General features: G+C 38.4%; 3 protein-coding genes across 3 annotated transcripts; 2 read left to right on the top strand and 1 right to left on the bottom strand.

The window, feature by feature from the left end:
* Window positions 1–19917: 19917 nt before the first annotated feature.
* Window positions 19918–76583, top strand: LOC309392644 (scavenger receptor cysteine-rich domain-containing protein DMBT1-like). Its single transcript, XM_081954074.1, has 40 exons — window positions 19918–20076; window positions 20935–21249; window positions 22373–22393; window positions 22556–22600; window positions 24924–24968; window positions 26070–26291; window positions 26792–26836; window positions 27032–27343; window positions 27921–27947; window positions 28321–28365; window positions 29741–30052; window positions 32435–32461; window positions 32831–32875; window positions 33071–33382; window positions 39403–39429; window positions 40108–40131; window positions 42379–42408; window positions 42901–43212; window positions 43862–43888; window positions 44258–44302; window positions 44498–44809; window positions 49225–49269; window positions 51535–51846; window positions 52480–52506; window positions 53194–53238; window positions 57484–57795; window positions 59060–59086; window positions 61009–61341; window positions 61452–61490; window positions 62003–62032; window positions 62293–62367; window positions 63640–63687; window positions 63796–63802; window positions 64474–64749; window positions 65998–66218; window positions 68823–68873; window positions 70093–70119; window positions 71162–71337; window positions 72320–72684; window positions 74906–76583. Exons 1-40 carry the CDS (start codon window positions 20013–20015, stop codon window positions 75102–75104), a joined length of 5229 nt encoding a protein of 1742 aa, XP_081810200.1. The 5' UTR covers window positions 19918–20012; the 3' UTR covers window positions 75105–76583.
* Window positions 76584–79881: 3298 nt separating this feature from the next.
* Window positions 79882–89584, top strand: LOC309393513 (CUB and zona pellucida-like domain-containing protein 1). Its single transcript, XM_081955824.1, has 9 exons — window positions 79882–80034; window positions 80598–80742; window positions 82204–82412; window positions 83868–84012; window positions 84613–84827; window positions 86125–86297; window positions 87424–87809; window positions 88380–88648; window positions 88951–89584. Exons 1-9 carry the CDS (start codon window positions 79941–79943, stop codon window positions 89118–89120), a joined length of 1806 nt encoding a protein of 601 aa, XP_081811950.1. The 5' UTR covers window positions 79882–79940; the 3' UTR covers window positions 89121–89584.
* On the bottom strand, window positions 89340–98953 carry LOC309393514 (ATPase PAAT). The gene is made up of 6 exons (XM_081955825.1): window positions 98669–98953; window positions 96721–96924; window positions 94948–95020; window positions 93583–93786; window positions 91384–91814; window positions 89340–90446 (listed from the first exon to the last, which is right to left on the bottom strand). The coding sequence occupies exons 1-6, from the start codon at window positions 98848–98850 to the stop codon at window positions 90224–90226; spliced, it is 1317 nt and encodes a 438-aa protein (XP_081811951.1). The 5' UTR covers window positions 98851–98953; the 3' UTR covers window positions 89340–90223.
* Window positions 98954–117603: the final 18650 nt, after the last annotated feature.

The following is a 117603-nucleotide window of genomic DNA, read 5'->3' on the forward strand; positions in this document are numbered from 1 at the left end:
CTCTGATCTCATGGGCACAGCCCGACCGGAGAAGTTTCTCTTCTCAGAAACGTCAGAAAGGGACAGGCAGGCTGCCACAGCTCCACTGAGAAGACATTTCTGAGAAGAGAAACTTCTCCTTTCTCCTCCTTCCCCCCCCCCACTCCCTTCTAGCACTGATGATGTTACCTAGGCATTTTTTGCATCGGGCGAGCCCGGGATCCTTGCAAGGGGAATGGGATCAGGTGTGCAGGAGGCTCCTCAGTGCCAGCCTCAGATCAGCGCGAGCCGCGGTCCCCTTCCCCTGCACACGTGGTCCCATTCCCCTCCTTCCTGAGCCAACATGAAGGGGATCGCGGCTGCGCTGATCTGAGGCTGGCGCTGAGGAGCCTCCTGCACACATGGTCCCATTCCCATTGCAAGGATCCCAGGCTCACCCGATGCAAAAAATGTAGAGATCGGCACACTTGGGGTTGCTGCTGTGATGTCCAGGGAGGCTAAACCAAGGCGCGCGCCTCTCACAGCCATTTTCGCAGCTTCCCGGAGTATTTTTTTTTTATTTTCATGATGAGAATGGTGAGGCTCTGCCTCCCCTGCCTCCCCTGACTGCAGGTCACTGCCACAAGCCTTACAGGAAAGGATATATTTTGAAATGGAGACAAGCATCTATTGTGCTAAATGCCAACTGTAGCACAATGGACAAGGAATTTCAGACTTGTTGTCAAGAATGGCTTTTTTCAGGTGGCAGCATGAAATTTCTAGCAAAGTAATCTTCTAAAAAATATCTACTGTCTCAGATATACCGTGTTTCTCTGACCCCCCACCCCCAATAAGCGCTTGGCCTTATTTCGGGGAGGTCTTATTATTTTTGAGATGCAGGAGGTGGGGAGCATGGTCACCTCATGGCTGCTGCTGTGTTGCAATATTTGGGAGGGGCTTATTTTGGGGAGAGGGCTTATTTTAGCACATGCGCTAAAGCCCGACTGGGCTTATTATCCAGGGAGGTCTTATTTTTGGGGGAACATGGTATAAGAGAGAGGGAATGATCTTCAGGTTCTAACTTACATACAGATTTGTAAATTGTTATAGTCACACCAAACACAGCTCAGCGCCAAATTGGAAATTGGTACAGCTCCTTCAGAACCAATATTGCTGTAATGCTTGGGTTATGCATTTTTCTGGCCAAGCTTAAGAGTGGCTCCAAGCACAGCAAATTGCTATAATCCAACATAGATTTAGACACTCAGGCAAACTGCCTTTAAAAATAAAGTGGAAAACAAGCATTGTTTCTTATGGAATATGATTTACTGAAAGTAATGGCTCAACATTCTTCAAGTTTTTGTAAATGCTTTTTGGCACAGTTTCCAAACCTTTCACCTGGAAACCCCTCAGACTATTCTGGAATTCACCAATCCTTACAAGCGTAATGGATCCCTTCCTACTATAAGAAAAACTGATGGCTATCAATCCAACCCTTACCAGAAAATAATTTGACTATGAGAACAGGGGGCTAACAAATCCTTCCCATGCATAACCTTTACACAATGCTTATTATGAAGAGGCTTTGCTTTATGTGCTACTGACATAGACTGAGACTGATGATATAGTAAAATTGCCCATAATGGAAATCATGAGGTCTTTAGATGGAAGTATGAAAAAAGACCATATGTGAATGCTTGTGAGTTTTAAAGAGCCTCAGATTCTCTACATCAGGAGTATCAAACTCATCACATGAAATATCATGACTTTTTCCCCCTTTGCTAAACCCGGCATGGGCGTGGCCAGTGTGTGATGCCCTGCTCTACATCATAGGTAGATCACATAAAGTGGCTTTTAGGCAATGGGATGGACACTGTATCAACAAGTCTTTATGCTGCTGCTTTAACTTAACTTACGATGTGTAAGAGTCACTGGAGGGCCTCCCATGAACCGGCCGAATGATGAGAAGACACAGTTTTCTCGTGATGGGAGCGCCCAAATCTAAACCTACACGTCCCTTTTATTGGTTACAAAAGTGGGTGGTTACAGAAGGCAAACAAAGGAATCATAGGGAAGATTATGATTTCATACATAGCAACACTCTACACGTGATTATAAAAAGTAGTTACAAGCCAGAGATAGAGATGAACGCCTCCCCTTCATTACGGCCAGGAAAGGAATGTTATCTGTCCATCCTTGGAAGGTCAGAGAGAAATGTGTTTCTTTGAAGTCTGTATGTGTCAGTCTTTTGTATAAACCGAAGTATCAGCCTTCACAAGGCACCAGGCTGATTAATAATTGCAACAACGATGTAAATACTCAGATCCTTCAATGAAGCAGAAGAGTCTCTAGATAAGACTAGTAAACTACAACCGTTCTTCTCAATTCGTTCAGTCTGGGCTGATACAGCATCATATAGTCTACCCAACTACGTATATATAAGTTCACCCATTCAAATCAAAACTAATTAAATATGCCAAGTTGGCCCTCTCACCTACTAATTAAACTTAAATGATAAATTAAGCATACCCTACATTCAGTAACAGAATCATTCGAAAACCTGGTAGGCTGATTCGATGACATAGATTATGATCGGAGGGATAGCTCTGTTTTCTTTTATTTCTGCACTCCTGTCCAACTTTTATTGCTATCAGTCCCCTTGTTTCATTTGGTTAGAATTATATTATTCAGTTAGAACTATGTTATTTGCCTAAGCTGATGTACAACAACATCCAACAAAATTTATATATGTACGCGTGTGTGCACACACACAGATTCACCCTCACACATAGATCGTATGAAAAGGTGGGGGAAATAAATATTCTCTCAGATTTTCAGTTATTAGTATTAGTCCCCTTGCAAAGAGAACATTTTACCACAATTTCACAGTCTTTCAGAATTTCCAGAGCTTTTAGAAGTAAAGTTGTTACTTTAGTTCAATCAAGCTCTTATCTTGGTTCAAATCAACATTGCAAATCAGGCTACTCAATGGGTTGGGAGAAAACCTGAAAGGAGATACCAGGGAAGGTTGAAAAACGAAACTGATCCAAAGTTTTAGTAGGAATCATATCCTAATTATGGCTATCTTCATAAATGTACATACTACATCATAGGCTTTACTATCAAAATGTGTAAATTTTTGCATTATTCATAATAACTATATTAGAGCAAGTGGTAAAATGTTAATTCACCAGAGCAAAGGCATGAGGTATCCTTGGCCTGAATAGCATTCTTGATTCACTAGGGAAGATTTGGGGGAGTGAACCGAAAGCAATGTGTTGTTACTCTGTGCTTTGCTTGTAAAAACTTTATAAAAGCCAAATAAACTCTGCGAAAGGAAGACAGATATTTTGGACACAAACTGCGTGATTGATTTCTGAAACCTACATCTGGTGCTGAAACCCGGGAACAAAGACACCCTTCAGGACCAAAGACACCCTTCGGGGGAGCAACAGCCAACATAATTACCTCCCGTCTGAAACAGACCCCAAAGCGCGCTTCGTCCTACGGGACCCCTCAGAGGTAAGTATGGGTTGCAATCTGTGTCACTAGCAGCAAAAGCATGTTCAAGAACTTAAATTCTTGTTACAGAAGTCAGGTGATACCACACCTGAGGCAGAAATAAGGAAGCTAGTTGGTGAGATAGGGAAAGATTGTTTTTGGTACCCTGAAAGGGGAACGCTTCGTTTATGTGACTGGGAAAAAATAGGGCAAACTTTACATCTTGAACCCAGAGCCCCAGTAAAGACATTACAACTATGGTTTCAGTGCCGTCATGCAGTGGGAAAATTTGGCTCTAAGGTTTTGGCAGAACAACAATTGACCACAGAGCCTCCACCTAATTGTGAGCAAGTAAAATTCTTCCCCCAAAATCATCTTTAGTTGGACTTTCAGCTCCTGACGGAGAGGTTAATTCATCTGCTTCTCCACAGTCAGAGGAGCAATTAGCAAAAGAGGAGGGGAAGAAAGTGTTGGAAGAAATGTCCTTCTGGGTTCGCCCCCAAGTGGGGAAAAATACACTGGAGGCATGGAGGCTGCTTACAAAGATGGTTTAATGTTTTAATGGAGGACAGGATCGCATGGCTGGAGGTCCTGGGGAAAAAGGTGATCACATGCTTCCAGGTGTTGGGTGAAGAAGAAGAAAAGGGAAGAAGGGTCGAAGAGGGGCTTGCAGGGCTTTTTATAATCTGTTCGGTCCCACCTATCTGTTTCCTGTTCCTGTGTAAGAAATGTATTCTGATTGGTTTCAGACTCACATGGGCCCAAGCAAGGGCAACCCTCTAGGCTGAGTTTTGAATCCGGGTTTGGTTGAGTTCAGATGCCATGTGGTCAGTTATATTACCATGCCTTTATTCCCTTCCCCATGGAGCTGAAGGGCAGAACTCTTTTATTATGTAAAGTGGACTAGCTTGGCCTTTAATGACTCATGGACAAAAGGTGGGGGCAGGAAGCTGCAGGGAGAGTTACCTTGCCTTTTTGAAACATGTTTCTTTTCACATCCAGAGAAATATTCTGCCTTTTCAATATTTCCTAGGATATTTCATTTTTCTGGGAGAGGGCTGGGTGATAACTTCCAACAATCCCTCCTTTTTTTTTTTCAAAACATGTGAGTGGAACGCACATGTTTTTGACAAAAGATAAAAATTGGTCAGATCAGAGAGGCTTAATTTTTCTGATGGAAAAGCATTGAGAGAGACAGCAGAAGGATCCCTTCATTGGCTTCCATAGAGCTTTCAACCATGAAGGTCTAGCAACCAGGGCACAATTTCTGGAAAGAAATTTACAATATCCAATTTACCATGCCAATTATTTTCAGATGTTTGATATCACTTTCTATGAGCTTCCAGACAGGGTACAAGCAACTACAAGTTCCAAAAAAAAAAAAAACCTTCACAGCCATGGTTCTGCCTTTTTAAGAAGTACAAGCTGCCCATTTCCAAGGGATTTCTTTAACCTGCCCTAGCTCTTATTTTAGTGAGGCCAAATTGAGATTAGCTAGTGTGCAATCCAGACTATTTAGTATTTTTAAAATTACACACAATGAACCCTGGGATTCCTCCTCCTGAGACCACCAGTGCAACATATCCTGCTTTACTGGGCAGTGTGGTTTTTTTCTTTGTCACAATGAGGGCTTGGGTTTTTTGGAAATCCTCTCTGCTAGCTCTTCAAGTGGGGGGATTGCCTGAGGGGAACTTCTCCTCTCCCATGGGATTAACAAGGGCAAATATCAACCTAGGAGAAGCTTTCTGCTTAGGTAAAGTGGAGGAGATACTTTCAATCTAATTCTGAATGGAGTTTCTCTCTGTGTGTGTTTGTGTATTTGTGTGTATGTGTGTAGCTACTTCTATAATACATAAAATACAGACATTTTGGATGAATTTCCCTCCCACCAGACAGAAATTTAAGATGTTCAGATCTTGCAGTGCCAGCCATTCTCAAATACAATTCTTACATGAGTACATTAAACTGATTACAATATAAATGAGGCAAGGAAGAAAGCATAATCAATTGAAAACCTTATCAAATTCCACCCTCCCTATAGTCTTTTCAGCTGTCTTCTTGGAATTGAAAAGAGTCTTTTGGTCTTTACTTCTCCATCTCAGGATGATTTCATGTCTGCTAGGGTGCCATGTTTGGTTTGGTGGTAAGGCTGGTGAGTTAGGCTTCACTCTAGTTGCTGGACATTCAGTGGAGGACTGGATCCAAACCCAATTACTGGCTGAAATGGATGGAGGGTCTCCTCTGGAGTCATCTGGATCCATGTGCTCTGCTCATCTGTACTGAAAGACATGGGGACAAGATCTCCTCCCCCACTGAAAAGGCATCCTTGGAGGATTGGAGGCAGAGGGGGGTAGATAGCTTGCAGGCAGAGTTTGAGAAAAAAAAAGAGTATTGCAGTTATCAAACAGATAAACTGGTATATCACAGATAAGAAAAGGGAGCTGGATTCATATGCTTCAGGAAAGAGATGAACAGGTAAAATAATTTAAGCACACAATAAATGCAAGAATGAAAACTTTTCTTGTAAATGAACTTAAAACATTCCCTGGTTTGTTACTTTAAGGTACTGAGAGGGAAGAAAGAAAGCATATATATTTCTCTTTACTCTGTGTGTTGGCCAAACAGACAGACCAAAGGTTCTTTTTTTCTTAGGGGTGGGGTAGGGGATGGGAGACATTTTACAGTTACAATTACCTCGAGGGCACACAAAGACTTAGACATACACACTCACAGACAAAGAGGGGATAACAAAACTTATGAGTTTCACAAACAAAATCATTCCCGCCATGAATCTCAGTTAAATTGGGGAAGGCACAAATCTTAACAAACCACGTGGTTTCATAGAAGATAGAAAAGAGACAGATAAGAAAAAAACAAAAAACCACCACCATTTCCCCTTTTCTTTTAAGAAGTACCTTTATTTAGCCAAATTGGTTTTCCTGTGTCATCCCTCAGCAAAGCCCATTACCTAACTCTCCCAGGGGGGTTCCATTCAGACAGGACCTTCGAACTACAGCTACCCATGTTTTTTTTTCCCTTTCCGATGTGGGATTTTTACACTTTGGCGTAGTCAGGTCAGCAGGCTATCTGTTTGCAGACAAAAAGGTGTCTGGAAGAGACTTTGATTCCCTGTCAAAGTAAGCGCACTCTTCTGCAGAGGGAATTCAGGTCACGGTTTTCGGACTGAAAAAAAAGGACAGTCCGGGAGACTTTTCTGCCCCCACCAGAAAAGTACTGACACTCCTCAGTTCAGGCCAAGGTTTTTGGATTTGGAAGAGTTCAAATCCAGGAGGACTTTTCTGCTTGTTTGCAGACAAGTACTGGCGCTCCTATTAATTTAGTCTAATTTTTCTAATTTCCTAGGGTTTAGGGCTTTGCTTCTATTGGCAAGATTACACACACACTCACACTGCTTAATTCTACAAATTTAAATTTAGCATGGTACTCACCTTCTTTCCAAGCAGCCTTTGAGCTCAAAACTCAAAACCCCTTTAAAACCTAGTTCCAAATGGGTAAGTTCCAGGAAAAATTCTCCCACAGACTCAATGGGTCTGTGCCGGCAAGGGAGACTTACCTGGGCCATATCCATTGGTCAGGTTAGCTTGGGGTCCCATCTGGGGTGCCAATTGTTGGAAGAAATGTCCTTCTGGGTTCGCCCCCAAGTGCGGAAAAATACACTGGAGGCATGGAGGCTGCTTACAAAGATGGTTTAATGTTTTAATGGAGGACAGGATCGCATGGCTGGAGGTCCTGGGGAAAAAGGTGATCACATGCTTCCAGGTGTTGGGTGAAGAAGAAGAAAAGGGAAGAAGGGTCGAAGAAGGGCTTGCAGGGCTTTTTATAATCTGTTCGGTCCCACCTATCTGTTTCCTGTTCCTGTGTAAGAAATGTATTCTGATTGGTTTCAGACTCACATGGGCCAAATGCAAGGGCAACCCTCTAGGCTGAGTTTTGAATCCGGGTTTGGTTGAGTTCAGATGCCATATGGTCAGTTATATTACCATGCCTTTATTCCCTTCCCCATGGAGCTGAAGGGTAGAACTCTTTTATTATGTAAAGTGGACTAGCTTGGCCTTTAATGACTCATGGACAAAAGGTGGGGGCAGGAAGCTGCAGGGAGAGTTACCTTGCCTTTTTGAAACATGTTTCTTTTCACATCCAGAGAAATATTCTGCCTTTTCAATATTTCCTAGGATATTTCATTTTTCTGGGAGAGGGCTGGGTGATAACTTCCAACAAAAGAAGATATGTTTTCTGTCTGTCCACCTAAATTGATTCCACAAGATCATGAAGTAATTGGCTTAAAGGATTGTTGTTCTTCTATCATTCTTTGCCCTGCTTTGCAAGAAAAGTTTGACTTTACTGCCGGTCAGGAAAAGTCCGTTTTCTGTGTGTCTGCTTCCCTCCCCCCACCTCCCCCTCTTCAGGAAGAGTCTGTGCCGGTTTATGATGCTTTAAAACAACAAATAACTAATTCCGAGGCTCAGATGAAGTTGTTGATGAAATTAGCAAAGGGAAATGCTACTTTTGAATGCCGGAGGGCAATTATTGGTTTTGGGAATGATCCTGAGTTGGCAAAAATGATTAAAGCATGTCAAGATATAGGAACAGCCTCTCATCAGGCTAATTTTTTGGCAGCCGCTTTCTCGCATGGCAGCAAACCTCAAGGGTTGAAGCTAAAAGCAAAATACCCAAAATATCAGATTTATGTTGCAGAATTGAATCCTTTTCGTAAGCGTCATCCGTTGGCTTTAGTATATCATTATATGGATGATATTTTAATTGGAGCCCCAAAGATACCACCTAATTGGCTTTCAGAAATACAAAATGATTTGGCTGTTTATGGGTTGCAAATTTCCCCAGAAAAAAGTACAACTACATGCTCCTTATCTGTATTTGGGTCATAAGATGTTGCATTCCTATTCTGCCCCGGCATTTCCTTGTTTGAAATTGCCTAACGTTATGTCACTAGTTAATTTACAACAGTTATTGGGTACTCTTAATTGGGTAAGGCCATATTTTTCTTTGCCGACACATTTATTGTTTGAATTACTGACCAAAGGAAAACAACCTGGAGATATTATCGTGATTTCCTCAGCTGCATTTGCCGCAGTTGATAAGATCTTTTGAGCATTCAATTTGTGGATCGCATCCCTCATAGAGATTGTCAGCTAACTCTTTTGATGTTTTTTAAGACAGAAGATTCCGATTCAAAATGTTTTGCCATTTTTTTAGGCAGTTGTTGAATTAATAACCTTGGGTTTGTCATAGAAATTGGACTGACTTAATTAATATTATTTTTCCTATTCCAAAATTTGATTTTCAATTTTATTTTCAGAAAAACTTATCTCTTCAGTGTGCTTTAACTGACTAACTATGTGGTCTGTATTTCATATCATTTGCCTAAAGATCTTTGGCTTGCGTGTTTAATGGTGTTTTTTTTTCCTATTCGTCTTGCTTTCGTTTCTCTGTTTTTGCAACACTGTTGTTCAAGTGGAGGGTGAACGAGAGGAGTGATTGCTTACAAGGACTCTCATGAAAGTTTCCTACCCTGCAAAACAGTTGTTCCTGCAACACTTAAAATTAGGTGCTGCTATTTTAGCTTTTCACATCTTTTCTCAACAAGCTTTTTAACTAAATTTCTGACTTTCATTATGTGTGTCAATTTATGTTTAATTTTTTAGGTATTTACATCATATCCAGGATGGATCTTAACCTTATGGCTTTGTTTTTAACTTTGCAGCAATTATTATGCTCACATATGCAGTCATTTGTTTTTTCTAGGACCTTTTTCTTAAAGCAACAGGTATGCAACTCAGATGCAGCTGTCTATGTTTTAACTACATTTTTTTCAGATTTATTTTTCCATCAAAATGCCAGAGGGCTGGCATAAGCTTGCCATATTCCAATTGACCAGGCCAAGCAAATTGTGTCATCTTGCCCCCAGTGTTCTGAGGCATCCTCTTCAGGGGACACGGAAGTTAATCCCCGTGGTTTAGCCTCTAATAAACTATGGCAAATGGATGTCACCTATGTTCCCTTTTTGGCTCCCTAGAAGTATATTCATTTATCTATTTTTATTTTGGGGCCACATTTCAACGAGGAGAAACAGCTAATCATGTTATATTTCTCATCTTTTTTCAGCCTTTACTGTCTTGGGTAAACCCTTTTCTTAACAAAACCGATCATGGTCTATTTTTCATTGGCCTTTTTACAATTTTGTACAACTTAGAACATTTTTCTAATTCTTGGGCTTTCTTACAATTCCATAGGTCAAGCCATTGTGGAACGTGTTAATTGGTCCTTTAAGGACTGTCTTCTCAAACAAATAAAAAAGGAGGGATTTCGGGTACCTAACAATTTGGTGTACCCAATTTGGCTAATTTGGCATAGGTAACATAATAGATTTAAAAAGTTTGTTTGCCTCCCCCGCTAGGGAGATGAGGATATGCTGTGCTTGCTTCTACAGGTTCTTGTGGATTCTAGCAGGTGGTGTTTGTCTAGCCAAGAATATTGTGGTACCAGTTCCCAAATCCAGTTCTAGAGATGACCAAAGTGACTTTACAGACAGCACAGTGGCCAATATGATCTTGCCAAAACAGCTGTCCAGTGATGTGAAAAACCTGACCACCAAAGTGCAAGCAGTGCTGTAACAACGACACGTGGAACAAATCCCCGAGAACTTATGCGCTGCCATTTTTGCCACTTCTTTTGTCATCATTTATTTATGTTTACTTGTTCTGTCATCTCACCCAAAAAACTCATTTGAACATGACTGAAGTAAAAATCTATGGGTGCAGCTAACATTACACAAACTGATGTCTTCTGCTTATCCGAATTGTAGTACATGAAACATTTACTTTCTACATGCTTGGTTCCTGTTTGTACCCCACCTGCAGTAATCCAGAACTTTACTGGTTTGAGTAGATTGCTATTGAATGAAAATTTTAACTATAAAACTATATCTAGTTGGGGATTGATTGCCTATGAACCGCCCCCTGATGCAATTGCTTTGTATACTCCTATAGTAGCAGTTCCTGAGAATATAACATGTGCTAAAGTAGTTAACTGTACATCTTCAAGTAAAAAGCCTTACTGTTTTCATATTAGTTCACCTACTTTAAATTGTACAGCTTTTGAGGAGGTTTCCTTTCACTTTGCTAATGTTTGGCTTCCGCAAGGATGGTTTTTACATGTGGTCACGAAACTTTTAATTACATTCCTGCTAATATTAGTGAAGCGCAATGTTGCTTTAGCTAGTTAAGTCCTGTGTTGCTTTCCAAACAGCAACTCCAGACAACACTTGTGACTCTGAGATAGCTTTGCTTAATAAAGCAGAATATGTAGCATTGGCTATATCTATAGTGGGTGTGCCAGCGCTTGCTGCTTGTGCTCATTTTAATATTAACGCTGTTGCACGTAATTTGGCAAAAGCAATTAATGCTACTTCTTTAGCTATTTCAGCAATTAATCATGAGCTACAAGCTTTGCATAAAGCTATTTTGCAAAATCGTGCTGCTATTGACTATTTGCTTCTTACCAGCATATGGGTTGTGAAAATTTTGATGGGATGTGTTGTTTTAATCTTTCCGATGAATCCAGAATTATTCAGCATCAGCTCGATATTTTACATAAATTGGCCTCTGATTTGAAAATTGATACCCTAGGATCTTGGTGGGAAAGCTTTTGGGCTTGGTTACCCACAGGTCTGTTGGGAAATATCCTACGTTATTTAGTTATTATCTGTGCTATTTTAATTGGCGGGTGCTGTTTTGCTCAATGCCTTCCCTCCCTTTGCAAAATGTGCATTACCGATTTTTGCCCTAAACCCCCTCCTACATTGCCTCAGGGTCAGGTATATGCCCTGTATAAACAATTGCAGGGATGTTCCTCTCCTGAAGGGTAGCCCCTCCTAACAAAATAAAAAAGGGTGAGATGTAGGAATGAGAGGTAAAGCTATGTAAAGGCATGCGTAGAAATTACCATGATCTCAGTAGCTGGTTATCTTGGAAACCTACAAGCTCACCTAATTAGCAGAACCAGATGCGGGAATAAGGGAAAGGTGATGCACAACCGTTATCTATTAGCTCATTAATTCACCAGAGCAAAGGCATGAGGTATCCTTGGCCTGAATAGCATTCTTGATTCACTAGGGAAGATTTGGGGGAGTGAACCGAAAGCAATGTGTTGTTACTCTGTGCTTTGCTTGTAAAAACTTTATAAAAGCCAAATAAACTCTGCGAAAGGAAGACAGATATTTTGGACACAAACTGCGTGATTGATTTCTGAAACCTACAGTAAAAAAGGAAAAAGGATAGAAATTTCATATTATACCAGTATTTACAAAGCATGCAGAATAAATTAACATAACATAAATTCTATATGACATTTGTTAAAACAAAGACACCCTGCTCGCTTTTCTGGCTAAGATGGGACTCATGATCTCCCACTTTCTAGCCTGGTGCCTTAATTGCATGTGAATAGCACACATATACAATTCATGAATTAGATATGTTTCTACAGTAATGTCATAATAGTCTAATGTTCAATTAACCAGTGGAGCAACTTGCCTTCAGAAGTATTGGATGCTGGGACAGGGTTGTCCTGTCCTCAAAGCTTTGATAATATGCATTATGCTTTTCTTGCTGAAAAAGTGTTTTTAATTAGTAAATAATAGCTATTTAGAGCCACTTACCTTGTGTAATGTACTTCTCTAGGCAAATCAAGTAATTTCAGATTTTTTAAAAAAAAAATTTTTACTTGTATTATGATAATATCTGAGGGAATTATCTGTTTGATATTAGGGATGTAAATCTCCTAGAATTAGACATTATTGTAGACATTAATTTTAAAACTTGTTAAAATACAAATTATGCCCCCCCCCCCCAAAAAAATAATTTTCTAAATTCCAACATTGCCATCTACTGGAACTTAAAACTCATGACAAATACAACTAGGTAACATTTTCTGTTATGCTCTTGAAGCAACAAAAAACTGAGTAAACCGGGCAGTTAAATTGTGTTCTTTTTTTTTCCTACATTTTAATTTGTATTTTAAAAGAATGGTTGACATCAAGTCTATTTATTTGTTTATCAAATTTATAGACCAATCATCTGTCTCAAAAGAACTTTTTTAAAGCAAGTTTTATTGCGGTCTTTGAAAAGTGTGAATCCTGGCATGGTACATATTTAGATTTGTATTTTGCATTTGTATTTATTAGTTTGTCAAACATGTACAAAATAGCAGGTATAAAGATAAACATGGATATAAACGAAAGAAATGAATGCAAATAGATGGGGACAGTAGGACAGGGATGCTAGGCATGTTAAGGATGGGAAGTTTCCCTCCCACCTTCAATAAACGAGGTGTGGATCGCAGCCCTTCCGAGAAGCATATCTCTTAATGAGCAATAAATGAAACCCGAAAACATGCTCTAATGAAAACAACTTTAATATGAAAATAAAAATAAAAAATAAAAATCTCACTATCTAAACTTTACATTTTGGCAAGAGCAATTGTCGCCCACCTCCTCCGGCAGGCTAACGAAGATCAGAAGAAAAGTACAAGAATGTGCGCTGGAGCGCTTATGCACACACCCTTCACGGACCTCTTAGGAATGGGGTAAGGTCCATGGTAGATAGTTTAAATTTGAAGCTGTGAGGGTTTGAGGATGTAACAACGGAGTCAGGTAGAGCATTCCAGGCATTGACCACACTGTTGCTGAAGTCATATTTTCTGCAATCGAGCTTGGAGCGGTTTACCTTGAGTTTGCCTGTGTATTATTGAGGTTTTCCTATATACTAGGAATTTTCCTATATATACTAGGAATATATAGGGTTTTTTTAATAATACTAGGAATGTGAAGAAGAGCGCTCCATGAAGGCTTACTGAGTACTAGAGAGACCATGCTTCCCTCCAAGAAAGTGACATGGCAAGACAAATATCCACGGCCAGTACATTAAAAATAATTCTATCAGGTAAAGTAGATAACAAAAAGACCTGTCAATGGCTAAGAACGGAATGTTGAAGAAACATTCCGTTCTTAGCCATAATTTTGAATGCACAAGACCAAGGCTTAAGAGTAAATTCATACAACTTCAGAACTGAGAAAACAGCAATAGGCAGGAAATGTTGCCTATACCATGCCGTGTAAGGACTATGACAGCAACTATGTACTACAGAGAGGCAGAAGATTAGCAGAATGCATCCACATCAACTAGCAGTCAGAATACATGATGAAAATTCCTTAAACTCATAACACATGGACAGACTCACCCATAGTTTCACCTGAGAAACAGTGAGCATCCTAGAGCAAACTAAATTCAAAAAATTATAGGGAATTCCTGGAGACTTGCCATTTAAACAAATCAGCTATCAATAGACACATAGATAATAGCCACATTTAAACACTAGTCAAAAGAGACAATAAAAAAGTGAAGAAAGAAACAAAAAGACCTCTTCAACAACCAACATATAAGTATGCAAAGTTTAATACTAGACAAACTTTTCTTTTTTGGTCCTGTAAACCATTAATTCGGGTAGAGTCAGGGTAACTCAGTAGAGCTCAGCATTTACCTACTTGGAGTTCACAGGAAATATGTTTTCCTTGCACTCTGAGAGAGAAATATCTGCCCCTATCTAGGATTGAATTCTCAACCTTCTGAAACTGAGGCAAATGTTTTCACCACTAAGTCACCACATCTTTCAGAAAAAATCATTTTCTTTTTTCTCTTTCTCCCTCTCTCCCTCTCTTCCTTCCTTCCTTCCTTCCTTCCTTCCTTCCTTCCTTCCTTCCTTCCTCCCTCCCTCCCTCCCTCCCTCCCTCCCTTGACTTTGAGTTCCCTTATCAATTCTTTTGCTTTAAAATAAATATTGAAGCAGGCTTGAAAGATAACATTGAAACACAGATCTGGATGTTGACAGAAGAATGACTCAGTTAATGAACTTGCTAGGATGGCAGAAATACTATCATTTTTATGTATATTAGATGGAATGTACAAATTCATTTATTTAAAATATGATGTCCTATTAGAGCAGTTGCAAAATATAGTAAAATGAAACCCAATAAATTTTCCTTAATATAAATAATTGAATAACAGACACTTCATATTGTAAGCATGATTCTATATAAAGAACATTTTTATAATGAAGAACATTTCTCATTAGGCCAAAACACCTGCTTAGTCCAACATCCTGTTTTCTATAATAGGCAATCAAATGTTTTGATTACATTTAACTATCTACAGTCCTTTGTCAGTAAACTATAACATTTGAATCAGTAGACGTACATTTATCTAACAAGACACAGGAAATATAGAACTAAAGTGGTCCCTTTTCTGCTACTTAATATGAGAAATTTTATATCAAAATATATTTTATTCTTTATACTGTTTCCATCTCCGTTTAATCATTAATATACAATACAATAGTAGAGTTGGAAGGGACCTTGGAGGTCTTCTAGTCCAACCCCCTGCCTAGGCAGGAAACCCTATACCATTTCAGACAAATGGCTATCCAACATCTTCTTAAAGACTTTCAGTGTTGGGGCATTCACAACTTTGGGAGGCAAGCTGTTCCACTGATTAATTGTTCTAACTGTCAGGAAATTTCTCCTCAGTTCTAAGTTGCTTCTCTCCTTGATTAGTTTCCACCCATTTCTTCTTGTTCTACCCTCAGGTGCCTTGAAGAATAGTTTGACTCCCTCTTCTTTGTGGCAACCCCTGAGATATTGGAACACTGCTATCATGTCTCCCCTAGTCCTTCTTTCTCTTAAACTTAACATACCCAGTTCCTGCAACCGTTCTTCATATGTTTTAGTCTCCAGTCCCCTAATCATCTTTGTTGCTCTTCTCTGCACTCTCTCCAGAGTCTCCACATCTTTTCTACATCGTGGCGACCAGAACTGAATGCAGTATTCCAAGTGTGGCTATTACTGAACAAGGTATCATCTATACTGTACCTGTGCATTCCGTTTTTATTGCCTAAATGTAGAACCTTACTCTTTTCACCATTGAATTTCATTTTATTAGATAGTGCCCAATATTCAAGTTTGTCAAGATCCTTCAGTATCTTAAGCCTATCTTCTGGAGTGTTGGCTATTCCTGCCAGCTTGATGTCATCTGCAAATTTGATGAGTTCCCCATTTATTCCCTCATCCAAATCATTGATGAAGATGTTGAAGAGTACTGGGCCTAAAACAGAGCCTTGGGATACTCCACTGCATACTTCCCTCCATGTAGATGCAGTTCCATTGAGGAGTACACGTTGAGTGCGGTTGGTCAGCCAGTTACGAATCCATCTGGTGGTGATGCTGTCTAACCCACATTCTTCTACTTTATCGAGTAGTAGGTTATGGTCTACCTTATCAAAAGCCTTACTGAAGTCCAAGTAAACTATGTCAACGGCATTCCTCTGGTCCACTAATTTTGTCACATTATCGAAGAATGCAATAAGATTAATCTGGCATGATCTGTTTTTGACCAACCCATGTTGACTTTTAATAGAATGCACAATGGTCTGAGAATCAACGTCTCCCTTAGATAATTGACAGTCAAGCTGAAACTAAATTAATCAAATAAAAAATAGCAAACGGAAAAATCCTTTACCCAAATTTGTTCAAACTTCCAAATTAGTTACCCAGACCTAACTCTCATATCAAAGGAGAAGAGCTGCAAAACCAGTTAATTAAATTAGGTCTCCCATCGGAACTGCATGTTTACAAGAATACATGCCTACAAACACATGCCCCTCAAGGGTCACTCTAGAATCAGCACACAGATACTTCCACACCCTGGATAAGCTCCCCCTATATGGAGTGCTGCTGTACCCCATTTCTCTGCAACTGCCTCTAAAAGCAAACTGTTTTCTTTAAGGAATAAATATTTCTCCTTTCCTCACAGCTGTCTGGATCTCATTTTTATTCTTGCACGACCCCAGTTTGAGTTGGAACCCCAAATTATTCTTCCGACATTAACTAATTAGTTAGAACTAATAAAGTATTAACTGAGAATTTTTTAAAAAATGTATTCTTAATTGTAAGCTACAATGATTTAAATATTGCATAGCTTACGTTGCTAGTTAAGTAGGGTTACATAGGGTGATCATTCAGCTTGTCACATATGTTTAATTTTTTCAGCTTCTGACAATGATCCAAACAGAAAGAGAAAAGGAAGTACCTCTTCAGAGTATTAAATGTATTTCATTGACATGCGGAAAAAGCAGCACTTAAAAAAGAACAATTAGTTCCCAGAAGTCTCATTCTACCTGTCATAGATATAGACATGGTCTTCAACTGTTACATATGCTCTTTGTTTTACTTGGAAGTTAGATGGAGGTTTTTAAACTAGATGTTATAATAAACAGCTTCATAAGCATGCCAAATCCACAAAGGTCACCTTCGGAGCTCATTTCTTTTTTTTTTGCATTTTAAAATCATATCATATATTTCATATTAGTGACTAAGCATTCATTTATTCTGTTACAAAATTTACTGCCTGTGCAAGAAGATAAAATTTGCTATTCATTACAGTTGCAATTTTCTTTAAAATCAGTTGGCACCACAATTATTCGAAGGTAGCACATCGTCTGTATATTTGCATGCTAAAGAGTTACAGCAAAAGAAAGAAATGAAAAGGATTTTTAGATCTTAGCTCTCAAATCCAAAACATCTGGGAATGTATATCAGATCAGTGTTTTCTTTTTTTTGATCTAAGGAACACATGAGGACATGTTGCAACTGAAATTCAGAATGGTATTGTGGCAATATAGTTTTCAAAATAGGTGTATCTGTTCCTAGTGAACAGCACTTTTCTATGTGTATTAGGACTGAATGAACCAGTTCTAAGGCCAAACATGGCCCTTTAGATGTCACTGAATGACATTTCCCAGAAGGTCCTGGGAAGCTTATTGAAAGGGCTGCTGGGAGTTGTAGTTCATCAACCCAGGGAAAACCACGCTTACTATTGCTGACCTTCATTTTAGGTTGTGCAGTAAAAAATCAAAACTGTTTCCAATCAAATGTAATATAGAAGAGAAAGGTAAATTTCATCAAGACCTCAGTTCGCATGGAAGGTAGGCTTGAGTTTGATCCTCCAATTGAAGAAATCCTTCCTGGCATAAAAATTAGTCTAGAGAAAAATAAATAGCTGCTATAGAGTTTCTAAGAACAGTAGGACTGAAAGTCCTTCACTTCCCACTTTACAATACAATACAATAGTAGAGTTGGAAGGGACCTTGGAGGTCTTCTTGTCCAACCCCCTGCCTCGGCAGGAAATCCTATACCGTTTCAGACAAATAGCTATCCAACATCATCTTAAAGTCTTCCAGTGTTGGAGCATTCACAACTTCTGGAGACAAGCTGTTCCACTGATTAATTGTTCTAACTGTCAGGAAATTTCTCCTCAGTTCTAAGTTTAACCCTTTCCAGGGGTAATTCAATTTTCTCAGTGTGCCACTAACTTTTCAGAAAGGGAACTGCTCATCGGATGGATGAAACCGTGTTTAATTTGATTTTAGGAATGCAAGATAAATTCTACTTGTGGAATTTTATATCTTCCTTTTCTCTGATCTTTTTATCACAAAGTCATTCCATACGTAACAGTAGTATATATGGAAGCTTAATAAATGGAACTCCAAAATCCCAAGAAATTGTCACTTGTGTGTATTCTAAGCAGGTGATCAGTCTTACAGTGAGGTTTATTTTGATTTGATTATGAACCATCAAGTTAGTGTTAACTTTTAGCAAATGCGTAACTACAGGTAGAGTTTGAATTAGCACCAAAATTGAGCCCAAATTTTCTGTTGCTAAGTTAAACTTTTGTTAAGTAAATTTGCCTCATTTTTACGATCTTTCTTACCTCGTATTACAGCTTTTCTTCTTGTTGTTAAGTGAATCACTACACTTATTAAGTTAGTTACATAGTTGTTAAGTGAATCTAATTTCCCCATTGCTTTTGCTTGTCAGAATAGCCAAAGGTGATTACATGACCCCAGGACGCTGCAACTGTCATAAATATGAGTCACATGCTAAGTGTCTCAGTTTTGATCATGTGACCATGGGGATGCTGCATTGGGCTTCAATATGACAAATGGTCATACGTCACTTTTTCACTGCTGTTCTAACTTTGAACAGTCACTAAATGAACTGTTGTAAGTCGAGGACTACCTGAAGGCATTCTTCAAGCTGCCTATGGCTTAAAAAATTGTGAATCCTATCAAACATCTTTTGCAGAAATATCACCTAAAATGTTCCGCACAAGCCCTTAGTTATACAAAGTCAAACCCAATTAAACAAATGAATCAAAAACATTTTACTTCTTCATTTATTTACTGAGCAAAATGACCCAAAACTACATATTGATAATTAAGCACATTAAGGTTTAGAACGAGGATGAATAATATACACTGCAATAATATACACCCTTTTGGAACTCAGTGACCTGCACCAAACTTTTTTCCCCCCTATTACTTTGAGGTTAGAAACATATGAAAACCATAGTATGTACAATTCTAAAGAAGTTGACAGTTGCATCTGGCTTTATCATTAGAGAAAACCAATCACAAACCACAAAAAGCACAACCACAAATTACACAATTTTTTGTTGCTTTTCTGAAGAAAATAAACAATCTTAATTCATTGCAACTCCTCTTGGAGTGGAGACTTACTGTAGGCACTCAGGCCAGCAGCAGAGGAGATAGTATGATTTTTCAAATGCATTATAGGTAAGTCTTCATTTAATGATGGTAATTGGGACTGGAATTTCCATTGCTAAGCGACAGGATCATAAAGCACAATATCACATGCCTGTATTGCTTAGCAATGGCACTTCTGGTTGCTGTCATTTAATGATTCACTGCAGGTTGTTCAGTGAGAACTTGACGGGGTTCCTATTTGCAACCTCTGGCTAGCTTCTCCACTAATTTGGCTTGTGGGAAGCCAGAAAATGGTGCAAATGATGACCAATGATTGCAGGGACATTGTGATTGACATAAATGCAAGGATAGGTCATTAAAAACCACGCATTCAGCCATATGCCTTCATATGTTTGAACAGTCACTGAATGAATAGTTGTTAAACGAGAACCACTTGAAGTTAAATAGGTTTCTGGGCTACATCATCATAAACTTCAGTTGGGGATTTATACCTCATATGGATAGATCTCAGAACACAGAAAACACTGTACCTGGTGAATGGTCCTAGCCCAATTCTCAGAGATTGTATATAATTGGATAGCTTGGATATGCATAAACTTTGCTATTAACTTTAAAAACGAACATTTCCTGGAGCAATTGAATTAGATGTTATTGTATGTGATTACCAAGTTTTTCCACGAATATTGGAAACTTAGCCACTTCCTCACTTCTCCTAAGTAGTAACTCTGTGTTCCCTGAACTAAATATTGTGAAATGAAAATATTATTAACTTCCTTGATACAGACTTAGGGGATGAAGATAGAAGATCAAATTGCATGCTAAAAATTTTCCTGTTTGGATTGGAACATTTATAAATTCTCAAGTTTCCTGTTTCTTTAGATTAGCAGAACACAAGTTGAAATATGGTCCCCCAGAAACTCTTCCCTTGGATGCTGCTAATACATGCTGCACTTCTACAAGAATCAGGTATTGTGGATATATAATTATATTACATCTCATCTGGAGATATATTAGAACTCAGGAGAAATTTCCTGACAGTTAGAACAATTAATCAGTGGAACAGCTTGCCTCCAGAAGTTGTGAATGCCCCAACACTGGAAGTCTTTAAGAAGATGTTGGATAGCCATTTATCTGAAACGGTATAGGGTTGGACAGGGGGTTGGACTAGAAGACCTCCAAGGTCCCCTCCAACTCTGCTATTGTATTATATCTCATCTCATATTATATTATAATGTTTTATGTTATATATTTTCTTGGATCTTAGAAGGTGATAGGTGGTTGTTAAATCTCAGTAAACTGAGAAATTGTTGCTGCTTTGCTCACAGTATTCAGAAAACACTCAGCAATATTGTAAAGCATGAATCAGCTATGCTTGGCTCAATATTACCTCTTGATTCTATGAATTTGGATGCACAGAATCAAAAGAATCAGTGTACAAATCTTGCACAAAAAGCACAAGGCCAGTGTGTACATATGCTTTTATGCTAATCCAAAAATGGTTTTCATGAGAATTGTGAAAAGACATCATCCAATGTCTTTGGATGGTGCTAGCAATCATTCATCAAGAAATGCCCACAAAACTGCTCTCAGTGAATCCTTTTCAGTGATTTCTATGAATAAAATGAATCCACTTAGGAATTATGGTAAGACATAATAAAAGTACTATGAATCCATCATCTACCATGTTGATCTAAAGTTATTATTTTGCAGATGATATTGTAGCATTATTCAGAACAGTATTGAGAAAATTCAGAACAGTATTGAACTGACCTAATTGTATTTTACCACAACAACTTACAATAATATCATTTGTGTTTTTGAAAGGGACACAGGAACTACGCTTAGTAAATGGATGGAACAGATGTGCCGGAAGATTAGAGGTTTATTTTAAAGGAGTTTGGGGGACTGTTTGTGATGACTACTTTGATCCGATTAATGCACAAATAGTGTGTAGACAACTTGCATGTGGCAATGCAACGAAGGTGGTAGGATGGGCATACTTTGGCCAAGGAACAGGGCAGATCAGTCTGGATGATGTAAGATGCACAGGAAGTGAGCCCACCATCTGGGATTGTGTTCACCCTGAGTGGTTCAATCATGACTGTGGACACAATGAGGATGTCGGTGTCGTTTGCTCAGGTATACATCTGTCTGTATATTTATATATGATGTAGATCTTTAAAAATGAAGCCAAGCCAGATATCTCAACTAAAAAGTTACTAAAGGATGACTAAAAGTAGAACATTTAGTCAGTGTACAAACTAACATCATTTGGTCGAGTAATCTGAATCAGATAGTACCAAGTCAAAAGCTGAAGAAACAGAAACATATATAGGGTTTATCTGAAATGCAGAACTAATGAAGTTAGTGAACTATCAGATAGTACCAAGTCAAAAGCTGAAGAAACAGAAACATATATAGGGTTTATCTGAAATGCAGAACTAATGAAGTTAGTGAACTATCAGATAGTACCAAGTCAAAAGCTGAAGAAACAGAAACATATATAGGGTTTATCTGAAATGCAGAACTAATGAAGTTAGTGAACTATTATTCTTATTAGCTAAGAAAACTGTGTTCTATAAGAAAAGGTAACTGCTTCTTCAGATTAAACTCAGCTCCTTGTATAACTAAATTAACACATTGGCCTAATGTAGGACTTTACTATTGCCTTATTTGGTCTAACCTAAAATTCTGTGGCCTTGCATGCAAATATTAAATAAGTCAAACCCTCTTTAGTTTTATTGAGATCAACCATGTGAGTTAAGTGCTGGTTTCTATTTGATCAATGCCTATGAAGTAACATATATGCAATTGTTTCCTAAACTGAAAGTTTATAAATGGCAATGGACAAACATTAGCCATCTACTGTAATCAAGATGAAACAATCCATGATAATCTCAAAGTGGACTATTATAGTCTTTCTAATTGACTATTAATGACAAGTTATTTGTTATTTACAAATGGGAATGCAGTGCCTTATGCAAAAGATCAAAGAACTTATTAAAATGCTATCGTTCTGTATTAGTAATTTTATAATCCTTTTATAGTCCTTTTATAAAATGTAAATTATGAAGCTAATTGCAGTTTTTGTTAATCTAATTCGATCATAAGCATCATAAGCATCAGTGAGAGATGGAAATGCAAATGATTTCTTGTAACTAAATATCTAGATTTTCATAAAAATAATATATGATAATATTGTAGTTTATGCAGTAATAAAATTAAATAACATTATCAACATTTTCTGCCTTTTTGTTAAAAGATGCTGCATTACTACCAACAGGTAAGTTTCTTTATTTACACTTGGTTAAAAATGAGAGCGGGTTGATTTTTCTTAAATCCATAACCATTCTGGGGAATCATAGTCATGATTTTGTTCATTGAGTCTATACTTTACAAATTGAAATGTGGTTTCTCTGAAATGTTTTTCTTTTCCTGGTGACAGGCAGTACAAAAATACCAACCCCAACTCCATATGCTACATCTAAAGGTAAGCACCTTAAAACATTATTCATTTATTATATTTTCATCCCATTTCATCTTCCATTTATTATTTTACAAATAAATGGTGGCAAATATGCCTAATACTCTTCTCTTTCCATCTTTCCCACAAAAACCCACCTGGGACATGAGCTGAGTTAAGAAAGGGTGAGAGGCTCAAAGTCACCCAGTCGGCTTTCACGCCTAAAATGAGACTAGAACTCGGTCTCCTGATTTCTAGGCCAGCACCTTATCCACCTCTGCAAAAGGAGTACAAAGATATAAAATATGGGTGAGGGCAGATGAAGCGAGGAAGGGTTAGGTTTGTCAGCAACTTTTACCAAGGGTTTGCTCCATTGATATCAGGGGTGCTTTTGGCATAAATAATGTTTGTTCTTAACTTTTAGGAAGAATAACAGTTTTGTTCCCAATATACCACTGTTAAATTTGTTAACTGCTATTCAGGAAGCAGTACTATATAATAAGATAGTGTGAGTCTATATGGAAACAGTATGAGTGTGTGAGGCGTCTGCACCCAACTTTCAATTTTGCCAGAGGTAGTCTGTTCCTTCAGATTATAATGTGGGTTTTTGGTGAGAAAAACAATACTTGGCTCCAGGGTCACATGCAGTTCCCCCAAAACTTGGTCGTGAGCTTGGGCCTCTCTGCCATTCATAATGTGACATAAGGAGAACATTATTCAATATTTGTAAAATTCTTGCGTTAATTGAATTTAAATTAATTCAATTTAAATCAATAAATAATGTGAAATCATTTTTTTTTTGCATCTTGAGCTTTCATCTGAGGCATTTCTGGATCCCAATTTATTTCTTGCACTGTAGCTCTAACACCAAAGTCAAAAATTCTTGATCTGGAAGAGGTGTTGTACCCTGCTCTAAATATATCTATTTATTAATTAATACCCGATAAATGGAGGACAAAGTTGCAGAAGTGATGCTGACCTTTGCTATAATGGGGTACAAGTTTTTTATTTGTTGGTGAAAGATAGGTGCAGGTGTAGTGTGCCAAAAGATTAATTGTGATGTTACCTTGCTTGTGCGTAGAAAGGTTTATTTTTGTGATGCCTCAGAAATAGAGGTAGTCCTCAACTTTCAACCACAATTGAGACCAACATTTCGGTTACTAAGCAAGACATCTGTTAAGTGAGTTTTCCCCACTTTACAACCTTTCTTGCCACTGACAATTGACCCTGACAATTAAATGAATCACTTCAGTTCTTAAGATAGTTAACATGGTTGTTAAATGAATCTGGCTTCCCTATTGACTTGCTTGTCAGAAGGTTGCAAAAGGTGATCGCATGAACCTGGGACACTGCAATTGTCATAAATAAGAGTCAGTTGTCAAGTGTCTGAATTTTGATCATATGATCATGCGGATGATGCAACAGTCATAAGTGTCAAAAAAGGTTGTAAGGCACTTTTTTTAGTGCCATTACAACTTTGAACAGTCACTAAATGGACTGTTGTAAGTTGTGGGTTACCTGTAATCCTTCTTGAATATGTTGAACATAAAGACCAGCCTGGGGCCAATGTTATTGCCCAGAATGGTTTGAATGTACAGAACTGATTATGGTGGAGACTGAAGTGTAATTTTGTGCAGGTAATTTCCAATTTCGTGTAATGAACTGCCTTGATTGTGTAACTAGAGATAGGTTGCTCCCGGATCGGGAGGATCCGCCCACTTGCCCACTTGTCGCATGCGCAGAAATGATCGCACAAACAAACCAGTATTTTAAAAAATGGAAACCCACTACTATGTGTAACATATTATACAGTATCAGGGTACTTCCACACGTGATTTTTTTATATTTCTCAATCCTCAGAATCAGTCTGAGAACAATTGCTCTTCATCTTTAGTGTTGCCACTTCAGAAATGCTAAGAAGCAAACTCAGTGCTCCACCCAATAGCTTTATATCTTCAAAAGGGAGAGGTGGGAGATGAAAAACATCCAGTTAGCTGACACTTTGTTCTTTGACATAAGAGGCTTGCTTCCCCACCCTCACCCCCCAAGAGGCAACTGGACTTTCTGGAGTTGCCTCTTGGGCAAACAAAGCACTTTTGGAACCTATTGTGAAATTACTGAGAATCTCCATATACATTTGACAAAAGGTCTGTGCAATTTCACTTGTTCTCATTTTGTCTGGATGAATGAAGTGGAGCTACGAACAGATCCATGAACTCTGTCTCTGATGGAGATACAGAAATACAGATTCTCAAAATAAGTATACAAACAAACAAAGCAGGTACACAGAATGTTTTAGTGCCAGCTGTTTGCCTAACAAGTTAACTCTACAATTTATTGTTTTTGTCAGACCTTTCTACAACCTCCGTAGATCTGACTACACAGGAAATAAGAGGTATTTCTTATATGCTGAAATAGATTTACCTTTTTGTGTGTGTCGTTCTGTTCAATAAATGATTATGATTAATGGTGAGACATTTGTAAAGCCTGTTTTCTACACTTGGGTGTACTTTTTTTAAAGTGGACAACATTGTTCTGTGTGATAAAATATTGCATCTAAATAAAATATACACAGACTGTTGGGCAAAATTCAACTATCTTCTGTATTCAATGTAGCTTAATAAAACTGATCTGTTATGTCATTGCATAAGCACCCAGAGACAAGAGTTTAAAAAAACCTCTTATGTAACTATTTGCTGAATAGCATTAGTGTTGTGGTTTTTACATTAAATCGAGTGCCTTTGAATCTAAAGAAGGTATTTTAAAAGGATTTAAAAAATAAAAAACACAGTTAAAAACCTGAATGTGTCAACAGATACAATTCTATTAAACTTGTTATTATCACTTGCAAAAAGCATCATCTTTAAAAATGGCTGATTACACTGACCCCCTTTTTTTCCTTTTGCTTGATTTCCTGCTATTCTTAAAATTGCACACATGGCAAGTTGGTTACCCAAGCTGAAATTCATTTATTGAAATAAAACAAATCCTTATTGAGATCACAGGTGGATGTGTAAGAATGGGATTTTTTGTTTCTGAAAAAAGACACCCAGCATAAACATTGGTTTGGTTTTTTATAAAACAAAAGAACCATAAATATATGGTAGTATTCTTTTGGATATTTAGATTGCCTCACACAATCTAAATATAATATTGCATTTTCAACAGTGCCGTGAAGCTAAACTTGCGTTATTTTCCAGGATTTCAGAAATGGTTCTAATGGCGTTTATATTGTTTTTATTTCTATGGTAATTACTATTTTTTATTTTTGTAGACCTTCCAGAGTCACTTAGGTGAGATGGGTGGCACTATAAACTGAATAAATAAATAAGCAAATTGTTCAAGTTCTCACTGCTTTTGATCTTACATCATATAAGAGTGCTGTGGCAGTAGAGCATAAAAAAAACCTCACTCATAAATAGGTATAGTCCGGAAATTGATTCTTCTGAAGCTTATTATGTAACCCAAAATTATTTTGATTCCTATTTCTTGGTAGATTCCACATATTTCCCAACTAAAAAAACCTTTGAAACCACTCACCCAGCAACTGAGAAAGAAATAACGCCTACTATGAGAACTGTAGAAATGTCCTATAGAACTACATCATCATCTAAGACTACCCATTCAATAACCCAGAAGGAAGAAACGCCAGGCTTGGCAGCCACTTCTCAAAAACCTGTAGAAGAGTCGAAAGCATCTGCTTCTACTTCTGTGATTGGTACTATCATTAGTAACCCAAGTATTGCTCAAAATAGTGAGATAGTATATAAATTTGATAAATAAACAAAGAAAACATTTGTTGACTGTGGATGGCGTAAAATAGTGATAGTGTCTTGAATGATTGGGAGACAAATTAATTAAGCTAAATTAGTCCAAAAGCAATATGACAAAGTGGTTTGGTCAAAGAAAATGAACAAGCTTTGAATTGGAAAACAAATAGGTTTATGTAGGAAGAGCACATACATTGAGAAGAAGAGGAAGTGGAAGAGCATGGTTGGGTTTCTTTCACAGCATTATTTTTATCTTTATACATCTACGATAGCAAACAAGTTCTACTTAAGAAATAAGAGGTATTTATTATATGTGGGACTTTCATTCTTATAATAGCAATAAATATTGTAACAATAAACCTATAGCACTTCCAGCTGATGACAAGTTTGCTTTCCACCCATGTGGTGTTTCAGAGTTGTATAACTATATTTTTTTTGTTTTTGTCAGCCCTTTCTACACCCTCTGCTAAGCTGACCACTCAGGGAATAAGAGGTATTTATTATATGTAGGACTTTCATTCTTATAACAGTAATAACTATTATAACAATAAACCTACAACACTTCCAGCTGATCACAAGGGGTGCAAAACAGAACAGCAGAGGTGATTCCTCTCTCTTTAGTAATAAAGAATTCTAGAAATTAGATATCTGTGACAAAAGTCCAATCTGCATTTGTTTTCATTTCAAGATAAATCTCTGAGACTGGTGAATGGAGAAGACAAATGTCGTGGCCGCGTTGAGGTCTTTTACAATGGCAGCTGGGGCACAATTTGTGATGATGGCTGGGACACAAATGACGCACAAGTTGTGTGTAAGCAGCTTGCCTGTGGAAAGGCCCTTGAAGCCCTATCTAATGCCGCATTTGGGGAAGGAACTGGCAGCATCTTCCTGGATCGGGTCGAGTGCAAAGGGAACGAATCCTCTCTTGAAGACTGCTCCCATAAACCTTGGGGCGTTCATGACTGTCGACACAAGGAAGATGCTGGGGTGGTTTGCTCAGGTACTTTTAAACTGCATCAAGTTTTGTGATGTTTTACTTGGTTTACGTTATCCAAATACAATAAACAATAATTTAAAAATCGGGTGTCATTGCAATGTGACTGTTGCCAGGTAAAATATTATCATTAGGAACCAAAGTTTGTCTTCATTCAGCTACAGTAGGGAATTTTTGAACATTCAGTTCAAAAATGCATTTATTGTGGAATATAAAAAGATTTAAGGACTGGGCCTTGTTACGCAGCTTTCTATGAGTTGTTATATTATCTTTCAGTAAATTTGTTTAAGGCTCTTAATATGTTTAACAACCACAGGACAAAGATGGAGGTAGCTGACTCAATTGCAGTCACTAAATGAGGACTACCTTAGTCTCAATATTAAAAGGCAATAGACATCACTACTAATACTTTGTCAGGTTTGCCTTCTTTATTTTATTTTAGTTTATTGTGTCAAACTGAATAATAAAAATGTATAAAGGAAATAATGAAAATAACAATAGCAATATAATATCACCTCCTAATTCATCAACATCCATATGCTGTCTTCTTCACCCAGAGTGAAGTTATTTCTTCTACTTTCAGGTCCTGCTGTCACCACATCACCACCTGGTAGGTATTTGCTTCAATTCCTATTGTTATGTAAAAACAATTCTTGCATCTTAAATTAAGTGGAAATGATAAGTAAATAACTAAATTGGGTACTTACAAATTGCTTGTAATTAACCAGTAGAGATTGGTTCCTGAATGATTGGAAGCCAAATTAATTCGGCTATAAAGTGGTTTGGTTAAAGAGAATGAACAAGGAATGAAATTGTAAACAAATATATGTAGGAAAAGAAAATGGATTGAGAGGAAGTTTAAAATTAGGAGAATGGTTCTTTTTTTCCACTATTATTTTTTATCTCTACACATACATGATAAAAAAGAACTTCTGTAAAACTTTCAGAGTCATATAACTATAATTATTTTTTGTTTTTGTCAGCCATTTCTACATCCTCTGCTAAGCTGACCACTCAGGGAATAAGAGGTATTTATTATATGTGGGACTTTCATTCTTATAACAGTAATAACTATTATAACAATAAACCTACAGCACTTCCAGCTGATCATGAATGGTGCAAAAGAGAACAGCAGAGGTGATTCCTCTCTATTTAGTAATAAAGAATTCTAGAAATTAGATGTCTGAAGTGAAAGTTGAATCTACATTTGTTTTCCTTCAGTTGATGTAATGTGACTGTTGTCAGATGGAATATTATCATCAGAAACGGAAGTTTGTCTTCATTCAGCTATTGTAGGTGTTCTAGAATTGGATCGCAAAAGATCCTAATTGCTATTATGTGTAAAGCTTTCAGACAACCTTCATTCAGTACAAAAAATGCATTTATTATTGAACATACAAGATTTAAGGACTGGGTATTGCTATGCAGGTTTCAATAAGTTATTATATTACCTTTTAGTAAATTTGTTTAAGGTTCTTAACACATTTAACAACCACAGGGCTTAACAATGGAGGTAACAGACTCAATTGCAGCCACTAGATGTGGACTACCTTAGTCTCAATATTAAAAGGCAATAGGCATCACTACCAATACTTCATCAGGTTTGCTAGACCCTTTTTTATTTTATTTTATTTTATTGTGAAACTGAATAGTAAAAAAATATAAAGGAAATAATGAAAATAACAATGGAAATATAATATCACCTCCTAATTCATCAACATCCATATGCTGTCTCCTTCACCCAGACTGAAATTATTTCTTCTACTTTCAGGTCCTGCTGTCACCACATCACCACCTGGTAGGTATTTGCTTAAATTTCTGTTGTTATTTAAAAGCAAATCTTGCATCCTAATTTAAGAGAAAATGATAAGTAAATAGCTAAATTGGTGACTATTGTGTGTGGCTAACTAGTAGTGATTGGGTTCTGAATGATTGGAAGCCAAATTAATTAAGCTATAACGTGGTTTGGTCAAAGAGAATGAACGATTGAATTTGTAAACAAATATATGTAGGAAGACCACATGGATTGAGAGGAGGTTTAAAACCAAGAGTATAGTTGTTGTTTTTTCACCATTATTTTTTATCTCTACACATCCATGATAAAAAAGAACTTCTGTAAAAATTTCAGAGTCGTATAACTATAATTTTTTTTGTTTTTGTCAGCCTTTTCTACACCCTCTGCTAAGCTGACCACTCAGCGAATAAGAGGTATTTAATATATGTGGGACTTTCATTCTTATAACAGTAATAACTATTGTAACAATAAACCTACAGCACTTCCAGCTGATCACGAGGGTTGCAAAACAGAACAGCAGAGGTGATTCCTCTCTCTTTAGTAATAAAGAATTCTAGAAATTAGATATCTGTGACAAAAGTCCAATCTGCATTTGTTTTCATTTCAAGAAAAATCTCTGAGACTGGTGAATGGAGAAGACAAATGCCGTGGTCGCGTTGAGGTCTTTTACAATGGAAGCTGGGGCACAATTTGTGATGATGGCTGGGACATGAATGACGCACAAGTTGTGTGTAAGCAGCTTGCCTGTGGAAAGGCCCTTGAAGCCCTATCTAATGCCGCATTTGGGGAAGGAACTGGCAGCATCTTCCTGGATCGGGTCGAGTGCAAAGGGAACGAATCCTCTCTTGAAGACTGCTCCCATAAACCTTGGGGCGTTCATGACTGTCGACACAAGGAAGATGCTGGGGTGGTTTGCTCAGGTACTTTTAAACTGCATCAAGTTTTGTGATGTTTTACTTGGTTTACGTTATCCAAATACAATAAACAATAATTTTAAAATCAGGTGTCATTGCAATGTGACTGTTGCCAGGTAAAATATTATCATTAGGATCCAAAGTTTGTCTTCATTCAGCTACAGTAGGGGATCTAGAATTGGATTGCACAGGATCCTAAACGCTATTATGTGTAAAGCTTTCAGACAACATTCAGTTCAAAAATGTATTTATTATGGAATATGAAAAGATTTAAGGACTGGGCCTTGTTACGCAGCTTTCTACAAGTTGTTATATTATCTTTCAGTAAATTTGTTTAAGGCTCTTAATATGTTTAACAACCACAGGACAAAGATGGAGGTAGCTGACTCAATTGCAGTCACTAAATGAGGACTACCTTAGTCTCAATATTAAAAGGCAATAGGCATCACTACTAATACTTTGTCAGGTTTGCCTTCTTTATTTTATTTTAGTTTATTGTGTCAAACTGAATAATAAAAATGTATAAAAGAAATAATGATAATAATAATAATAGCAATATAACCTCCTAATTAATTAACATCCATATGCTGTCTTCTTCACCCAGACTGAAGTTATTTCTTCTATTTTCAGATCCTGCTGTCACCACATCACAACCTGGTAGGTATTTGCTTCAATTCCTATTATTATGTAAAAACAAATCTTGCATCTTAAGTTAAGAGGAAATGATAAGTAAATAACTAAATTGGGTACTTACAAATTGCTTGTAATTAACCAGTACAGATTTGTTCCTGAATGATTGGAAGCCAAATTAATTAGGCTATAAAGTGGTTTGGTTAAAGAGAATGAACAAGGAATGAAATTGTAAACAAATATATGTAGGAAAAGAAAATGGATTGAGAGGAAGTTTAAAATTAGGAGAATGGTTCTTTTTTCCCACTATTATTTTTTATCTCTACACATACATGATAAAAAAGAACTTCTGTAAAACTTTCAGAGTCATATAACTATATATTTTTTTGTCAGCCGTTTCTACATCCTCTGCTAAGCTGACTACTCAGAAAATAAGAGGTATTTATTATATATGGGACTTTTATTTTTATAACAGTAATAACTATTATAACAATAAACCTACAGCACTTCCAGCTGATCATGAATGGTGCAAAAGAGAACAGCAGAGGTAATTACTCTCTATTTAGTAATAAAGAATTCTAGAAATTAGATGTCTGAAGTGAAAGTTGAATCTACATTTGTGTTCCTTCAGTTTATTTATTTATTTATTTATTTATTAGCCCTTATAGACCGCCCCCTCTCCCGAAAGGGACTCGGGGCGGTGTACAGTCCATATCACAAATACATCATGAATAACTATAAAATTTAGACAATTAAAATTATTAAGTAAATAGATAAATAAATAAGAGGAGGATAAAAAGATATACAGAACTGTACTGCCAAGTAAATAATTTAAAATTTAAAAATTTAAAACCCCAACAAATATCCTATAAAATTAAATTTAAAAGAACAATCCCCCTAAAAAACCAGTAAGAAATATGTTTGCCTGGAGGTATACGTTATAATTATGCCAGGCCAGCCAGTCGGAACAGGTGTGTCTTCAATTTCTGTCGGAAGGAGCGGAAGTTGGTGGTGGTTCTAATGTCGGGGGGGAGGTCATTCCAGAGGGTTGGGCCCATCACAGAGAAGGCCCTACTCCTTGGTGTCGCCCGTTGGCATTGCCTAGTGGACGGCACAAGGAGAAGCCCCTCCCTGTGAGAGCGAATTGGCCGCAGGGATGTGTGTGGGAGGATGCGATCCCGCAGGTAGCTAGGTCCTGTGCCATGGAGTTGATGTAATGTGACTGTTGTCAGATAGAATATTATCATTAGAAACTGAAGTTTGTCTTCATTCAGCTATTGTAGGTGTTCTAGAATTGGATGGCAAAAGATCCTAATTGCTATTATGTGTAAAGCTTTCAGACAACCTTCATTCAGTACAAAAAATGCATTTATTATTGAACATACAAGATTTAAGGACTGGGTATTGCTATGCAGGTTTCAATAAGTTATTATATTACCTTTAAGTAAATTTGTTTAAGGTTCTTAACACATTTAACAACCACAGGACTTAACAATGGAGGTAACAGACTCAATTGCAGTCACTAGATGTGGACTACCTTAGTCTCAATATTAAAAGGCAATAGGCATCACTACCAATACTTCATCAGGGTTGCTAGACCCTTTTTTATTTTATTTTATTTTATTGTGAAACTGAATAGTAAAAAAATATAAAGGAAATAATGAAAATAACAATGGAAATATAATATCACCTCCTAATTCATCAACATCCATATGCTGTCTCCTTCACCCAGACTGAAATTATTTCTTCTACTTTCAGGTCCTGCTGTCACCACATCACCACCTGGTAGGTATTTGCTTAAATTTCTATTGTTATTTAAAAGCAAAGCTTGCATCCTAATTTAAGAGAAAATGATAAGTAAATAACTAAATTGAAGACTATTGCGTGTGGCTAACTAGTAGTGATTGTTGTTATGAATGATTGGAAGCCAAATTAATTAGGCTATAACGTGGTTTGGTCAAAGAGAATGAACAGCGATTGAATTTGTAAACAAATATATGTAGGAAGAGCACATGGATTGAGAGGAGGTTTAAAACCAAGAGTATAGTTGTTGTTTTTTCACCATTATTTTTTATCTCTACACATCCATGATAAAAAAGAACTTCTGTAAAAATTTCAGAGTCGTATAACTATAATTTTTTTTGTTTTTGTCAGTCCTTTCTACACCCTCTGCTAAGCTGACCACTCAGCGAATAAGAGGTATTTAATATATGTGGGACTTTCATTCTTATAACAGTAATAACTATTATAACAATAAACCTACAACACTTCCAGCTGATCATGAGGGGTGCAAAAGAGAACAGCAGAAGTGATTCCTCTCTATTTAGTAATAAATAATTCTAGAAATTAGATATCTGTGACAAAAGTCCAATCTGCATTTGTTTTCATTTCAAGAAAAATCTCTGAGACTGGTGAATGGAAAAGACAAATGTCGTGGTCGCGTTGAGGTCTTTTACAATGGAAGCTGGGGCACAATTTGTGATGATGGCTGGGACATGAATGACGCACAAGTTGTGTGTAAGCAGCTTGCCTGTGGAAAGGCCCTTGAAGCCCTATCTAATGCCGCATTTGGGGAAGGAACTGGCAGCATCTTCCTGGATCGGGTCGAGTGCAAAGGGAACGAATCCTCTCTTGAAGACTGCTCCCATAAACCTTGGAGCGTTCATGACTGTCGCCACAAGGAAGATGCTGGGGTGGTTTGCTCAGGTAATCTAAAATGCTAAACTTTCAAATGAGGTTATACTTGGTTTACATTATCCAAACACAGTAAAAAAAATAATTTTATAACTCAAGGGTCAATGCAATATGACTATTGTCAGGTACAATATTATCCTCAGGAAGCCAATGTATGTCATCATCTAACTTTTGTCATTTGTTCAAGTAACCTAAATTGCCCAATTTTCAATTGTTTTGCTTGGTTTATTTTATCCAAATACAGTAAAAGAATAATAGGAAAATTAGATGTGAATGCTATGTGACTGTTCCCAGGAAAAATGATATATTAGAAAGCCAAACTATGTCATCATTCAACTAGGTGGTCCTAAATGGGATTTCAAAGGCTCTTACTTTCTATTACATGTAAAACTTTCAGACAACCTTTATTCAGTACAAACTGCATTTATTATTGAACATACAAAGATTTAAGGATTGGGTTTTGTTATACAGGTTTCTGTAAGTTATTAGAGTATGTTTGAGTAAATTTGTTTAAGGTGCTTAGCATGCATAGCACAATGATATAGTTCGGAGATTCAATTGCAGTCACTAAGTGAGGACTACATGTAATCTCAATAATAAAAGGCAACAAGCATCAGTTCCAATGCTTTAAGCCAGGTTTGCAATACCCTATATTATTTTTCTTTATTATATTAAACTAAAGAACGGTAAAAATATGAAAGAAAAAATGATGATGATGATGATGATGATGATGATGATGATGATGATGATAATAATAATAATAATAATAATAATAATAATAATAATAATAATAATAATAATAATAATAATAATAATAATGTAAAGGCCTAATTCATCAACATCACCATGTTATCATCTTCACCCAAACCAAAGTTATTTCTTCAATTTTCAGGTCCTGTTGTCACAACACCACAACCTGGTAGGTATTTTTTGAAATTTCTATTGTTATTTAAAACCAAATCTTGTGTCATAATTTCAGGGGAAATAAAGCCAGTATAATCTTTAGCAGCAAAGAGAGAAATGAGATTCATTTTTCTTCTCTTTCTATTCACTGAAAGCACTGTTTGTGAAATAAAATTAGTCTTCATGCTAGGCATGTACTGTAAAGCATGGAGTTCTATTTTTCAGCAGATCATTGAGAAATGTATAAATTTATGAAAGAATGATAAGTGCAGGGCTGTTTGCAGGGGCCGCTAAGTGTGCATGAGGTGCTTCAGGGATGCATTGGGCTTCCGCCACCCCCTGACATTCCTGCGTGATCTGCTTCTGACCCTTTTGTTCCCCAAAGCCATCTTCATCCCTCATAATCAGAGATGGGTTGCTCCCGGTTGGGTCCTGTTTGGCTGAACCAATAGTGGCGGTGGCAGGAGGCTCTGCCCACCGCCCAGATGCTTCTATGCATGCGCAGAAGCATTGCGCGAGCAGGCACACGAGCATGAGCGAACCAGTAGTAAACCGGTTAGGAACCCACCACTGCTCACAATCCCTTGTTTCTTTCTGAAGATCTGCGGAATTCAGGATGTGAAGTACTGCAGGATGTGAAGTACTGCAGGCCATTCATTCTTACGGGGCCACAAGGAGTAGCCGTTTGAAACCTAGACTCAGCAAAGCAGCATTTCCCCCTCCCTTTGCATGGCCTCTTTAACTCTTAACCCTTCATTGTCTGTTCACCATCACAGCAGAGTCCTGTTTCTCCAGCTTCGGTTTAAAATGTGCTTTTTCACCCAGGCAATATTTGGAATTGCAAAGGAAAAACTTTGCCTCATTATGCTGTGGTGAGTTAAAGTGGTTATGCAGAAGCAGGGCGAAATGCAGCTTTGCCTAGTCCAGGCCAGATTTCAAAGAGCCACTCTATGTGGCCCAGTAAGAACAGCCTATAGTGGTTTCTGTCATCAACATCAGTATACTTAAAACCAAATCTTGCCTCATAATTTAAGGAGAAATAGAGCGAGTAAAGTCTTTACCAGCACACAAAGAAATAAGATTCATTTAACTTTCTTATCTTTCTTTTCACTGGAAGCACAGTTCATGACATAAAATTAGTCTTTAAGCTAGGCATGTATTGTTAAAAGTGGACTTTTGCTTTTCTGCATGTCATTACATAATGTATGAATTTAGGAAAGAATGGCTAGCATTTGTTGCTTGATTTAAATAAGATATAAAATAAAGTGAAAGCATTGAATTGTGGAATATTTTGCTCTAGATAGCGAGATGACAGAGGGAGGGAGGGAGGGAGGGAAGGAAGGAAGGAAGGAGTTGTTTGTGCTTAACCAGTAGTGATAGGATCCTGAATGACTAGGAGCCAAATTAATTATAGGGAGCTGTCAGACCTCTCAACCAATAGGATTGAACCTCTGTTCCCGCCGGAATAGAAGACCTTTGTGGAAACCATGGTAGTTAGAGTGAATATCTAACAGGAAGGAAGGAAGGAGTTGTTTGTGCTTAACCAGTAGTGATAGTATCCTGAATGACTAGGAGCCAAATTAATTTGGCTGTGAAGTGGATTGGTGTTTTTTTCCAGCATTATTTTTATCTCTATATACCCCAGATGGCGAACCTATGGCACGTGTGCCACAGGGGGCATGTGGAGCCATTTGTCAGGGCACGCAAGGCGTTGCCCTGTCAGCTGGCCAGCGCGCATGCACGCGCTGGTCAGCTTACTTTAGCCTTTTTTTGAGACCATTTTTCGCTCTCCCAGGCTCCAGAGGCTTTATAGGAGCCTGGGGAGGATGAAAACAGCCTCCCCCACCCACCCCAGAGGCCCTCTAGAGGCTTCAGGACCTTCCCTAAAGCCTCCGGAGCGCAGAAAAATGGCCCTATGGGCAAACCAGAAGTTCGGGAACAGACTTCCGGTTTGCTCATAGGGCTGGTTTAAGCTCCTCCCCGCTTATGGTACGCGAGCCAAAAAAGCTGCTATATAGCTATGTTAGAAAGAAGTTCTGACAAAGTTTCTGAAGTAAATAATTATAATTTTTTTCTTTTTTGTCAGGGCTATCTCCAACCTCTGCAGATTTGACTACACAGAAAATAAGAGGTATTTATTTTATGCTGAAATGGATTTGTATTTTTAAAACAATAATAGCAGTTGGACTTATGAGATCAGTTGAGAGTATTACTGGTGTACCAGCCTCTTTGGTGCACAGCAATCTTCCTGCCTGAACTGCTGGAGGCCATCTTGTTTGCGGGGTAGTTCCACAGGTTTATAGTCCTGAAGGACTTCAATCTGCCATCCCTAGGCTTGGCTTCAGAAGCAGCCCAGGAGTTCATGGCCACCTTGGCAGCCCTTGGCTTATCCTAGTTCATCCAAGGTCCAACTTGGGGTAGCAGTCACACTGGAGATAATTTGCTTGTTGGAGCAGTTGCAACATGATGGTGGGGAATTTGTCATTATTGCCATGACATGGTGAGACCACACACTGGTGGCTGTGAGATTTCCCAATGCCATGTCCATAGTGAGGCAGGACCTATTCAACTTGCCCTTGGCAACTAATGGTCCCACTCAGGTTTTAGAAGGAGCTGGAGGATATTTTGGGGGTTCTGCTGCATAGTCCTGTGGAAGCCTTGGCCATAACATGGAGCCAAGGCTCTGGATAGGATCACATTCATGTGCCCCACTTGTGGCCTATGGGTCCTGAAACTCCTTGTGGTTTATGGAGGAGATGAGGGTACCAAAAAGGTCCAACAGACAGCTAGAGCACCACTGGAATAAAACTTAAGAACGAAGTCCACCATACACATGTTAGAGCCACAATTAAGACTTACCTTCTGGTGGTAAGAGCAGTGAAATGTCACCATTTCTCTAGTCTTATTGCATCAGCCGTTGCCCAATGGCCCTATTCAAGGTCACCCAATCCCTTCTTGGGAAGGAGGGCTCAGATGATCATTTCCACAGCCATGCAGAGGAATTTGTTGAACACCTGATGGATAAAATTTCTCAGTTTCATTCTCAATTTGAGTCCAAGTGTGAAGCAGGATGCCTGATAAATAGACTTGCTAGATTTCTGAGAACGGTTTGACCCTGTTGGACCAGAGGAAGTAGAGAGGATCCTTGGGGCTGTTAAGGCAGCTACCTGCTTATTAGATCCCCATCTGCCCTGGTTGGTGAAAGTCTTTAGGATGGTGATCTGCTGGTGGATCTAAATGATGATTTATGTGTTGATGCAAGAGGGAGTATTCCTGGCATTGTTGAAGGAGGCCATGATGTGCCCCCTCCTCAAGAAATCCTCATTGGACCCTTGTTCCCTGGACATCTTTCACCCAGTTTCCCACATCCCCTTTCTGGGGAAAGTGATGGGATAAGTAGCTGCCTTCCAGCTCCAGAGACTCCTGGATAAAACATATTATCTGGATCCCTTTCAGTCAGGTCACCAACTGGGTTATGGGATAGAAATGACATTGATTATGCTTGTGGAAAATCTCTAGTGAAAGCAAGATGGGGGTAGTGCATCCATCCTTACTCTCCTTGACCTCTCAACGGCTTTCAAAATAATCACCCATAGTATCATTTTGGAGTGGCTATGGGGGATGATGCTGAGTGACATCTTATTGTGCTAGTTCAGCTCCTTTTCCCAAGGCACATCTGAATGAATGAATGAATGAATGAATGAATACATAAATAAATATTGTAACAATAAACTAGCTTATCCCAAGGCATGCTTACATGATGCTTACCAAATGGATCCTTTATTGCATCACATCTGAAATAATAGGTATTTATGGGTAGTCATACATTCAAAAGTCATGTGTTTAACTACCGGAATTATTAAGCTGCTTTCACATAGGCTCAGATAGCCATAGGATAGAACTGAACTATAGAGAAAAAGCATATGATTTCACACCATACCTATGGAACCATTTCCATTCTGATAGACTGACATTAATGTATTATATGGCAAAACAGGACAGCAGAGACTGTCGCCACAAGGAAGATGCTGGGGTGGTTTGCTCAGGTAAACTGAACAGCTCAATTTTCAAGTTACGTTATGTTTTTATGTGGTTTACATTATCCAATAATGTAAGGCACAGTGTAAGGCACAGTGGCTTAAAAATACTGAAGGTGGTCTCTGCTCCGATGGTTCAAGTCCTACACCATGTGACAGAGTGAGCTCCCATCATTGGTCACAGCTTCTGCCTACCTAACAGTTTAAAAACGTACTGCAAGTGAATAGATAAATAGGTACCACTTCAGTGCAAAATGTGGCAGCTTTTTGTGTAGACAGTCGGACCCGGGCTGGAGATGGACCTGTCTGGATGCAATGCCAAATTGCGAAGCAACATTAGTGTGAGAGAAGACCTCAGATAATGCCATAGGATGCCACTTGTCTTTCTTGATGCAAACCTAGTTTGTCCCCTGTGATGTATCATGGATTGCGCGTGAGTGTGAACTAAATGCACCTGCCCTCTTCAGCAGCCAAATAACTTCTATGTACTATGTACTAATAACTAACATTGTGCTCTCTGGCTAATTGTATCATACACTAAATAAATAAATAAATACATTAAACAAACACAGAGAAAGAATAATTAAACAATCAGGTGCCAATGTAATGTGGCTGCAAGTACGGTATGTCATCATTTAACTAGATGGTCTTGAACGGAATCACAATGGATCCTAATTGCTATTATGTGTAAAGTTGTGTGGGAATCTTCAACGATAATGTGTCTCAGTAGAAAAAAATCCATTTATTATTGAATACACCAGGCTTTAAGGATTGGTTCTTGTTATGCATGTTTCAATAAAATATAACGTTATCTTTAAGTAAATTTAATTAAAAGTGCTTTACAAAAAACCACAGCACTTAATGATGGAGTTGGCAAACTCAGTTGTTATTAGTAAAAGAAGACTAGCTGGAGTCTCAATACTAAAAAGCAACAGACATCAATCAGTTCTGATACTTTCAGCCAGGTTTGCTATGCCCTTTTTAAATTGACTTTATTGTATCAAACTAAAGAAGTGTAAAAAAGTAAATAATAAAAATAATATTGGAATTCATCACCTTCACTCAGAAAAAGGTTATTTCTTCTATTTTCAGGTCCTGCTGTCACCACACCAACACCTGGTAGGTATTTGCTTAAATTCCTATTATTACTTGAAATCAAATTTTGCACCATAATTTAAGGGGAAATAGAACCACTAAAGTCTTTCCCTGAAATATAGAGAAATAAAATTCATCTGACTTTCTTTTCTTTCATTTCAATGAAAGCACAATTTGTGAAATAAAATGAGTCTTTATGCTACGTATGTGGTGTGAAGACTGGACTTTTGCTTTTCAGCAAATCATTAAGAAATATGTGAATGTAAGAAAAAATATGATCATATGTTGTTTGATTTAAATAACGTGAAAGCATTGAATTATGAAATGTTTTGCGGCATAGCATAATAAATATGTAAGTAAGTAAATAAATAAGTACTTATGGAGTACTTAAAATTGTGTTTAAACATTACTGCTAGTGTGTTGAATAATTGCAATTCAAATTAATTAGGTTAACTAGTAGAAAAGAAGTATCCTGAAGTGGTTTGGTCAAACAGAATGAACAAGAATTGAATTAGAAAACTAATATATGTAGGAAGAGCAAACAGATTGAAAGGAAGTGGAAACCCCAAAAAAATGGCTGTTTTTCCCCATCATTATTTTTATCTCTATGAATCTATGTTAGAAAAGAACTTCTGTCAAAGTCTCTGAATCATATAATTATACAATTTCTGTTTTTGTCAAACCTTTCTACAACTCCCACAGATAGGACTACGCAGGAAACAAAAGGTATTTATTATATGCCTGAAGTGGATTTGCATTCTTATAATAGTAATGCATATTGTAACAATAAACCTCCAACTGTTCACAGTGGTTGCTTAAATGCTGGTTGCAAATTGTTTATTGTACTACATTGGAAATAGTAAATATATGTAAAGATGTCAACTAGATCTGGGAAGATCCAGGTTCAGGTCTTCCATGAGAATTCATGGGGTAACTTTGAGTCAATCATTCCCTCTTTACCTAATTGACATGATTTTAAGATAAAAGGAGGGATGTGCTTCATCTGTGTTTGAACCATCAAACTCATGATATACTTGGTGATCTTGGTGAATAAATGAATGTCCTATCAGGGACAATGAGCCACCGTATACCTTCTTATTTATAATCTCACACCTATTTTATGGTATGATTAGATGAAGGTGATTGGAAGTCTGCAAAGCACATATAAATCCATATTACAGTAAGCTAAAGAGGGAATTTCATAGCACATATTGAAAGTATATTTTCCGGAATCAAGGATGTGCAGTTGAAACATGCCAAAGAGTATCCTGTGGTCAAACCGGTTGGAACTGCTAAGTTACGGAACTCAAATATCCAGAGAGAGCATGTGATTTTCCACCACACCATGGAACCACTTCTGTTCTCACAGAAAAATAATCAGGCTTGAATAAAATTGATTAACATTAATGCATTATATATTATGTATTATATTAATATGTTATATTGGTAAAACAGAACAGCAGAGGTGATTCCTCTCTGTTTATCTAAAAAGGTCAAATCATGGCAACTAGACCAAAGTTTATTGAAACTGAAATGTTTCATTACTTATCCAAAGCCCTTCTTCAGTCAAAATGAAAATTTTGTGTAGGACAGAGTTAGAGAGGCGTTGGAATACACCAACTCCTCCCTACAGACTGCAGCGGGTTTCTCCCCCAAATGAAAAGCAACGTGGAAATGAAGATACAATCATGTATCAAAAAGATTAATCAAAGTTTATTAAAACTGAGACATTTCCAGTTGCCATGATTTAATCTTTTTAGATACTTTTGGTTTGGATGACTGAATCTTCAGTTACCACGTTTACATTTGGGGAGGGGGGAAACCCCTGCAGTCTCCATATCAAGAATTTGTTCTTTCCAATGACTCTCACCTTCTGCCTACACAAATTTTCATTTTGACTGAAGAAATTACTTGGATGAATAATGAAATGCCTTAGTTTTAATAAACTTTGTTCCAGTTACCATGATTTAACCTTTTTAGATACTTTTGGCCTGAATGATTTGGTCTTCATTTAGACCAGAGCTGTCAAACGCCCGGGCCATGGGCCAGAGGCGTCAGGGCTTGGCTATACCATACTCAGTTTAGCAAAGGTGGAAAATGTCCTGATACATCATGTTATGCCGCTGTGATGACGTGAGTTTGACATGCTTGATTTAGACCCTCTTAGAAATAAAAAAATCTAGAAATTAGATATCTCAGGTGAAATATTTATATTTTGTTACATGATGATGTAAAGAATAACAAATGTTTCATCTCTGGTATTCAGGGGAAATGAAGCTCAAAGTTGCCTTTCAAATGCACAAAATAATTTGTGAATGATCCAAGGGAATAACCAAAGATTTGTAGATTAGGCAGCAACTGTGGCCAGCCCTAAACCCATATCTTCTTAAATCCATTCAATCCCCTTTATCTAAATCCAGGTCACAATATCTAGTTGTACTCAAACACAAATGCATGTACATAGATACACAAAGGGAGATCAAAGAAATAACAAGTTGGCAAATACTGAAATGCCTTTTTAAAATGAACCCTCAGTCAATGTAACCTGTCATGGGGGGGGGGGGAATGCTGTTTTTGTTCTTTTGACAATTATAGAAAGTGCATTGGTAATGACAACAAGCTCATTGACTGTAAGCTTGATGAATGGCAAAAACAGATGCCAGGGTTGCCTTGAAATTTTTTACAATGGGAACTGGGGAATTAAACACACTAGAGTTTTACTGTGAAGGCTATCTACGCTGTAAATAAATAGTGATAAAATAAAAACAATCATATGCATTCAAACATGATAACCAAAAAAAAAGCATATATTCTAAACTATACTTTCTGATTTTAATAGACTTGCAAAATATTCCCGAGAATACTTAAAATTACTCTGTAGAGAAACATTAAACTATCAAATTCTTGTGTCTGTTTTCCTTTCCTTTCTTCATTTATCAAACTCAACTATTTCTTTTCTTTTGGTTTCTATAGCTCCCACAAAAAATACATCAAAAGTGCCAGGTATTTACATATGGATCATTCTCTAATTAACTCAATCTCTGTATTTTAGTGCAAACATACATGTACATATTCTTTTGTCTTTACTATGTTGCATTATAGAACCTCTAAACTGATGTTTTGTTTGAGCAAATGCATTTTCCAAAATACTTTATTTTAGATGTTTTCTGGTATAATCTCTAAAATAACCTGCCATTTGTTTTGCATTAACAATTATTTTCAGTCCTAATGTAAAATTGTATTTGCTCTATTTATTACCAGTTTGGACACTAAGCACTCACCATCCAACTATCAGATCTGCTTCAGCAGTAACCATATAACATCCAATTACTCCAGATTAGTAGACTAACCAATCTCCTGATTAATGGGTTTGAAGAATTATAATTAAATGTTGAATAACATTCTGTGATAATTTCATTTCCTTATGCAGAATAAACAAAATATTCCAAAATATTCTGAATTGAAAGTCCAATCTGCATTTGTTTTCATTTCAAGAAAAATCTCTGAGACTGGTGAATGGAGAAGACAAATGTCGTGGTCGCATTGAGGTCTTTTACAATGGTATCTGGGGAACAATTTGTGATGATGGCTGGGACATGAATGACGCACAAGTTGTGTGTAAGCAGCTTGCCTGTGGAAAGGCCCTTGAAGCCCTATCAAATGCCGCATTTGGGGAAGGAACTGGCAGCATCTTCCTGGATCGGGTCGAGTGCAAAGGGAACGAATCCTCTCTTGAAGACTGCTCCCATAAACCTTGGGGTGTTCATGACTGTCGCCACAAGGAAGATGCTGGGGTGGTTTGTTCAGGTAATCTCAACTGCTGAGTTTTCAAGTCATGAGATATTTTTACTTGGTTTATATTATGAAAACATAGTCAAATAATAATTTGACAAACAAAGTGTCAATGCAATGTAACTGTTGCCAGGTAGAATATTATCAGAAAACTAAAGTACATCACTATCTAACTAGATAATCTTAAATGGGATTGCAAAGGATCCTAATTACTATTTTATGTAAAGCTTTCAGAAATTTTTTATTGATAATGGGTCTCAGTAGAAAAAAATGCATTTATTATGGAACATACAAGGATTTAAGGACTTGACCTTGTTATGCAGGTTTAAATAAGTTATTACATTATCTTTATGTAAATTTGATTGAAGTGCTTAACATGCTTAACCACAAATTGTAATGATGGCGTTTGCCGGCTCAGTTGCAGTCAGTAGATGAAGACTACGTTCACACTACTAGTGTCAAACTAAAAGAAATCAGTTCCAATAGCAGCCAGGTTTGCTATGCCCTTTTATATTTTACTTTATTGTATCAAAATAAATAAGAGTAAAAAATATATAAAAGAAATAATGATAATAATAATAGCAATATAATATAACCTCCTAATTCATCAACATCCATACGCTGTCTTCTTCACCCAGAGTGAAGTTATTTCTTCTATTTTCAGGTCCTGCTGTCACCACATCACCACCTGGTAGGTATTTTCTAAAATTTCTATTCTTACATAAAATCAAATCTTGCATCCTAATTTAAGAAGAAATGATAAGTAAATAACTAAATTGGGCACTTTCAATTTGCTTGTAATTAACCAGTAGCGATTGGTTCCTGAATGATTGGAAGCCAAATTAATTAGGATATAAAGAGGTTTGGTCAAAGAGAATGAACAAGGTATGAAATTGTAAAGAAATATGTGTAGGAAAAGAAAATGAATTGAGAGGAAGTTTAAAATCAGAAGAACAGTTGATTTTTTTTCCACTATTATTTTTTATCTCTATACATCCATGATGAAAAAGAACTTCTGTAAAAGTTTCAGAGTCATATAACAATATTTTTTTTTTGTCAGCCCTTTCTACACCTTCTGCTAAACTGACCACTCAAGGAATAAGAGGTATTTATTATATGTGGGACTTTCATCCTTATAACAGTAATAACTATTATAACAATAAACCTACAGCACTTCCAGCTGATCACGAGGGGTGCAAAAGAGAACAGCAGAGGTGATTCCTCTCTATTTAGTAATAAATAATTCTAGAAATTAGATATCTGTGACAAAAGTCCAATCTGCATTTGCTTTCATTTCAAGAAAAATCTCTGAGACTGGTGAATGGAGAAGACAAATGCCGTGGTCGCATTGAGGTCTTTTACAATGGCAGCTGGGGCACAATTTGTGATGATGGCTGGGACATGAATGACGCACAGGTTGTGTGTAAGCAGCTTGCCTGTGGAAAGGCCCTTGAAGCCCTATCTAATGCCGCATTTGGGGAAGGAACTGGCAGCATCTTCCTGGATCGGGTCGAGTGCAAAGGGAACGAATCCTCTCTTGAAGACTGCTCCCATAAACCTTGGGGCGTTCATGACTGTCGCCATAAGGAAGATGCTGGGGTGGTTTGCTCAGGTACTTGCTCAATTTTCAGGTTTTGCTCAATTTTCAGGTTTTGTGCTGTTTTACTTGGTTTATGCAAACAACCTAAAAGAATAATAAGAAAATCAGGTGTCAGGGTAACATGTCTGTTCCTGGCAGTATATTATCATCAGAAAGCTAAATTATGTTATCATCTAACCACGAGGTCTTGAATGGATCCTTTTTGCTATTCTGTGTAAAGCTTTCAGACAGTTTTCACTAATAATGTGCTTCAGTAGAAAAAAAGTGCATTTATTATTAAACTTAGAAGAATTTGAGAATTTGTTCCTGTTATGCAGGTTACGGTAACTTATAACATTATCTTTAAGGAAATTTGATTAAAGTACTCAAGTAGTTATACTTAATAACTACAGTGCTTAATAATGTTAATTGAGTTGGCGAGTCAACTGCAGATTCAGTAAATAAATAATCTCAATATAAAAGGCAACAAGAATCAGTTCCAATACTTTAAATCAGGTTTGTACTCATTTTATTATATTATATCTTATTATATCACTCTAAGGAAGAGTAAAAAATATAAAAGAAATAATGATAATAATTATCATTAATAATAATAATAATAAATTTAAATTTATTAGCCGCTCCCTTTCCAGACAGGACTCGGGGCGGCGTACAATGGAGTATATAAAACATAAAACATGTATACAAACACATAAACCTACATATATACAAGGACATACATGCACGTACATGCACGGAGGAGGTAACAAATTACATCACATTGGACAATTAAAAGTTACCATTAAAATACCCCAATTGTAAAAACACAATTTAAAATTTAAAATTTAAAATTTAAAAGAACTGTCAGGAGGAATAAGAAAAATTTACGGTTGAGCCAGGCCAGATAATTGAAAGAGGTGGGTCTTCAACTGTACACGGAAGGAGCGGAGATCGGAAGTAGTCCTGATGTCACGGGGGAGGTCATTCCATAGGGCTGGGCCCATCACAGAGAAGGCTCTGCTCCTGGGTGTCGCCCCCCGACATTGTTTGGCGGACGGCACCCGAAGAAGTCCCTCTCTGTGTGAGCGGATTGGTCATAGGGATGTATGGGGCAGGATGCGATCCTGCATGTAACTAGGTCCTGTGCCATGAAGCGCTTTAAAGATCATAATCAAAACCTTGAAACGCACTCGGTAGACTACAGGAAGCCAGTGCAGCTCGCGCAGGAGAGGTGTTACAGGGGAGTATCTAGTCCTCCCCATAATCACCCGCGCGGCCGCGTTCTGGACCAACTGCAGCCTCCGAGTGCATCTCAAGGGAAGCCCCATGTAGAGAGCATTGCAGTAGTCCAGGCGAGACGTCACTAGCGCATGGGTGACTATGCGTAGGGCATCCCGGTCCAATAAGGGGCGCAATTGGCGCATCAGGCGAACCTGATGGAACGCCCCCCTTGCCACGGCTGTTACATGGTCATCCATGGACAGCCGGGCATCTAGGAGGACGCCCAAATTGCGCACCTGTTCCATGGGGGCCAGTTGCACGCCCCCAATGGCCAGAGATGGAAGCAACTGGTTGAACCGGGAGGCCGGAAGCCACAGCCACTCCGTCTTGGAAGGGTTGAGTTTTAGTCGGTTGTCATCCATCCAGACCCGTACGGCCTCCAAACACCGGGACATCATTTCGACGGCCTCATTGGGGTGGTTCGGGGTGGAAATGTATAGCTGAGTATCATCAGCATACAGATGATATCCCACCCCAAAGCCACGGATGATCTCACCCAGCGGTTTCATGTAAGTGTTGAACAGGAGAGGCGAGAGCACCGACCCCTGAGGCACCCCACATGTGAGTGGCCTCCGGGTCGATCTCTGCTCCCCTGCCAACACACGTTGCGTCCGGGTCAGAGAGGTAGGAGCCAAACCACCGTAGAACGGTGCCCCTGACTCCCAGCCCCTCTAGCCGGTGCAACAGGATACCATGGTCGATGGTATCGAACGCCGCCGAGAGATCTAATAGGACCAGGATAGAGGAACAGCCCCTATCTCTGGCCCTCCAGAGATCATCAACCAATGCGACCAAGGCCGTCTCCGTGCTGTGCCCGGGTCGGAAGCCGGACTGGTGCGGGTCTAGATAATCATTCTCCTCCAGGTGACGTGGGAACTGTTGTGCTACCACACTCTCTACAACCTTCGCTAAAAAAGGAAGGTTGGAGACTGGACGATAATTGACTAGGTCCATTGGGTCCAGGGAAGGCTTCTTGAGCAGGGGCCTCACCACCGCCTCTTTCAAGGCGGTCGGTAGAAGCCCCCCGCCCAACGAGGCGTTCACTAGGCCCAGGAGCCAGTCGCGTGTAACCTCCCAGGATGCCAGTACAACCCAGGAGGGACACGGGTCCAATAAACATGTGGTAGGTCGCAGACGTCCACGCAACCTGTCCAAATCCTCGATGGCAACCGAGTCAAACTCCTCCCAAAGCGGTCCCTCAAGACTTGCCGCGGGCGTCTCAGCTGGACTACTGAAAGGGGCCCATCCCTTCCGGATTTGAGCGACTTTGTCCTGTAGATATTTCCCAAACTCCTCTGCTCTGCCCTGTAAAGGGGCTTCCCGGGGTCTCTCAAACAAGAGAGAGCGAGTCACCCGAAACAGGGCGGCAGGGCGGTTATCTGCGGACGCAATAAGAGCGGCACAATATTGACGTTTGGCCGCTCTTAATGCCACAAGGTATGTCCTCAAATAGGCTCGTGCCTGTGCTCGGTCAAATTCGGAATGGGAGGATCTCCAACGACTCTCTAGGCGTCTCTTGTGGCGTTTCATCACCCTTAGCTCCTCGGTGAACCAAGGGGCCAGGGTGGTTCGTCGCCGCAGGAGAGGCCGCAAAGGCGCCACCCGGTCTAGGGCCCCGGTAGTCGCACTATTCCATGCGTCTACCAGGTCCTCCACTCGGGGGCGGGTCAGGTCCACAGGAGGTGGCCCAAGCTCCGTCTGGAACCTATCTGGTTCCATCAGGCGCTTGGGGCGGAACCATCTAATACCTTCCGGTTCCGCCTCCCCGCAGCGGGGTGTAGCACCGGGGAAGTCAATCCGGAGAAGTAAGTGATCTGACCATGACAGGGGAGTAATAATTGGATCCCCTATTCCCAGATCACTCGTCCACTGGCCAGAGACAAAGACAAGGTCCAACGTGTGGCCTCCCTCGTGAGTAGGGCCCTGAATTAACTGGGTCAGGTCCATGGCTGTCATGGAAGCCATGAACTCCCGAACCCCCTCAGACGCTTCTCCCATCGACGGCAGATTAAAATCCCCCATCACTAAAAGTTTGGGGGTCTCAACCGCCACCGATGAGATCAGCTCGAGGAGTTCAGGCAGGGCCGCTGGTGTATAGCGAGGAGCCAGGTATACTATCAGCAGGCCCAACTGCCTCCCTGGGCCCCATCTCACGACGAGGGACTCACACCCGGATGTCTGTGGCACAGTGAACTCTCTCGGCTCCAAGTCTTCCCAGATAATCACTGCTACCCCACCGCCCCTTCCCTGGGCCCGAGGCTGGTGAAATGCTCGATAACCTGGCGGGCACATTTCCACGAGGGGTAAACCTCCCTCGTGGCCCAACCAGGTCTCGGTTATTCCTGCGAGGTCCGGCTCCCCCTCCAAAATTAGATCGTGGATGAGGGGGGCCTTATTGACAACGGATTATATAACCTTCTAATTCATCAACATAGGTATGTTGTCATCCTCACCCAGACCAAAGTTATTTCTTCTATTTTCAGGTCTTGCTGCCACCACACCAACACCTAGTAGGTATTTTCTGAAATTTCTATGGTTACTTAAAACCAAATCTTGCATCATAATCTCAGGGGAAATAGAGCCAGGAAAGTCTTTGGCAGCAAATAGAGAAAAGAAAACATTCATCCATCATTCTTTTCTTTCGGTTCACTGAAAGCAATGTGTGAAATAAAATTAGTCTTTAAGATAGGCATGTACGATGAAGACTGCTGTTTTGCTTTTCAGCAAATGATTGAAACGTGAATATGAAAATAAAAAGGAAATATATGTTTTATTTAAAGAAAGTTTATAATAAAGTGACAGCATTGAATTATGGAATATTTTGCTCTGGCTAGCGAGATGGCATATACATTTAATAAATAATATTTAAATATTTGGGGTCTATGAGGAATTTAATAATTGTTTCTGGTTAAGCAGTACTATTAATGGCCTTAATAATTGGCTAATTAGTAGAAAAGCAGTATCATGAGGTGATTTGATCAAGGGGAATTGACAAGGATTTAATCTGAAAACAAATATAGGCAGGAAGAGCAAACGATTGGGAGGAAGTAGAAAACCAAGAGAATGGATGTGGTTGTTTTTCAGCATTTTCTTTATCTTTATACACCTATGATAGAATAGAACATCTGGTAAAGTTTCTGAATCATATAATTTTGTGTTTTTATCAGAACTTTCTACAACTTCTGCAGAGCTGACTACGCAGGAAAGAAGAGGTATTTATTATATGCTGAAGTAGATTCACATTCATGTAACAGTAATAAATATTGCAACAATAAACCTACAGCAGTTGATTGTAAGGAGTGCTTACATGCTGGTTCTAAATTGTTCCTTTGTTGAACCACATCTGGAATAATAGGTTCCTCTGGACTAGCTCTGGGGAAATCCAAGTTCAGGTCCACCATGAGAACTCATGGGTAACATTGAGCCAATCATTCCCTCAGTTTAACCTAACTCACAAGGTTGGTGAAGATACAATTAATGGGTGCTCTTCATCCAAATTGTTTTGAACTCTGGGAGATAGTCATAAATCCATAAATCTAACATGGATTTTTTTCCCACTCTATTATCATCATGTTTTAATGACCCCATAATCCCTTGTGGAGTGGAGTTGGGCAACTCAATGGAGCAAGCAGAGTGTTTAATGGCCAAATGCCCTTCCTGTCACCAATGCAGAATTTTGTTAACTTAACTTAACTTAACTTTATTGGATTTCTAAACCGCCCCTCTCTCAAAAGAGACTCGGGGTGGTTTACAGTCATATTAAAATAGTTAAACAGTAAATATACATGTTATAAGTATAAAATAAATAAATTAAACATAGGACTGGAGGAGGTAGTAGAAGTTCCCTGTACAATTTAGTTAAGTTAGAATAAAAATTTTAAAAAGTTAAAAAGTTAAAAACATTAACCTTAAAAGCTATCCCAAATAAAATATCCGCCAGGAGGTAAGAGTAGAACTATAAGTGGGCCAGGCCGGCTAACCAGAACAGGTGAGTCTTAAGTTTTTGTCGAAAGGAGCAGAAGTCGGTAGTAGTTCTAATATCGGGGGGGAGGTCATTCCAGAGGGTTGGGCCCATCACAAAGAAGGCTCTACTCCTAGGCGCCGCCCGTTGGCATTGCTTGGTGGACGGCACTCGGAGGAGTCCCTCCCTGTGTGAGCGAATTGGTCGCAGGGATGTATGTGGTAGAATGCGATCCCGCAGGTAACTAGGCCCTGTGCCATGGAGCGCTTTGAAGATGGTAATCAACATCTTGAAACGCACCCGAAAAACCACAGGCGGCCAGTGCAGCTCGCGCAGGAAAGGTGTTATGTGGGAGTACCTAGTACTCCCCATGATGGCCCGCGCGGCCGCATTCTGTTCAGCAAATATAATGTCATTGTGCCCAGGGAGAGAAAGATCTGCCTCTACCTTGGACCGAATATACAGCCTCCTGATTGTGAGGTGATAACTCCACCTCTAGGCCACTGCACCACTCTAGAGTCATGGACCTGTTAATATGTAAATCAATCCAGTGTTTGAACTATCAAGCTCATAACATACTTGATAATGTTTGTGAGAAGATGAATGTCAGTCATGTCAAGCATACTGTCACTTGTACCCCTGCTGTTTTCTACTCACACAGCCATTTTAGAGTATGGTGAGATGAGGGTTGTTGAAACTCTGAGAAGTAGGTGATCCTGAATGCTTCAGCACACATAAAACCATATTTCAATAAGCTACTGTATTAAATACAATACCTTTTGAAACTACAGTGTATTTTGCTGAATCAAGCATGTGCATTTAGTATGTACTCCCCTATCTAATTTTCAAATTTCCTGTTTTTCATTGTTATTACTGAAATGTCTGCAATTCTTATTGAAATTATTTTATCCAGGTCTATGACTAGAAAAATAAATTTGCTATTGAGATTTATGTAAATTTTTGTGAATGGATAATTACATACAGTTTTTTTCCTGAAATTAAAGCTCATTGAAAAGTTGTTTGTGATTTAACGGAGCTTATCAGAATAAATGGGAAGTAAACTTGCTTAATCTCGATCGATATATGTAAATATGTACTGTACATATCTACCTATGTTCTAAAAAAAACCTAATCATCCTGTTAGCTTGAGTCCTGTATTTAAAAAGTTGTGTGTTCATTTACAAAAATTATTACCCTGGTTTTACAGTCTTCAAAGGATCAGTTAGGAGTTGATATGAGTTCTAGTATTTTACACCAAGCAGAACCCTTGGCTGTGCTGGTTGGAATTGCCAAGGAATAGAACTGAGCTATTGAGAGGAAGCATATAGTTTCATATACTATGAAACAACACTAAATAAATAATAATAATATGGCTTGAATAAAATTGACTGACATTAAGGCATTATATGGACAAGCCAGTAGAAAAAGAGGTGATTCCTCACTGTTTAGCAATAAAGAATTATAAAAATTAGTTATCTGCGGATAAAATCCAATTTACATATGTTTTCATTTCAAGAAAAATCTCTGAGACTGGTGAACGGAGAAGACAAATGTCGTGGCCGTGTTGAGGTCTTTTACAATGGAAGCTGGGGCACAATTTGTGATGATGGCTGGGACATGAATGACGCACAAGTTGTGTGTAAGCAGCTTGCCTGTGGAAATGCCCTTGAAGCCCTACCTAAGGCCGCATTTGGGGAAGGAACTGGCAGCATCTTCCTGGATGAGCTGGAATGCAAAGGGAACGAATCCTCTCTTGAAGAATGCGCGCATAAACCTTGGGGCGTTCATGACTGTCGCCACAAGGAAGATGCTGGGGTGGTTTGCTCAGGTAATCTGAACTGCTCAGTTTTCAAGTCATGAGATATTTTTACTTGGTTTATATTATGCAAAATAGTAAAAGAAAAAAAATAAAATTTCGGTGTCATTGCAATGTGACTCTTCCCAGGTAGAATATTATCATCAGAAAATCAAAGTACGTCACCATCTAACTAAGTGGTTGTGAATGGGATTGCAAAAGATCCTAACTGCTAATATATGTAAAGATAATATTCATTGATAACATGTCTCAGTAGAAAAAAATGCATTCATTATTGAACATACAAGGATTTAACCTTGTTATGCAGGTTTCCATGACTTATTACATTATCTTTAAGTAAATTTGCTTAAGGTGCTTAACACGTTTAACAACTACAGCAATTAATGATTGAGTTGGCAGACTGAGTTGCAGTCAGTGAATGAGGACTATCTCTAACGTCAATATTAAAAGGCAACAGGTTCCAATACTTTCATCCAGGTTTGCGATGCCCTTTTTTATTTTACTTTATTGTATGAAACTAAAGAAGAGTAAAAAATAATAAAAAAATATTGTTATAATAATAACAATATAATATAACTTCATAATTAATCAACATCTTTGTGTTGTCTTATTCACCCAGACCAAAGTTATTTCTTTCATTTTTAGGTCCTGTTGTCACCACATCACCACCTAGTAGGTATTTGGTTAAATTTCTATTATTATTTAATATCAAATCTTACATCATAATTAAAGGAGAAATAAAGCCAGTATAGTCTTTATCAGTACAGAGAGACATAAGATTCATCCAACTTCCTTTTCTTTCTGTTCACTGAAAGCACAATTTCTCAAATAAAGTGAGTCTTCATGCTATACCTAAAGACTGAGATTTGTTTTTCAGCAAGTAATTGAATAACATATGGATATATGAAAGAATGACTATCATGTGTTATTTAATTTAAAGAAGGCGCAAACTAAAGTGATAGCATTGAATTGTAGAATGTTTTGCTTTGGATGCATTTATATGTGAAATGACACATACATTTAATAAATACATAACTAAAATATTTGGTGTCTATGAGGTACTTAAAATTATTTGTGGTTAACCAGTAGTGTTAATGTCCTTAATCATTGGAAGTCAAATTAATAAAGCTAACTGGTACAAAAGCAATATGATGAAGTGGTTTGGTCAAAGTGAATGAACAATAATTGAATTTTAATAAAAATGTATGTAGAAAGAGTAAATGGATAGAGAGGAAGTGGAAAAGCAAGAGAATAGCAGGGTTTTTTCCAACATTATTTTTATCTTTATACATCTATGATAGTAACGATATTCAGACAAAGTTTCTGAATCATGTAACTATAAATTTCTGTTTTTTTCAGAGCTTTCTACAACCTCCATGAATCTGACCACGCAAGGAATAAGAGGTATTTATTATATGGTTAGGTAGATTTGCATTATAACAATAACAACAAAAATATTTTATATTATTATTATTATATACTATTATTATAATATAATAATAATGCATTTTTGAATGTTCAGTTGACTGAGTTTTATGTTTAATGAATAAAGTATATAATAAAAAAGTTACCAAAAATGAGAAGGTGAAGATCTTGTGGGACTTTAGAATACAGACGAATCATCATTTGGAACACAACACGCCAGATATCATGGTTGTAGAGGGTCGAAGTGTACAGTTTATTGATACCACTGTACAGGAGAAGCCAGAGTCAAAGAAAAAGAACTGGAAAAAATCAACAAATATCGCGACCTGGCCATTGAAACTACATGGCTATGGATGAAACATGTAACAGTGATACCCATTGTCATCTGGGCACTTGGTACCATGTCCAAGAATTTTATAAAATATATAAAGAAATTGCAGCTTCCTGTAATAATACCAGCGGAACTGCAAAAAACTGAGCTACTTGGAACATCGTAGATCTTAAAAGGGTATTTGATTGATACCTAGGACTCTGGCAGCAACCTGTATCAACCATTAGCACCAGTCAATGGTATTTGTGATGCATTTTTTAATGTTCAGTTGACTGAGTTTCATGTTTAATGAATAAATGGAGAGTTGGCAGAACAAAGCATTGCATGGTCAATTTCTGGAAAAAATAAAAGATAAAGTGGACAGTGAAAAAACTTGGTTATGGTTAACAACAGGTACATTAAAGAAAGAAACAGAGTCACTAATCCTGGCTGCGCAAGAACAAGCTATCTGAACAAATGCCATTAAGGCCAAAATCGAAAAATCCTCTGATGATGCCAAATGCAGACTCTGCAAAGAAGTTGATGAAACTGTTGACCACATACCCAGCTGCTGAAAAAAAATCACGCAGACTGATTATAAATTGCGGCACAATTCAGTAGCACAAATTATCCACTGGAATTTGTGCAAAAATTATAATATTAAAACAACAACAAACTGGTGGGAACATAAGCCTGAAAAAGTCACCAAAAATCAGATGGTCAAGATCCTATGGGATTTTCATATACAAACAGACAAAATACTGGCGCATAACACACCAGACATCACACTGGTTGAGAAAAATAAGGTTACAATCATAGACATCGCAATACAAGGTGATAGCAGTGTCGACAAGAAGGAACATGAAAAAATCGTGAAATACCAGGACTAAAAAATTGAAATACAAAGATTATGGCACAAACCAGCAGTGGTAATTCCAGTGGTAATCGGCACACTGGGTGCTATTCCAAAAGAACTGGAATTACAATTAAAACAGTTAAAACTTGACAAAATCACCATCAGTCAAATGCAAAAAGCTGCACTGCTTGGATCTGCATGTATATTACGAAAATACGTTACGACATCCTAGGCCCCTGGCCGCTGTGATACAATCGTATTATTATTATTATTATTATTATTATTATTATTATTATTATTATTAAAAATTAAGGGCAGATGCTAGAAACCTAAAGAACATGCATGAGCAACGGCTGAAAAGCAGCAAAATCATAGATCAGCTAATCAGAAGATATAGATTGGATACAAGAAACATCAATGAAGCTGTAGAGATTGTAAAACAGCAGATAACAGCAACAGCTAGAAAAATTGAGAGATATGAGGTACGAATCATCCAATACAAACAAAATCAACAATTTCGATCAGACCAACGGCGTTTTTATCAAAGTCTTAATATGAATGGTGACACCAAAAGTGAAAAACTAGAAAAGCAGGCCACAGCTGAATTCTGGAAAGAATTGTGGGAAAATGCAAAGGATTACAATAAGGAAGCAAAGTGGATACATGACTTTGAGAAAAGCATTGGTAACAAACAAATGCAAATATTAGAAATAACAACTGACATGGTCAAAAATCGAGTAAAAAAAGTAAAGAATTGGACATCACCTGGAAATGATCAATTACATGGTTTCTGGCTCAAATATCTGTCCAGTTTACATGCAATATTGGCCAGGCAACTGAATGAAATTTTACAAAATGGTCAAATTGATGAATGGTTCAGAAAGATGCAACTAAAGGAACTATACGTGAAAACTACAAACCAATAACATGCTTGCCAACAACCTTCAAATCACTCACAGGCATTATTGCAGATAATATTATGGCTTATTTGGAAACAAACAACATCTTGCCAGTAGAGCAAAAAGGCAACAAAAGAAGGAGTAGGGGCACAAAAGATCAGCTCCTAATTGATAAAATGATATTAGAAAATTGTAAGAAAAGAAAAATGAACTTGAATATGGTCTGGATTGATTATAAAAAGGCATTCAACTCATTGCCACATAGTTGGATCATAAAATGCTTAGAAACAACTGGCATTAGTAAAAATATTACATCCTTCACTGAAAAGACGATGAAATAATGGAGAACTGAGTTGGCAGTAGGAAATGAGCACTACGGAATGGTTAATATCAAGCGAGGAATTTTCCAGGGTGATTCATTTTCACCACTTCTCTTCATCATCGCAATGATCCCGCTATCAGTAATCTTTAAAAAAAATGAAATTAGGCTACCAAACAGCCAAAGAAGCTGGAAAAGTTTCGCATCTATTGTATATGGATGATTTGAAACTCTATGGTAAGTCAGAAATAGAAATCCAATCACTGACAAACACAGTGCGAGTATTCAGCACCGATATTTCAATGCAGTTTGGCATGGAAAAATGCGCCACTGTATCCATAAAAGGGGGCAAAATCACTGCAATTGAAATGCCCAATGGCCAACTAATTAAATGCAACAAAAATGAAGCCTACAAATACTTAGGCATTCTGCAGTTGGATAACATCAAACATGGAGAAGTAAAAACTATTGTTAGGAGAGAGTACACCAACAGAGTTAGGAAAATTTTGAAATCTAAATTAAATGGTGGAAATAAAATCAAGGCCATAAATACCTGGGCAATACCAGTTATAAGATACACAGCTGGTATAGTTAACTGGACACAAGCTGACTTGGACATTTTGGACCGAAAAACTAGGAAACTAATGACAATGCCCTATAGTTTATATCCCCGTGGTGACACTGATAGACTATACCTGCCCCGAACATCAGGTGGCAGAGGATTATTACAAGTGAAGCAAATAGTTGATGAAGAAAAACATGCACTGGCTGATTATTTAAAAGAAAGTCAGGAACATCTATTAATCGAAGTAAAGAACAAAAATCTACTGAAGGCCCAACAGACGAAACAAGAATACAGAAAAGATGTGATAAAATCAAGAAACTTGATTTTCAACGATTATGGCACAAATCAGCAGTGGTAATTCCAGTGGTAATCGGCACACTGGGAGCTATTCCAAAAGCACTGGAATTACATTTAAAACAGTTAAAACTTGACAAAATCACCATCAGTCAAATGCAAAAAAGCTGCACTGCTTGGATCTGCACGTATATTACGAAAATATGTTACGACGTCCTAGGCCCCTGGGTGGGGCCCGACTAGTAATCAATGCCAAATCCGACGAAGCAACTGGCCGCTGTGATACAATTGTATAATAATAATCACAGTTGTAGAGGGCCGAAGTGTACAGTTTATTGATATCACTGTTCCTGGAGATGCCAGAGTCAAAGAAAAAGAACTAGAAAAAATAATGAAATATCACGACCTGGCCATCGAAACTACACAGCTATGGATTAAGCATGTAATAGTGATACCCATTGTAATCGGGACACTTGGCACCATGTCCGAAAATTTTACAAGATATATCCACAAATTTCAGCTTCCTGCAATAACACCAGCAGAACTGCAAAAACTGCGCTACTCGGAACATCTTATATTTTAAAAAGGTACTTGGTTGATACCTAGGACACTGGCAGCAAACCGTATCAACCATTAGTACCACTCACTGGTATTTGTAATGCTTTTTTGAATGTTCAGTTGGCTGACTTTCATGTTTAATGAATAAAGTAAATAATAATAATAATAATAATAATAATAATAATAATAATAATAATAATAATAATAATAATAATAATAATAATAATAATAATAATAATAATAATAATAATAATAATAATGTAGCAATAAACCGACAGTACTTCCAGCTGATTGCAAGGGATGCTGTACACCCAAGAGTTGCAAAACAACTGCAGAGTTGATTCTTCACTCTTTAGTAATGAAGAATTTTAGAAATAAGGTATTTGAGACCAAAATCCAATCTGCATTTGTTTTCATTTCAAGAAAAATCTCTGAGATTGGTGAATGGAGAAGACAAATGTGGTGGCCGCGTTGAGGTCTTTTACAATGGAAGTTGGGGTACAATTTGTGATGATGGCTGGGACATGAATGACGCACAAGTTGTGTGTAAGCAGCTTGCCTGTGGAAATGCCCTTAAAGCCCTACCTAAGGCCGCATTTGGGGAAGGAACCGGCAGCATCTTCCTGGATGAGCTGAAGTGCAAAGGGGATGAATCCTCTCTTGAAGAATGTGCGCATAAACCTTGGGGCGTTCATAACTGTCGCCACAAAGAAGATGCTGGAGTCATTTGCTCAGGTAATCTGAACTGGTTATGTTTTAATAAAGTTATTACAGTATATTTCAGTAAATTCATTTAAAGTGACACCTGATAGACAATGGAATAATAATCTCTAGCTAAATAAAGTATGTGGAATTATTCTTTTTACCAATATAGATGCCTCTTATTCTAAGCCACATGCTTTTCACCTCTTTTCCCATATAGCTTTTGTATTCAGAGCTCAGATCATCTTCTGAAATGTCTCTGAAGAGTTCAATGATGCAAAGCTATGGAAATCATAATTAGATTTCAACAGCAGAACATAGTTACAATATGGCTGGAGCTTTATGTTTCTTTTAAGAACCAAATGTCTGCTAATTTATTTTTTGTTTGGAATGCTACATTGCATTGACCATCTTGAGTAGATTGGTTATGGGTAGTGCTTGCTTACCAACCAAATTAGCACTGAAAAATGAGACCTTTGAGTGGTACAGTTTTGCAGAATCTCTGTGATTGTGATTTGGGCACTTGGCAACTGGTAAGCGTTTACAACAATCACAGCATCCTGCAGTCATGTGATTGCCATTTGCAATCTTCACAGCCAGCTTCCAATGAAGTCAATGAGAGAGGCAAATAGAAGTTGCAAGTCATATGGTGGGTTACCACTCAACTTAATAACGGAGATGGAAGACTCAGATGTAGTCAGCAAATAAACACCACCTATAACAGTGATGGCTAACCTTTTCCGGACTGAGTGCCCAAAGTATGCGTGTGTGTGCAAACCCTCAAAATGCAATGAGCGTACAGCCCCGGCCACACACATACCCCACGTGCACACACAGCCCATCGCATGGCCCCCCTCTCCCTGAACAGCCTCACATGCACAGTAGAGACCTGAAGACCAGCTGGCTGGCGGGAGGTGCGCGCAGATGCACAGTGAAACTGAACTGAGGTGACAGCTCGCATGCCCACAGAGAGAGCGCTGCGTGCCACCTCTGGCACACATGCCATAGGTTCGCCATCACAGACCTATAGTCTCAATACTAAAAAGCAACAGGGATCAGTTCCTATACTTTCAGCCAGGTTTGCTATTTTATTTTAAATTAGATTTATTACAGTTATTTATGTATTTATTTATCATATTTTACAAGAGGGACACTTTTACTTCATTATATCAAATTAAAGAAGAATACAAAAATATATTTTAAAAATGATAACATTGGCAATATAATATAACCTATAATTAATCATCATCATTATTGTGTCATCTTCACCCACATAAATTATTTCTCCTATTTTTAGGTCCTGCTGTCACCACATCAGCACCTAGTAAGAATTTTCTTAAATTACTGTTTTTACTTAAAACATTGTATCATAATTTAAATGAAATTAGAACCAGCAAACTGTTTAACAAGACAGAGAGAAATAAGATTCATCCGACTTTTTCCCCAAAATCTGTACATCCAAGGAATATACCAGAAAGACTAATAAGATGTGAATGAGAAAATATGTAATGTAATGCAGGGCACATCCAAAACACAACTTTCTGGGGCAGTGGGAACATTTTATGTGGGTTATGAGCATAATATGGATGTCCAACATCCAAAACAGCTGTTTGATAGTGGAAGTGCTAATTCCCAGACTGGCTACTGTAGTACTTGTGGCACTTAAAATACACCTCTTTCTCAGAAAGTAAACAGGGCTACTGCATTCAGCTACCCTCTCTAACTCTCCAAGCTAATACCCCACCTTACTTTCAACTTTTTTTAGGGACAACAGATTGGCACATTTGCAAATAAAGGGTTGCAGGCATTCCATAATTTTTTAATGTCTGGCAAAATATTGGGGAATCCGATGGCAAAATTAGAAATAAAACTTAATGATTTTTAAAGCTGATTTCAAATTATTTTTTTTTTTAAGTTTTCAATGCTTGACTGAAACAGGTGCCTGGTAAAGAAAGAGAGAAGTCAGTTTGGGCGGATAAGTTCCAGTAGATAACATCTAGTGGTTCATGGCTTTTCTATCTTCATTTAAAATAAAAAAGAGCAGCAGCAAACAGTTTGATTGGGGGTAGGGAGGTTTATCTTCCATTTAATTTCTGTGATAAATCGCTTCTGGTTTCTAATAATTACTAAGAGTTGAACGAAGCACTAAATTAGTAATTCTGCTTCTGTCTTTATACTTCTTTTGAAGTGATATCTGCATTGTGGAAACAGCAGGAAGTGGGGACATGCAACAAACTTGGTCACTTCTGCCACCCTTTTCAGATAGTCCAGACCAGGAAATCAAAATTAATAATAGTAATGCTACCTTTATTATATAAGGAAACAGTAACACAGAGGTCCCCAATCCTTGGACCACAGACCGGTACCAGTCCATAGCTTGTTAGGAATCAAACCCTGGTGAGTGACATCCCCCCCCCGCCCCCCGCACATGCGCAAGATCCAGGTTGTGCACAAAACCATTCTCCCCTGGTTCATGGAAAATTTGTCTGCCATGAAATCAGACCCTGATGCCAGAAAGTTTGGGGACCACTGCAGTAATAGACAAACAAGGCTGAAAGTTCCCTCTTCCCTCTCCTTCCTGGCATTATTTTCAACAGAATTCAGCAGGGTCCTTTCTGAGGTGCTTTCCTTTTTTGGACTTTGATTCTCTTATCAGATTTATTTATTTATTTTGGCTTGGGCTCTTCCTTGTCCCTCCCAAAGTTATTTACATAAACTAGCACAGCTTCTAACCAAACACCAGGCCATTGAATTGAATTTAACCAAGACAACTCAATTCGAAAAGAGGTAGAGACCTCAAAATTTGTATTTTGTATTTATTAGTTTGTCAAACATGTACAAGACAGCTTCATCTTTGTTTACATGATGATGTAAAAGAATAACAAGTTTTTCATCTCAAGTATTCAGGCAAAAGAAACCTGAAAGTTATTTCTCAAATATACAAAATAACTTGTAAATGTTCCAAAAATTTGTAGACTAGGTAGCAACTGTGGCCAGACCTAAACATATCTCTTCTTAAATCCATTAAATCCATTTGTATAAAGAGAAACATAGGTCACAATATCTAGAGTTGTACTGTACACACACATGCGTGCCCATTCATACGCAGAGGCCAAATGTTATCTGACAAAAATAAATAAATCAGGTTGGGAGTCACTGAAATGCCTTTTTAAAGTGAACTCTCAAAGCGTCAATGTAATGTGTCGTTGGGAGAAAATGCCGTTTATATTCTTTTGACAATTGCAGAATTGGTAACGACAACAAGCCCATTGACTGTAAGGTTGATGAATGGAAAAAACAGATGCCAGGGTCGCCTTGAAATCTTTCACAATGGGACCTGGGGAACAGTCTGTGATGACGGCTGGGACTTACCAGATGCAAAGGTTGTATGCAGACAACTTTCCTGTGGAGGAGTTATGGAAGCCACCAATGAAGCCTATTTTGGGCAAGGCACTGGCAACATCCTCCTAGAAAATGTTCAGTGCAAAGGGAATGAATCCTCTATAGAAGAGTGCTCCCATTCAGGCTGGGGAATTCATCATTGTGGCCACAAGGAAGATGCTGGTGTCATTTGCTCAGGTAACCATTGCCACTGTTGTTAGTATAAAATAATTTCATAGGCAAAATATTATGAAAGCTTCCCTATTCCTCAGAGGAAGAGCTTACTTTCTGTATTTTTTCCCAAATAGAAACAGTTTCCCTTACAACAAAGAATCCCATTATACTTAGTAAGTATCATTGTCTTTGCAAACAGTAAATAGTGTATTTGAGAAATGATCTCATTTTGCATAGAAGAACATATCATAAAATAAGAAATAGGGAATGCTGAAATTCCTGATTAATGTTATTTAGTGATATAAAAAATGTCAGTGACATCTGTTCTGTGAAACTGATGTGTTATGCCTTAGACTGATTTTCATTGAATTCTGAAACATTACTTTTTAAATTCCTGCTGTTATTAACCGGTTGTGAAAATTAACATACTAGAGTTTTGCTATGAAGGCTCTGTCTGTGTTGTAAATAAATAGTGATAAAATAAGAGCAATTAGTTATATGCTTTCAAAATGATAATCAAAACCAAAAGCATATATTCTAAACTATACTTTCTGATTTTAATAGACCTGCAAAATATTCCTGAGAATAATTAAAATTACTTGGTAGAGAAACATCAAACTATCAGATTTTTTTTTCTTTCCTTTCTTCATTTATTAAACTATTTCTTTTCTTTTGGTTTCTGTAGCTCCCACAAAAAATACATCAAAAGTGCCAGGTATTTACATTTGGATCATTTTTTAATAAACTCGATCTATGCATTTTAGTGCAAACATTATGCATGCATATATTCTTTTGTGTCTTTAATATGTTGCATTGTAGAACCTCCAATATAATGTTTTATTTGAGCAAATGCATTTTTCAAGGGTTTTTTTTTTAGAAGTTTTTCTGGTGTACTCTCTAAAATAACCTCCCTTTTTTTGCATTTAAGATTATTTTCAGTCCTAATGTAAATTATATTTGCTCTATTTATTACAGTTCGCGCACTAACAACACAGAATCCAACTACTAGACCTGTTCCTGCAGTAACCAAACAAAATCCAATTATTCCAGGTCAGTAGATTACCCAACCTCCTGATTAATGGACTTGACCAGTTATAATTAAATGTTGAATAACATTTTGTGATCACTTCTTTTCCTTATGCAAAGCAAACAAAATATTCCAAGCTCATTTTTGCCTGGAAAAATGCAAATATAGAAAATTATATGGGGTATTTATTTTGTTTCCACTCCATTATTTTTCTCAGCACATCCTCCATGCCACCATTTTTATTTGGTCTATCTAGATGATGTGTTAAATGTATTCAAGCCTTCAATATATGTATTTAAGTAGCAGGAGAAAAGGTTGAACAGTCTTGCCTAGAGTTGTAAGTTAAAGTATACTTCAAAGGGACATCTGTATGCTTTTCTTCTTATCACTCTCTATAAACAAGCAGTGAGATCTTGGAGCGCCAAGCCAGGATAAAGTGAGAAAAATAAAAGTGTTTCATTTCATTTTCAATACACAAACCTCCAGCCTCTGAGTAGCAGTGTTATTGTTGCAATTTTCTTTGTTTCTTTTTGTATCTTTTTTGCATTTCAAGTTAAAAAAAAGTCCGATTGTTGAATGAGTTAGAGGAACACCCACAGTAATGAAAATGGATAATTTTAGCCCATAGGTTACAAAGAATAATAAAAGAAAAAAAATAGAAGAAGAAAACTTAATCCATTCATTTTAAGAGGCTTGCATAAATTCCATCCATGAACATAGCATTTAAAAAGTAAGATAAACCACTGTCCAAAACCATTCCAAACCTATTTCTTCTGTTCTTCAATTTAAATTAATTTTAAGTTTTTTATAGGCAGTCTCTTAAAACGGTAAAAATTCCTCACCAGCTGGAAACACTTTCTCTTTCCGTATCCTTCCATTTTGGAGCCACCCCGAATTCATCAGCCTAATGGCTGGATTTTTTTGTCACCGGCTTGAAGAACTTCTCTTGGATTGATCAGGGACTTTGTGATGTCCCTGAGATCAGCAAGACGTATTCTTCCTGTTCACCGTCTCTGCGGGACGGTTTAGGTCCAATTGGACCACCCAGCGGCAAAAGTATCGGCTGCGGTCTCGGAGCATCGCACACCTGTATTGTCGCGAGATTGGCTCGCCAACATTCTCATTATTACATAACATGCTTCATGTGGAATGGGGATAAGTGAGGCATTCCTTAATAATCAAATGCAAAATCTCTATTGAACAGAGGATTCAAAACAAATATTAATTGTAAGATGCTTAAATTTGAGATTTGTCATTATTCAAGTAACTGTATTTTTATCTTTTCTTTCTTCTAGCAACAAAATCTATAGCTTTTCCTAACACTCAGAAGCCCACTCCTTCTGGTAAGCTATCGGGCAGAAGTTTCTTTTTAGCATCAATTAATTAATTTAAGATTTCAAACCTATAAACATTTTTTTCAGAAACTAATTCACTGAAATTTTTCCCAGCAGTACACTTGTAGGATTGTGATCTAAGTGGTTTTCCTTTCTTTCACTGAAAGCCACTTCACCTTTTTTTACGTATTAAAATAATAGTTTAAAAATAAACAGAAGATAACGCATAGTTAGCCTACTATTATCTATCACTCACACTGCCAACTTAGTACGTCAAAGGCTGAAAAGAAATTATCAACAAATTTGAAATATAGAATACTTAGCTACAAAATAGTGGTTTCCTTCTCAGAAATCTAAAATAATAGATCCCATGTTTAGTTATCTTGTTTTTCCTAGTTCAGTTCCTTGCTTAACAGTATCTCTCATGTTTGACAACAATGTACTGTATGAATTGGGTGGTACTATTTTCAGTTTTAAATTTTATGTATCCCAAACATCGTTATAAATAGAAGAAATGAGAGTCACATAGACAAGGATACTTCCAATCTCTGGGGTATTTAAGCAATGTCTTCGCTTTCTAGTCTATTCTTGCTTTTTTTTTTTTTTTTTGCTTACCCATTCTTAAGTAGGATAAAAGCCACACAATGGGTTTGTCTTTAAAATTCTCCTTTTTTATTCTTCTTTCTTTTGAGTTTTTATTAACCAGATGCAGGGAACGTAGGCTGCTTCCTCTCAAGTTGCTATTTTCTTTTTCCCATAATGCTTTTATAAATGGCTTTACTTGACATGTATAAGCAAGTGTGATCTTTTGGATTTTTTGTATATTTATTTCACTAAAATTATACGCATGTGTGTATCAACACAAACATACTATACAAATAAAGCCCTTCACTGGCCTTTATTAATTTGCTTCCCTCTAGGAAAATGTCTCTATGGCTGCAAACTCACGGGTCCTTCAGGTTCCTTTTCAAGTCCATTCTATCCTTCAAACTACCCAAAGAATTCCTACTGTGTTTGGCAGATAGAGGTAGAGGAAAGACGTCATGTAGAACTCAGATTTGAAGATTTCAGGTAATAAAAGACCTGCTAGTTCACCAATGAAAATGCCATTGAATAGTTTCTGCCACAAAGTCTTGCTTTAGTCACAAACTGTTGTAACTAAACATATTTCATACTTTATATTTGGAAAGTTTTATGGAAACTATCCCACAGAATGCAGGGTATTTTCTTGATTCTTCTACCCTACAATAGAGTGATCTATAAAATAGAATATGTGTTCATGTTTTTAATAGCATTATTGTCCATTGTATCCTAAGACTGCAAGAATACAAAGTTCTAAGAATAAAATGAGAAGTGTATACACACATCCGTGTGTGTGTATGTTTTCCTTCTCTCCAATTTCTGCTTAACTTAACTATTTTTGTTCTCCATATACGAGGCATTAACCAATGGCACCTTAGAGAACAGCAAAGGAATACAGTATGTATTAGGCAAGAAAATGCTATTTGTTCTAACTGAAAATTCTTAAAATAATAACTGATTTGCTGAAAATTTATAAGTGATTTATAAATTTATAAGTGATACTGCATTCTATTTATAGTATTCTAAAAGGATGCATATATTATGATATAGGCTCCCGTTAGAAATAAAATTGTTCCCACATATTTTGGCTTTTAAAAACTGAATTGTTAGATAGAATCTATGCAAGATAAAACAACATCATTGGCTTGTTATCAGTGCTATTATTATAGCATGATTTTATTTTACTACTTTAAAATTTATAAAATTAAATTTATAGAATATAAATATCTTGTATTATTTATTGGCATACGGTTATGGTTAATTACCTAAGAGTTCCCTTAAAACTAGAAATAAAATAATAAAATAAAATAAAGTATATTTGCATTAGATTTAATATTGTGTTGAGCAACTTTTCCATCCTGGGAGCTTAGCTTTCTGAAGAAGGCAAGATAATTGATGTAACATGGGTGGATCATGATTTTTTTTCTTTTTTCCTCTGAGGAGTTTAGATTTATTACTCTTTTGAAATTCTGTTATGTCTGTCTTAGGGCTCACATAAATACTTTTTGCACATTTTGTGCCTCAGAACTGACGCAAAGTTGTAGTTGGTTTGGAAGAACAAGGAATGAATTCAGAAGTTTCTGGGCATTTTTGCCTGGTTGCCCACCTCTGCTTTAATAAAACAACTTCTGTGGGAATAGTTGAGGAAGGACAACTTTAACATATTTTTAAAAATGGTTGTAATGGTACTTTCATGTAATTCTGAAGGCATTCACCTACTCATCTTTTTCTCCACAGAGTGGAAATTACCAGGTTCTGCACGCTTGATTTTGTGGAGATCTTTGATGGCCCTTTCTCAACATCCCGTTCATTTGGAAAAATCTGTTGGAATCCACGAAAGAGATACATATCCTCGTCAAACAAAATGAGAATTGTATTTATCAGTGATCGTAGCATAAATGAAAGAGGCTTTCTTGCACGCTATCGAGAAGTGCCTCCAAGGAAAACTGTGATTCCAAGTAAGGCTGCTTCACAATTATCCTTCTCTTGTCCAATTTCTGTATTATTACCAGTAACTTGGGTATTGCTCCACTTCTTTCCCTTCTTTCCTAAAAGAACTCTCATATTTCACAGACATCTCAGTTGGATATTTTAGTCCCTTCAATATACAGAGAGCCCCTTTGGTGAACTGATTTTCTCTGTACCTACAAATATAAAACTAAGGGTGTTGAGAGTGTAGAAATAAAGGTGCAAAGCAGATGAGTGCTTGTTGCTGCCTAAGTTTTCCATCTTTGGGGGGTTTTTGGGGGGGAGTGGTGGGTCATTGCCATGCTGTTTTATTTGATAGTCTTTCTGCTTTCTTTTATTGGAAGAAATGTCCTTCTGGGTTGAGTTCCAAGTGAGGAAAAAGACACTGGAAACATGGAAGCTGCTTGGGAAGTTGGTTTAATGGTGGATAGGATCATATGGCTTGAGCTCCTGAACAGAAAAGGGAGATTCAATATGTTGAGTGAAGATGAAAAAGGGGCAGAAATGCTGAAAGTCCCTGGTTTTATGCCCCCTCTGGGCTTTGAACCTGAGCTTGTATTCTGATTGATTGTCAGACTCCCACGGGGCCATGCAGGGGCAACTCTGTAGGCTGTGTTGTGAGTCCAAGTTTGGTTGAGCATTGCTTCTTCCCAGGCGCCGTGTGGTGAGATCCGTAGAGGGTTAATCCTACCTTTGTTATGTAGAGTAAACTGGCTCAAGCCTTAATGGCTCATTGACAAAGGTGGGGGGGGAGCTAAGTTTCTTCCTCTCTTTTAGGGGGAAATATTCTGCCCTTTTAATATTTCCCAAAATATTTCATCTTCTAGTAGAGGGATGGGTATAAACTTCCTACACTTCTGAGCTCCCATAGTTGGGAAGCAGGCAACGTACAAACTGAATGCATTTCATAAGGAGGGGGGACTTCCTGAATGATAAAATCAAGTTCCAAAGCAAGTTTGGATTTTGATCCAAAGTTGTTTTTGGCAAAGGATTCCAGGAATACGGAATGGGACTGTTCTCCTGGTACCCTTCACCGCCCCTTGTTCGTCCCCAGGGTTTCTCCCTCAGTCATTCACCTCTACCATTTTGCCTCCGCTGTTAGGGCCTAGCTGTTCATCCTGGTCAATGAGACCCAGCCTCTTCCATCCCAGGCCCTCTCTTCGTCACAGGCCTTTGGGAGAAATACTGTTCAGCCCGGCCTTAAGGACTCAAGGGACAGTTAGCCGCCAGCCAATCGAGGAAGGGAAGGGAGAAAGGGGGGGAGGGAGAAAGTATTTTGTGTCGAGTTTCCAGTTGCGTTGGGTCCGAGCTAGAAAATCCTTTGCATTTGCATTCCCCGCTCCCTCTCCCCGAAATGTTGGGGAAGATTTCTTTGTGCTGAAAGGGCCTCTTTCCTCTCTTTTATCTTTGCACAGGCTTACATGTGTATTATTAAGAGTTGACCATTGTTCTGTGATGAGGTTCCCCAACACGTTTCAACCATAGGTATACTTCGCATTTCGAAAACACATTCAGGCTCCCTCAAATTGGTATTCTACCACATTGAGATACTGACTGTGTTAAAGTATCAAATTTAAATATTAATATCCTGGTTATGTCCTCGTGGAATTGATGGAATGCTCCTTATGTTAGTTCTACCTACCATTTCCATCTTTGGGGAGCAAGTGATTTTGCCAGTTTGTATGTGGAAAGGGTAATTGTGAAATGGTAGAGGTAAATGACTGGGGGAGAAACCCTTGGAGCGAACAAGGGGCGGTGAAGTGTATGAGAAGAACAATCCTAGACCCCCAGGAATATCCTAAGAACTTGCTTTGGACCTGATTAAGGTATTTTCAATTCTTTTCTGGCCCAGAATTTCCACTCCCTGTGAAGACACACTAGTCGCCCACTATCACAAACATTAAATGTTTTTTCAATGACTAGCTAGCAGCTGAATTGCTGAGTTTAAACAAATGGAACTCGGGCTGTCGCAGCCATTGCCTCCTCTGCTCCATAAGCTGTCATGCCACCTCTCACTCCAGCAAAATATCTTACCAAACTGAGAAGAAAACTCCCTCATCTCTACTGCTCTGGCTTCTTTTCGACTTCTTTCTTCTGAATCCTGCTTGCCAGCCTGCAAGAACTGCTAAGGAAATTTAAAGTCCTTTTTCTTCCTTTCTCTGCAGATGTGTATGCACCTAGATTGGCAGCTGACAGTCAGATCATTTCAGAGAGAGAGAAAAAAAACTCTTGATAATTTGGCAATCTTGATAATTTCAGAGCAGTTCATCCTCCTACGTGGAGTTTAGTATTAATATGTTTCAACTGTAGATTTGTGGTCATGGAACAAGACAATTGCTTTTGCCTCTAGTCATCAGTTGGCATTTTATTTTCCCTTCAGCTCAGCTTTTAAGACTGTATATTTTATAAAACTATAAAATATAAACCTTTATATTTTAAAGCAACAATTATATCTCCTTAAACATAGCATCTCCCCATTCTCTCTGGTAGCTTAATGATGACATTGCAGAAGAGACCAATGTAGCAAAACATGCTAATAAAACTATCTAAGTTAAAATATGAAATAATAGTATTGCAAACATTTCTTTCAACAGCCTTGCCACCGCCACCACCACCACCAACTACCACAGTGGCCACGGTAGTCAGTAAGCAATGTTTTTATTATATTGTAAACCGTTCATATATGCATATTATCATTGTTCAGTTTGGTGAGCATGCTGTACCTTGTTCCATAAATTAGTGTATGTCAAATAAATCTGTATCTTTTGATAGATCAGAGCTCAGGATCAAAAATAGCTTTATTTTAAACATGTTTAAACAAGATATACCCTAAGAAATTAGTTTTATTAATTGTTAAAGAAGTTTCAATTCTCATAATGTATCCTTATACTGATTGTAGAAAGCTAATGTTTTGTGGCTATCATGTTGACAAAAAAATGAAATCACAACCTAAAAACTGTCATTTTCATAATTTTTAAAGCAGAGTTTCCCAAACCCTGGATCCTGGCCCACTACTAGCCTGTGACCTATTCGGAACTGGGCCATGTGAGCGGGGGACTAATGTGCACATACATGCAAGCAGCCCAATTTGTGCAAGCTGCAGGCTGGTACAGGTGCACACATGTAGCTCAACTTGTGCAAATCAAGCTCATACAAATAGAGCTGTGTATGTGCGCACCAGCCTACCACTTACACAGCCTGGTTCCCATCTCTCCCTCCCCAACAGGGCCGCCAAGCTGCAAAGATTGGGTATCACTGTTTTAAAGACAATTGAACTCTTTTCTTTTTGCAAACGTAAACTCTAAGACTTTAAATTTCAAGATTTTGTATCTCACTCATTTGAACTTCCCGTTATCTTCTATGTGGCGTATATCATATGCTCCTTAGACTTCTAACATATTTAGTTTTCTTTCCCGCTGCAATCTTGCTTCCTCCACACACACCGATTTTGTTTAATATTCATAATGAATTGGCTAATGCTGCTTCATTCATATTACATAATGTTTGAACTAGCAGTGCAGTAACTGAATATGGATCCCTCGGACAATATTGCTCATACTCCTTCTCTCAATCCTGGAATAAGCAGGCTGTAAAGTTATAGGCCCAGTTGTTACACCATTAACTTTCATTGCAACATCTGGTTGGAATCCTAGCCAAACATACATTTCCTACCTGCCATGATTTCTTCAGCCAGTCATGGAGCCCGTTTGACTCTTGCTTAGTCTCTGGTCCAACAGTCATAGGATCAAGTAAGCCTGGTATTGGCCAAGAGTTAGCTGCCTTATAGAAATTACTCCTTAAGTTACTTGTACAAGCTAATTTGTAAAAGATGTCTTAGTCATATTGTTTTTTTTTCTTTCATAGCTCTTCCGGATGATACCACAGATTTTGGTAATTTTTATTATTGTTCAATTACTTAATTAAACAAGTTCATGGACCTATGGCATTCAAATAATTATATTTATTTGTTCAGTAGCAAAATGTGTGGTCTAGTGGTGAAAATGCTCACTTCTCTCTCAGAAGGTTGAGAGTTCAATCATAGGTAGTAGCAGATGTATTTCTCCTAGGGCGCAATTTTTTAAAAAAAATCTGTGAATTTCATAGTAGCAGATGTATTTCTCCTAGGGCGCAATTTTTTTAAAAAAATCTGTGAATTTCATGTAGGCATCAGGAAGGGCATCTGGTCTGTAAATGCTCAGCTGCATCCAATTGACCCAACTCTACCACGTAGAGACCACAGGATTGCAAAAAGAGAGTTCAGTAGCAAATTGCCACCCACACAATGGATGAAAGCTTTAAAAGTTTTTGGAAACCACACAAATGTCAGTGTCAACAAGGGTGGATGGGTGTATTAGACAGAAGTGTCTCCTTGAACTCACTGTTGCTTAAGGTCATGGTGAAGGGTGGAGAAGAGATTTAGTTACTGATTAAGGTTATTGTGGCAAAAAAATAAGTGATGGGAACGAAGGAGGAAGCAAAGCCGGTATTCTCATTACTCAGGATGTCACAGCTGAATCACCTGTCTGGTTCACAGAACTTTACAAAAAGTTCAGATGCCTTTACCTTCCATTTTTAAATCCTGACTACTTCGTCCATCTTTTATTTTATCATGGAAGCTTGTTAAGAAGAAAAGATAGAACAACTGCGTAGTGGCTTTTGACTCACAGTACTAGGAACATTCTAGCTAATATTAATGTGTGGAAGCATACCAAACAATTTTGAAATGAACTAATAAATACTTATAATTGTAAAACAACATGAACTGATTGCTGATTAATTTGGAAAAGTAGAATGAAAAATCTTAAATATTATAAAGTATGGTTATTTTAACTAATGGTAAATCGATGATATCTGCATTTACAAGGTAACCTAGTTACAATTTTATATATGTTCTTCTGTTTACTGACATCACGTTTCCTTTCTCACTATGCAGTAACACTTTCTTGCTATACGGAATACATGAAGGCAGTTATTGGGAAACAATATCTCATTTCAAAGGGCTGCCTTGACTGTAATTTGTACATAAGCGATTCTACTTGTACACCTGACATTTCAAAAGATAAATTTACGTTCTATATACCATATGATGGCTGTGGAACCAAAAGAGAAGTAAGTATCTGATAATGTGACCTGTCACTATAATGGAATAGTTATTTTGGAAAGTTTAAGACTGGAAATCTCAAAATTTCACAACATATACACAGATTTAACCATAGTTTCAATTGGGAAAATGTGACCAGTCTAGACCAAGTGTCAATTTTTCCCCCTGCAATAAATTGTGTTTAAGGAGAGTAACTTAAGGAAACTAATTCTTATTTGGAAATGTTAACCAATATTTGAACACCTAAATTAGTGGGCATTAAAACACTTTATGCCAGATGGCCAAAAGCAACAATAACATCATTAGATTAGTTCTCAACCTGTGGGTCGGGACCCCTTCTGGGGTCAAACGACCCTTTCACAAGGGTCGCCTAAGACCATTGGAAAACACATATTTTTGAAAAAGTACGGAAAACATAAAATAATCTTATGGTTGGGGGTCACCTCAACATGAGGAACTGTATTAAAGGGTCCCGGCATTAGGAAGGTTGAGACCCACTCTTCTAGAGGCTTGCCTGACAGTGTTGGAGGGGGTAGTCATAGAGATTTTTTGATTGGGCTGTTGGCTTCTTTGGCAGTTTATTGATTGGGGTATTGTTTACTTGATTGTTGGTCTGATGTTAACCTTGGAGTTAATCTATGCTGATCTGGGTGCTGATTGCTGGTGGAGAGGTTGTTTTATTTTTATTTTTATTTTGTTCCTTTCTGGGCTGGTCTCTTTTGCATAGTGTAAAGATGTTGTTAATGTCTATGTGTCTACTGATGGCTGATTTGTCAGGGTGTTAGGCTTCTCATCCCGGCTATTTTTACCTTAAAAGAACTATAGGGAAAGGAACATTTCAAAACTGTATTGTAAAACCGTTATTTAATTTTTTAGCTCCTTCCAGGAGAATAGAGGGTTATTGCAGCAATTCTTTCTACTAAATCATGGGTGAAGATCAAATGTTTTAAAAAGGATTGCATTTATGTATTTTGCTTGATGTTTTAACAGAATTCTGGGAAGATAAGCACGTTCACCAATACTGTCAGCAGCACTGGGAATGGCGTAAATCCTCAATTCCGATTCATCTGTAAAATGGAGCCCAGCAAAAATATGGAAGTCACCCACAACATTGATGAATTTGAATGCACAAAGCAAGGGCCAAAATTTCATATGGAATTTTTATTTTATGAGTCACCTTTCTTTCAACAGCCAATAAATAACATGGGTTACTTTATGAACCTGAACCAGAATGCATACATCCAAGCCACACTCTACAGCTTTAATAGAAATCAGATATTATTCATGGACTCGTGTGTGGCATCCCCTAATCGTTACGACTTCCAAACTGAAACTTATGTCATGATAGATGGAGGGTAAGGCTAACAAAATAGCATTTCTTCGCATAATCATTACTTTTTTTTTTTACACTGTTTTAGAAAGTGAATAGATAGCAGTGACGTGCAGTCAGAGGAGGCAGGGGAGGCACAGCCTCACCACTGTCGTCATGAAAAGAAAAAAAATGTAAAGGGAAAAAGGCGAGAGCTGAGGTCAGACTGAGCTAGTTGTTGCCTGAGTCTGCCTCACCGTGGATGACTGCTTAACTGTTTAAAAAAGCCTCTAAAAAGCGCCCTCTACTATGAGGCAGGAGAACTGCATGCCGCTCCTACGTCAGGATTTTTTAGGCTTTTAACCCTTAAGTTAAGCAAGGGTTAAAAGCCTAAAAATTCCTGACGTAGGGGAGGCACCCAGTTCTCCTGCCTCATAATAGAGGGTGCTCGTTTGGGCGGAGCTTCTTCAGAGGACCCGAGGCAAGAGCAGAGCCACATTGCCTTTTCAAACCTGTAATCAGTGAAGCTGGGCTGGATCCTTCTGGGGCTGGGGGAAAGTGTGTGTGCTCCAGTATGGCTCTTTGACTGGCTTTCTGCCTCCCCCTCACACACTTTGTGTGTGTGTGTGTTTGTTTAAGAGAGAGTGAGTGAGAGAGTGAGGGAAGGGGGTAGGAGAGATAGTCCAATCCAACGTGTGTGTTTTTTTTGAGAGGGGGGGGAGGGAGGGAGAGAGGGAGGAAGGAGGGGAAGGGAGAAGAAAAAGAAAAAGGTAAACTTCTTTTGCAAAGGAGAAAAACAAATGCTGTCGCTTTAAATCGGAACTGAGCATGCCTGGCTGTGGAATTCTGAGAGTTGAAGTCCACAAGCCTAAAAAAATTGCTGCCTCACCAGCCATGAACCTCACCGCACGTCACTGATAGATAGTATACAGTGCATTGTGGGAAATTAAAGCTTGTCGAAATAAATTAAACTGGCTGTATGCAAGGCTGTTTATAAGTGAGAGTTTGATATGTCAGGGGAAACACGAAAATAAGTTGAAGGCAGTGTTAATGGATTATGTGAGTGTGAGGTAAAATAAAATGAGATAAGATCAAGAATGAATGGATGCTGAATGAAAGCAGATGAATACAAATGAAATAAATACAGGTGGTCTTCGACTTACGACCACAATTGAACCCAAAATTTATGTTGCTAAGCAAAACATTTGTTAAGTGAGTTTTGCCCCATTTTACGACCTTTCTGGCCCCCGCTGTTAAGTGAATCACTGCAGTTAAGTGAATCTGGATTCCCCGTTGTACGAAGGTCGCAAAATGGGATCACATGACCCTGGGACACTACAACCGTCATCAATAGGAGTCAGTTGCCAAGTGTCTGAATTTTGATCCCATGACCATGGGGATGCTGCAATGGTCGTAAGTGTGAAAAACACTCTGAAGTCACTTTTTTTCAGAGCCATTGTAACTTTGAATGGTCATTAAATGAACTGTTGCAAATGAAGGATTACCTGAATGTGAAGGTTGTTGTTCATATGGAGTATATGAATGGGATTGAATCGCGAAACAACACAGAAAAGGAGAATGAACAGATTGAGAAAAATGATTGAGAAAGTAAGGAATATATACAGTTGATCAAATTTTTAAAACTAGGATGCAATTCAAAGAACAAAAATATGGAGTGTTGCATGAATGTAATGGAAATAAGGATGGTTTTCAAGGACCAAATGGTACAGAGATGTATTGTGAATAGTGTTGGTAGAAATCAGAATTGGTCCTATTTATGATTCATTCCATTATCTTGGGCCTCTAGTTTCTTTGGCTTAGTATTTCTTACTCTTTTTCTGCGCTGAGTATAATGTTCATCGTCCTACATGATGCCTATGTATCAGTGGTGGGTTGCCAATTTTTTTACTACCGGTTTGAGCGTATGATCAGAAGTGTCCAGGCAGGTGGGCGGATACTCCCGCAGCCGCTACTACCAGTTCACCCGATCCAGGCTGAACCCATCTCTGCTATGTATGGTTTTTTTAAAATTTTCATTTTAAAATCTTCCACTTTCATCGTTGTGTATTTTATTATCAGAATGGGTTGACTAGCAATCTATTTGCAATTATGCAACTATTTGCAAACTAGTAAATCTATGAACAAATGCTCTCTCATAAGCATGATATTCACTGGAGCACCTATTGCTAGTTTAATACAGTGAAATTGTGTTTGTGCAGGTTCTAACAAAAAAAAAATGACATCTGTCTTTGTTCCATCTCTTTCAGATGCAAAATGGATAGTAATTATCAACTTCTTTCTTCAAGGAACAGGAGAAACATCAGCTTCAGATTTAAATCTTTCACACTGCGCAACAACTATTCCACAGTTTATATTCGCTGCAAGATATTTGTCTGCAATTCACAGGATTATTCCTCTCGTTGCTACCAAGGCTGCTATACAAATAATAGAATAACATGGATATAATTTTTCTGGGCTTATTCATGCTTTACCAAACGAATAGCAGCTTGAATGTAATCAAATGCATGGTCTTATCGTGTAAATCTTTCTCAAGAATGGCAATATTTCACATGATTGCATTGCAGAATTGAACTATTCAATGTTTAAATGTTCACACTGTTGTGCTTTTATCTATCATCCTCATTCCTGTCATCTGGTACACTTTGATTTGATGTGGGAACATTTACAACTCTTTTGCCTTAATTCTTGTACTTAATTAGCATAACAACCAAGTGAAATAAATAAAGATAAGTAGAAACACTCTGTTTTTGAGTATTTAATTACATTGGGAAAAATAGTCCGAGTAATTGGCTTTTATCCATCTTTATTACAGTTAAATGTTATTCTTATTATTTGGTAATACACCGAGTCTATATTTCTCTTGTGAAGCTACAGGCTACTATATCTACCCTGTTTTCCTCAAAATAAGACCTCCCCGGATAATAAGCCAATTGGGCTTTTGAGCACATGCGCTAAAATAAGCCCTCCCCGAAAATATTGCAACACAGCAGCAGCTTGAGGTGACCACGCTCACTACTCCTGCACCTCGTAAATAATACGACCTCCCCGAAAATAAGGCCAAATGCTTATTTGGGGGTTCATTCAGCATTTAGAACAATTAAATGCATAATAATTTGGATATTATTTAATGCACAAGTTCTGCTAAATTTGCATCACAAGTAGAGAACTAATGGAACTTGTACAGCATAGAGAGGGAAACTATATCAAATTATTTTGTTAAAAGAGTCAAAGAATACATTTTAGATTTTTTAAAAATTCATCAATCTTAGATTCAATAGTATGGACTAAAAGAAAAACCTTTACCCATTACAATAAATATCTATCTTTTTTGCTCTATTATTATGATCCAAATATGTAAATTGTACATTTTACTCTGATCCAGGATTGTAACCCATCATAGGACAAATTGCTCTAAAAATTAATTAAATATACAATCAGACTGGAACTAATGAGCTGTAGGGACTTTTGTCTAAATGACAATAGAATAGTAGTAGGTGATGTTACAGTGCTGGAATGGATTGTCAATTTTGTTTAAATGCACTTAAAATGTCAGGTCTATTAGCCTAATTCCATATAGGAATGTATATAATAGAAAATCAATACTGTTCTGGATGATGGTAGTATTGTATAATAATTTTGCATTGTTCAACTTATTTTGATTTGCCCCATTGAAGAATTTTGGCTGTGTCTTTCAGGACAAATTAATCTATATTTTATCAATATAAAGTACTGTGTTCTTTATTTCTCTCACAACTACAACTACCAGACAAACTATTTTTGAAAGGTCTTTGGGTCTTTTTCTCTTGAGAAGAAAGATAGTCTTGGATTCTTTTAATACATGTAGTGTTATTTAGAAAAGGTTTTGATTTCATGGAGATTCATGCATAGTCAAAATTCTTATGCTAATTCAAGTACTAAAATAAATCCTCTACCACTAAGTTCTGCCTCTTCTGTGAAGTAGACAACGGACAAATATACAGTACATATAGCCCTTTCTGCAATTTCAGTTTACTTTTGCTATTTCTTTGTCCATTTATACCCAATCATTTATAAGAAATAATAATATAATGCTAAAAATTAACAATATATTTTTAAATATATAATATATAAAAATTAATAAGCATAGCTCAAAAGAAATTGCTCATTGCAAATGGGGGAAAGAAAACAACCTAAATAATATCTTCTTGATAAAGAAAAGACTCTAAAAATTTTCCCCAAGCAGAAGTTTCATAATCTAAATATCACCAGACAAATTTAGTGTACATCAGGGGTGTCAAACTCGTGGCGTCACATTGTCGTCATGTGATGTAGTTGGTATGGAAAACAACTTCTACTAAAATGAATAAAAGAGGGAAGTTTGCCATACAAAAGTCAGAATGGGAATGAGGTCCTATGGCGTCTGTAAAACAATGTGGGTAATTTAGTTTCCATGTCCCTAAAACAAATGACTAGAAGAAAACTACAGAGAGTGGCACTTGAATAGAATACCTTTAAAGCTTAAGAAGATTCACTTGAACAAAAATAGCAATTGCTTAACTGGGTATCAGAGCAGAATGGGCTCACGTCCATCCAGAATCATTAAAATAAAATGTAAACGTAGCAATTTCCAGACATGGAAGCTTAACTTTCAACAATAGCGTTGACTCAGTCATGCACAGCCCTCCCCATAATCATGTAGTAGGGCTATATTCAGAGAATGAGGTGAATGCCAATTTTCCAGAGTAGTCCTTATATTTACACAGGTGCATATCACTTGCTAATCAGAAAACGTCTCAGATCATACTATCAAGAATATTTTTTTAAATAATCTCATATGTGCACATTTGCAAATATTAATACTGCCTCACCATGGTTTGAAGTTGAGAAACATCACACCTGTGGATCTAGGTCATTGCTAGATACCATGGAAAAATCTATAAGAATCTTTGTCTCATTGCATCAGCACATCCCACCCAGTCAGGCAAGAAAGATACGTTACAGACCCGTCAGTCAAAGAACTCTGACTAGCTGCTCCTCTGCCTATGTGAGATTCGTTCTCCATAGGTGAGGCTGGCTCTCATGCTTCTGGCCTTTCAAAAAGGAGTTAAAATATCATAATGGATATATGCCGACAGCAGCATGATTACTTTATGCACAAAAATGGAAGGACACTTGATTCCCAAAACTGGCGAATGGCTGCAGAGGTTGATGGAGTTAGCAGAGATGGTTAAACTGACTGCTTTGCTTAGAGAAAAGAACATGAATAATTTTGTTTCCCATTGGAAACCGCTTTTGGTGTTTATGCTTGGGATGGAAAAAATGAAACTTTGATTTTAGATTTTGCTGATTAGATAGGTTGGTGTGATAGAATTGGCAAGTGGTTAAAGAGGCCAAATCCAGTCTCATCATCTGGCTGATTGTGTGACAACCCATAAAAATAATATTTGACACTGAATTTTCCTCCCAGTTTTGTCAATTTTAGTATTCATGCACTGCAGAAAGCTACAGTGGTCAAAGGCTAGGACATTGTGGGAACTAAAGATTTTTTTAAAGTAACATCACCTTTTTGAGATAGGCCAGTTCCAGAACCAGGCATTGCAGACATTCAGGAATAGCAATAACAATAGCACTTAGACTTATATACCGCTTTATAGTGCTTTACAGCCCTCTCAAAGCCGTTTACAGAACACCATAATGGCGCCCCCCCCCCATTTTTACATGCATTTTTCACTCTCCTCAGGCTCCAGAGGCTTTATAGGAGCCTGGGGAGGGCGAAAACAGCCTCCCCCCCCCCAGACGCCCTCCGGAGGCGTCAGAGAAGCCTCCGAACAGTCCCTGAAGCCTTTGGAGCGCTCAAAACGATCATCCGAGCAAACCTGAAGTGACTTCCGGTTTGCTCGGAGGGTTGTTTTGAGCACTCCGAAGGCTTCAGGGACCGTCCGGAGGCTTCCCTGAAGCCTTCGGAACGCTTAAAACGACCCTCCGAGCAAACCGGAAGTGACTTCTGGTTTGCTCGGAGGATCGTTTTGAGCGCTCCAAAGGCTTCAGGGACCGTCTGGAGGCTTCAGGGACTGTCCGGAGGCTTCCCTGACGCTTCCAGATAGCGTCTGGGGGGGGAAGCTGTTTTTGCCCTCCCCAGGCTCCTATAAAGCCTCTGGAGCCCGGGGAAGGCGAAAAATGGCTTTTAAAAAGGGTGAACTCAGCTGGCCAGCGCGCACATGCGCTCTGGCCAGCTGACAGGGCAGCGCCTCGCGTGCCCTGACAAATGGCTCCGCGTGCCACCTGTGGCACGCGTGCCATAGGTTTGCCATCACTGCCATATTGCCTCCACCAATCTGGGTCCTCCGACCTTGGAAAGATGGAAGGCTGAATCAACCTTGAGCCAATGAGAGTTGAACTGCTGGCAGTTGGCAGAGTTAGCCTGCAATACTGCATTCTAACCACTGTGGCTCAGGTGCTTTTTTTTGCAACAAGATAGACTAACAGAATTTTGCAAACCTGTCCAAGTATCTCTATGTTTCACCTTGTACCAACAAAATTAAAGCAGGGGGGTTTTTTGTGGCATTTTCCCACTCAAGATTGCCTCCTTTACAGAAATGTGTGATCTGTTCCATAATTTCCTACTCTCACACAACCTTTAAAGGCTGGCTCATTTCTTCCCAAGATCAACTCTACATTCCCTTTTATGTCATTTATGAAAGCACCTTCAAAGTGAAGCAGCTCCACAGCAAGGAATATTCACTCAGGGCAACCAACTTCAAGTACTGTATTATCTTTCAATAGTAGCATGAGGAATGGAATATACTGTACCAACAAACATTTGCTATCGTGCATCAAACCTACTTTATATTGCATAAGAAGAAACATTAAATTTAGTGGAACTCATGTAAAGCAAGGTGCCTTAGTACTGCTTGCAAAGCCCTTGATAGGATAACCATAGGGGAGAAAAGAGCAGTACTTTACAACCTGGAACGACATACAATCTGTTTTCAGACTTTTAAATCTTCATTGCAAATCATGCCTCTTAGGGATCTGAATTTTTAGGATTTGTCCATCTATCCAATTGTAGACCTGTAGATTTTGAATGACTAAAGCAAACAATTATAAAAACCAGCTTTTGGGACATTACATGGTAACTATAGATTACTCTGGTCTTTTAAAAAATCTGTAGTATGCAAAATCCATAATGTTAGCACCTGTTTCTTTCTCACGTACATCTCCAAATTGGGCTCAGACATTAATGATTACAAAATAAGGACAGATATAAGAGGCCTCAACAGGCATTAACATTTTCTCAGCAAAATGTCTGCACTGAGGCAATATGCTTCTGCAGCAATCTTCTTGGCATTTTTCTTCGGTTTGAGTTTTGCTGAACAAAATCTGGCAGAGTTACAAGGTATGGAAAACTAGAACAAAAGTTAAACTAATATAAATATCTAGTTAATGTGCAATGGCATCAAAATCATCTTTGCCTAAATTATAAATATATATTAAGTTTAGTCTTCATTCTTATAAATGAATTCAAAATGTTATATATTTGAGAAGTTCTCTTACATCACTATAGTTTATAAAAATATTGTAATTGTTACATTGTTCTCTTGTATAAGACAAAGTGTAATGCGCACATTTAGAATGTGTTTATTTATTAAATTTATATGCCACCTATCTCACTATTGAATGCCTCTGGGTGGCTTACAATTTCACTAAAATATTAAAAAGTTAAAACATTGATCATTGAAAATTAACAACAACAAAAAAAAACCTGGGTAAAATAGAAACCAAAACATAAACTGAGTGAAGGTCAGATCTTTTCAGTCTATAACTATTTTCAGTGAAGAACATGTAAATATATACTGTAGACGTTTTTATGAGAATTCTACATTTACATAAGTAAACTCCAAAAGTTTTCATTCAAAATTCCTCTATAAAATTTTACTGAGATTAATGCTGGTTTTCTAGAATGGAATACAACATGTGTGAAAACACTGACAAAAAATTATCAAGCAATACCAATTCAACTCAACGCAAATGAAAATTGCATTTGGGAAATAAAAGGAGAAAGGAACACAAATCAAACCATTCGACTAATTTTTTCTTACGTTGAGTAAGTATTCTTCATATGAAATGGCAGAAAAATCATAAATTAGATAAGCTAACTGGAAGCAACAAGATGCAAAGGAAATAAGATCCTTGGAAATAGCAAGTTAATTAGAGAGTGGGATTAAGAGAAGAGAGGGGAGCAGGGTTTTAGGCATTGTATAGTCAGTAAGGAAATCAGATTTAGAGATCCATAGAAGACAGGAGGAGATCTACCTCAAGACCTGGAGAGACAAGAAAAAAAACTTTGTTTTTTAAATGTTTTATTGGTGAAATATAACAGACAGACGATTTGATGTACAGTACAATAGTGCTAATAAAACCAGACAAGAATATATAGAATGATTACATGAATGACATTTGAAGAAAGCAAAAATGTATTCATATAGTGTTAATATAGAATTAATTCAGCCTTATCATATTATTAAATCTAGCTGTGTAGATCAAAGAAACAAAAAAGCTGTGAAGCTGTGTAAGTACACAAGCCATAGATGCACGCAAATGCACAAAGGACAACAGAGAAAAACCAAAGCCACTTAGCCTGGCGTAGCATTAGGAAAAAATGAGAAAAGAAATGATCACCCTAAAGCAGCGATGGAGCACTTATACTAACTTTATTGTCATTTTGAATGTATACTAATCAACATACATTAAAATGAAATTTCGTTGCATACAGCTCTCAAAGGGTCACCACCTCCAATATATACTATAGCTTTTGGATTCAGTGCTTCAAAAATTTAGAAAATACCTAACTTGACTGCTGCCCCCCCACCCCCAATCTCTGTCTGTCTGTCTCTGAGAGAGAGGGAGGGAGGGAGGGAGGGGAGGGGGAGAGAGACAGAGGGAGAGAGAATGTCCCCCCCTCATCTAGACCAATCTTGAGGTACCTCAGTCATAGTTTTGCCATCTCTGGCCCAGATATAAGCAACATCAGGGGGTAACAGAAGTAAGAAACCAGCTTGGCACAAAGATCATGAGTAAGCAAAGGTAAAGGCAGAAGTCATGTAATCATCTTTTGTGACCTTCTGGCAAGGTAAGTCAGTGGGAAGTCAGATTCACTTAAGAACCCTGTTACTAACTTAATAACTGCAGTGATTTACTTAACAACTGTGGCAAGAACATTCGTAAAATGGGGCAAAAATCACTTAACAACTGTCTCACTTAGAAACTTTGGCTCAATTATGGTCAAAAGTCGAGAACTACTTAAATAGGCATCATTTTGTAGGCAGTCTTTCTTTTTTCAGTGACAGAGGACTCAGCAGAATTAGGACACAATTATATGAAGCCAGGATTTGGAGACCCTGGTTTGGTAATGTTTGCAGGAGGGAGATACAGTGCTGCTATAATGGAAGCTTAGTGCAAATATTTTATTTGGTTTCAATCATCAGAAGATTGCACTATTGTTTTATATCATGGGATTTCATTAATACCAACATATATAAAAACCCATTTTCTCTTTTTCTCTTAGATTTAGCCCACTGTCCTCATGTGACGAAGAATATATTGAAATATATGATGGTCCCTCAACTAATTCATCTGTCTTAGGAAAAATATGCCATACTAAAGACTCAGCATTTCACTCATCATCTTCGGCTTTAATATTTCGCATATCAACAGGTTCCACGAATTTTACACGAAAGATCCATGCATTTTACTACTATATTTCACCAGATACACGTAAGTCGTCCACAGAAGATGGGAGGTCTCCATCCAGAATCACCTGGGAGGTTACCAGTTTTAGAATAGAAATTGATTGATGACACTTTTGTAGAATTGTTTGAAGCGATAAAATTGCACTTAGCTTTTTATAGCTATGAATTCTTAATTGAAAAATGGGTTAAAAACAAAGTAAAAATAGCTTGAGCACAGAGAATTTGAAGTCTGTACATAATGTGTATACTCAATACCAGAACGAAAGATTTTCACCTTACAGGTAGTCCTTCACTTATGACCACAATCAGGCTTGAAATCTTGGTTGTTGAACTAAGGCAGGGGTATCAAACTGGATTTCTTCAAGGGCTGGATCAGCATTGCAGTTCTCCACTGCGAGCCGGCAGGGGGTGGGAGGGGAGCAAGGCCTCTGCACAGGTCGGTTTTGGCCAGTAGAGTGCTGCAGGCCGAAATTGGGCTGTGGGAGGGGGGGATGCGGCCAGTTTTGGTTAGCTTGGAATGCAGGTATTCACTAGTATTTTTACCAGATCTGAAGTCTGTTCTTCCAGCATGTAGAGGGATACCCCTCTGGAGGAAGGGACCTCAAATCCAACATCCCCACCACTTAGAATATAGAATAACAGGGTTGGAGGGGATCTTGGAGGTTCTTCTAGTCCAACCCCCTGCTCAGGCAGGAAACCCTATACCATTTCAGACAAATGGCTGTCCAATCTCTTCTTTAAAACTTCCAGTGTCAGTGAATTCACAATTCGGAGGCAAATTGTTCCACTGGTTAATTGTTCTGTCAGGAAATTTCTTCTAAGTTCTAGGTTGCTTCTCTCCTTGATTAGTTTCCACCCATTGCTTCTTGTCCTACCCTGTTGTTTTGGAGAATAGCTTGACTCTCTCTTTGTGGCAACCCCTGAGATACTTGCAACTTTCCCCGGCAGCTTCCTTATATAGTTCCGGAAGAAGCCAGCCGAGAAGCTTGCAAGTGATTACATGATTACTGGGCACTTTGCAAATAGTTGTAAATGTGACCAGATTGCCAAGTGTCCAAAATGTGATAATGTAACTGTGGGAAAGTGACATATTGCTTCAACTGCAAGTGTTTTACAGTTTGTTCTGACCGTGACTGCAAATTTTAACAACTGGTCGTGAGTCAAGGACTTCTTGTAACTGAATAACAAGCAATTGTGCATAGGCATTAACTCTCAGTGGGCTCAATCTGTTTATGGCCAATTCCTCTTTCAGCAGCACATAGATTTAATGGAAGCTCTATTAATCCCATGTTGTATGTATAATCTTTTAAAAAATCCAAACTTGAACCCTAAGGATTACTCTAAAGGTAATAAAGGCGGTTGCATACTTTCTAAACAGCTTGAATCCTTCCACTGGCAGAGGATAGGATCATGAAGAATAGTAAACGATGTTGTATTTTCTGCATACTGATGTTGTTTTTTCAAAAAAATATTTCTAAAGCCAGATGCGGAGGTTACCTTACTGGCCCAGAAGGAACATTCAACAGCCCGAATTACCCAAAGAAACATCAACCCTTTACATATTGTGTCTGGCATATAGAAACAAAGCCATATACCCAAATAAATTTAATTTTCAAGGACATGCTGTAAGTATATTTTAGTTTATATGTGTGTTTCAAATTTTGGTCAGAGTATGAAATGCTAAAATTTCTAAATAAAGAAATAAGCTAAAATAAGTTTTAAGATTAACTTTGCATTTAAAAATAGGCAGAATTATATGATGGCATCTCAATAAAAACCATTCAATAAAGAGAAAGTGCAATTTTAGTAAAATTCCAATATGCTTATCCTTAAACTAGTATTTGATCGTCACCTTTTTCCAAACTGATGCTCTTTATTTCCTATTTTCATTCATTCTTGGGTCCCCTTATTTATAATCATCATTATGATACATTAATTCATGAATTAATTATACACATTTCAGAAACATTTTCCTAAATCCAACCTATATCTTACACCAGTTTAACTTCTGTAGCCAGCATCCAGACACGTATGAAAGCTAGTCCTTCATACTCCAGAAGGTATTATTTGGCATAGAACTAACATGGAGTAGAAGTTAAGACTGCCAAATTAGGACTGCGGAAAGCCTTGAACCAAAGTTATTCTAAGGATAAAGGAAGATAAAGGAGAAAAGGGGGTATGAGAAATAATAGTAATAAAAAACTGATGTTTTTCTCTGTGTCCAGGATAGAAATGGATGACAACTGCAGATTTGATTTTCTCGCCATTTTTGATGGTCCAACGTCCGATTCTTCTTTAATCAAAAAAGTGTGCGGTCATTCAACTCCAACATTTAAGTCTTCATCTAACGCTATGACAATTGTGATGTCTACGGACTATGCTAATTCTTACCGGGGCTTTTCAGCTCGCTACACAACTACACCAATATCACAACCGAACAGTAAGTCCAATGAGGCTGTAATAATTGATTTATACTGATATGGAAAGGGAATACCAAATACAGATTGATTCTTCCAATCATGTCTTGTATATAAATATGCTTTATGACATCTTTTCTAGGTTGGGAAATACGGCAAGGATTTTGTCCTTATTTCAAGTTATGACTAGTTTAACATAGGCACAAACACACCCAGATATTCTATCCATCACCAAAGATTCCTACTCCTATTTTTTAATTTGTGCCTTCAAGTCAGTATTGACTCCTGGCTAGTATATAAATAACACCCTGTAGGACTTTCTTGGCAGGGTTTTGGAATTGGTTTGTTATTGCTTGTTTCCTTGACTTAAAGGATGACCAGCCGAAAATCACTTGGTTGGCTCTGTGCCTAAGAAAGGACTAGAACTCACAATCACACCAAACTAACTCTCAGCACAACTACACCTGACTATAATTATATACACCTGATGACATGTAAGATCATTTTCTATAGCGGCCACAGCAATGTCACAACAATGACTCTGGGCAGTATACAAAGTTAAAACCGAATATCTAGACAATCCAAATAATAAATATTCAAGGTCACATACAGCTAATTACAATTTACAATTAAAACATCAGCTAGCAGATGTTTTGGGGGAGGATACTTTTTAAAACTCCAAGTTAGTTCAAAATGCAACAATTATGAGAAATCCTAAAAAGATCACATGCTGAAAGCACTGAGCTTTGCTGGGATCTCTGCCTGTAGGATTATAACATCATACAGAGAACAATGATGCTGTATCTTGAACCGTATTTTTTTTTTTACTCTCTTTACAGAGCAGCTGTTATAGAAGCTGAAATATACATTTCAGAATCAATGTACCATACCATATGCTAATATCTAGCTTACACCCAAGGATATAATTTTAATATTTTTCTTTAACATTTTGGAAGTGCTTCAAGCTCAAAACGTTTCCAAAGCGATAGTAATAGTCAGACTTCTATATGTTTTACTTTACTATTTTGCCATAGAACTAGACTTCCCTGGGGGTCTCCCATTTATATAGAAATCTGTTTAACACTGCTTAGCTTTTTCCAAGACCAAAGTCTTGGTTAGAAGCTACTTATCAGAGATGTTTTGGTTTTATGAAACAAAAAGGAAAAAAAAAGATCTCTTTTTCACTCAAAACAATTTTATAGCCTCTATCATCTCCTTTCAAATTCATCTGCAATAGCAGTCACACACTTCCTCCAAGACAAAGTTTTTTTAATATTATTCCTGAGACTATTCTATTTTTTCTTCTTCTTTTCCTGTTAGTATCCCTCAGTTGTTCTTCAGACAGGATGACAATTACTCTCAGCGAATTTTACTTGGCTTCTCTCAACTATAATGCAAGTTTCTTATATCTGAATGACCAAACTTGCAAGCCTATTTCTTACAACCCAGTGGTATTTTCTTTTCCAATCAACAGCTGTGGAACAACCAAAAAGGTAACATTCATCTTGCTGTGAATTCCTTTATTTTTTTCCAAAGCTGTAGCTGCTTTTAGTAATCTCCAACCAGGGCTGAAAAAATCCAGATGAGGACTAGTTGGCAGCAGCGACTTTTCCGTATTCTACTTAGAACTTAGTAGAGAAGCAACTTAGAACTGAAGAGAAATTTCCTGACAGTTAGAACAATTAATCAGTGGAACAACTTGCCTCCAGAAGTTGTGAATGCCCCAACACTGGAGGTCTTTAAGAAGATGTTGGATAGCTATTTGTCTGAAAGGGTAAAGGGTTTCCTGCCTAGGCAGGGGGTTGGACTAGAAGACCTCCAAGGTCCCTTCCAACTCTACTATTGTATTGTATTGTATTGTATTACTTGTTTCTTTCAACTTGTGGTTATCAGATTTTTGCAGCAAATACTTAAGATCTTTTCTAACTTGGTTGTCTCCACTGTACACTATCCCTAGATTTAAACATATCAATGGCATGTAATTTTAAATGAGTCCAATATAGTTGTATAGCTCTGTACTCTGCTTTTACACCACTCAAATATGAAAAAGAACACTATCAGAGCTGTAAGTAAGTAGGGAAAAAATCCCATTAGAGTACAGATATAGTTGGGAAGCACAAGGATATAATCAAACAGGATGCAAAGCGTGCTGAGCATTTACCCCAGGTCCTACTCAAATTAATGGAACTTACAAAATGGTTACAATCCTGAATATAGAGATCAAAGCTGTAAATAGACTGCATAAAGCTCATTAGTTTCCTCTGTAGTTTTTATTTACTGGCAACAGTTTATTTCATTAAACATTCTGTGCTTTTTACAGAATTCAAATGCTGATTTTCAAAATACTTTCTTGGTTTTCAAATAGTGAAAGTAGTAGTATCAAAGAAACTGATATTGGAGAAGGCTTCTACTTTTCAATGTTCTTCAATGTATTATCATATATGATTTCGTTGCTACTGGTTGTTACATTTAAACAAAATACTTAAGTATAATTTTATAATTAGAGATTATAAAACTTCAGGCTCATGATGTATCTGTAGCTCAAAAACATTTTTTTCTGTCTTCCAAAACATTGTACCATTAAAAAAAAATACCTTATTTCTTTTCTTTCCTTGGCAGACTGAAGGTCAAAGCATCTCATACAGCAATATTGTAACTGCCTTGCCAGCGGGCATTATGATCACCCGCCAAAAGAAAGTTGAAATTGTTGCAAAATGTTTAATGGAAAACAATTCAACGGTAGAAGTTGTGTACGTAACAGAAAGTGAACATTTAGACAACACAACGGCTGTAGGTAGATACAATCTCAGCATGTTGTTCTATGAAACAGACTCCTTCTCCAAACCCATATATGAAACTCCCTACTTTGTCGACTTGAACCAAATGCTCTATGCACAGATCAGCCTACATTCCAGTGATCCAAATCTGGTAGTATTTGTGGATACTTGCACTGCATCTCCAGATCTTAATTCTAAATCACCAAAATATGATTTAGTTAAAACTGGGTAAGTATATTCACTGTTAATTACCATTAGGATTGACTGTAACTATAAACTTAGCTATATTATAATACATGGAACTGATGTAAATTCCTTCATAGAGGAAAAATAGGACAAATGTTTCATATTATATTACATACATTACTTAATTATTTAGAGTAAAGGTATCTGAATGACATCTAAGTACTACTTTTGTTTATAGTCAATCAAGTTCATTCTGTCTTCCTACTTTACATATATTTAATAGTCTGCTCACAAGACCCCAGGCATTTGATAAAATAGATTAATAGCCACAAGTATATAAATTGTAATACATCTCACATGGCTTTATTTTACATATGCAACAGACTAACAGGAGTAACCTTCTGGACAGACTATAAGTGGGGCTAACTATAGATTGAAAGAGTCCATGTGCCAAAGGAAAGTAAAGAAATAGATGTAGGATTGAAACTTTTTTTTGCCTTAAAAGCACCCATTCTTGAACTTTTACAAAGCAGTTTCTGGTAAGCATAATATATGAATGCATATAAGTTCAAGTATTAAACATGCTAAAATAATCTGAATATTCTATTTCAGCTGCACTAAGGATGATTCTTTTATGGCCTATCCCATCCTTGAGCATTATGGAAGATTTAGGTTCAGATCCTTCAGATTTCTAAAACATTACCCATCAGTTTATCTTCACTGTGAAGTTTTAGTTTGCGACAGCAAGAATTCTAATTCTCGCTGCACCAAAGGTTGCATTTCTAGGCATAAGAGAGAGATTTCCTCCTACAAATGGAAAGGCGATGCAGTGATTGGACCCATCAGACTGAAAAGAGAAGGAAGTTCCATGGATCGCTCAGGTGAGAATGTTTTCTTGGAATTGACTACATTAGTAGATTTAACAGGTTTCATTGTGAACTGTTTAAGAGCACTTTCAGTATCATAAATAGCAATCAAAGCATGCTACCACTGAACTGCAGACAAGCAGAACTGCCAGTACTCCATCTCTACCCAATCAATCAAAATACTGGTTAAAAAAGGAAATTTTTAGACAACAATTTTCAAGATTTTATTTTTAAAGTATTGTTCCATGATTTTGGAATTTGCGAAGACCTTGTAACCTCCTTTTATCTTCTGTTTTGTTTTGTTTTTTAATATTCAGCCATTTCTAGTGAAGTTTATCCAGAAGAAAGTCTTAATGCACAGCCCCAAATCGTATATATCCTTGCATTTGTTGTGTTGGCTGCAAACACAGTACTCCTGGTTGGTCTAGCAGCAAAGCATCTCATCACTCGAGAAACCGGATACAGATACCAGAAACTGAGACACTAACAAGGATCTTCATCTGACTGTTTCACATCTACAGAGATATGAATGGAATGTTTTGTTGTCTTTCCACGATTTTTCCCTTAAAAGGACAATTTCAATGAAAATAAATGAATTAAGCAGCATTAAACTCATCTGGAAGGGAAATAGCCAAATACAAAACACACATACACCCAGTTACATCAGATACCAAAAAGAAAAAAGAAAAAGAAATGGAAATTGAGGAAACTTATGGTCATAAATATGATTCTTCTCTTCCCACACCTTTTTCTTCGGGTGAATTTTTCAGGAGACACAGGTGGCTATAGGGAAGAAAATGGCCAGGAATATTCTCCTTCCATGAGCTCCTTCATGTTAAACTTATTTTTAGGCAAACTCTTCAACCTTGTTTGTTTATAGATTAATACACAAACATTTAATGAAACTACTGAAAGAAAAGTGTACATGAATAAATCATTCGAGGCAAAATAGTTCTTGATGTCAGAAATCATTTGATGCTATTGCTGTACTGCAAAAATTCATCCTATGTATAATATTTACCAATGAACCATTGTCAAATAGAGTTAAATATATACAAAATAAGATCAGAGCAAATACATTTTGAAATATCTAAAAGTTCTATATGGATAACAAGACCAGATACAGAATGTGTCAACGACTCCTTTCCCTTAATTAATCTGCTTTTTTCTAAGATTGAAGATTAATTTAGAATCCAGAATGAATGGATATAATTTAATTATTTTATGTGAAATTACCCTACAATAAGCTATACAAATCTTGTTAAATGTTGATAAAGCTGCAAAGCACTTTATTTAGAATGGTTCAAAATAATTTAGTAAGACACTTTATCATGCCCAAAACTTATTTTTAAATAGTTACCAATAAATAGGTCATAAACATATGTAGAAAATATTCTGAAATGTAAAAAATACTTATTTTGCACATTACAGATATATAATAATTAACATTAGCATATAATACTTGCAAAATTATAGAAAAAGTACAAAATCTGAGGTGTAAATGTTTACAAGCTTATAACCAAAAAGTTTGTAAAATACAGACCCGGCCTTATAAAACATATTGAGGTCTTTAATTTTTATAAGGATTTCCTACCTCTTCCCATCTGTGTTTTCTTCTTTCAAAGGATCACATTCTTGAGAAACAATATGCAAATTATTAACCAAATCCATGACTGCAGCAAGTTTATTATCAACATGTTCCTGAAGTTTTTGCATACGTAGGTCAATATAATCCATTAATCTCTTCTCTGTCAGGTCGATTTTTTTGGACATGAACTTTTCCAAATACAGACAAATACGCTGCTGTTCTAAACTGCAAAAAAAATGCAAACAACCAAAAACTGACCCATGCTATCCAAAAGTATAAATTATGTACCTTAAATACCATGAATTTAACAAATACCCCAGTAGAATATCTGACAAAATCAAAATCTGAAAATCTTCCAAAGCTAACACTTAATAGTACACATAATTAATATTAATAATTTAGAAATCTTAAATGTGTGTTTTTAAATGTTAAGCAGTATCATCTACCACTTTTTAATTGATCAAATGAGCAGATTTATTAAATTAAGTCAATCAAATACCTCTGGTAAGGCAGGAAGCAAAATATGGTTATATCCACTTAATGGATACTGAGGCATACAATTTTTCAGTATTTGAGTACAGATAATCATTACACTACATTGGAACTGGAAGAGGACACTATTATGTTTCAATATGAATTCTGTGAATTATTGTACCCAATGCTGTAGTGTGCTTCTACAAGTTTGTTGGATTTTTATTACTGATGTGTTATTTCATGTTCTTAACACTGTGAGCTACTCACGATCACTTGATAAGTGGATGCCCATATAAGCTGAATAAACAAATAAATATCTTTCTTTTCTGGGATTTCATGCCAGCATCTTAAAACTGATTTAAAGAGATAATTTAGGGAACCAGTAGATATTCAGAAAATAACTGCCTAGTTAACTAGCTTTCAAATTCAACTGATTAATCTTTTGTATAGTTCCTGCTGTTAGAGTGCAAAGATTTATGGAAAGTGAAACATTCAGAAATTAGCAATTTGTGTGATCTCAACTTTAATGTGTTAAAAAAAATCCAGCTAAATTTAAACTCACCCAATGATGAAAGGTTTTGTTAACTGTTACCTAATTCAACTGCCTGGTAAAATTTACTTTATTTTTTCAAAGAGGCATTTTGAGACCAATTTTAAAAATGGATATTTTTTTTCAATACAAACTCACCCAACAGTTTCAATTCCATCTTTCTGAGAAGCAAACTTTTTTTCACAGCATTTATCCTTTTCATCTATGGATAGGCGATCTACTTGACCACATACCGTTTGAAGAAGTGGAAGCAGCAATGTGGAATTAGGTATATTTGATGCCAGCAACCCTTTACAGTCACTTTCAGAATGTACAGTACAAGGCTGAAGTCCAGGGAGCTCAAATATATTACCTGTAACCTGTTTGGTTATCTTGGAGTGTGCATTCAAATCTTCTGCAACTGTTTTAGCTACCAAATTAGCTTTTAAAAGAGAAGGTCCATTGGACAAGTGGTCTAACCGTTCAAAGTCAGATGCCTCTTTCAATCCATCAATGGGATGATTTTTTCCATACACAAAGCCATTTCCTCCTAAGATGTTTTGTAACTTGCCTCCAAAAGAAATTCCATCCTAATAGAAATAAAATTCATGGTCTCGTTAATTTAGATATACTGTTCTGACCCCCCTCTCCACGCCTGTGAATAAACCAGAACACAGGCTTGGCTGTTTGCCACTGTTTAATTACTGAGATAACGAATCATTTGGCTGAGGGCCCAGACAACTCATGTTCAATAGAGCAACCCAGATAATTCAAATGAAGCAACACAGATAGTCCAAATGAGCAGACACGGCTAGAATACATAGATTTTCTTAACTACTAATTCGAACGGTTGTTTCCTGCAAATGTCCCCTCCCAACGCCTCACCTATAATCTTTCTTGGGAAGGGCCAATCCACAACTACCTGTGTTTAATCATCTACTGTGAGTCTGCCTACGGAGTTGCTCAGCCCTTCTCAATCTAGCATCAGGGACAAACTGCCTTTGATCCTCCCCACTGCTCCATGCCTCAGGCGCCTCCTGGTGGCCAACCAGCCTCTCTGGTCCCTGCTCTGAGTCTGAACCCTGTACAGGGTCCTCCACATCGTCCAGGGCAGACTCATGTGGTGCCTCGCTATCCGAGTCCATCAGTAGCTCAACCGGATCTTGCTGGCCACACAATATACTGTATAATCCAAGAAAATAATTGTACAATTTCTAATCCCAATAGTATCTTTTGTATAGTGCAGACTCACATTGAACTGGTGATTATTCCCCTTATTGGAAAACCATTTGCTCAATCCATTGCTTTTCTAGTAATTTTCTGAAATTCCTCCATATTCAATCAATTGGCTCCTGCTAACCCTGGCTATGTTGGAGAGAAACTCACTGAGCCAGGGTGAGGAACCAATCAGGGAATAAGTCTGGAAATGTAATGTGGGAATAACAGGGCAAGGTCCAATCCCCCTTGAATATTGTCAAATCTAGTTTGGCCCAGATGCAAACTGCCAATGTCTTGTGAAATAAGCATGGGCAAGAAAGTAGCTAATGGAATTCTTCATTGAGTTGTGTAGATTTGATTATCCATGCGTAACAGGTTGTTTGAGAATATTTTATTGAATTTGACTTTGTTTTACTATAATCTTTGATAGAAGGACATAAATAGTTTGGAGCTTCCAAGGTGAAAGTATCAATGGAGGCTCTTTTTATTGTTATCTTAAATGCACGTTGTGCTAAATGTGAAATGAACAAGAGAAACGAAAAGGAGAGCAACCTTGAAAGAGAAGAATATAATTGCATTTTCACCATTATTTTCTTCATTGCTAGACTGATCCAGGACCATGATAATTAATGAATATTTTTCAAACACCACCACCATTCACATTTAAATAGTTATGATATGAATCACCAGTGAAATTTTCTTGGCAATAATATGGAAAATGTTTGCCATCCCCTAGTTCATTTTTCCCCCTTCCAGACTATCCTATAACTCTGGATTCTGGTAGCCTCCTAATCTACTTTTGGAGTCTAATTGGAAGTTGCCATATAATTTCAACTTATATATACCTTACATTTCCAGACCAATGTTGTAACTTTGTGTTATATATTTATCTATTTATCTATCCTCACTATGCAAAATGCCATAAAATTAGTCTGAAAATATAAACAGAAATTCTACTATGTAACTAAATTTTGTACAAGACATCTGAAAGAAGGCAAAACCTGCCTTTATTTCAGTTATTAACAGCACACAAATAATATACAAGTTGAGAATACAAATATCCCACATTATACAGTCCCTTCTATTTCTTGCACATAAAAAGGACATTTTATGAACAGTGTTTTGTAAATGGTAACTTACCTTCTGTTGAAAACGAACCATATCGAGGAGTTGTTGTGCCCCAGGTGATAATTTGGACCCCATTGATTCCATTATAGTTTGTACTTTATCTAGGTCTATTCCTGATCCTAATGTAACACTTGGCACAGTTTTTGCACAGGCTGACTGGACTTGTATTATGATTTTATTGATGAGTACTCTTTGTTTTTCATTGATGGACAATAGCTAGTGAAAAAAGAATTCTGGTGAATTGAGGAAATAATTCAATTAATTTAAGACACTCTTTTAAAAAGGACCTCCAACTGTCTCCTCTCAACTCTCATTATAAACTTTATGCAGGTACTAATAATAGGTCTGATATAACTAAACATAAGAATAAGTTAATAATAAGACTAGGTTGAAGCAAAACATTAGGTGCATTAAAATTTGTTGTTAGATAGCATTAAAGCCACAATTTCAAGAAGGACTAGTTTCTTGATTCTATACTAGTGATTCCAAGCTTACATTTTATAGAACTTTTGAGAGCAAATTGCCAATTATGTCAGTAAACATGAGTTTCTAATCTTTTATTTTCTGCAAAATGGAGAATGATGCTGAGTGAACCTCCTTTCTATTTTTTTCTGAATCAATTTTATATTAGTTAGGCATATTGAGTCACACAGGCCAGGTATGGAGCTTAAAGAATTAAGGAAAGTTTTGGGGTACAAACAGGAAAACATGGGACTGGAAGATGGGTTTATTGCATGTTTGCAACTGGGAAAGAATAGTTTTTCAGGGTAAACCCTTGGTGCTTCTAAAAGTTATTAATCTGTCTTCCTATCATAGTTTACTTGTGCTATACTGCTTTTTGTTCCGTCTCTAAATCCCCTCTTTACAAAAGAAAGAGAGATATAATTAAAATCTACTTATAATCAAAATGTCTGGAATATCAGATTAAAGGAAATGGTCTTCTTTTTACGATTTCCAAAATGTAAGAGGGAACAGAATAATTTTATTTATCACCATTAGAGTTGTGCAAGGCATTCAACAGAGGCTCTTTATAAAGCGTTCTCTCTTCTCAAAGCAGCTCTATCACTGGTCCATCACTGGAGGGCCTGTACAACGCTTCAAATATTGTTTCAAGCAGTTTGCAGGCATGCATGTCTACCTGCTTTATTTGCAGTTTCAGGAGTGTTGCCAGTGTATACAGATACACATAATGTACAGACAGCTGGAGAAAGTTTTCAAAGAAGCTGCAATACAGTTGTTTCAATGCTTTCAAGAGCAGTCCTTCGCACATTATCATACTTTGCAAAGGCTCTCTTTTGAATAATTTGTAAAACTGATGGAATTGTTTTTTTAAAAAGGAGCCAAAAATTTAAGAGTTTTTTTTAAAAAATAACCTACCTTAATCTTACAAGAAACCGTTGAGGGCTCCAATTTAACATACTTTTTGTATAATGAAATCTGATCACCGTTGCTAGAAAAAAGTAAAATGAAGGAATTGTAAAGTTTTTATAATGCTGCATCAATGAAATAGTTTTCCATTAAAAAAAAATACAAGAAATGCTCATTTTTTTTTCAAAATGCCACTTACATATTGTCTAAATAAACCAGAGAGCACTACTACATTTCCCAATATTAGAAACTTTCAATAGCACTTACGTTTCTTAGTAATCCGCAAAATACCAGCAGTTACTTAAACATAGCAAAAAACTAAGGACCCCACTCACAATCCAGAAATTCTATGTACATAGCAAGCACTTCAGTGTTAACACAGGGTACCTCTATCAAATGTAGTACTCATTGATTTCCACTGAAGGTTTTTTCCCCCAAAATCACAAGAGCAGAGAAGTAGGCATTAAGAGCTACAGTGAGATGGTTGAGAAAGCTGCAATGAGGAAAAAGCTTAATGCTCAGCAGGAGCTCCAAAAATGAACTTTAGGTTTTTTTAGCTATTTTGGAAAAAAATATCAAAAATAAATGTTATAAAGATAATCCATATATGATTAAAGCTCTGTTTCAGGTTTATTTTTAAATAAACTTCCTGGCTATAAGAGTTATCCTTTTAAATAAACAACCTGGCTATGAGAGTTATCCTCTCCTTATATAATTTGAACATGTATAAATAATTATTTTTTCTTTCATGAAATGAAACATTAAGATCTCTATCCGACATGTCAAATTATTAATATCATATCTATTATATTCCTGCTATCCCAACATGTTTATTTAGGAGAAAGAACTTTCAAAAATGGTCTAACCCAGTGATGGCGAACCTATGGCACGCGGAGCCATTTGTCAGGGCACGCGAGGCGTTACTCTGTCAGCTGGCAGCGAGCATGCACGCGCTAGCCAGCTGAGTTCACCCTTTTTTAAAGCCATTTTTCGCCCTCCCTAGGCTCCAGAGGCTTTATAGGAGCCTGGGGAGGACGAAAAGAGCCTCCCCCCCCGGGCGCCCTCCGGACGCATCAGGGAAGCCTCCTGACAGTCCCTGAAGCCTTCGGAGAGCTCGAAACGATCCTCCGAGCAAACCGGAAGTGACTTCCGGTTTGTTCGGAAGGTTGTTTTGAGCGATCCGAAGGCTTCAGGGACCGTCCGGAGGCTTTCCTGAAGCCTTCGGAGCGCTTAAAACGACCCTCCGAGCAAACCGGAAGTCACTTCCGGTTTGCTCGGGGGATCATTATGAGCGCTCCGAAGGCTTCAGGGACTGTCCAGATACTTCTATGACGCCTCCGGAGGGCGTCCACGGGGGCGGGGGAGGCTGTTTTCGCCCTCCCCAGGCTCCTATAAAGCCTCTGGAGCCTGGAGAGGGTGAAAAAAGCATGTAAAAATGGGGGGGGAGCGCCTGTAGTGCGTGCATGTGCACTGGTGGTCGCGCATTGCATTATGGGTGTGGCACGCCCGCACACGACCCCCCTGCTCCCTCCACTTATGGCACGCGAGCCAAAAAAGGTTCGCCATCGCTGTTCTAACCAATCATCAAAATTTCACTGCATTTAGCAAAATACAGGCTACATACCAATAAGAATGCAGAATAAAAAACAATCAAGCCACATTACTGACATATATTAAAATATTTTGAGTATATACTTTCTGGAAGTCTTATCTGTGAGACTGAATATAACCTCATTATATTGTTGACTGAATCAATGCTGAAAAGACAAAACAACAACTGACCTGCCGTGTTTGACAGTAAACACTCGCTCTCCCCTTCCAGTTCCATAGTATTCATCTCCTAAGTACACTTCCATGTTCCTTGCTTCACTTACAATTCTTAGACTGACAATTTCTTCAGATCCACATGGATCACAGTGCAAGTAGAGCAAACAGGGAACTACACCATCATCATTTATTTGTCCTTCAAGAACGACAACATTCTGACTAAATAAGGGAGAAAGGTTATCTTAAGTTACTCATTTGAACATCAGTACCTCTTGGAAACAAACATTTCAAATGTATATGACAAAAATCCAAAAATATTTATCCCATGGCTAAACTCTTACACAGGCATTCAAATGGCTATCTCTTCAAAGTTTTATTGCAGTTACATGAAGTAAGAAGTGGTTTTTCCTACCCTTTGAAGAGAGAGGCTAAATTTAGATTCAGAAAACAGATGCATGGACTAAAGGGAGAAAATATATCGTGAGCGCCAAAACTGTATAGCGTCCATATACAAAAGAACTGAAAACTGTGCATTATTATGTTTAAATCTGTCTAGCCTATTTTAGGATCTGCACTGGAGCTTTTTTGCAGCCAAGAATGAATGACTAATGAAATAAATGAATATGAACTGAATACAAAAGTGAGTTATCAATATTAAACAAGTATGTTGAGATGATTTTATTACACAGGTAGTCCTTGCTTAATAAACAACAACTGGGACCACCTACTATGTATGCTAAGCAACAGAGTCATAAAAAAGCAATGTCACTTGACTGCACCGATTAATATGGCAGTTACAGCACTTGTTGCAAATCCTCCATTTTGTTAGGTGTGACATCATATTATTGCCATTTGCGACCCCCTGCCAGATTCCCCCACTGACATGGTTAATCAGAAGCCAGGAGTGAAGGTTGCGAATGACAATCATGCGATGCTGCAACCATTTTAATTGTGAGCTGGTTGCCAACAGCTCAAATTGCAACCACACTACCATAGGGATGCTGCAACAATGAGGGCCAGTAGCAGTCACCTTATTCAGTGTCATAGTAACTTTGGTCTCTAGATGAGCGGTCATTAAATGAAGACTACCTATGCAGAGAATGAATGAGGACCAAGCATGAACTAAATCAATAAAGGAAGATAAAACAGGTCCAGAAGAAAGGTAAGCCCAAGAAAGTTGTGACTGGATGCAGGTGGTGAGAACTCAGAAAGAGGGAGGTAGAGAAATTTAAAAAACCAAAAGCCAATGAAAGGAATCGGTGCAATAGAAGCAAGGATGGATTGCATAGAATTGTTTGGGTGTAATACATTAAATGTAAACTAGATTTGATTCAATTTCTTTTCCTTTTATGTCCTGCCTTTCATTTATTTTGTTGCTTCTTACCCTCCACACACACACCCTTCTGCCCTTCACACAATAAGGCTCAATTCAAAACAGATAAATTCTATTTTGGACATTTGATTTATTCATGGCACTTAATCCGAGTTTAGCAAGTGGGAATGGAAGGGGGGGCAAGAAAATATACAGTTAATTTTCAGTACTTCTGCTCCAAGATGTTGGGGAAGGGGCAACAGAAAACCCCAAAATTTGTATAGGACCTATCAATTGTTTCTCCCCCTCCCATTCCCAATTGATAATCCCAGATTTAGTGCCCTGAATAAATCCAGTCCTTCTATTTCAATGTTTTTAAATTGTTTTGGAAGCCTGGCTTAGCCAGCAAATCCCAACGGGCTGCATTCACACATCCAGGTAAACCATAAGCCGCGATTTACAGCATCCATGCAACACAGCATATCCCCGAATTAAACGAATGACGTGCTTCTAAACCCAGAAATGTGAGTCTGGAAAGAACTACTCAAGTACCCTGCTGAGGAGACCTTGGCATCACCAGGCCACTCATCGGCCGTTAGCTACACTTCAGTCGTCCCACTTTCCCTCCCGGCCTCAAAAGGACTTCCTCACCCGTTCGGGGCTGTTTCCGAAAGCTCCTCCGCATCGAATTCCCCCGCCGGGACGACACAGAGAACCCTCGCCAGATCGCCCGGACACTTCCAGGAACAGGTGATCGAGACGCGGGGGCTGCCGGCAGAGACGGCCCAGCCAACCTGGGGTGTCTCCGTCAGGCTGCTGCTCGCCATGGCCATTAAGAGACCCGAGCCTTTATAACTCAGCAGCCCCGGCCGGAATGAAACCGTGGCGGAGTAATTTTAAGGCGGAACTGAATGTCCAAGGCACGCGTTGCTCATCGGGCATATGTTTAGTAGGACTTCCGCCCTCTCACAAACGTAACCATAGATAAGGAGACTTTCTATTTTCCTGTCGTCAGTATATAGGAAGTGAGTTGATCAAGCACGTGATAGCGTCGCGGCTCATCTGTCAGTATGGCGGCCCGCCTGATTTGAGCGGGGGTGGGGGGTTGTGCTTCCTGCAACTGTTCAACGAGATTGCAGAAGACCGGTTTTTGCTGTGTGCTGTAACGTAGCCGCACTCCCTCTTCGGCAATAGAAGCCAAGAAGGAAATTCGTAGTTATTTTAAGATTCTGGGTGCAGAGCAAATAATGTAATTTTTTAAAAACAAAATTCCTGATGCTTTCAGTATTCGAGAGGAAAATTAAACTGCCCATCATGACTAAAAATGAAAAAAAAAAGTGCCTATACTTTCAGGCAATCGAAGGTTGCAGCGTGCCTTGCCTGGAGGCAGCGATTATAAAACTCTGTCTTCCTTGTAATAAAAATGTAACGTGCGGTTTGTTTCCGTGTATAGCTAGATATGGAATATAAGAAATAGATTCACATTAGGCACAAAGCCATGATTTGCTTAAGAATTGTCAAGGTTTGCCCACTTTAGGAATCATAGATTACAAACTACATTGTGCCTTGGGCTGATGTGAAAACGTAACCAGAAATTAATTTGCATAACTATGCATAACCTTGGAAATGAATGGCTATGGAAATTCTCAAGTCATCCAGGTCATGGTTGTCCCAAAGGTGCTTTTTCAAGAGGCAACTGGACTTTCTGGTTTTTCTTTGAAGATGTTTTCAAGAAGCTTCTTGGATGAGAAGCAAAACGTCTTGCAGGAAGTCCAGTTGCCTCTTGAAAAAGCACCTTTGGGACCTTGGAAATTAAGAATGAAATATATACTATATGTATAGTGCAGATATGCAACTTGCTGTTTGCAATGACTTTCAAAGGCTGGATTGGAGGACATTCAGGCTTTAAAATTTAAAATAACCAATTTCGTTGTATTTATTTTGAACAATGATAATAAAAACTATACTAAAAACCCTCACATTTTGATCATTGAAACTTCAGTGTGGTAGAACAAACACACGGAATGTAGAAATACTTTAATTTGATTAAAAGTCATGCTTTCTTAGGCCAATTAAGTTTTATAAAATAGTTTTTTTAGGAACTCTTAAGAGTTTGCATGACATTTTCATGTTAGTATGTTGCACAAACCAAAAATAGATGGTTCATTTTGTCAGGCAAACTCAAAATTGGTTTGAGTAAACCATTGTTGAGTAAACCATGAGTAAGTATGTTTTATAAACACAAATTTCATCAGACGAGATGGTAAAAGTTAGGAAAAAAATGGGCATAATAAAGAGCTAAACAAGGAGCTGCCAAAAGAATGGATGGAATAAAGAATAAAGGGCTGAATTATCTGGGATAAAATTAACAGGAAGGAATGAAGCTAAGAGGAGTATTTTAGAAATCCACTCGTAAACTTTTTGATTCATGGGCAAATATTGGTATTTCAGTTGATTATTTCTGGCACTGCAGGAAAACCGTGGATTGTTTAAATCTGCTTGACAATTGTGAAGGGGGAGAAAATATGCAAATCCATAAGAGTTAATCAAACTTAATGCTGCCAGTCTAAATCAGGGGTGTCAAACTCACGGCCCGCAGGCCGAATGCGTCACATGCTAGCTTCGCCCCCGCCCAGTTTAGTGAAGGGGGAAAATCCCGATACGTCATGTGATGACATGGGTTTGACACGTCTAAATAGCAGAAAACTATACAGCCCAAGAAACTCAAGCTAAGCAACCAAATTAAAACAGGAAGGATTCCTTCAGGTGAACTTGAAAAAGAAGGCAGAAAAATCTAGGTGCCTTCCCTTCTCCATCTCCCTTATATCTTTCATTCCCCAAAGATAAAACATCTGTTCAGTCTGTTTCCTAGTTCCAGGCCCAATTGTGGTAGTAAGTCAAGGACTACCTATATACTGTTAAATAAATATGCTTTGAATTGCTTGAATAGTCTGTCATCTTTTGCAGTTCGTCAATATTTTCCACAGAAGACATTCCTTACATGATTCATTAGACTTTTTTAAAAATAAAAATGAAGGAAAGCTAATTTGGGCTGTTCTATAGAAAATTGTGAAACAGGCAAAAGTTTATTGAGAAGATTTAGTTCCCCTTTGTGTGATGAACAAAAAAAGAAACAGTTTAGCTCAAGGTTTTTTTTCTGCTGCCTTTTTTTTGCAAACAACTAGAGAACATGGTATGCGTATGTGTATATGCACACACACATTTGCTCTCTTATGGATGTAACTTGATTAATAGAATAACAATGTTTCTAATGTTATTGTAATAATAAGGCAAATAATAAATATAAATACACAGATCAAGCTAGCAATGGAGAACAAATGAAAGATCTAAAGCACTCCATTTCTTCAATTAGAAAATAAAAGGATATCTATCTGATGCCATATGGAATAATTAATTAATTGCTCTTATCTCAAATTCAATATCTTCCAGATTAACTGTCTATAAATTTGCTACTTTCAGCTGATTGGGGTAGTACACAGGGTCCTTCAACAAATTTTTAAACAGATAAAAGAATGTTATTGTAGTTATATAACTACCCTGGATTAGAGGATTTTCTAGGTGTTTCATAATTAATTCAAGGCTGAAATAGATGAATAATACAAAATAACAACTGAGGGGTCTCATCTAAGAACTCTCATATTTCAAATGGGATATACTAAATTGCATAAATAATTTCCAGAAGACTGCTTTTGTTTCAATAGGATTGTAGTTGGCATATCATTTTTAGGTTATAACAAGCACTCTGGACTGGATCTAGGAATGCTCAGCTCAAAGTATGAGTTTGACCTTTCAAGCGAAGTTCCACTATTTCAAAAATAGGATGAATTTTGCTTAGCTGGCAAGTGAAAGTCATCTGCAATCATTCAAATCTGAGTTTTCAGTTCCTTGACCCTTAGTCAAGCCATTACATCACAAACATTGATCCACAAGCAACTCCTTTGCCTTTAGATGAAAGAAACAAGCTCTTATGTCAATGTTGAAAGTAGGAGAAAATACAATAAATCCGAGAGACTATGTATGGTAATCTATACTGAAAGAGCAAGAATTTCCATGCTTACTTTCTGGAATCAATTATCTAAGGAATGAATTAGCATAAAATATATCTCCGTCAAACCACTTAGTTAAAAAAAAAGTGATGGTATTGAAAGGTGCCGAGACCATCATGCATAGATACTTTCTGCATTTAGAAAATATAAGTACTGAAATTAATCAAAGATTTCATTGACTCATAACTCAGGACTGCTTCCACTCCCAAAGTAATTATGTCTTCTTATCACTCAGTACAATTCTGTAGTTAATGTGTCAAGTATATTCAGATTTCCACACCCTGAGGAAACCTTGACATTACCTGCCCAGGGTTTTATAACATTCCATAATGGTGATGGGGATATCTGTCAGATTCTTTGGCCAACTGTTGACTTATGTGAAATAGTTTATTTCCCACCTAAATGGCAGTGACATTTGGACAGGGACATCAGCAGAAGAATGACTCAGAAACCCAAATAACTATGTAATCCACAAAGATGTCAAAATTCTTCAGCTAGCAAAAGCAAGACTTGTGGTTCAGATCACAAGCTCCTTGCTAATGTATAGCTAAAGAAAGCAAAATCACAAGACCCACAAATGAAAACGGCAGCAATATTTCATACAATTATGCAATGAAAATAAACAAAAATAGATATAATGGGTTAGATTTGACAGAATGCTTGAAGTGTGAACTGAAATTTGTGATATCATTAAATATCAAGAAACAGAACTAACCCAAAATGCAGGAAATAAAAATAGAACTAACTGTTTGCTAAAAGGTTGAAAGTGATGGAAGAAAGTTAGAAAGGCAAAGGCAACAGACACAGAGCCTTTTGTGATGAATAGTTAGTTTGAAACTTCGTTTTTTTCCTGATGCACTTGTTATTTTGTATTGTTTTGTAGGAAGTTATCACCCAGCCCTCTCCCAGAAAAATGAAATATCCTAGGAAATATTGAAAAGGCAGAATATTATATTTCCTGGATGTGAAAAAGGGAGAAACACATTTTAGATACAAAGTAAATTCCTGCAGCTTCCGGCCCATCCCCACTTTGTCAATGGGCCATTAAGAAGGCCAAGCTAGTCCACTTTACATAATAAAGAGTTCTCCCCTTCAGCTCCAGGGGGATGGGTGTAGAGTTCTGGCAGTGACAATAAAGGCAGGATAATATAAGCCTTTATTCAACTGACCACATGGCATCTAAACTCAATCAAACCTGGATTCAAACTCAGCCTAGAGGGTTGCCCTTGCACGGGCCCATGGGAGTCTGGCAACCAATCAGAATACATTTCTTACACAGGAACAGGAAACAGATAGGTGGGGCAGAACAGAATGTAAAAAGCCCTGCAAGCCCTTCTTCATCCTCTTCTCTGCCCTTCTCTTCCTTCTCTTCTCTTCTTCTCCACCAACATTGAAGCATGTGATCACCTTTTCTGTTCAGGGCTCAAGCCATGTGGTTGTCCACCATTAAAACCATCTTTCCAAGCAGCCTCCATGTCTCCAGTGTCTTTTTCCCCACTTGGAGCCGAACCCAGAAGGACATTTCTTCCAACAGTTTTAAATGGCTTTAATCTTGTATGCCACCCAGAAAATCATGATGATGTCAGGCAGCCTTATAAATGTAATAAATAAATAAAGTCACGGGTGTATCAGGCATCTGATCATATTGAAGAATCAATGTCCAGGAAGCAACAGCTAGAATGGAACATGGAGCAATCAAATGGGTCGTGATTGGGAACTGCTACCCACTATTCCCTTATTTATTTAATTTATATGCTTAATACATTAGGAGAAATGCTAGAAGAAACAGACACAGGGAATGAGAGTCGTTGATGCTCTCTGAACTTGTTGGTTTCTTGCAGACTTTTCATTACCGAATTAGGTAACCTCATCAGTGTTCAAATAGTTTGGGTAATGAAATGTCTGCAAGAAAACAAGCAAGCTCAGAGAGCACTAAAGACCCCTCCTTTCAACTCTGAACTACAAATATTCTCTTTTATTGGAGACACTGGGAAATTTGCTGGGAGAAATTTAGAAATGAAGCAATCTCAACTTGGCTGATGGCTGAAATTGAGGAAAATTTAAGAAATTCCACGTTGAAGGTAAAAGAAAAATGAGAAAAAGCTGGACTGCTGTGTAACATTACATAAAACAAACAAAAAAGAGAAATCATGTCAAATATAAAACCAACCCAATACAAATAGGAAGCAGTTAAAGTAAGTTTATTCTGCCCAGTGGTTCCCAAAGTGGACGGTACTGCCCTCTGGAGGGCAGTGGGATGGCTTAGGGGGCGCTAAGAAGCAAGGGGGGTGGCAGGGAGTGCTAAGAGGCAAGGGGTGTGGCAAAGGAGTGCTGGAGGTGGCCCCCTCTAGCGAGCCATTTAGAACCAGTTTGCTCAATCACCCCCATCCATCTGGAAGCTGCTTGATCGCTCGCTCCCCCCGCCCGTCCGCACTATACTAGCCCTGCCCACTGCTCACTGATTGGCTGGCTCATCCTGCCCGCCCCTAAAAGCCCTATCTAAACCCAGTTACCTTTTTTTCTGCTTGGCTTTCTATAGATAGGGCTCTTAGAGGCGGGCAGGGCGATTGGTGAGCCAGCCAATCAGTGAGCGGTGGGCAGGGCTAGCATAGTGCGGATGGGCGGGAGGAGCGAGTGATCAAAGGGAGGCCCCTTCGCCTCCATTCGTTCCCACTTTATCTTGATGAGGGCGCCGCAGCTGCCAGGCGCGGACAGATGGAGGTAGCCAGAATGGCAGGGCAGCCCGGGCGGGTGAGCAAGCAAACTGCCTGATCCTCCATCGCTCACCTGGTCGCCTGCTCGGGCCGCTCTGGCTACCTCCGTCCATCCGCGCCCGGCAGCTGCAGCGACCTCATCAAGACAAAGTGGGAGTGAAGGGAGGTGAAGGGGCCTCAGTGCCCTGCCTGATCCTGCTTCGCTCGCTCGCTATTTTGCCTGCACGGGATGCCTCAGCAGAAGCCCTTTGCTCGGCAGAAGCCCTTTGCTCCCCTCCCCGGTGCGACAGGCAGTAGTTTGCGCGGTGCGGCCAGCGCCTAGGACAGCGATGGCGAACCTTTTTTGGCTCGCGTGCCACAAGTGGGGGGAGCGCGGGGGGGTCATGTGTGGGCGTGCCGCACCCATAATGCAACGCGTGATCCCCAGTGCGCATGTGCGCACAACGCCCCCCCCATTTTTGCATGCTTTTTTCACCCTCCCCAGGCTCCAGAGGCTTTATAGGAGCCTGGGAAGGGCGAAAAGAGCCTCCCCCGCCCCCCCTGAGGCCCTCCGGACGGTCCCTGAAGCCTTCGGAGCGCTCAAAAGTCACTTCCGGTTTGCTCGGAGGGTGGTTTTAAGCGCTCCGAAGGCGTCAGGGAAGCCTCCGGACGGTCCCTGAAGCTTTCGGAGCGCTCAAAACTACCCTCCGAGCAACCCGGAAGTCACTTCCGGTTTGCTCGGAGGGTGGTTTTAAGCGCTCCGAAGGCGTCAGGGAAGCCTCCGGATGGTCCCTGAAGCCTTCGGAACGCTTAAAACGACCTCCGAGCAACCCTCCCCAGGCTCCTATAAAGCCTCTGGAGCCTGGGGAAGGCGAAAAATAGCTTTTAAAAAGGTGAACTCAGCTGGCCAACGCGCGCATGCGCGCTGGCCAGCTAACAGGGCAGAGCCTTGCATGCCCTGACAAATGGCTCTGCGTGCCACTTGTGGCACACATGCCATAGGTTCGCCATCACTGGCCATATGCCATAGGTTCGCCATCACTGGCCTAGGAGGTAAGCTCCCACCGCCTGGCCTAGGAGGTAAGCTCCCACCGCCATCCCCAGCCCTTGCTTGCAGGCGACCATGCAGCCCTGCGCTATAAGCAAGCCAGGGATCCTTGCAAGGCTGCTGAATCCTAAGGGAGATGCGAATGGGACCAAAATTTGAAAAACAGGTGAAATTCTTTCTGGAGACCAGAAGCAAACACACACACACACAGCAAAAGTGTCTGGTTTTGAATACAATCCTCCCTAGTGCTTAGGGAAAAAATAGAGGAACATTTGGATATACATTTTGAATTAACTTAGGAAGAAAATAGCTAAAATCACTTTTAGCTGTGTTCTGCATTAAGGATTCATGCAGTAGCATTTCTTGTTGAATTACCAGAGTAATATTTACAACAGCCAGCTAAGATAGTTTTACCTGTCTTATAATGTGCGTGGGTAGAGGACTTAGGCATAAGTGCAATGTTTGCCTGTGATTATATGATAAATTCACAGCTTGTACATTTGAATTAGATGTTTTTCAATTCATGTTTAACCTATACTTGATATACTTGTATTCAATACATAAGGTGTTAATTACATCAATGGAAGAGATAGGAAACTGCATTAGTGAAATATGTCAATGCGTTGATTTGTACTAAAAATGTTTAGCTTAAAGAAGTTATAAAGAATCACAAATGAGTGTGCAAAATGTAATATAGTTGTGGATGACCCTTCGCATGAGTTATATTGAGAATAATAATAATAACAACAACAACAACAACAACAACAACAACAACTCCGCTGTTGCCGGTCCCAAGCCTGGATGAGAAAGGAGGAGGGTTGGGGTCAGGTTGGCAACTTGGCCCCGTAAAAAAAAAAACCCGCCAACCCATATAACATGGTGAAAGAAACAAATAAAAATTCTATACCGCATCGGTCGTCGCGCGGGTTAACAAGGGCCGCGGCGGATGTTGAGGTCCCTGGACATCTGTCAACAAGTGGGCTACAAGTGGACCAGCCAACAAAACGACAAAAATATAGGGCAGATGAAAACCGTGCCATAATGGCATGTTACTACAACTCAGAGCCTCGAAAAAGAGGTTATTTAAAGCGAATGTATGAATTATGGAAACAACAATATCCAGATTCAAATGTTAGTGAACAACGACTTGCAGATCAAAGGCGATTTATTACAGGGAATAAAGTGTTTAGTGAAGTTGAACTTGAGGAAATTCAGGCAAATTGCAAAACTAAAAAAACAACATCACAAGCAGAAATAACTGATACTCAAAACACACCTAAAGACATTGTAGTAGAACTCCCAGAAGAAGCTGTCGGGAAGGAAATAACAACACTATCACCAGAACCAGTTATCACTGAACTAACTGATGAACTAACTCAAAAACAAAAAGAATTGAAGGACAAGATCATGGAGCATTTTCTGTTTAATAAGGAACGGCAACGTTTACCATCATTAAAAACTGTGCCTAAGAAAATTTTGGCCCCTATCATGAAAATGGTTAATGCAGTGCTTTCAACAATTGAATTGGGATCCATCTTGGAAACGAACCAGTTAAAGTACAGCGCAGCTGCAATAGTCACTAATGAACTAGGCATTAAAATCAAAGCACCTAGTTACACAACGGAAAAAGCATCAAAGCCAAAGTGGAAAATCTGATTAGAACAAAAAGTCAAAAAATTAAGGGCAGATGCTAGCAACTTGAAGAACATGCGTGAGCAATGGCTTAAAAACAACAAAATTATAGATCAGCTAATCAGAAAGTATAGATTGGATACAAGAAACATCAATGAAGCTGTAGAGATTGTAAAACAGCAGATAACAGCAACAGCTAGGAAAATTGAAAGATATGAGGCACGAATCATCCAGTATAAACAAAATCAGCAATTTCGATCAGACCAATGGCGTTTTTATCAAAGTCTTAATGTGAATGGTGACACCAAAAGTCAAAAACCAGAAAATCAGGCCACAGTTGAATTCTGGAAAGAATTGTGGGAAAATGCAAAGGACTACAATAAGGAAGCAAAATGGATACATGACTTTGAGAAAAGCATTGGCAACAAACAAATGCAAGTATTAGAAATAACAACTGAGATGGTCAAAAATCGAGTAAAAAAAGTAAAGAATTGGACATCACCTGGAAAGGACCAATTACATGGTTTCTGGCTCAAATATCTGACCAGTTTACATGCAATATTGGCCAGGCAACTGAATGAGATTTTACAAAATGGCCAAATTGATGAATGGTTGACAACTGGAAAAACATACTTGATTCAGAAAGATGCAACTAAAGGAACAATAATAAAATACAATAGTAGAGCTGGAAGGGACCTTGGAGGTCTTCTAGTCCAACCCCCTGCCTAGGCAGGAAACCCTATACCGTTTCAGACAAATAGTGATCCAACATCTTCTTAAAGATTTCCAGTGTTGGGCCATTCACAACTTCTGGAGGCAAGCTGTTCCACTGATTAATTGTTCTAACTGTCAGGAAATGTCTCCTCAGTTCTAAGTTGCTTCTCTCCTTGATTAGTTTCCACCCATTGCTTCTTGTTCTACCCTCAGGTGCCTTGGAGAATAGTTTGACTCCCTCTTCTTTGTGGCAACCCCTGAGATATTGGAACACTGCTATCATGTCTCCCCTAGTCCTTCTTTCTCTTAAGCTAAACATAGCCAGTTCCTGCAACCGTTCTTCATATGTTTTAGTCTCCAGTCCCCTAATCATCTTTGTTGCTCTTCTCTGCACTCTTTCTAGAGTCTCCACATCTTTTTTACATCGTGGCGACCAGAACTGAATGCAGTATTCCAAGTGTGGCCTTACCAAGGCATTATAAAGTGGTATTAACACTTCACATGATCTTGATTCTATCGCTCTATTTATGCAGCCTAGAACTGTGTTGGCTTTTTTGGCAGCTGCTGCACACTGCTGGCTCATATTTAAATGGTTGTCCACTAAGACTCCAAGATCCCTTTCACAGTTACTACTACTGAGCAAGGTATCATCTATACCAGTGATGGCGAACCTATGGCACGCATGCCACAGGTGGCATGTGGAGCCATTTGTCAGGGCACGCGAGGCCCTGCCCTATCAGCTGAGTTCACCCTTTTTTAAAGCCATTTTTCGCCCTCCCCAGGCTCCAGAGGCTTTATAGGAGCCTGGGGAGGGCGAAAACAGCCGCCCCCGCCCCCGCCAGGCGCCCTACAGAGGCGTCAGGGAAGCCTCCGGACGGTCCCTGAAGCCTTCAGAGCGCTCAAAACGATCCTCCGAGCAAACTGGAAGTCACTGTAAAGCCTCTGGAGCCTGGGGAGGGCGAAAAAAGCATGTAAAAATGGGGGGGTGCCTGTAGTGCGTGCATGCACACTGGGGGTCACGCATTGCATTATGGGTGCGGCACGCCTGCACATGACCCCCCTGCGCTCCCCCCACTTATGGCACGTGAGCCAAAAAAGGTTCGCCATCGCTGATCTATACTGTACCTGTGCATTCCGTTTTTGTTGCCTAAATGTAGAACCTTACTCTTTTCACCATTGAATTTCATTTTATTAGATAGTGCCCAATGTTCAAGTTTGTCAAGATCCTTCTGTATCTTAAGCCTATCTTCTGGAGTGTTGGCTATTCCTGCCAGCTTGGTGTCATCTGCAAATTTGATGAGTTCCCCATTTATTCCCTCATCCAAATCATTGATGAAGATGTTGAAGAGTACTGGGCCTAAAACAGAGCCTTGGGGTACTCCACTGCATACTTCCCTCCATGTAGATGCAGCTCCATTGAGGACTACACATTGAGTGTGGTTGATCAGCCAGTTACGAATCCATCTGGTGGTGATGCTGTCTAACCCACTTTTTTCTACTTTATCTAGTAGTAGGTTATGGTCTACCTTATCAAAAGCCTTACTGAAGTCCAAGTAAACTATATCAACGGCATTCCTCTGGTCCACTAATTTTGTCACATTATCAAAGAATGCAATAAGATTAGTCTGGCATGATCTGTTTTTGACAAATCCATGTTGGCTTTTGGCTATTACTTTGTTTACTTCTAGATGTTCACAAATTCGTTGCTTGATTATTTTTTCCAGAATCTTTCCTGGTATTGAGGTCAGGCTGATAGGTCTGTAGTTTCCTGGATCTAATTTTTTTCCCTTTTTTGAAGATGGGAACCACATCAGCTCTTTTCCAGGTAGTTCCCTGGTGTTCCAGGATCTCTGAAATATATAATTCAGTGGTTCTGAGATCTCGTCTGCTAGTTCCTTCAGAACCCTGGGGTGTAATCCATCCGGTCCTGGTGATTTGAACTCGTCTAGGGTAGACAGGTGCTCACTTACCATTTTCTTCCCTATTTCAATTTGTGTTCCTAATCTGATTTTTGTGGTGCTGCTTTTGATAGGTTGGACTGTTTTATCCCTTTGTGTAAAGACAGATGGAAAACATGAGTTAAATAGTTCTGCTTCTCCCTGTTGCTTGTCACCTTCTTGCCACTTTCTCCTAGCAATGGACCAATTGTTTCCTTAACTTTTTTTTTTTTTAACATGTTGGAAGAAAGTTTTTTTTTGTTAATTTTTACTTTTGTGGCAAGCCTTTCTTCATTGTGACCCTTAGCTTTCCTCACTTCATCTTTACAGGCTCGGGCTATTTGCTGATATTCTGCCTTAGTTATGTCCCCCTCCTTCCATTTTTATACTTACCTTTTTATCTTTCAGTTTGTCAGATAGTTCTTTATGCAGCCATGCTGGTTTCTTTTGGGAGCTGTTTTTGGGAGCTGTTTCTTCTTCATTGGTATTGTGCGGGACTGGGCTTTTGTAATTTCATTTTTCAAAATTTCCCAAGCTTCTTGAGTTGTTTTCCCCTTGAGGATTCTCATCCATGGAATTTTTCCCAAGCTCTCTCTAAGTTTATTGAAATTAGCTTTCTTAAAGTCCAAGACTCTAGTTTGACTTTGTTTTACTACTTGTGTTTGGATAATGTTGAATTCCAATATTGCATGGTCACTTGCCCCCAGGGTTCCTATGGCTTCAACACCTTCTATCATTTCCTCTCTGTTAGTGAGAATTAAGTCCAATATGGCTGATCCCCTTGTTCCCTTCTCTACTTTTTGGAAAACAAAGTTGTCTGCTAGGTTTGTTAGGAACCTGTTGGATCTTCCACTTGGTGCAGAGTTTGTTTCCCAGTTGATGTCAGGGTAGTTAAAATCTCCCATTACTATTGTGGTGTGCTTCCTACATACCTTGGTTAGCTGACTAGCAAAAAGTTCATCTACTTCCTCTGCTTGGTTGGGTGGCCAGTAGTATAGACCTATGGCAATGTCATTTCCCCCACAACCTTTAATATTGACCCAAATGCATTCAAGATAGTTCTCATCATTGTTGTGCTCTATTTCTGTAGAGACGTAGTTATTTCTTATATATAGTGCAACTCCACCTCCTCTTTTATTTGGTCTATTTCTTTTAAATAATTTAAATCCTTCTAGCTGTATGTTCCATTTGTCGGTTTCATCCCACCAAGTTTCTGTAATGGCAATAATATCGTATCTGCCCTCTTTTACTTGAATTTCTAATTCGCCCTGTTTATTCCTCATACTCTATGCATTGGTGTATAGACATTTGAGTCCATTTTGATTGACCTTGTGTTTACTGTCTACATAATCTGTGTTATGCCTGACTGCCCCTATTTTCTTGCCACTTGTGTGATTCATGCACATGGTATGGCAATCACTATTAAATGCTTGGTTTTGCTTGACAGCAGGAGTGATAATCTTACCCACACACACATCTATGTTACATGCACTTATAACCCTATGAATTTTAGTTTGCTGGGGACAGAAATGTTCTGTATCTATTAATTCTCTGTCCCTGCTCTTCAGTTTAAATGTTTATCAAGAAAATCTGTGAATTTAATGCCAAGTAACTCAGTCCCTTTCTTGGATGGGTGCAACCCATCTCTTTTGTACATTTTTTCATTGGACCAGCTACAGGCATCATGACTAATAAAACCAAAGCCTTCCCTTTTACACCACTCCTTTAGCCAAACATTAAACTCTGCTACACGCTGGCCCTTCCCTTTCTGTTCCTTATATACAGGTAAAACCTCTGAAAAGATAAGCCTACAACCTATACTATTAAGTTCATACCCCAAGTTCTGGAAATCATTCTGCACAGAAAGTACATCTTTCTGGGATAGATCATTAGTGCCAAGATGTATAATAGCATCAACATCACAGTCCTTACTTGCATTCTTGACTATCTTAAGAATACGCCTCTTGTCTCTGCTGGTAGTAGCACCTGGCAGACACCTGACCTCTTTTACAACCTCTGTATCCTCTCCTAAATTTACATCCCTTACGATTGAAACACCAACCAGAAGGTGACTTCTCTTTTTACATACCTTGATCTTCTTCTGCGACTGATGTGTGATACCTGGTTCCCCATTTTGCATTTCCGAAGAAAGTTCTTTCCTTTGGACCACGATCCCCTTATTTGAGTCATCATTATCACAACTACCTTGACCTATCTCTTTAGTGTCCCCATTAAGGTCAGCAAGGGCACTATATCTGTTTTGCTGGGTCACAGCAAAAGCTTTGTGTGAATACCTGAAAACTACAGACCAATAACATGCTTGCCAACAACCTTCAAATTACTCACAGGCATTATTGCAGATAACATTATGGATTATTTGGAAACAAACAACATCTTGCCAGTAGAGCAGAAAGGCAACAAAAGAAGGAGCAGGGGCACAAAAGATCAGCTCCTAATTGATAAAATGATATTAGAAAATTGTAAGAATAGAAAAACGAACTTGAATATGGTCTGGATTGATTACAAAAAGGCATTCGACTCATTGCCACATAGTTGGATCATAGAATGCTTAGAAACAACTGGCATTAGCAAAAATATTACATCCTTTACTGAAAAGGCGATGAAACAATGGAGAACCGAGTTGGCAGTAGGGAATGAGAACTACAGAATGGTTAATATCAAGCGAGGAATTTTCCAGGGTGATTCATTTTCACCTCTTCTCTTCATCATCGCGATGATCCCACTATCAGTAATCTTTAAAAAAATGAAATTAGGCTACCAAACAGCCAAAGAAGCCGGAAAAAATTTGCATTTATTATATATGGATTTATTTATTATTTATTTCTTAGCGCTTATAGACCGGCCCCTCTCCCGAAAGGGACTTGGGGCGGTGTACAGTCCATATCAAAATACATCATAAATGACTATAAAATTTAAACAATTAAAATATTAAGTGGATAAATACATAAATAAGAGGAGGATAAAAAGATATACAGAACTGTACTGCTAAGTAAATAATTTAAAATGTACAGCATTTAAAACCCCAATATCCTATAAAATTAAGTTTAAAAGAGCAATCCCCCTAAAAAACCAGTAAGAAATATGTATGCCAGGAGGTAGACGTTAAAATTATGCCAGGCCAGCCAGTCGGAACAGGTGTGTCTTCAATTTCTGTCGGAAGGAGCGGAAGTCAGTGGTGGTTCTAATGTCGGGGGGGAGGTCATTCCAGAGGGTTGGGCCCATCACAGAGAAGGCCCTACTCCTTGGTGTCGCCCGTTGGCATTGCCTAGTGGACGGCACCAGGAGAAGCCCCTCCCTGTGAGAGCGAATTGGCCGCAGGGATGTGTGTGGGAGGACGCGATCCCGCAGGTAGCTAGGCCCTATGCCATGGAGCGCTTTAAAGATGGTGGTCAGAACCTTGAAACGCACCCGAAAGACCACAGGTAGCCAGTGCAGCTCGCGCAGGAGCGGTGTTACGTGGGAGTGCCTGGTACTCCCCATGACTGCCCGCGCAGCTGCGTTCTGGACTAGCTGCAGTCTTCGGGCGCGTCCCAGGGGAAGCCCCATGTAGAGAGCGTTACAGTAGTCCAGGCGAGACGTCACCAGTGCATGAGTGACCGTGCGTAGGGCATCCTGGTCCAGAAGGGGGTGCAATTGGTGCACCAGGCGAACCTGGTGGAACGCCCCCCTTGCCACGGCTGCCACATGGTCGTCCATTGACAGCCGGGCATCTAGGAGGACGCCCAAATTGCACGCCCGTTCCACTGGGGGCAGTTGTTCGCCCCCTATGGCCAGTGTTGGAGTCAGCTGACTGAACCGAGGTGCCGGTAGCCACAGCCATTCAGTCTTAGAGGGGTTGAGTTTGAGTCTGTTGTTCCCCATCCAGACCCTGACGGCTTCCAAACACCGGGACATCACTTCGACAGCCTCGCTGGTGTGGTTTGGGGTTGAAACGTACAGCTGAGTGTCATCAGCGTACAGATGGTATTCAACCCCAAAAACATGGATGATCTCCCCCAGTGGCTTCACATATGCATTGAACAGGAGGGGCGACAGGACCAACCCCTGCGGCACCCCGCAAGTGAGTGGCCTCAGGGTCGACCTCTGCCCCCCTGTCAACACACATTGCGACCGGTTGGAGAGGTAGGAGCCGAACCACCGTAAAACGGTGCCTCCGACTCCCATCCGCTCCAGCCGGTGCAATAGGATACCATGGTCGATGGTATCAAAAGCCGCTGAGAGGTCTAATAGGACCAGGATAGAGGAACAACCTCTATCTCTGGCCCTCCAGAGATCATCAACCAGCGCTACCAAGACTGTCTTTGAAACTCTATGGAAAGTAAGAAATAGAAATCCAATCATTGACAAACACAGTCCGAGTATTCAGCACCGATATTTCAATGCAGTTTGGCATGGAAAAATGTGCCACTGTATCCATAAAAAGGGGCAAAATCACTACATATGAGGGAATTGAAATGCCCAATGGCCAACTAATTAAATGCAATGAAAATGAAGCCTACAAATACTTAGGCATTCTGCAGTTGGATAACATCAAGCATGGAGAAGTAAAAACTATTGTCAGGGGAGAGTACACCAACAGAGTTAGGAAAATTTTGAAATCTAAATTCAATGGTGGAAATACAATCAAGGCCATAAACACCTGGGCAATACCAGTTATAAGATACACAGCTGGTATAGTTAACTGGACCCAAGCTGATTTGGACATTTTGGACCGAAAAACCAGGAAATTAATGACAATGCACTACAGTTTACATCCACGTGGTGATATTGATAGACTATACCTACCCCGAAAATCAGGTGGCAGAGGATTATTACAAGTGAAGCAAATAGTTGAAGAAGAAAAACATGCACTGGCTGATTATTTAAAAGAAAGTCAAGAACATCTATTAATCGAAGTAAAGAACAAAAATCTATTGAAGGCCCAACAGACGAAACAAGAATACAGAAAAGATGTGATAAAATTAAGAATGGAAAGTTGGCAGAACAAAGCATTGCATGGCCAATTTCTGGAAAACATAAAAGATAAAGTGGACAGTGAAAAAACTTGGTTATGGTTAACAGCAGGTACATTAAAGAAAGAGTCACTAATCCTAGCTGCGCAAGAACAAACTATCCGCACAAATGCCATTAAGGCCAAAATCGAAAAATCCTCTGATGATGCCAAATGTAGACTTTGCAAAGAGGTGAAACTATATTGATGAAACTGTTGACCACATACTCAGCTGCTGTAAAATAATCGCGCAGACTGACTATAAAATGCGGCACAACTCAGTGGCACAAATGATCCACTGGAATTTGTGCAAAAATTATAATATTAAAACAGCAACAAATTGGTGGGAACATAAGCCTGAAAAAGTCATCGAGGGTCAGATGGTCAAGATCTTGTGGGATTTTCGCATACAAACGGATAAAATACTGGCGCATAATACACCAGACATCACACTGGTTGAGAAAAATAAGGTTACAATCATAGACATCGCAATACCAGGTGATAGCAGGGTCGCCGAGAAGGAATATGAAAAAATTGCGAAATACCAGGACTTAAAAATCGAAATTCAACGATTATGGCACAAACCAGCAGTGGTAATTCCAGTAGTAATCGGCACACTGGGTGCTATTCCAAAAGCACTGGAATTACATTTAAAAGAGTTAAAAATTGACAAAATCACCATCAGTCAAATGCAAAAGGCCGCACTGCTTGGATCCGCACACATATTACCAAAATACGTTACGACGTCCTAGGCCCCTGGGTGGGGCCTGACTAGTAATTAATGCCAAATCTGGTGAAACAACTGGCCGCTGTGATACAATTCTGTTGATGCAATAATAATAATAATAATAATCCCCAAAGAGGTAAAAGGCTACATTTTGCTAGAGTTATTCTTTGCTTCCAAACTGTTGAGGTAGGGGATTGGACTCCATTGTCTATATTTCCCTTTCCATCCCCATGTTTCTTTAGTGAAAATTATAACCCAAGATCCATTAAAATGTTCCCATTCTCACTTTCCATATTGGGAATCCCTAGGTACCATGCAATAATCTCATCAAATAATTCAAGCAAATGTTGGTGACATTGAGCTGAAGCCAAAGTTCAAGAAATCGTACGAAGAGTTTTGGTTACAGAAATAAATTTCTGATCGCTATCCTGCACTATGGACAGTGGTTATGAAGCTCCTCGTTGCATTTCCAACATCATATTTGGTGGAACATGGCTTCAGTGTGGTCTCCAACTTCTCTCCAAGCAAAGAAATTGACTCCAGATTACTGAACGTGGTGATTTAAGACTCTTGCTAAATGACTTAAAACCAGACATTGGGAAACTGGTATCACTTTATCATGCCCATCCATCACATTAAGAATTTACTGAACAGTGAAGTAGTTACTAAATTTTACTAAGTTTACTATGTTACTCGCCACGATGTAAAAAAGATGTGAAGACTCTAGAAAGAGTGCAGAGAAGAGCAACAAAGATGATTAGGGGATTGGAGACTAAAACATATGAAGAACAGTTGCAGGAACTGGGTATGTCTAGATTAAGAGAAAGAAGGTCTAGGGGAGACATGATAGCAGTCTTCCAATATCTCAGGGGTTGCCACAAAGAAGAGGGAGTCAAACTATTCTCCAAGGCACCTGAGGGTAGAACAAGAAGCAATGGGTGGAAACTAATCAAGGAGAGAAGCAACTTAGAACTGAGGAGAAACTTCCTGACAGTTAGAACAATTAATCAGTGGAACAGCTTGCCTCCAGAAGTTGTGAATGCCCCAACACTGGAAGTCTTTAAGAAGATGTTGGATAGCCATCTGTCTGAAATGGTATAGGGTTTCCTGCCTAGGCAGAGGGTTGGACTAGAAGACCTCCAAGGTCCCTTCCAACTCTACTATTGTATTATTGTATTGTACTAGTTACTAAGGTTCTTGATAAATGACTATCAGACCTTGAAAATCTGGTATCACTGGATCATGTTCAACAATTTTGTTGAATTAACATTAACTACAAAGGTTTTTAAATTGGATTTTGAATAAATGTGCGTGCAATTAATTGTTACAGTTTTGAATTTTACTGTTACTATCTTCCTTCCTCATGCAAACTGCCCAGTCACATGACTCCCCCAGCCATGCCCACCAAGCCACGCCCACAGAACCGGTTGTAAAAAAAATTGAATTTCACCACTGGGTGGGTGGCACTGAGGATCAGTTTGTAACACCAAGAGGGCGGGGCCTGACTAGTAATTAATGCTGAAAAAGTTTGGGAACCACTGTGCTAGACTCTAAAGTTCACAGCACTGGTAACCATAATGAGAAAATGACTATGACAGATCTAGACAAATACTAATATATAGAGATATCAATCTGTTAACAGAGGAATGATGATCATCATAAAGATGATTATCTGAACAAGAAAGATGGATACCTTTGGACTGTGAAACAGTAAACATGTGAAGTAAAACCAGGATGTTCATTGGAAGCACTAGTAA

The sequence above is a fragment of the Natrix helvetica genome (genome assembly GCF_964273705.1).
Source record: "Natrix helvetica genome assembly, chromosome: 5".
NCBI lineage: Eukaryota > Metazoa > Chordata > Lepidosauria > Squamata > Natricidae > Natrix > Natrix helvetica.

Coding starts and splice junctions, on each gene's coding strand:
- LOC309393513 (XM_081955824.1), top strand. CDS start 79,941: ATGTCTGCACTGAGGCAATATGCTTCTGCAGCAATCTTCTTGGCATTT. Junction 80,743..82,203: donor CTAATTTTTTCTTACGTTGA/GTAAGTATTCTT, acceptor TTTTTCTCTTAG/ATTTAGCCCACTGTCCTCAT. Junction 84,828..86,124: donor ACCAATATCACAACCGAACA/GTAAGTCCAATG, acceptor TTTTCCTGTTAG/TATCCCTCAGTTGTTCTTCA.
- LOC309393514 (XM_081955825.1), bottom strand. CDS start 98,850: ATGGCCATGGCGAGCAGCAGCCTGACGGAGACACCCCAGGTTGGCTGG. Junction 93,787..94,947: donor CGGTTTCTTGTAAGATTAAG/GTAGGTTATTTT, acceptor TTTTTTCACTAG/CTATTGTCCATCAATGAAAA. Junction 91,815..93,582: donor TGGTTCGTTTTCAACAGAAG/GTAAGTTACCAT, acceptor TATTTCTATTAG/GATGGAATTTCTTTTGGAGG.
- LOC309392644 (XM_081954074.1), top strand. CDS start 20,013: ATGGTCCCCCAGAAACTCTTCCCTTGGATGCTGCTAATACATGCTGCA. Junction 51,847..52,479: donor TGCTGGGGTGGTTTGCTCAG/GTAATCTGAACT, acceptor TTTCATTTTTAG/GTCCTGTTGTCACCACATCA. Junction 62,368..63,639: donor ACAAAATCCAATTATTCCAG/GTCAGTAGATTA, acceptor TCTTTCTTCTAG/CAACAAAATCTATAGCTTTT.